General features: G+C 40.7%; 4 protein-coding genes and 2 long non-coding RNA genes across 10 annotated transcripts in view; 2 read left to right on the forward strand and 4 right to left on the reverse strand.

Annotated features, from left to right (window-relative positions):
* Positions 1 to 21,751: 21,751 nt before the first annotated feature.
* Positions 21,752 to 87,711, reverse strand: LOC128875488 (acid sphingomyelinase-like phosphodiesterase 3a). Of its 3 annotated transcripts, none has more exons than XM_054121119.1 (10): positions 87,243 to 87,711; positions 51,465 to 51,539; positions 49,604 to 49,672; positions 48,478 to 48,649; positions 45,033 to 45,235; positions 43,645 to 43,844; positions 28,811 to 28,991; positions 25,774 to 25,883; positions 25,473 to 25,648; positions 21,752 to 24,234 (listed from the first exon to the last, which is right to left on the reverse strand). In XM_054121119.1, the coding sequence occupies exons 2-10, from the start codon at positions 51,523 to 51,525 to the stop codon at positions 23,985 to 23,987; spliced, it is 1,422 nt and encodes a 473-aa protein (XP_053977094.1). In that variant the 5' UTR covers positions 51,526 to 51,539; positions 87,243 to 87,711; the 3' UTR covers positions 21,752 to 23,984. The 3 variants fall into 3 exon arrangements, with proteins under 3 accessions (XP_053977094.1, XP_053977093.1, XP_053977095.1); XM_054121118.1 differs by having other exon boundaries at positions 86,983 to 87,710; XM_054121120.1 differs by lacking the exon at positions 49,604 to 49,672 and having other exon boundaries at positions 86,983 to 87,711.
* An 18,413-nt stretch (positions 87,712 to 106,124) lies between these two features.
* LOC128875493 (uncharacterized) lies at positions 106,125 to 108,254 on the reverse strand. The gene is made up of 2 exons (XR_008456835.1): positions 107,890 to 108,254; positions 106,125 to 107,651 (listed from the first exon to the last, which is right to left on the reverse strand). It is a non-coding gene; the product is annotated as an uncharacterized LOC128875493 (long non-coding RNA).
* A 2,785-nt stretch (positions 108,255 to 111,039) lies between these two features.
* LOC128875489 (glutathione S-transferase 1-1-like) lies at positions 111,040 to 119,578 on the forward strand. 3 transcript variants are annotated; one of them, XM_054121122.1, is made up of 8 exons: positions 112,232 to 112,281; positions 112,399 to 112,597; positions 115,608 to 115,736; positions 115,859 to 116,071; positions 116,417 to 116,475; positions 116,538 to 116,679; positions 117,054 to 117,221; positions 117,667 to 119,578. In XM_054121122.1, the coding sequence occupies exons 4-8, from the start codon at positions 115,931 to 115,933 to the stop codon at positions 117,820 to 117,822; spliced, it is 666 nt and encodes a 221-aa protein (XP_053977097.1). In that variant the 5' UTR covers positions 112,232 to 112,281; positions 112,399 to 112,597; positions 115,608 to 115,736; positions 115,859 to 115,930; the 3' UTR covers positions 117,823 to 119,578. The 3 variants fall into 3 exon arrangements, with proteins under 3 accessions (XP_053977096.1, XP_053977097.1, XP_053977098.1); XM_054121121.1 differs by lacking the exons at positions 112,232 to 112,281; positions 112,399 to 112,597 and adding an exon at positions 111,040 to 112,130; XM_054121123.1 differs by lacking the exon at positions 112,399 to 112,597 and having other exon boundaries at positions 112,265 to 112,281.
* A 9,264-nt stretch (positions 119,579 to 128,842) lies between these two features.
* On the forward strand, positions 128,843 to 140,791 carry LOC128875216 (uncharacterized). Its single transcript, XM_054120604.1, has 12 exons — positions 128,843 to 128,979; positions 130,294 to 130,442; positions 130,550 to 130,608; positions 131,103 to 131,244; positions 131,663 to 131,827; positions 131,950 to 132,090; positions 139,003 to 139,158; positions 139,393 to 139,451; positions 139,559 to 139,700; positions 139,947 to 140,114; positions 140,180 to 140,401; positions 140,494 to 140,791. Exons 1-11 carry the CDS (start codon positions 128,922 to 128,924, stop codon positions 140,321 to 140,323), a joined length of 1,383 nt encoding a protein of 460 aa, XP_053976579.1. The 5' UTR covers positions 128,843 to 128,921; the 3' UTR covers positions 140,324 to 140,401; positions 140,494 to 140,791.
* On the reverse strand, positions 134,391 to 137,439 carry LOC128875492 (uncharacterized). Its single transcript, XR_008456834.1, has 2 exons — positions 136,530 to 137,439; positions 134,391 to 136,441 (listed from the first exon to the last, which is right to left on the reverse strand). It is a non-coding gene; the product is annotated as an uncharacterized LOC128875492 (long non-coding RNA).
* A 1,574-nt stretch (positions 140,792 to 142,365) lies between the features above and the next one.
* The window catches only part of LOC128875217 (odorant receptor 13a-like), a 2,243-nt gene continuing 429 nt past the window's right edge, over positions 142,366 to 144,179 (reverse strand). Inside the window, exons 2-6 of the mRNA XM_054120605.1 lie at positions 143,979 to 144,179; positions 143,751 to 143,851; positions 143,260 to 143,574; positions 142,604 to 142,879; positions 142,366 to 142,428 (exon numbers count right to left, since the gene is read on the reverse strand). The exon at positions 143,979 to 144,179 is cut by the window's right edge and continues 52 nt beyond it. Coding sequence (XP_053976580.1) covers positions 142,366 to 142,428; positions 142,604 to 142,879; positions 143,260 to 143,574; positions 143,751 to 143,851; positions 143,979 to 144,179 — 956 coding nt within the window. The remainder of the gene's footprint in view (positions 142,429 to 142,603; positions 142,880 to 143,259; positions 143,575 to 143,750; positions 143,852 to 143,978) is intronic.

The following is a 144,179-nucleotide window of genomic DNA, read 5'->3' on the forward strand; positions in this document are numbered from 1 at the left end:
TGAGAACAAAAAATCAATTCCCCGATGATTCCACACAGTGAATCCAGCTTCCTCTCCCAACGCGTCGCGGGTGGGGCCATCGAGGACCAAGGAACCCCAGCGTGTCCCAATGTACACAAAACGGGTCCCATCGTCTGTTCATCACGATTTTCATTTCGTCCGTCCTACATTTCACGATTTTCTCCAACCATGCCAATTTAGCTTTCAGCGTTTAAATGCCGCCCCCCGCCCCATACTCCACCGTTCGCCTGGCGTAATAATAACTTCACCGCCGCAGATTTTCAATTTTTCGCCAAGGAGATGAAGCCCGGAAGGGAGCGCGGCGGCGCGAAAATTGGAAGCGAGAGAAAAAGCGGGAAGATTCGCTCGAGATCCGGGGGTAAAAAAAAAAGGTGGTGGAACGCAGACGGTAAGGGGGTTGAACGGCGGAGAGGGGTGGTGAGGGAGAAAAAAAAATGTAGAGCAAACGCGGAATACTTGGTGAAACAGTGGATCGACGGTCGGAACGCGACGGCGAACGGTTGCCTATCACCAGGGGTTGCGATGCTCGCCATCAACGCGACACTGATTTATCATGCCTTGACGTACAACGTAGACGGATCGAGGACGTCGCGGGATAAAACGAATCGTCGCAATTGGCGGTGGCAGGCTGTGAGTTGTCGCTGCAGCGCGCCACTTGTTTACGCCGGCCGTTATTCCGCCCGAGGGACGAATAAAACTTGGTTAATAAATAAATGCATAAATATAGCGGGCCGGCCGACAATTTGTTTCGTTGGCCCCTATTCTCCCCGGATGTGGTCTGTGGTCTTTCTTGCGTGAGAGCGGGTCGGTTTTTAGGCTCCGGAGAAGAAAAAGTGCCGAGGAGGAGACGAATCGGCTTCGCCCGGAGCTCCACCGCAGTGTGATTCCAGTTTCTCGGCTGTTCGATGCGGTGTAGGAGTGGTCATGCCGTTGGATAAATAAATTCCAACATACTTCTGCGGTTGTTTGCATTATTCGATGTTTTGCAGGTCATCGTGACCGAAAATGGGAAGAAAAGCAGGTACAGCATGATTTATGCACGTTGGCGTTTGTGTTATTTCCAACTTGGAAGTGGGCGTCGGAATACGGTGAAATTTGTTTTACATTATCAGTTAAGCGATGGAGTAATCTACATTGCCTCCAGAGTACTCTACATTGCCGAGAAGCATCGATGTCGTTCAACCTAGAAAAGTATTCTGTACTTATGACCATAAGGATTTCACAGTCCATAGAGCAATCTTTTAATTTCCATCCCAGAAATGTATAAACATCAGAAAACCTTATACTGTTTCAAAACTCTCGAATTTATCAAACTGCCCTAATCCAATCATGGCCAGGCCACACGTTCGGTTTCGAACGGAACCAATTCCAGGGCCGAGAGGGCTGGTTTTCCTTTTGCTATTCAAATTCTCGCGTTTCGTTCGCGACGAGTTGGCAACGATAACGCCGTCGACGCTGGAGCGATATCCGTGCGATGCCGATCTTTCTCGGCTGGCTGCGCGGGCACAGACGAATCGGAGTCATACGTCGCGAAATCACACGTCGTGAAACAGCGCGGTAAAACGAATCGGCGAGATCATCGCCACGGAGGGTTCCTCGGCCACCTAGCGTCGAGGACAAACTAGGCAGAACAGACGAACGAGCCTTTTAACTTTATAACTCGCTGGGCCCTTAACGATCTACATTAACCGCGATATATTACGACAACCGGAATCCTTTTCGGTACCGGTATTTCCTCGTACCAGAGGCATTTTACGTCTTAATCTAAATGGGCTTCGAGGAATAAGAAGTCACGAGGAGAGAGTCTTTTCGATGGCGGAACGACGCTTCGGACGGCCGCTTCATTTCTGGTCAACGTGGTTCGCGAGGATTTTGATGCAATATGACGAAGGTTTACTCCGGATGTCTCTGACTAGACACAGGTATTGTTTTTATAGAGAAAGTAAATTTTATGCGAGGAATTATTCATTTATTCGATGACTCGATGAAATAAAAATACAATGAAAAACAACCCTTATAAGCGACATGTATCTTATTGTTAGTCTAGCTATAGAAAAATTATAGTGACATTAATGCATTTCGTATCAAGCTATTAGTTCATATAAACATATAGAATTTTATAAGCAATTATATTTTCGAGTGAAGATTTTTTTATTTAATTGAAAACCTTAGCATTTGCCAAATCCAGACAAAATAGAAGAGAGAAAGCTTCTAACCCATGAGTGAGATATACATGTATCTTTGGAAGTTTCTAAATGAAAATTATTTGTGATAATAAATCGAAACTGTATACTGGTATTGATGGCTACTAGCATGTACATCGGTCGAGGTCAGAGATAGGACAGTAGAAACGATGCACAGTTTAACGGTTCGTACTGCTTTAAAATGATATATGAAAATTTATTTTGGCAGTTCATATCAAATGTCTATTACCGCTTCTATTCCGGATTCTCCACATCGGGACCAGTTTCAGAAATACATTATTGTTGAACGTTAATCTTAAACTTGGTAATTTCAACGACACGCGATATTTATTTAACAGTATTAAATTACACTTTCTACAAATATGACTCCTTTTATGGACAAAAATAGCAGTCCGTTATTAAAGCTGGAGAATATGTTCTCCCGGATCTCCATACGTGAAACCCATTTTGAAACATGGACTTAGAATTTGATTGTGGTATAATAGGAGCAGAAATACAGATAAGTGAAGCAAGAAACTACTTGAGAGATCAAAATAGAACACACTGAAACGTGAATCGTATAGCGCCTTCGTTCAATATGCGACAACCAACGCGAGATTCTCATGAACAATGCATTAGACAAGTGCTATACAGTGTTCCTTTGGAAGCGAGGTTCGAGGCCCCAAAAATAGAGACTGACTCATTATTCTAACGTTTCTATTGAATTTATTTCGTTCATGGTGATCAGGTTCGTTGCAAACTTTTCTGTAATAAAATATAAATTATTTATTATTCGCAAACATTTAAAATAACTCGTTCCCAGAAGTCGAAACGTTACTAAAACAAAAGCTTTAAATAAAGTTCTTTTATGGCAACGTTATTATTATTTATACAAAGAAAACCGACGCATTCCATGCAACCCCTGCACGTGTAAAGGATCACGGTGGAACGTAAACCAAGAACGATTCATGTTTACGTTTAATTTTCATTCCACCTCGCCAAGTTTCCATATTTTCTCAGCCTACCACCGTTGAAGCTAATTTACTGTAAAAAAAATGATAAGCACATAAATGCCCTTTCCGTTTTATTCGCAATTTAAAGCCCCGTTGTTGCCTGTTAGTTTTCCCTACACTCTACGGCATAAAATTCAAATGTAACAGGATTTTAAATCGTTTCGTAATTTCCTTGCGTGTGTTCTTCCATTTTTACGTGTGAATTTGAAAAACGTAAATTACAGAAACGACGGAAAGGAATAGAGTTTACCAAACTCGTCGTCAAAACTGGCACGGGTACCTTAAATGCCAAACGAAGCACGTCCTACGTAAACTTGCTTTAAATGAAATTCAAAGTCTCGGGGTTTAGTTCCATTAAGCGTGAATGTAAATCTGATCTCTTTATGGAATTTCGTAATTATAAACGCAGACGCTCGCGCGCAGCGGGACAATAATTTCGTAAACGAAAATGAATCAGGTAACGTGATTAAAATATCATTATCCTCCAAACTTAATCCCACGGCAACGAAGGCATTTGCATTTCAAAGTGACGAACAGTTTCGACAATTACGACGGTTACGGATCCGAAAATACGATCGAAAATACACGTTTTACGTAATCAGTTTACTAAATTTAAAATAACATTTAAATTCCACTGTAGTATTTCAGTATCTCAAATATAACTCAACCCCAAAAGTGAACAGGTGGTAAGCCCCTTTTATTCCAACGGAAATATGCAATTTCCAAAGAAAAAAAAAATATCATTCCTCGCATACGTATATTTCGACTATGACATTCATCCTTATTATTCACAAAGATACCTATTTAACCCTTCGATCTTACTCTTCTCTACTCTAGAGACTCGAATAATTTCTACTCTCAGCGCTGTGGATGATATCGAGGAGATCCACGAAAAAAATTGTTTATTGCGATGATTTCCAGCCAGTTCCCGGCGCACTTCCAACGCTCGCCCATCGACAAAGAACGTCTAAAGGTGAGGCGAGGGGTTGCAGACAACAGTTCAATCAGTGCAGCCGCAACGGAGTGGAAGGTTCGCGCGTGTCTGTCGATCGTACTCCGGTTTTAGGGGTCGGACGCCTCTTTCGATGGACTGAATTCTTCCTCCCCTTTCACGTTTCGCTGCCCCCTGGAACGGGGCCGTCACGGGGGTGACCAGACCCGCCCGATCGAATTTAATTTAAAACTTGAATTCCGCCGTAAGATTACAAAGAATAGCCCCTGTAATTAATTCACGAGAATCACGTGGCCGTGGCAACTTTCGCGAAGTTTGAGCCGCGCTGAAGAGAAGGAGATTGGCTCGGTCAGCAGGGAATGTCGAAGGTGAAAGAACCCTCCGTTACTTGGCTGGGCGTAAATTCATTATAACGGAATGTCGGACGATCTCGGGAGCCCATCGTCCGGTTCGAGTGGAGGAGCATCGAGTTATCGCGTTAACGCTCATACGGTCTATCGACCGGATGTACAGCGACGGATAAAGTAGCGCGTATTGCGTACCACAGGGATACCTGTACTATGCTGACGCATGTATGTACCGAGCTATACAATGACGCTCAAAAGTGTGGAACATTGTCCAGCTTGGAGGAAAAATACTATTATATTCTATAATATAAATGTTTTATTATAAATATGTATATGGATAAACTTTATACATGTATGAACTTCTATTGAAAAATTTATTCGGAAACATCGAACCTATAATTTAATTTAGGCAAATTTCTTAAATAGATATCGAAGGTACGAATACTTATAGGACTGATTATATATTCTCAGTACATTCATTTTTGTAGTAAAATAAAATGGTTAATTATGGAAATATTTCAACATTTGTATTCCTTTGGTTCCTACAGTCCCTGAGGGCCTTATGATTCGAAGGGCGTATCAAACTTTTGCGCAACAGTGTACGTATTACGGAGCCGCGTTTGTGCATCGCGAAGCCAGTCAACCGTCCAGCCGCTTTCCTCTTCAAAGCAACGTGTTTGCGAACGGACCTAACTATTCCTGTCACATTCTATCGAGCAAGGGGTATCGTTGCACGGATTAAAATTACAGGAGAGAAGCTAATCTGTTACTAGGGCCCGATCAAAGATCTGATTCAAGCACTACGCTCTAATAGGGATCGCGTAGCCCCAAAGATGCGGAAGTACAGTCGTGGGGTGGCGCAGCGACGAAGGATCGCCAGAATTTAACGCAGGATCGCCCAAATTTAAGCCCTCGTGTCCACCGTATCGTTTTCCATCCACGCTTCGGACAATTTAGGAACAGAATGACTTTGTGTTAAAGAATACAACGTTTTGGATTTCATTACATGGGACCCTCAAAGGATTTTACTCTTCGGGTCTTAATTAACAACTTGGAGGGAATTGGACGACTCAGGGATTGGAAACTATATATATTTATATATTTATATTTTTAGTTTTCCTATGAGATTTATTTTGTTTTGTTGAGAAATGGACCAATTTTGTGGGAAGAAGATTTAGGGGTTGGAAACTGTATATTTATATTTTTACTTTTGCTCTCAGATTTATTTTGTTTTGTTGCCGAGAAATGAACCAATTTTATGTGAAGAAGATTTAGGGGTTGGAAACTATATATTTATATATTTATATATTTACTTTTGCTCTGAGATTTATTTTCTTTTGTTGCTGAAAAATTTGTTTCGGTTCGAATTTTGCTAAAAATTAATATTCATAGAATCCAATGAGAAAAAGTGTAGACTTGTTTCTACTTGTTCTTACCTACAGCTGATGTCTTCCCAAATTGATGCTCGTTTGAACGAAACATTTTCCTTCGTTAGACTCACTTTATCCCCAATTTAAATTCACCTACATAACCAGCGGTTCACCCCTGAACTTTTATTATCATAATCATCCAGGATCGAGAACCGTGCCAAGTTAATCTCGACCCAAATTGCATTGCGGGCCTCCAAGAAGACAAAGAGTTTTCTTTTAAAAATTGTGTCGTGAGGCGAAAAAGGTTAAGAACCTCAGGCATAACTATTCCTTTCTTAACCACTCCTGACCGTCAAATTGCTACTTATTCATCTTGAAGAGGGCGGCGAGCACTCTTCCGTAATAATTTTGCTCGGCCACCGCGCTGCTCGACGGAACAAACGGACCTCACATATTATAATTAATATCTAACGAAGCAACAGTTGTTCGCGAAACGTCCTGTGGATGGAAATCTCATGTCAGAGATATGCACCGTCATTAGACAGTATTATAGTCGAGCCAATGAATATAATCTCGCGTCCAGTGACCCATTTAAACCTATCCCTTGACTGTGCGTCGCGCAAGTACCATTTTTCGGAGCTAATGGATAGGATGGAATGTTCTCCAAAACAAAGCACATAATAAATTACTATTTACTTTGCATTTAACATTTAACATTCAACAAGATTTAAATACTTCAACTTTTTACTCTAAATACCGTAACATAACCAATTCTTGGTATTTTACAGTTTAGACAAGTCGCAGAATGTGCGGTCCAATACGTATTATAGTTTCTATTCCCTCGAACAGAGTGTAAAGCGAGTGTTATTTGTGGCCCTTGATTCGTTAACAACGATAAAGCTCGAGAGAAGACAGCGAAGCAAGTGACGTTTCCGAAGGTTCTCGTCTAATTGAAACGGGCTCCGCTCGCTCTAGGAGGGCTAAGAAAACGCCTTTGTCCGTTTTAAATTAGTTCCGAAGCATCCTGGTACCCCCTGTCCGGCTTTCGAAAGAGGTCGAGTCGCCGTTAAAACTGTCACTGTCTCTTTATTTTAATCGCGATAATGGGGCTTCCCCGTCGCGGCCTGGATACTTTCTGAATACCTTCAACGGAAATGTTCGCTCGGCCAGCAAAAGTTTTCCGATGGACACGGACGGAAACGCGACTTCAAGACGTACAGAGTCTGTCTGGTAAATAACAGAAATGACGCTACAAAAACGGAAACAACGACCGTATTGGTACAAGTCTTCTCTTTCGATCGAAGTATGTTCTTTATATAACATACTACTAGTTGGATTTGATCCAGTTTGGCAAACATTTTCCAAACGAAGCATCGGAGGAAGGTAATATTCAGCAGGTGGCACTTAAAATTTCGTTAACAGAGATTTAGTCGCGACACTTATCCAAGACGCGTGAATCAAAGTTTCCGAGCGAATCTAGAGACCGAGTGCGTGCAGAGATTTTAATTACGACACGATCGGATACAACGGCGGCCTGTACGCGGCGTTAATGGAAGTTAATCGGGAGCAGAACTTAATCAGTGAATAATCACGTGAGCCCGGCCCACTTGGAAATTGAATAGAAACTTTCAGCGCCCCGACGCTCGACTCTCGCGTTTAGTTGACGCCGCGGCAATATTTTACGCCCGGCAAATGAAAAGTTCCCGCATCGGCTTCTAATCTAAATATTGCGTCAGTTATTTTGCCGCCTCTCGACTCCGCTTCGCTGGCGATTAATTCGGGATACTCTCGAAAAACTTGAATACGTGTAACTATCCTGGGCTACCGAAAGTAAAATGATCCTTGGGAATTTGTAGCACGGAAACTATCCGATATAGGAAGTTGAAATTTGGACATATAAATGTGTACATACTTTAATACGTAAACCTAATAAGAAATCGTATATATATTATTTATTTAATAATTATACTATATGTATTCTATATCATATTCATTTTTAAGTGAAAGTGGTATCTGAAAATATTTTATGTTATTATTTGATAAAATATTTAAAACAACAAAATACAATGTACCGTATCAGATAAGTACGTACTTCCAAAATATTAAAGATCAACTCTTTCAAGTTTTATTTTCACTCATTTCTCGTTTAGTAAATATTAAAATAATAAATTAAAAACCTTCCACCGTATTTTCTACATATTTTCAATTTTCGGATAATGATTTAGCCCAACTTTGATCCCAAGTGTACCAGTTGCACGTGCCCGAGGGCGACCAGAAGGTTTCTTCAGAGCGATCTGGGCGGTGCGCTCTAACGAACCGTTTCAAGTGAAAATGAAATTGACTCGATGCTGAACGAAACGCGACCCAATTGCGTCGGCCGTGATAAATATTAAGCAGAGGGATTCACGGTGACCGCGCTCGCCCATCGAATGTGCAAAGGTTCGCGGAATAATTGAAGTGGTGGACGGACGCGACGACGCGCGAATTACATTTCAGTAGCCGGGCGAAATCTAGAACGGGCTCGTGTTAACGACAGCTACCTTGCTGGTATTGATTCTTTTCTCCTGTCCGCCGTACGGATATCACGGGCCGATCCTTGCAGCGCCACCGTAAATTCGCGGTGCCGATGCATGGCAGCCATTCAGATCCGAGAAAATTGTCGAGTGATCGTTTTAGTTGCAACGAAGTAAACAGAACTTGTAATCGTTATAGGATTTTACCTTCACTGATTCATCGTGCACAGCTGAGACATTAAGATAGTGCATTTTTTTTAAAATTAAGCATTTGAAATATGTAGTAATAAAAGAACCTCTTTCATCCAGTCAATGCCATAAATATTCGTACCCTCTGTATCTATCGGAGAAACTTGTTTAAATGAAATGATAGGTTTGATGTTTCCTTGATATTCATGTATATATTTATTATGAAAACATCGTTCGGTAATTATTATTTGGTGATTATTTATGGGTTTGGCTGTATATTAGATACTTGGATTATGACCATTTTAAGTTGGACATTTGAAATAAGATTATTCTAAAACATACATACGGTAAAACCTTTTTTTGTTAAACCCTTGTAAAAAGGCAATTCAAAATCGAAACACTTGGAATGGAAGCGATTAAAGTGGAGTGCCACTGATTCACTCGGGTACACGGCCGTATAGGATAATACCATTTCAGAACGGACACCGGCATTATGGATAGTCGTTCCGCGCAACAGTTTCGTGCAACAGTTCTGGTTCATATTAAATGCCCAGGATTTAATTTAACCCTTTCGCTACAACGAGTTATTGCAACCACTCGTTGTCAAACGCTCACCGTGCACGAAGCCCGGACTATAGACACTAACCGCAAAACCTACAATACAGGTTACAATTTCGATGTGAACATGTACGCATAGTTGGTAGTGGAAGTCTACGAGCAGCCGATAAATTGCAATATTGTGGACAATATGACAGTTTCCATAACACTATGGGTATTAAATTGCAGCCTTGCTTGCGCGGTTATGCTCATCCAACGTCCGCCGTGTTCCGTGATCGCTTTTCGATCGTACTCCGGCCTAGAGGAATTAAAGTGCAACGGAGAGATTACGGGACTAATTATTGGGAAATAAGTTACACGAAACCGTTCACGGGAGGGTCCAAAGCCGATCTCGATGGAACTGTGCAGGGACGAAGGGAGCAGTCGGTAGCAAAAGATGCGGCATATTACCCGGCTAAAGTAGCTCGAATTCACGTCAAGCTGCTATTCGAATTTTCAAGTCTTTGATGTTAGAAACTGTTGGACGTGGAAGAGAGTTTGGTAATTAAACTTTTAATAGAGGATGTTTCGGTTGATTATGGACGTGGCGCAAAGATGGTGCATAGTGAAATATTTGGGATGGGATCGTGTCTAGTCAAACATTTGGAGCAGGAGTATCTCAAGTTGAATGGGAATGTATTTAATCAGACACGCGGTGAGATAGTTCAGACACGAGAAATGGGGCAGACTAGTAGTATGGAACAATACATAGATAAACGTGTATAGTTATCACGGCTAAAATAAGAAAAAAGAACGATACACGTTACCCTCATTTTGTGCAGCACTATAAATCTGCTGAGTTCTCAATAAATCAGTGTCTAGACAGACGGATATTTCTTGTTTGTCCAACGATTGATAATTGGCAGGTATTTCATTAATTATAAAAATATTGTGTCGCCGTGGGTAGCTTGATTGGGAAATTCGGAATATTTGAGAGGGAAAATTCGTGTATTTACAGTTGTGTGGTTAAGTGTTAAAAATAGTATATTGGAATCTGAATAGAATGGTATCAATAATGATTAATCGAGGTTAGGTTTATGAATAATAGTAACTGTATATATAATTCAAATAAACCTATTCAGTTTCATTTCAAATGTAATAATTATAAGCCTAAAAACGACTCAAACTCAGACTTGTGATGTTAACCGTTTAGAAAGAAGTTCTTTTTCTTCTTCTTATTATTATTATTACCCAACGTATAAAAACGCGACTAAAATACATATGAAGCCATCACACAAAGTGTAACTAAACTAGTATTTATAAAACCTAACCTTGTCGGGTCTCTTAAAATCAGATTTCCCGAGACAAGAGAAAACGAGAATTTATTTACCATCGCCAAAAGTAAGTAACGCGATTATTTCAGGCTTCGTAATGCGTTACGTAGCGAACTTATTGATATTTACTACGGCCTGGCTGAGAGTAATAACATGGCGCGCAACGTGATAGAGGAAAAGCCTGTTTCCAATGTGCAACAGCGATAATGCAGTGAATAATTTCCCTCTCTCTTCACCTTGTTGTAATATATGTAGCGCGTGGAAGCGAAAGAAAAGGACGCAGACAATGAGCGTCGTGTAAAAACGTTGGAATATGAATTGGTTGTTTTGTCCCTTTATATATACGGGAAGCTGGGAGCGAATCGATGGGGCCGATTCGCATTATTAGCGATAAATAATGAACCACGTAGAGAGGAGAAAATTCAAACTCGTTCATTAAGGGCGGCCTTTATATTTTGGGTCGTGTTCCTTTTCCTTGGTACGTGAATTATTAACCGATATCGGACCTTATTTGTTAAGCAACGAATAGTTTGGCGATAAAGTATCGAGGAATTAAAATCGATTATTTCTCCAGGGCAGGAAATTTGCGAAACTCGGATTAACAGTTTTTCCCTCTTTAGCTGCATAATAAGAATTTCTAACGGAATATCCAATGAGACTGCATAATTCGATCGCGCTCGAACGTTACTGAAACGGAGAACATTCGGAATTGAAATTAAGTTACGCTGATTGAAAGGCGTCTGGAGATTCGTTTAATATTGCCAAATTAACTTTTTGCCTGCTAATGAAGATACGCCGTAAAGATTATGAAGTATTGTATTGATTTTGGTGTATATTTAATTACCTCGAAGAGAGTTAACTGACGAAGCAACGAGTGGATGTTCTCGAAGAGGGACGATCCGGAAAGCTGTGATGTAGAATGCAGAGACAACCGACTTATTAAAGATACTACATCAGAAGTGGTATTAAACGAAGTCGATGAAGATTCTTTGTAGAAGTAAGTCTTTCCATAAACTTTTCACGTTCGTAGTTTAATCACTTTATTTTATCCTGTTAATATTTATTACTGACCCAGAAACTTCGCAAAAATATTATTATTGCAGCCTTCTTACCACCAAAATACGTGGACGTTGCTAAATATAAACAAAGTTCAAAATTATAGCTTTAAAAGTGACAAGATACGATACTTTTTAATGAAATTATTAGGTAATAAAATTCTTTTTAAATAAACCTTACGATAAATGGCGTCTGGATTGCAAGATCCAAAAGGTGGGATTCGTACGAAAAAGAACTCAGGCGCTATGTCAATTGCGCGATGGTATCCGACCAGCCGATCGGTGACCGCGGAGGAGAGACGATTTCCAATAAGACTCGGCTAGTCGCCAGCGATTAACATCGAACGAGATTGCATGTGCGGCTAACAGCGTTCAAGCGCCGTAAGCATCAGCGATACTCGCGGAAGAGGGTAACTAATCGCTAAAGTGCTCCCCTTTGTGTCGCCTATTTCTTTCAGCGGGAGATAAAACCGCCTGCGACACCATCTCGTCTCCACAATGAGGAGTCACCAAGACCTTGCCCACGAATCTGCCGCGACACGCCAACAAACGCATCGACACGAAACCCTAGTCGTTCCAGAATGAAAGAAAAACGAACGGACTCGTTGAAACGAAGAAAGAGAGTGGGTGCGGGGAGAAGCCAGAGAGAAACGGGGAAAGAAAATAAGAAAAGAGTCGCGGAAAGTATCGCCACAGTCTGTTCTTGGTGTTCAGTCCTTAAATGAAATTATCGTCGACGATCTACAAAGAAAAATTTATAATAAATGAAAGGTTCAAAGAATCGAACACACGTTGCGGGGGATTTCTTCGTTCGAGAGGAATCAAGACGAATTTACTTTTAGTAGGAAAGGACGTTTCGAAGACAAAGGGTGGCGATACCTAGGCTCTAAGTGGAAGTACAAAGGGCATTTAAAGGTTTTTGGTTGTATTGTTAATTGCAAGATATTGCTTTATTCGCTTGTAATAGTTTTATTCGTTAGTTTGAAGGATTATTTTGTAGCAAGACTGTTGCTACCGCCCATCCCATTTCTTAATTGACAATACGCGATCTCGCGTACCCAATAATTCAAAGAAAAAGAATATAATAATTTTAAATGTTTTATTCGAATTTTGTGTGATTTATTTCGTAATTGCACGAGGTTCCATCGTCTAGGTAATGACGCCGTTCCCGGCTCGTCACGAGCCACGCATATCGATACAAAGACAAACGGTTCGGGCTCAACGCTTCCGAACGCCGCTGCTACACATCGTTAAAACCGCGAAAAATCTTGATTTCGAATAAGGACCTCAACACCACTTTTGCTTGGCGAGGAATGGCGAACGATTTCGTTCAAACGAAGCCAAACTCGACGCGACCTCACCCTGTAATGGAGTTAATATTTTAGCACCACCATGGCGAGAAGTGGGGGACAGCATTACGGTGACGTTTACCCTGAAACGCTTCAGACTCCTCCAGCGAGGGGGAAATGACTAAGGAACTTCCTCGAGGAACAGCCTGGAGGCCTGTGGAACGGGAGTCGCATACATTTCACGCCTGTTTTCGTGACAAACGTTACGCGGAATTCCTCGACACGCGAGAGAACGAGTCGCGGGAAGAACAAAGTACCTTTTTCCTCGTTGCTTCGTCTAACGTAGTCGGAGGTGGGATACGGACCAGGGAACGGATGTTCGCGAATCTTGCACGGCACGTACGTCAACCGTTATTTCTTTCCAGTGTCCCGAGGACGCGACGACGACGTGCGATTCGCGCCTTCGACAATTTCGACGATCCGTTCCTTTGGCGTCGCCCGCGTCAGACCACGCTCCCGGCGATTCACGTCGCCGGGTGATGAATCTGCGTCGATGAATATTGCCTGACGTCAATGGGCGTCATAACCTACCAACGTCCTTCTCCTCTGGTCGAGGTACCAACTGCGATGGGGTTGGACGAAAGTAAAGCGATAAGAAGTAAACCGAGAGACGAAAAAGTTGCAAGCCCAATTGGGAGTAAAAAATCGACAAAGTTGCATATTACGAATATCTAACGGTTAAGAAAGTTACGAAACTCAAAAGAATCAACGAAATTCTGGAATGCATAGAGAACTTCTGTGGTTCACCGTTCTCGATTTCTCCACGCGTCATTGCGAACTACGTAACTGAAAATACACGGTTGTCCAATTTCCCGTTTCGTAGAAATTTTGAAACGTGTCCCGCACACAGGAGAATTAATCAGCCTAAAAGGTCCGCGAGAAATTCGAATTCCATGGATTTTGTTCGCCTCGCGAAAATAGGGGGAAACGCCTGAAAGGCCTCCATGGGTATTTTTTTTTTGTTACACTTTCCACTGTAACTTGGCGATAGGATTGATGCGTTGGCGCGGGATTGGAATTGTTGGTCCACGCACGACTGAAAAACTGGCCGTGAAAAATTCACGAGAAATTTTCGTTTTATAGCTTCCGTGGCAGGCCAAAATGAAAAAGGCGCGCGTAGCCACTTTTGGGGATTTTCAGTTTCTCTGGCGAACGATACGGTTCGTGGAATTAGCGAAGGATCGATTTCTATTGAAAATCAGTGAATAGAAACAAGGACGCCGGAAGTTATTCGATCGTAGATGAGCAAATCGATAACTGGTGATTAAACATCAGAGATTCTATTTCGTTTGATCTTTATGAGAGAAGATAAAGGCAAACTCTATTTTACTTTTCTATGGGTAATTTAATTCCCTTTAAAATGTATTTAAATCATTTTTCAACATTATTACACGTATCAAATGTATTGTACCAGAAAAACCAGAAACTAACGAAAGTGATTATTTTTCACGAGCCGTACAACATCTAATCAGATTTTGGCAAGATTCATTTTTTATTAGAATACCTTCATACTTTATAGATCACAAAGTCAAAGTGTTATTCCTTATCGCGATTTATTCGTCTCCTTGTTTCTTCGTTCTCGTTGGATGCCCGAGGAAACACGAGCGTTCCTGTCCCTCATTGAAAGCTCGCAGCGGTGCAGAAATTGTGCGAGCGTAAGCACCGAGTTAGGCGGAAATTTGTTCGACTATGTAGCCCACATTCATCGCACGGTTCATTACAGTCTTTTCAGACTTCCGACGGGTCAGTTCCTGGAGGAAAGTTTGGCAAATTTTTGCGAGCTAAGCTTTTGTTTGCGGGTAAAGAGAAATTGAATTTTAATAATTTTGCGAAAGAATCCTTTATTATCGCGGAAAATGCTACGATTCCGAATAATTTTGATGAATGAAGAACCATTCTAACCCACCAGGTACCATAATACTATTAGCTTTAAATTTATGGCTGGCTACATTTTATTAAAAAATATTTTACTTAACGAGAACCAGAGGTGAAATGAAAGTAATTTGTTCATTTCGTTTTTTTATTATTGGTTTATCCTCGTGTAATAACGTGACAAAAGGAATTACGTTAAACAAATGTACGAATGACTCTCACTACTGAACTTCAACAAAAAACTGACGTATAGAACAAATTGAGATAATTGAAGATAAATGGTGAGGACAACATGTTCTCTATGTTTAATTTTGCATTGAATTTTATTGTAGTAATCTGATACAAATTAATTAGATTTCCTGCAATGTTGCACTAATTTCTTCAATTTCGCGTTATTTAGTTTTATGCCCCTTTCCTGTTCGATTGATGATGAGAAATTTCGTATAATATTCGGAATACCAGAAACTTGTTTGTCCACTGCAATGGAATCATTTATGTGTCGAATTACTTTCGGTATTGTCGCGAATTACACGTACTTTATTCAACGCGACGTCAAACGATTCTCCATTTACCAACAGAGGAATTTAAATCACCAATCCAATAGTTGCGAGGACCATATATTTAATGTGTTTTTAACGCGATACGATACGGGCTTTAAATTCGTGTTCGATGTTTAATATCACGTTATGCTTAAATTACGGTCATCAACATTCGAATTACAATTTTTCCACGTATTTAATGCTTTTGTCGTAATTAAATTTATTTCGTAAATATAGAACATTAAAAATTTATGTCCAAATTATTTTATACGCGGCGTGAGATTTATACTATGTTTAGATTTAATCAATGTCGAAATCAGTATGGGTAAATGTATAATGCATAAAATGATTGGAAAATCGATTGTATTTTATCGCAAGTACATTCTTTTAAAATGCATAATTAGTTATGCAATGCAGGTTAATAAATTTATGGCATTTTACAAGAGCGAGAGTCTTAAAAATTGTACGAATTCGCATCACAAGCAAACGGATTATTAATTTAATAATTGTCCTGAACATGGTCCTAATAAAATCTTTTAAAATTTCTTACCGAACTCGACGATTATTCTGTAGAGTCATGTTGCATCCGACGCTGGGTATAGTTTTCCAGAGTGTGCGCAGCGTCGAGGAACAGCACTTTTAATATCGACGAGTCGCTGACGAAGGGATGCAAAAGGTGCGCGCTCCTCCCGACAAAGGAACGACGGCCTGTAAAAAGTCCATTCTGCAAAGCGCGAAATGACATCAAGTATCCGCGTTTTACGTCGCTTTGACGGTCCTGCGATACCAAGCACGGCTCAATGACGCCCGCCGAGCGTATAGTCGGCTGTGCTTTACGTTCGTGGACGGCTCTGTAACACATTCCCTTGCATATCGCAATATGGTAGCAACTTGTCGGGTTCAGCAGTCGATTGTGCGTGCGCGCACTCGGATGGGCACACGGTGTATAATCGTGTTCCCGTCGCTGAAACCGATCCGTCCAGGTCGCTGGTGTATCTCACGCCATGTCAGATCGGTTTACGTTGAAAAACAAATAAAGGGAAAATTACACAGTGTTCATGTTTTGGAAATAATAATTAAGAGGTGCCCGTAGGTTTTCTGTTCTCGCGAAGAAATAAGATGTTTTCATGGTTCTTTCAGTAAATATTCGAAACTTTTGAGTCATTTTAATTGGGTAAGGTAGACAAATTAATGAAACTTAAATTATATCAACATGCATAATTTCCTGCGAGTAAAAGGAACACTTAAAACTTCTCCAAACGGCACCACAAAATTACCTCGAAGTTATTAAGCTTTCTCAAGAGCAAAAAAGCTTAATACTACGACCTAAAAGCAAGGTTAAAATTATGAACAAACATTCATATTTACATTTCTCAACGCCTAGATTAGTTTAGAGCTGATTTTTCCTTCTTCAAGCAAAACCTTGAAAATGAGTTTTCGAGGGCAATTGCAGTATATGCTTTCATCCTATGTACCACATAGGTTAAAAATGTTCTTCCTTGGTGAATTTTCAGATTGAAAGCAAACTCTGCACTGGCCCCGTGGAGGATTCACAGTGTAATTGCTTGAACGTTACCCCGGGGCCGCCCTCTTGTGCGTCGGATTGATCGATGACGCCAATGACTTTCCTGTCTCCCTCTCTACGCGTTTCGCGCTGTATTATGTCGCCCTAACTTATGAGCAACGTGTGGCGTTGCGCGGTTCGAGCTTCTGGTGTGTGACAGGCTTCATCGTCAGGTGCGTATCCACACCGTTGCGCGCGTGTTGCTGTTCATTATGCTTACTTAAGTATCTATCAAGTACGTCTATTTCAGAATTGCAGCCTGCAAAGGGAAAAACTGCAAATATGTTTGGGACATTGTAAAATATTAATTAAAAAATTTGTCAAGTGAACATTTGAGACTGGTACCTCGAAGAAAGAATAAAAAATTGTAACGATGTCCAGTTGACTTTTACGTTCAGACTAGAATGCACCCTTTACTCAAAAATGCCAACTAAAGTGTATGACACCTGATATGAAAATAAATTTAAACTATTATCCAGTAAATTAAGAATGATTGAACAGTATCAGGTCTTTGACCACTAGGAATTCAATCATTCACCATGATAATGTCTCAATCCACACGATCAATGTCTTTAGCTCCACTAAACATGCCTCTTCTCCTCATTCTTCTAATTTGGTAATCCAAGAGTATTTTATCGTCTCTAGAATGAAAACGGAGCTTAAAGAGTGGCGATTTAGCACAATTAAGGAGATTTAGGAAGAAACGCGAACTGTGCTGAGCAGTATAAAAAGAATGGACCTTGTGAAGATTCTTCAACAATGGCAGGTTCGCTGGGATCGTTGCATCCACTACCATGGAGCTTACTTTAAAGGGGATGATGGCTACTAGAGTCTCAAATTATCATGTAATCTTTTATGGAACCAATTTGGGGAATTTTCGATACCCTCTTGTACAATACTGTCATGATGCCTTTCGATATACTTTTAATGATCAGTGGCCACACTTTTTGGATTTCGGTACATCTATGATAGCTTCAATTATTGATGCAGTTTGTGGAACATCCTTTAACGAGGTCTTAATTGATCAGGCTAACTGGTGTCTTTATAGAGTCATTTGTAGCTACAATTTTCTGGGCCAGACAATTAATCACAGGTAATAATACCTCCTTGTTTCAGCTCACCTAATCCCCATTCATATCCTCAGCGTCTACGGTAAAAGAACCGTTATTAATTCTCAATAAATATTAAAATATTAAACGATTGTTCCTGTGGTTTTTTTTATTTCGCACAGTGCTGTATAAAAATCATCATTCTTTCATTTGCAGAGAGGATCCGACGGATCGCGTGACGAACGCAAGACACTTTATATCGAACGGAATGCCGTCCATTATCGTTAATCCTCGTTTGAATTGCAAGGAGCGCCAGCGAAAAGTCGAATGAGAACGGAACGTCGAAAGTGCCCCGCGAGTATGCGAACCGTGAATTAGGCCAGTGATGAAATTCTCTCCCCGTGAGAACGGGCCAGGAGTCCAAAGTTTCAGTCAGGTCGGCTTTACGTTGCACACGTGAGAGGTCCGCTGGCTTTTAGGTTCAGTAGTGGAATATGTCAATTGCCAATTTCATAGTGGCTGTTGAAACGTAATTCAACAGACAGTATGTAGAGCGACTGTCGGATGGGGAGAGCTAGCCTTGAGGACATGTGACGAAATTTATGCTACGAGAATGATAGCGATGTAATTTTTGGGAACTTTAACAGAAAATCCTTTGTATATATTTCTTGAAAATTCAGTGATAATTTGAGCAAGACTTTAGTGGTATTACTAAACGGGAGCTGATGTATTCTCAACTCCTAACGTGAAAAGTATGATAACGATGATGTGTCGAGGTATCAAAAGATTGACCAATCTGATTTTAGAGATGATAGCAGGCCAACCTGACATTTTAGCGACTGCGATCCTGCTGAAAATTGCCTTCAGAGCTAACGTGACGGTTCCAACGGATCTCCTACTATTGAAGGTCTCCAATTGTGCCAAATCCTCCCTCATCGAGAGTCCTCTTCATTCTAAGAAACACGATCTGCCTATCCTCCTGATTTTACCATCTGTTACTTTTCCATCTCAGCCCCCTTCCTGTCACGAAGAACGACTTCCTAAAAACCCTTTAAACTCCAATCTCCGACCCGTCGTCGGAATATTTTCTTTCGGTTCATTTTCGCTCTCAGACCCTGTCCCACGTCGTCCACGTCACAGTTGCTCACCGATGAAATTCCAGGACGAAACAGTGTAGCATGGAAACGAACTTCGATCGGCTCGATTCGTCGATTTGAGTCACGTGCTCTCATCTTCCGAGCACTTAAGCAAATCTCGATCGGATTCCTCGCGTTTCGCGGAGCCCGATAGCGCGACGTCAGATGAGCAGCTCGTGAATTTTACATATAGCGAGGGGGCGGGATATAGTCGGCTCAAAGTCGAGTCTTTGTCAATAGGAATTTTATTACCGCGTCGCGTATCGGTGTCTACGAACCGAGAGAATCCCCCTCGAAGCACGTAAAATCCGCGCTCGGCAGAAGTACCGTGGGCGCTGTTGCACGGCGTGCAATTAGCGATGGGATCGAGCACCTTTGAAGTAGTGGTCTCGAGTCCTTTGTACGAACTACGAGCGATAGTCCCTCTACTTTCGAGTAGAATCAAACACAAATGGGATTGATTCGTGCCCTTCATCAGAGCTTCGGTAGAAGGAAGTACTTTCGTATAGAAATGGGAACGACGGAGAATTAATGGCACGAGTATCAGTTTGTGAATTATGTTCGATCTCTTTGTTCATTATTGATTACATGAACCATTAACTACAGTTTTTTCGAGGGAACAGTAGCTACGCCCGCTGAGAAAGATGCCCCGCGTGGTGCGTAAGACAGATGCGCAGGGGACTAAAGGGGTTTACGGTAGGTACATGTACCATGGCTCTGGGTATTAAAGAGAAAGTTATTCCGAATGGAGCGTCCTTCGATCATTAACAAAGATATACAACAAACGTATCTCTATTAACTGCAACCGAAAGTCGAAGGATTAATATTAAATACATATGAAATATAATATTTAAAATTTTAATATTCAATAAATGTGTGCCACCAAATTCCTTTTTAATACGATCGTGATAACTTAATTTAAACAATACTATAAATAATCAAATAAAAACTAACTCCTGGGACGAAGAATATATACCTACCTAACTTGCCTCTAATTTCCACCCTTAATCGATACTAGGATAGTATAATGAAATGGAAACCGATTCCCTCCGATACTCGATTCTAATTTATACGCTGGTATCGGAAACATCGATTCGGTATTGCTTCCATCGTTACTGGCGAGTACGCGCGAGCCCGAGACATTCAGGAAATCTTCGTTTCCTCGAGTAAAGGCTAGAGTCTCTCTCTTTACGTTGGCGAAATTCTCGCATTTTCCGCTAAATGTCCGTTTCGTGTTAATGAACGACTTATCTTCATATTTGCTGTCACCGCGCCGAGGCCGGCCGGAGCTCGTTTACGGAAGTTGGCTAGCTGCTAACTATAGCAACTACGGAATTAATTGAGACCCCGCCGGTCTATCTTGTTATCCGAGTAAATGCCGGATTCTGGTAACTGCTCATCGGTGTCTGAAAACGAGCCGCGACGAGCGGCCTTGTCTAATTAGAAACGCATGAAGGTAATGGCGAAAGGAAGGGCGAGAACGTAGCCACGACCATTTTTCTCGTAATAGACGGAAGGTATTACGCGCCACGGTTAATTTGAAAAAATGAACAAGGACAGGGGGGTACAGTCGCCAGAGGCGGACATATTATTCCAATAATGGTTGACGAATGAAACCAACGCGGAGGAATTTATATATTTATATTCATAGGTTAGTCTGTAGAAGGGATGCAAACATTTTTTTCACAGCTTCTATTGGAAATTCTTTACGTTTCAATTCTTTTTCCATATAATGCTTTAGTGCCTTTTTTGAACACAAAATTAATAAGATTGTCTATTTTTCACCCGACATGGGGAAGAATAATACAATGTAAATTAATTTGTATATAAATTCTTTTAGAATTTACAAGAAAAATCATGTTTAACATCTTAGTAAACACTGTCCGTGATTTTAACGAATACAAATTATATAAAAATGTATAAATATAGGAAAAGCGATTAATACTTACGGAAAAGGTGGACAGAAGCATCGCAGGAGGATGAGATCTCATTTGATAGATTCAATTGATCTACAAATGATCGGCGAGTAAATGATACTCGTATTATTCATTGATAAATATTGATTTAATAATGTGTGAAGCTTTTTCCGGCGTAAACACAATTACGCAAACCAAAAATGATATATGCCTCTACAAATACAATTATACAATTATTTCATTACCTCGTAGATGCGTTTGTGAGGTTTAGAATTATTCTGAATTTTACTCTACCTTCGAGTTTTTCATGTAAAAATTCGTTCTGCATCGCGATTGCTTTTATGTTATTTTCGACACATTTATGAGTTAATTTAATCATCTCTCACGAGTAAAGGGTTTGAAATATTTAACTGAAAACGACAAATGCTGGATGCAACACCAGATGGAACACTTTTGGGATATGAAAAATCCATTAGTTTGCGAAATTGTAACAATAATCGAATAAAGTTCGCGAACGAATGAAAAATGGGACGATATTTCTTCAAAATAGAGGGAATCATAGATATGTATTGCAAAGGATTAGAAAGAAAATAAATGAGAAATACGGACACGGTAAAGTCGAGCGATAAAATGTTGTGCAACCAATTTTTCGTACGCCCCAGAGCAACAAATGTTCAACTTACTAAAAAATAGGGTCATCTATTCTAAATGTGAATTCGAACGGTTGATCACTCACTCTACACCCATTCGGGAGGAACCAAGGCAGGAACAACTGTTGACGTGTGACAGGATCAAATAAAGTCTCCACAAGGTACAAATCCATGATTCCTTTATTAAGAAATATTGTATTGTTCCGACAATCGCAAAATCTTGGTACGAATATCATGGCCCTTTAAGCTATTACGCATCGACGCATACGCCTCGGAGTCGACGACTTCAGCGTCCGTAAAGACGGACCGAAGTCGCGCGACGTCGCCGAACAAGTGTTAGCGACTTTTCGTGGGATCGATTCATTCATTCTCGCGTCGCTGTTATTATATTCTCTCGTGTCAGAACACCGTACACCAAACGTTTAAGAGAAGTAAGTACAACATCAATGATTTTTATTTTTTTTTTTTTTATTTTTGCAAAACGATTCCGGTCCGAGGACCCTCGGTCATCCTCTGGTCTCACGGTCGCGCCAGGGCCGTGCTTAGATATTTTGGCGCTCGGGGCAACAATGGAACACGGCCCCCTTCCTCCATTCCCATTTTAGTACATGGAATGTTTCATTTCAATCGGTTTTATAAAATTTCTATGACAGTGTACGATAGAGTAGCAAATTCTGAGAATAAAAGTGTTAAGGTATAACTATCCTAAGATCGATATTTACCGAGATACAGTGGACCGTCGTTAAGCGTCGCGGAGTCAGGAGCGCACGGCGACTCTTACTGACTGGAGGGTGAATTAAAAGAGTAGCTCGGAAACTAAATGAGTTTTGGGATAGACATACTCTGATAGTTTTATGCTCAGAATTCGCTACTGCATCTAATCCTGTCATAAAACTTTAGTAATTCTGTAAAAATAGAGAAGTTGAATAGTGCGAAATTAATAAACGAAAATTAAGTTCCACATGATATCACATAGATTACGTATGAGATTACATCGTATCTCCATGTTGTGTTATCTTCACTTACTCCACTATGATTTTTAAGCACTCAAATAATAAATAAAATCCGTTAATTTAATTTTTATTACTTTTAATATGCGACGAGGTCCAGGGACACGTGCTCTTGCTGCTCCTGCCTCGTCACGGCACCGACAGTAGCGGCGGTAACCTTCGACCCAGTCCGTTGAGCTGTCCGCCGCCACCTGAACGCCGATTGCGCTCGCGATCGTGAAATTTCGCGGCAGCGCTGTCGCGAGATCGCCGTGATCGCCAAGTCCCGCTTCCCACGTGACGCTCGAACCCCAATCGTGCGACTCGACGGGGAAAAGACATAGTTCAGGCATGTCCACGAATTGCGCCACTCGGGTAGCTCGCTCCCCTTCCACGCGCAGTTGCGGAAAAGCGTAGAACTTAAGTAAGTCCCGTTTCTGCTGGACATTTCGCACGTGAAACGAAATACTACACGCTAATTTTTACAGGAGGCTTTCGCATCGTGCAACGCAGCACCGACTGCCTTCGTGGTACAGCAATGTCTCGGGCAGGGTTGCCACATGTTGACAAGTACGAGGTGAGACTATTCTGTTCCTGAGGGACTGAGGGCCTACATGTGTGTATGCTTCAGTGTACGTATGTATATATATAAAGACCTAGCTAGGGTCGTAGAATCCTTTGCCACTCAGGTACAGAATTCTAAATAAAAGAAGATACGAAGGGTGAGCTTATTTTTGGACGCTGCTGTTAATAGCACAGGCCCGATACGAGACATGGCAAATTCAAATACATAATCACATACATCGACACATAGCGTATACTCACAGTGAAGAACTTGAAATAAGACGGTTTTATAAAAAGGTAAGCAGGACACGAATTGTCCTAATCGTAGAACCGCCCACCGATAGCAGGACACGTGGCAACCCTGGTCTCGGCTACAGACAAACTTCGTCCCCCGGATCCGCGATCGGGAGCCATCCACTGTCCACGGGCAATCCTGCTCTCCAGAACCCGTCGTGTCCCATTCGGTACCCTTTCTAGCGTCCAGCTTCCCCATCGGTTGCACCGCATAATTCTCCACCCACGCTTCGCGTATCGATAATCGCCCCGATTCCCGATCGTGTCGCCTTCGTTGCCGTACCATGTCAACGTGATAGAGTGGGGGGAGGTTGCCCAAGCTCGGGGAGCTCGGACATGCCTGACAGACATAAAGACGGACACAGAAGCAAAACGGATCGCTGTGAGCATCGATTTTCTCTCTCTCTTTCTCTCTCTCTCTCTCGTTCCCCGATCTAACCCCTCGCGGCGGATATCAACCGATCTTCCGAGGATCGCGCGCGGGTAGGAGCTGCGTTCCGCTCGCTCGCGTCGCAGCTGTCTTCCGTAGCAACCGTCGGCGTCGCAACCTACCGATTTCTGAGCAGTTCCGCGGCGATCAGGACGAGCAGGTGCAGGTAGAGGTACAGCGGCGTCGTCGAGGACGCCACGGACGCCAACGGATAAGCGTACGACGAGAAGCACTCGTTGTAGGACTCGGGATTCAACCTGGTGACCGTGCAGTAGTGATGAAGGGCGCAGGCTCCGTTCAGGGGGCCCCCGCATCCCCAGACCTGGCCGACCTCCCGCGACAGCGACACCGTGTTGGCGGCGTAGTACCTGCGAGGAACCGCGGAAAGATAATCAGTCGTGGCTACCCCTGGGCAGACGCCAGTCGCGCGGAAGCGTATCGGGACAGCCATTAGCATCGTAATGGCGCGATTGCGTTGAAAAGGGTAGACAGTTATCAGCGCCGACCGGCTTGGAATTATCATGCCCAGGTAATTACTCGAGAAATATGGAAATTATTAATCCCCGGCGCTGCCAGGGCCAGGGTGGGGAGCAGGAGGGGGGTGTGGCTGTCTCACGCAATCGCCGCATCGGATCATGTAAATGCGGTCGCACGGTGCCGGGCACTTTGCCACCCTGCAGGGGGTACAGGTGCGACGTTGCAGGCGTAACTTTGTCACGAGCAATTTGCGTCGGTCGTCCGTTAGCGAGCTACGGGGTCAGGGATCTTTCAAGGTTCTTCGCGCGTGGGTCTACCGCTTGTTGTGCCAGGTCCTCCCGTAGGTAATGCGATTATGCAGGGGCGGTGTATGGTAATCTCTGCGCGCAATTATCTCCCGATCTAACGAGGGAGGTGATTGAAACCTTCCTTTTCCTTTCCACGTACACCACGGACGGAGAATCGTACTGGGATTTAGATTTATTTTCGATAGGGGGAAGGTTTTCGGATGGAGTGGAGAATTTAGAGACACTTTTGGTGATTTGTTCGGGTTTGAAGCTTATTCAACCGTTTCAGTGGTTGACAGATGTGGAATCATAAAATTTCAATTTAAATTAAAAGTGTACATACAGTCACTTCCATAAGTATTCGTACCCTCGACGTTACTTTCTGACCCCCTAATAAATGCGTGAAGTTTAATCATGTACATATCCATAACGAAACATTTGTTTGGGAATATTATGCTCACCATTTTTAATTTAGACAAATGTGTTCAATAGAGATAGAGGGTACGCATAGGTATGGGACTGACTGTATATACAAAAGCGCCCCAGTATAAACGTTACGAAAGTACCACCCCTCGTATTTTAACCCACTAGTCTGAATCTAAAATCCGTACGAAAGAAACCAGCGAACACTCCACACGTGGTTAAGCGTAGAACGGTCGTGTTCCAATTTTTCACGTCGCAACCTGCTCCAAACCAGAAGTCAAATACAGATGATCGATGATCCCCGTCCCCGATACGATCGTGGTCACGCCCGCGCCCTCTCCGTTCCTCGTTCCACGACCCCCGTCCTACTCAACGGGACTGGTGTAAATTTGTCAATACACGTGTAATCCCTTACGTACCTGACGAAAGCGTTATCATTCGACTGCGTCAATCGTTCGGCCAAGTCGTGAAGAGTATTCGGCGTTATTTCCTGAAGCTCGTAGTAGTCGAGCATGGAGTACTCGGCTATCCAGTTTGCCTTCCCATTTTTATTCGCTTCCGGCAGATCCAGGTAGTACTGCGTATAATCGAGGACCTGAATACGACAGAACCAGGGTGATCGTATATATTCACGCGCTCTTTCAATCGGGACGTCGCATAAATAGACGGTCACAGACGGACGGACGTTATGGACGCCAGTAGAGGCAGTGTTCGACCTACCTGGCCGGTACTAGTTTCGAACTTGTACAGTCTCACACCGGGATTGTTGGGCCCTCCAGGCGTGCTGGGCGATATACTGGGCGCCATCATTATCCAAGACACCGGTTGACCTGGCGGCACGAATAACGTTTACACGATCACAATCGATTCTACGAATTCCTATTATCTGCGCGAGTCTAATCGTAAGACAGTGGTTGGCAGACTCTCGCGTAGGAAATCGTGGGTTGTTCGTGGTTTTTGACGGGATATCGTGAAGTTGAATTTGTTTGCGGAAGGACGTACGTTAAGGAACTTGACCTTTAGCACTCGAGGCCTTTCTTTCTGGTATCTACCAGCAACTCGAGATGCATTCTGTTCACAGTATATGTATCTAGCAAATATTCTAAAGATGTTATATTAAAAAAAAAGATAATTGAGTCTCTAAGGCGTTTTACCCATTTTTCATGAATGCATTCTTACAAGTGCGTACTTTCACTCAGTTCCGTTCTAATGCTATATGTATCGGTCGTAAAAATAGTAGGCGGTTTTTAATGCGCATCAAACACGTACCGTGACCAATAAGGGAGCTTGTAAAACGAAAGGAATGTATTCCGCCGCCGAACGGCACACGCGGGGAATTTATTGATTATCGTTCTTGGCTTTTGCCGTTTTCCGAAGGAGTACGTGGAAAAATATGAGTCGATCGTGCGGAACTCTATGCTCTCGCGAAACATCGTGAAATTTATCATCGACCGTTTATTGTCGCTATCCCATGTTAAACACTAACAAATTTTACGCGAAGTCGCATGGAATTGGTGATACATTTTGGTTCACATTAAAATACCTATTTATCGTAACGATTCGATCTCTTTTTCAAGTTTACGATTATTCTAATCGAAATAATGTTAATATTCGGTTGTGCGATATTACGATGGTCGTTTTCAGCCTCTGATAGATTCAATCTCTCGACGAATATATTTCTACAAATGGAAGCAACGTTTTCCATAACACGTACGAGTGTGCGAGATGATTCCTGAAAGTGGGACGAGTTATAGCTACGTTCTAAGTGAAAATAAAAAAAAAAATTGGTAGCGGTGAAATATTGCGTGGTTTAATGAAATCTATCCTCCTCTGACAACCCATATTTCACAAACGCAGCAGTGCACCGGCAAAATCCAATTGCAATTTTCCCTTAATACGATTTTTTTTTTTTTTTTTTACGTAAATCAATTCCTTTCACCATCTCGCGTAAATGTAAGTATTCGGATGAAAATATCGAATACGTGTTATCCTATAATTTCGGTTTACTTTTACACGTAGAAACGATTGCTTTGGTTTCTGTAATTTTAATCGATCTGCCAGGCAAAAGGTAAAACTTGCTCGTAGCTCGTTTAAAAATATTTATGAATATTATCCTCAAAATGAAAAACTTCTTTCTTAACCGTTTCCTGTTTAATGTAATCGACACCGAATAATAGTGAAATTTATGTTATTGCATCCTTATTAGATGCTGTGTACACGAATAGCGCTCATTATTCGAGTCAGATTACTCCACAGATGGGAGACAAATCTGTCAGGTAAATTCTAGAATTTGTATTGTGCCAAATGTTCGCTGCAAATGATACTACTGGTAGCCCCATGACTTAATAAAATTTCGCGCACAGCGTAACCAAATAATAAACCATAGCGAACGTTCGAAGTAGTTTGGATATCTTCCAATCTGGTTTCCCGTTATGGCGTTACGGAAGCATTGCTCTTGGCGACGTTCTCCTAATGCGGGACACTTCCTTGCGCTCGTTCTAACGTTATTGTAACGTATCTGCGCATTAAAATTCCTCGATGAATATCAACGAGAGATATTCGTGATACTAAACTTTTGATTTATGATAATTTGATTCGGATTAGATTTTAAAATAGCATTTTAACTGCACATTGGTTCTGGATACGCTCTATTTTCTAGGATATCATCTGACGCGGTAAATTGGGTGATAAATATTACATAATTTGCGTAACGAAAACGACGAGTAAATGGAAAATATATAGAATCTAAGTAACTATTATTGTAAATTTTTATTTGACCATGAAAATAAAGCGATCGAACGTCTGAAAATTTGCAAATTAAAATATAGCATTCAAGCATTGATATTTTCCAGAGGATCCTCACTGCAAGGTCCCGTAATTACTAATTTCAGATGACACCAATTCTCCTCACACAACAAAGTGCTCTACAAAAGTTTGCTTTACCCACGTTTAAAGATACGCGAGTAATTGCCTACCCCGTAGTTAATGCATTTTATAGATTTTGCCGTCACACATAACAGCGATAACGTTTTACAATAGAACCGAGCCACGCGGTTTTCTGCGTTCCTTTGTATCCGAAATAGGGCACGTTTGTACTCAGCCAATACTCCCCGTATCGCTAAAAAGCCTGGAATAACGACTACGTTTCAATCTGCCAATGGCAAACTTGCAACCAAACAAAGCAGTCCGCGCAAAATGGGTCGCCAAGTACCGCGAAACGATTATTCACAAGTTTCCACAAACGTTTATTGATCCAACCCAAGAACTATCCTGTTTAGGTACTTTGTTGAGGTTACTTTTTGACTTTACAGAGAAACCATCCCTTATATCCACTCATCTCGTTTCGCTTGTACTCGTACAACCCTTAAGGCGTCACAGAACGTTTCATAATGAAAAATAACCCTTTTCCGGAGAAAGAAAAATTTCAATCTCACCAATAAACAGATATAAAAGTTAAATTTTATAATGCAATACAACGAAATATCATTGACTCTGCAATAATGTCGAGTAACTTTTAAAGTTGTAATTATTTCCGTATATAAAGATCTGCGGACCTTTTTCCAAGGATGAATGAACGTACGAGCAAAATTACTAATTTGAATAGCTTACAGTAACTTAATAAAAAAAAAAAAAAATTATTCCAGAGCCCAGGAGACACTTATTCTGCGAGAGAATCCCAGAGTGTAAAAGGCTAAGAGAGCAGAAACGCATCGATTGGCCGTGTTTGGTTACAAGAAGGGAAGTGATCGTGAAGTACCTGTGTCGCCGTAAACCACACGGTAAGTATCAGAGTGCCAGTGACCGAAGAACTGCCCTCGAATGATGTCCGCGTTGGAACTGACCAGGCGAAGGTACTTGGCGTTGTGCGTCTCGCTGAGGACTAAGGCGCCGCTCTCGCGTTCGTCGACTCCTGGTGGCGTGTGACCCACGATGTAGACCTGCAACAAACGCGTGGAGAGTCTTTTAACCTGACGCTGCGAGCTCTTGAAAAGTGGAGAAAAAAACATGTGTCCCCTATGGAAGGTGTCAACACTTTACCTACAGCCCTATTTGAGCGGAAATGGCAGCTATTTAGGGGGGTAGGCTGTCAGGAGTATAGGGGATTGTTCACAAAAGCTTGCTGCGTTTGAATGAAACTCAGAAGGAGAACTTTCTGTGTCAGTAGGTGCAGCAAAGACTTGGAATTTATAGATTTGAATTCTTTCTGACTGCACTAGTTGACTGTTCGATTCTGAATTTTTGTTAACACTTTGCACTCGAGGCCTTTCTTTCTGGTATCTACCAGCAACTCGAGATGCTTTCTTAGCATTCTAATGCCACGAATGCTAAACTTAGATCAACTTCGAAGATGTAGCCCTGATATGTGATCGCAAACTAATCTTAAACATGAAAGTCAGGTCACTTTTACCTCACCAACAATCATTTCATTGACACTTCGAGTTCCAAGGAAATTAAACCCAAACGACCGTTGTCGCTGAATGATGTACTACGTCAAACCTAATGGTCACCTCTCGAGCGCAATGGGTTAATCCTAACTGGTGAGCCCACTTAACCGGTTACTATCGTTCCATACGTGGTGTATACTTCCATCAGATCAATCATAGATACGTTGATAGAACTGCAGTACGGTGAGCTGAATTATGTGGCGCTATAGATTTGTTAAGACACGTGATATGTTACGCAGAGTGATTCTAGGAACTGGGACAAGCTGTAGCTCCAGCTTAAGCGAGGACAGTTTTGCTTGGGTTAAAGCCTCTATTATCTTATGGTGCTATTTGTGCCCTAGGTGTATCGTTGAACTTTAATTTTTAATAGGACTGTGTCATTTTCTTAACGTAAGTCTATTATGTCATAGATCACTCTGTTTTCCTTCGTTTATTGTCTACCTATAGTTTGGGCTAGTTACCAGTCGACATTTCAGTGTCCCACTGTCTTCAATACTTATTATTTTTATGACTTCGGTATAATTTCTCTCGAAACTTTGCAAATCTCGGCACCTTTGGTGATAGTTGATGACTATCATAGATCCGCTGTTAGCCTATCTTCGTTTAAAGTGGGGCTATAGTCTAGACCAGTTGGTAGTCATAGCTTCACTGCAAAGTCTCAGGTAAGTATACAAATCTCAGCACTCCCATGCACTGGATTATTCGTTGCTATGACCGAATGTCGTCTTCGAGATGATACAACAGTCGATATAATTATAAATTTCATCTGTCAGCTACCCCTAGCGCCCAATAAATTATACAATGAAACGTGCATAGTCGCGAAACAAACGCCATAGTTCAGCGTTTCTGGACGGCAAACGATGCAGTTACAACGCTGATGAAACGGTGGAACACACCTCGAAGAGGAGGCCGCCTACGCCCGAAAGTCTCGAACAGTGCGCACTGCGTAAACTCGAGTTGCGAAATCCTCGGGGACCACGGTGAAAGGGCATTAGAGATTCATGAAAATCGTATCAAGCTTATTTGGCTCTGTACAGTAGGGGCAGATATTGTGCAAACAGTTAATCTGAAAATGCACGCAGAACCCTCTCTGTCGCGATGACGAAAGCGTCCAGAGGGAACATGAAATTCCCATCAGGATGCTAAGTGCTGTTATGTAAGAGTCGCCTGGTTTTCCGAATTTTGGTCGTCATCGAATGTCAACTTTGACGTTTGCCACGATGGAAAGTGCGGTGTGCATCATCCAGAATTCGATTCGGGATGTTGGTAGTATCCTTGATAGAAAGTCATATTACTGAAAAGTGCATCTAATTTAAGGATGATTAGAAGGATTTGAAGGATGATTTACATCCCCACTCGAAATTCTCTTTTATTTCTATACCTTTGTTAGAAAAACTAACTAGGTACTCTATTTAGGTATTAGAGAGACCAGGAAGTAATGTCGTTTCTTTTACATTACATTCAAACTTCTTCTTCTTCAAACAAATAAATTTATAACAACTTTTTATTTTTAATCATATACATAATCGCCCTTGTTATCAACAACCTTTCGCTAAAAATCAATTAGTACACAATCCAACTATTCGGAAAACGTTCTACATGGGTTAGTCACGTGTGTCTTGATTACGCAGACACGTCGAGCAGCGCGAATTGAGATGTAAAACCCGAGTAGCGTCTATTATAACGTTGAACTGTCTCGTTAGCATGCGTAGACGGAACAACGTAACCCTTATCCAAGCCGCGACATTGATTCAGAATGCGAGTCTCCGGTACAAGGAGGCACGTGGCAGTTAATCGGGCACGTTTGCGAAATTAGACGCAACTCTTGGTGATCTTGCTCTACACGGCTCGACTCGTGCCGGCTGGTTGCGTTTCATTCAAGGATAAGGACGCGAAGGGATGATGGATCCAATAGTGACAAAACATGCAGTCAAATCGGAGGAATAATTAATTCCACATCAAGAATGAAGTTAAATATCCATTAATAATTTATTTTTATAATCGCTAACTGCTTCGTTAACTACTTTGCGTTATTCTCCATATAAAAATGAATCGATATTAATAAATAAATTACACTGTTTTATCGAGTACTTCGGAAGCACTTACGAAACTCTCGATAGCCAGCGAAATTTTCAGTAGGCAATGAAACGGATGTAGCACGACACTCGGAAAATGTCCGAGAGGGAGCGAAGACGAGCAAGGTTAACTGCGTGAAAAGTAAAATCGACGGGAAGAGTAACGGAAGAGGGACAAAAGGAGAAGAGCGAAATAGAGACAGTTAAGTGCCGCGGGAGAAGAGACAACAAAGGATGACGTTTCCATGCAAAAATAAAGAAGAACTGGAGGCAGCGAGAACGGGCTGGAGGAGTCGGAAAGAATCAAGGAATAAAGAAGGAAAAGGTACACGGGAACTGTGCTGCAAAAGAAAAAGCGTCCCCGCTGGAGAGAAGAAAGGGAATGAAGGCGGGAGAGGGGGGGGGCGGGGGCGGACGGGGAGGGGAAGGGGGGGAGAGCGTTATCGGACGGATAAAGAAAAGCTCGTTAAGCTGATAAGAGAAAAACGGGGGAAAAAGTTCTTTTCCATTCACACGGAGATTCTTTCTGAACGAATTGCGCCGCTGGGAAAAAGTGGGTTTCTTTAAACGGCGAATATCGTCGATCGGGCACCGGGGAGCGAAAGTTTGTCCGCCAAAAGAGATAGGTGTTACGCAGTTCGGTTCCACCCGATATTGTGGACACGTTGTTCATTCCTATCGCGTGGCACTTCGTCGACCGCAGAAGTTTTACGCGTTTTCATATACCTTGGCACGCGGATATAGCGGTGCCTCGCTATATGCAAAGTTTCGTTCCGGTTGTATGCGAAAAAGCGTGTACCCACATTCGGCTCGAGCGACCTCGCACAGTGGGAACAAATAACACGAACTTCAAAGAAAGCGGATCATTGGAAGAACTGATTTTATTTTAATTAATTTATCTTGCTGATTTGGTGTTTTATTATATTCTGTACGCGTTTTATTTAATATTATTTTTTTCGCAACAGGAGTGGACTTCGTTAAATAAAATTAATTTTCGATTTTTTATATCGAAGCAAACTTTACTTTACATTAGACAATCTTTATACTAATTTGAAATACTTATATATCCCTGGAACAATACTAAATACACATAATGTTCGGCGATATCGTTCCAACGTGTCGAATTACACATTCGTTCGCACTATTCTTAAGAACGAAACCATGCCGCTTCCTTTCTCGGTTTCGCGCGTATATTGCACCTTTAAAGGACTTCCTCCCCGCTCGAATATATTGGTCCCGTTCGCCTCGAATCGTGACGCTTATATGTTAGAAGAAGCCCGAAAGAATCTGGTTTGCAGCATGAAATTGAACTATTTCGAGCGCAATACGAAGAATCAATACGCGTGCACCGAACCCTCGCGGCTTCTCTGACGTTTCGCGGAGGTAAAGACGTGCTATTCAACGTCATATCGTGCAACGAAAAAGCACAATTTTCGTACGAGGCATGCGATGTCTGTTGAACGGTATCGAGAAATTAATTTCACCGATTTCTCAACTTTTTGTTCCAAAAGAATGTTTAATTTTCACCCGCCCGCGTTACAACAGACAAAATTTCACCGACTGCCGAACGAATTTTACACAGTGAAAACGAATAGAATTCACAACTTTCTCCTCTTCTTAATCATCCTGTTAGTTAGGTTCTTGTGATATTATACCTGTGAAGTAGATATTGTGTCACTGGGAAACATTTGTTTATATTTTTAGTTCAACAAAGTACTTTTTCTAGAGGACAATCCTTCTCGGTAAACAGAGAAAATATTAATTTCAGATATAAAAATTCGTTTCCAAATTCAGTTCCAAAAAATACACACGAAACACCAAATATGTACTAAATAATACCTTGATCTTTCACTGGGACGAGGATTCGATTAAATCCTTCTGATCAGTGATACTATAAAAAATATAATTGTATGCTATCGAAAAATGTATCGAATCATTTTTCCAATTTTCGTCGATGAAATTGTCGATCAGCGCTGACGCCGAGGAAAGGGTAAATTCCTATTGCCCGCGAAACGCCGATAAATATCGGCTGAAAAGTTTTCAGGTCCGGATTTTAAACGTTGAGAAGCGTAAACAAAGTTCGTGTGCGTAATAAAGGTACGCCCGGTTTTATCGCAAGTTATTTTCGAAATATCGGCTAAAGTGTTGGTTGCCCTTATTGCAGCCCGTAAAAACTAAGTTGGAACATCCCGGCGAACTAAATTAATTCTGCGTTACTTAAACTTGTGATCCCCGTTGTAACGGTGTTCATAACAATCTCCATAAAACCGTTTTAACGAGCGCGAAGTGACGGAAATCGTGTTCTATAGATTCGACGAGTATTCTCGGCGGTGTTATTGCCTGCCGAGCAAAAATCGCTACCAGGGGCAAACAAATTTCTCGTTTAAGCGGAACATCGTCCAGAAATATTTGATCGCATATCGAATACCTTGGTTACAACGTGTCTAAACTCAATCTCTTAGGCTTACGTCAGAGCTTTCATGAACCGTAAAATTGCTTCGGCGAGCACAAACCAGCGGGGGCACTAAAACTTGGAATTTCCGAGGTACGCTATAGCGTAAGGTTCCTGGAAACAACATGCAGATACGAAAATCGACCTACATGTTGGCTGTTTCGAAACTATACGGTTACTGACTCGATAGGGGCGATGGAATTGCCAAAGAGAAATGAAAATTATTAATGAGTCAGAAACCCAATCGTTCGTCAGATAGTGAATTTATTACCGAGTTTATACAGGGCGTTTCGATTCTTTGGGACAGGGATGGTTTCAAGTTCTGTAACAATTAAACTTTTTATATTAAATTTAGCTACAAAGGAGAAGTTTTTGTTATACACAGTTTGATAGCTCATTGGCTCATGAGCTTCCGAGTCAACCTTCGAAATAAACAATATGAATTTATTATATATAACGATAAGAAAAGGGGTTGGAAATATCCCTTGCAAGTTAAAGTGAAGAGCATGAACCATACCTAATATTAAATATACGCGTAATTCGATCATATAATTGTTAATACAAGGAGAAAATTAACTGAACTTAATAGAGAGAGAAATAATTTTCTGAATGTTAGTACGAGGAACACACATATACTACAGGCCCACACAGACGTTGTGGATGCGGACTGGCGAATAACACATCTATTGTTCAAATAGTTGAACAGTGAAAACAAATAGTAGAAAATTTGTTTCAAATTTAAAATTACACCGTACTCCGGTCCTCGATTGACAAAGCAGGATGTAACTCTGTTTGAGCAGCTGTTCGAATGTCATCTCTAGCTGATTGAAAAAATAATCTGTTTCGGTCACATGTCCAACTGTGGTTTACTTTCAAGTATTTTTCGCGTATCGTGATTCTAGATTTCAAATGACAAACGGGACAACCGAGTGAATGAAAATGTTCAATAAACGTCGGACGTTCGTTTAGATACCTACCCAAATTTATTGAGAATATAAAATTAAGTTTAAATTAAATTTAGACTTCCAGCTGACATTTGACGTGATATTTTAATTAATAAAAAAAAAAGAAACTCTAGTTAAAACCTTCATTGGACTACATCCAATGGAAAATAAGAATAACTAAAAATACAAAGGTCGTAATCAGTTTCTTTGTTTCCTTTCAATAAAAATTCCGTTGGACCTTTTTACTCGAAACATTACTCTTCCAATACTAGAACAGTTAAAACTGGTTATCCAAGCACTTCCAATCCATCCTCCCAACCAAAAACTCCTATTCAACGCCAGGAAAAGGGTAAAGAAAAGATGGCCGAATTTAATTCCCCTCGACCGTCGAGCGCCACGAGTCGACAGAAACGCAAGGGGCACGCCCGGAATTATATAAATTTTTTTTTTTCCTCGAGCGCGTCGGTTGAATAGCTGGACACGAGCGTGGAACGTTGATTTCGGATCAAAAGTGCCAGATCAGACAAAAAAATCAACGCCGGTGTTCGCTGCAGACCGTGGATCAATCGGGCCACGCAACAATGGTGTCGTTGATTGGTCAGTTTCGAAGCTGACGCGACTAAAACGGCGCGTAATTTGCGATCGTATTATGGGATTCCGGGATCGATCGATCTCCGGGGTCTCCCTGTCCGCGGGATTCTTCGCCGGTGAACGAGCAACGGCTCCGTGACAAGGGGGCAGCGGAAGGATTATATCTGTCCGGAGCAAATCGGATTTCTATCTTTTGTTACGGCGTGGGCGCGCACGAACCAGCCAGAATTTCGGAAAATTCGACTGAGAATATCTGGAGGAGATGCCGCGGCGAGTGGTATTTCACAGAGGTTTGAAAAAGATTTATCGCTCTCACCGACAGGAAGGTTAGAAAACTGACGCGTGGCTGATTCACTTGTCAATTACGGTTCTTAATCCCCCCAACCATCCCCCTCGCCACTACTGTCCAGTTTCGTTCATCTTCCAACGGAGATTGACGCGTGTTTGCGTCGTTTCCGCAGACAGAGCTCAGGGGGATGAATGATGGGTGCAACATTTGTGACGCGAAATCGATAAGTTAGATACGGAGCTCCTCGATTGTAGTGGAACCATTATTTTAATTGAAACACGGAGCATTTCGGGTAAATGAATCTTTCGTATAGTTTAGCGAGTTAGAAGCAGTAACAGACGTTTTCAGAAAAAAAGAAACTTTTATTGGTAACGTGATTTAAATGTCTTCATCCTCGATAACAACCTGCCCACGCCTATTTCAATTTGCCCCAACTTGTCTTACTCTACCTCTACAACGTCCATGACCTAACACAGTACTCCGCCCGGTCGAAAGTAAATTTCGTAACACCCCTTCTCTAATAAATCATAAACCTAAAGTAACCCTTGCCAAATTCCCATCAACTCAGCCAACAATAACCTCCGCGAAGCCATGTTTCAGCCCGATAGATCGATCCACAAGGGAATATATTCCTTCCTGGGCGGGACGAGTTGTTTTTGTCACGTTACGGTGAATTTTGATGACGGATTTCACGGCTGATTCACGGGTTTTCGTGTAACCGTGTGACACGTTCGCTTTCACGGGCGGACACTCTCGCGCGTCGACGACGACGATGTCAAAGAAGACGTGCGAGAATATGGGTTTGCCACACGGAGAAGGCTGGATGGAAGGGCAGGTATGTGTTATACGCGATCAAGATCAATAGGATCGGCGTGCAACGGTTTAGCTATCCGGATCTTCGCAGCGTGTATGGAATTCAAAGTCCTTCCATAATTTATCACCGGTCGTAGCATCCAGCCAGCTGAAGGATTCGCTCGTTCTAAACGCCGCGGGCCGTAATCGATAACCGATATCTCGAAGGCGCGTTATCCGACACCGATATCGTCGAAATCGCGGCGACGGCGATGGTTACCCCGTCGTATTCGCAATGCCAAGAACCGAGGGGGAGGGGCGGGATAGTAATTGACCGTTGGAATAAATTTCGCGAACAATTCCCATTCCGTCGATGCGCGAGCTCATTGTTAGCAATAACGTTCAGTGCATATTTGTGCGGACCAGGGATTCCCAAACTAGGTCTGCGTTTGGTGTTTCGCTGGTAATGCTGAGAGCTCAGTCGGTGAAGCAGATGTTCCTACGGGTAATGCAGATCACCGCATCGATAAAGCGGACAACTCTGCTGGTAATTCAGTACGCTGTGTTTATAAATTCGCGTAGGTATACATACATTAATAGCAAGAAGACCTTTGGATCGAGTTTCTAACTAAATCAAATATAATTAAAAGCGTATACACTACACTTCTCCAACTGTCCCGTTCTCTTTCCCAATGCGTGATTTTTCTTCAAAAACCCACACAGAATTTATCTAAATATCTTTAGCATCGGAATGCTGAAACTTCGGATGGTAGTACCAGCTCTAAACTTGAGTTACAGCGACTAAAAAAAATACGGATCCCTTATTTTTGGCCGCCACGGAAACCTGCGAAGACCACGAAGCCTGGTATTTCTTTCAACGGGCGCGACCATATGAAATAGACGTTTGTTCCGGATGAATCGATCCCGCAGAGGGACCCGAGACCCCGTTTACTGGAGCGGAGAGTAAATCTTTGGGGTGGTTCGTTCGATCGACGTAACACATTGTCCGGGTATCTATCAGTTTCCGCGAAATCATTACGACGTACTACTGGAAATGCCTTTCACGGAACAATTAAACGCCCGAGGTTTAATTCGAATCTCGTCGCGACGAGCAAAGTAATTGAAACGGGTCGCGTTGAAAGATGCCGTCACGAAAGCTGCGATAAAAACCTTTCCGTGAGATTGTCGTCAATTTATGTTGACTACACTATAGACTTCAACATCGATATTTTTATCAAGTAGTATATATTTTTTTCAGAGTCAAATTTCGTTGATATACCGGGTTCACGAATGAAAAAGATTCTTCGTGTAATAATGAATCGAAAGTGCAGAATGAATTTTTACCATACTGGGCTTTGTTCACGGGGCACGAGCACTTTAGGTTGTTACATTAATAATGTATCTATACACAAAATGCAATATTTCTGATTATGAATTAGTACTTTTAAACATAACGCATAGAATGCCCAGTTTTATCAAGTGGTTGGCGTGCCCCAAACATTTTCGATCGCGACTTTCTCGCAGTCGAAGCCTCCTACAATGAAATGTTATTCTAAGTTTTAGCTTCGCTTTTTAACGTAGAATCACATGTATCTTGTCACACGTGTCTGCACACCTCGCGTAAATTCGCAAAAGATTTGCCCCATAGCCTACAGTTTCTTCTACTCGTACGTAATTCAAAAGACGTCAGACATCCGAATATAATATTGGATTTACAATTGGAGCGTATTTTATCTGCGGACAGATGTGACTGGGAAGCAATACGCTGTGAGACGAATTTCCATTCGACCGAATTTTTTGTTGGAATTGGTTCAGGGCTGCCAATAACCGCGAAACGGACTAGTCCATAATTTTACATTCTTGAGGTCGTTGCTGACAGGAAAATATGACCTATCAGCAAAGGAGGGTTATGAAAGCTGCACACCGGGGTGGCGTGGATCTCTATAAAATTTCCATTTTTCCAGTTTCTGAAAATAAAATGTTTGACACAATCCACAGCCCGCAATCTCGTACAATGTATGCTGAAAGTTCGAAATCACCAGATTCAAGTTTCCAGATGCTCCGATAGCAGAGAATTTGATACTTTTACCGTATATAAAGTCTTTAAATATTTAAATTCTTCGGGGCTCCTATATTTATAATAGACGTTTTAAAGATAACGACACGGATTATTATTCAACTCAGAGACTGATTCGTTTCCCGTAACGTAACGAAACAATTTTTGATTTTTATAACAGTTGTATTTTTCATGAATCTCGGGACAAAAAAAAACGCTAACAACGAAACTTTACTTTCTACTTTTACGTTTCGTTTCCACAGAGGTACCTCATATCCGTTCCAAACTATTTCAATTTGGCTATCAGAAGTAAAAAAAAAAGAAAGTACGAGAACCACTGTTACAGGGCGTCGACGAAGTTCTTTCGTACCGCACAGTACATAATATAAAAGGAAACTTACACGCCTGTGTTCCATACTTTCAGCAAAAGTAACTTGCAATGCTATAGCTCCCCCATTCTCCCCCACGTAGGAGCACAATCTTCCAATATCACGCAACGCCTCGAATTGTTAGCGATAAATTGATCGAAGGTATTTCTATACGAGCTACAGTTGTGCCCCCACCTTCTCCAAACCCCCTTTTAAACTCTATTCGTTTTTAAAGTTTCACGCGAGCCTAAGTACTCGAGCTTATTGGCCCGTGCCAGTTTTTGTACTGTTTTCCGTAACTTATAAGCGTAGATATTAAATATCGATCTTAGTCTTTATATACGGTGTGTTCGAGAAGAAGTACATCCTTGGAAAGTACAGTTCGATGAATACGATAACTTCCTGAAGTCTAGAGCTTAATAAAATTCTGAACACATCGGAGCAGGTATTAAATATACATTAGGAAGGTTATTGGACTGGACTGGGGTGAATACTTCCTGTTTCTCAGAGTGTCTGATTTTGAGACTTCGATCGTGTTCTGTACTGGGTTATACTTGTACTTTTGTTGCATTATGAATTCGTTAATTTATTAGCAGTATTTGAATTCAGTAGATATTTATAAACACGTTGGAAAATTATTTTAGTGTAAATTCACTGGAGAACATTTAATAACGAAATAAATGAATTTGCAACTTCATACAGATATACAGTTAGTACAACAGAGCACAATACACACACTAGTAAAGAATAGTATCAAATAAAATATTACAGGCGTGCACAGCTGCCGTAGGTCCACAGTCGCTATCTCCACCGTTTACATTGGACCTAAGGTCCCAACCCATAGGCTCCACCGATTACCACTGCATAATCTCTCACGCTACCTCGCAGGTCGATTCATCCCCTAGGAAAACAAGCCGTCTCTCATCCCAGCAGTAAATTCCCCATAATATCCCAGCTCTCATTGCGAAATCTTAACCTACCAATTTAACCTCCACCCTCGAACGGGATCGTTTCCTCTCGGAACGCTTCAAGTACACACGCGTCAGGAGAGGCGGGCGCTATTATCGAGCCGTCGAACAATATCGAATATTAATATTTCCTCGGTAACTTCGTGCCCGGCGCGGAGAAAGGGTATTCAACGGTTACTCTCAGACCGTGAAGTTCCGCGACGGGATGAAGGGGAGACGGAAGTTCTGTTATTGACTGATAGCCTGTCGTTCTGGTAACGATGTCGCCGTGTAAAATAATTTATCGCGACGCAAAACCAAAAGCGAAGGAAACGAAGCGGTGTTGGCATTGATACCGCCCTCGCATCCAAGGATTTTCATTCGTTCGCCACCCGCCCCCTATAACATTGACGTTTAGCCGATAAAGTTTCCGCGCTGGAACGCCGACGGATAGCCTCGTTGACTCAGATTTCGCAGGCTCGTTTTACGAGCGCTTCCGTATACGAGCTTGGCTTGATCCTTTTAATTATCGAACTCGCCTCTGAGCGAAGGTGGGGCGAAGGACGAGGGGATGCCAAGAACCGTTCTGCAAGTTAAATATACTCAACGGCTCAGTTACGCTCCCGCCTCTGGAACATTTGCACCCTTTATCAGCGCGCGACGTATCCACGGGCTCCTTTGTGCGATACGACGCGCCCAGAATCCTCCGACGAAGGAGAACGCGAACAGGAAGACGAAAATAATATCGTTTCGTGCCGTTTCCGCGGCAGCCTACCCCCCCTCCCCCCCTTGTTTGTCTGCTGGAATTTAACGAACGCATCTCGATCGCGATATAACGGTTAATAAACGAGAGCGAACACCATGCAGTCTGAGAGCCTCGACATTGTAGTTAACGAATAATCATTCTTATATAATCTTATATGTTCTTATGTAATCGTTGCTCAATATACAGTCAATCCCATAAATTTTCATATCCTCTATGTTTACTGAAGAAGTATGACTAAATTAAATAATACTTTTCATATTACCGAATGAATTTTTCATTATAGATATGTATACGATTACGTTTTAACATGTATATATTTATACAAATATACACTTGGAACACATCAAACCTACCATTTAATTCAATAAATTTCTTCAATAGACATAGAAGGTTCGAATATTTATGGGACTGACTGTAACCAAAAGAAATTTAACTTTCGCAACACAATTTATAAAAATAAACTCACACGGGTAATTTGAAAATTAAATATATCACACCGAATTTCTCTTTTTATCATCTGCGATGCGGCGATGGTAAAAATATGCCACCCAGTTTGGAGAAATTTCGGTGAATTTTTAATCTCGAAAAACGCGTGTGCGAGAATATTCTTGATTGCATCAGCTACCCCTCGGGAGTAAAACTTTTACCCCGCGGTCTCGATTCGTCAAAAAACAAGGATATTTTATTCCATCGACACTCTTTATTATTTCGTGTCAAATTTTTCTCATCGCAACTGCAGTGTCCAATACTACCTCCCTACTGTTTTAGGTCCTGTGGGATGTGGTGGATGGAAAGGGGTGCATCGAAGACGCGGCAATTAGAAGTTCGCGGTTGCCACTAAGTTTTGGTAGCTGGTCAGGAAACGCCCACGTCCCAGGAGGAAAATCTCACGAAGGACCATTGATTCGCTACTGTGTTTTTACGTAAAATGGAAACCGGCATTCGACGTTCCGCAGAATTAGACGCGGCAGTGGCACGAACGAGGGGAAGTTTGTTTTAAAAATGGAACGTACGGATAAAGGTAGGGCCGGAACGAATGCAAACATTTTAGTCGAACGTGAAAGCAAACCGGATTTTGCGTGAACATGTTGCAGATCTTCGTCGAAGAGTATTTACATAGATGCAGCGAAATGCACGCGTACTTCAGTTACTCTAGATCCGCGGGAACGCTGACACGTTGACATAAAGTGACTTGCAATAATCCTGGGAACTCGAAAAATGTTAGAGCGAGAGGAAGTATGTGACAAATTACAGTTGTATTCCAGTTTGACTGATTCATTTATGCTACACTGTCTACCTATTCACTTCGTAACTATTCGCTTCGTACTTATTAATTTCACTGAATTGTAAGCATTCCAGAGACGAAGGTGAGTAGAATGCAAAGACGAGATATTAGTAATAAATTTGTATTGCACTTTGTTACTCTTCATTTTTCCAGATTTATTTATTCGCGTTTGATTGCATCGCTTTCCAGTTTTCCGTCTTTGAGATGCAAACAAGTGTGTCACAGGGAGAAAGATAAAACTGTGCTGTAAACCTGCTAAAACTTGAGCCATTCTAGGCCACCGGACCCATAAACCTAGGAGATCTAGTTTCTCAGTGACTGAAGTTTAGGGCCGGTAAACAGATGCCTCGAGACGTGCGTTTTCTTCCAAGATGTGTTGGAAATATAATTATTCTACCACATATTCATCTCGTGTGTATAAAATGTATAAGTTAGAATAATCATATCTTTCATTTTTATATGTAATATAAGATTATGGAAGGAATATGTAATAGTAAATAGAGGTAATTCCATTCTTTTTAATCAAGTTGATTGAAAATATTTACCAGAAATTTATCTTTACATCAAATTTATGTTTTATATCATGACCTGAGGCACAGAAGTGTTAGGTATATGTTAGAACAAACATTATCCGAATAAGGGTCCTTCGTTTGACCCCTGAAAGGTCGTGGTCGTAGACGTCGAAGAAGCAATATCGAAGAAAATGTGTTCCGAGATATTGGCGACAATCCTACACAGGGTTCGGGAGTGCTTAGCTTTTGCAATAAATTTTAACTTCTCTCATACCTTCTTGAACCCTGCGTACAGTCATAAATACATACTGTACAAGCTTCATAACCACTGAAGGTTTTATTGAGGGAACCATACCTTCTGTTGCCAAACGACACTTATAAATAATAAGGGATAGTACATTATAGATTTTTCTCATTTTTCTTCTAGCTTGCCAAAGGACTGATGTAAAGGGTGAGACACTTATTATCCTCAACTTAAATTAAATAACATTCTACATAAAATTAAATAAAAAGAAACTTCTCTCGAGGTGGTAGATTTCAAAATTGTCCCAATTTGATACCGTAACAATAGAGCCAGAGCAGATTCTCACAGAGATCGAATACTTGCAATATTCAGTGTTAGTATTTTGAAACGTGGTAAAAGTAACAACGCAATCCCTTGGGATTGTCTCAAGTACCTTAGCAACTTATTCAATTTTATTCAGTTACAAATATTGTTTCCACTTCATACTCAGTCACGGCTATAAGAGCCCTCGTTATCCAGAACAATTCCGATGAACTCGAAACAAAAGAATTTTCTCGGAAAACCGTCAGGCTGCCGTCTAACTTACAAGTGGCCGAAAAATAAACATAACCGATCCACGAGCGCAAAAGTTTTCAATTCACCCTGCGAGGGATAATCTACCAACTGTTGAAGATAAGCGTGCAAGGTGCTGCGAGCCGAAGCTGGATACAATTCTCCAGGCATAGCAGCTCGTAAAAATAATAAAAGCGACGGAAGCAAACAATGCGCGGCAACGGGCACGCTTCGGGAGTTAATATTACTGAATTCCGGCGGAATCGTGCTTACCGTTTCCTTCTTCCTCCGCGCACTGTCGAGGGTCGACTCGAACCATTTCCATTGATCGAAAGGATCTGGCGTCCCATCGGTCGCGATGCTATCTGTGCGTTGCTCCAGATTACGGTTGTAAGGTGTGTTCAGCCACAAATTTGTGTTGAGGAAGATGATTCGATACTTTTCCGATCTCTGCTCTATCGTGTAATATCCGGCTGAAACAAGTGTTCGAAATCGTCAAGTGAGTTCCTAGCATGCTCCGCTTCGCGTCTCTTCCACCGTAATTTTCCGCCTTCAACGGCGCCGCTTGCTATTATTAGCTTCTTACGGAAACGACTGGGAGCAAAGTCTGGCGTTATCCGAACGAAATTCTTTTTAACCTCCTCGGGGATTGCTACCGAAATTTCGGATTTTAATGAGATCTCGCGCGAATGCAGAACGCATTGGGGCGCGTAATAGCGTGCAGGGAACAGTTTTCGTTGGCTGTCTTAATTGACCTCGAAGGGATGAAATCTTTAAGTGCTTGGGGTTTTCGTTTCTTAAGAAAAATTTATAGGGGGCTGTGAATAGACAATTTTTTCAGCTTTTTGTGTTCTGCTAATCTCTTGGAAAAACGTTTGTTCGAGATATGTCTCAAAATGTTTATAAAAGTTAGTAATTGTAGCGATAGTGAGGCTGACCGTAATGTTTCAATTGTATGGTAAACACTGCAGAGGATATTTATTTTAAAAGAATATTACCGTATAGAAGTTACTCGATGGCTTCAATCATTTCCAAGTTTTAATACTAAGTGAAATGTATTTAGAATCACCGTTAGATTGTGTCCTTAAAAACAGTGGAAGTATTTAGGTGTTTCTTTATAAAGAATCGTCTACGTGAAGGAAAATCTACACTTTTCAATGTTTAACACAGAAATCGCGCTGCTTCACGGAAAAGTGCAGTCAACCGCAATTCGGTACATTAAGCCACTTCCACCAAAAAAAAGTCTGGCTGGAAAATAACGCGGTCAACGAGCTATAAACAGAGGGTCAATTAATCGCAACATCCGAAATAAAAGAACTCCGGCAAGTGGAGACGAACTCGACTATGGTAATCGCGGATATAACGAGATCACTCTCGGAACAGTTAAATTTCCACGCCATCAAACTTCTTCTTGTGCGATTTTTATTTTAGCGATCAACGAAGCACAAGAATATCGAGAGCTTCCGTAGCGAAACCACCGTTTCAAATTTCGTTCTCCAAAAGCTCCCGGAATTTAATCCGATTCCTGTATTACCCCCTACCCCGAGCCGTGTTTACCATTACAAGACACGTTTCGCTCAGCTGCACCGAGAAATACCCGTGTGGTCCTGGACCACCGAAAACTCGCGGAGAACGGAATCAGAACGCCTCGATATACCCACCGGTTTGAAACGTGTCCAAAGCCTCCTGCGGCAACCATTGCGACCAGACCACAGCGAGCTGCTCGAAGCTTACTCCCTCGTCGTGTCCGAGCGCAGGGAACACAAATTGTTCCTTAAACGTGCGAGACAACAGATCGGTCAAATTCCGCAAACACTGCAGACGTAGCTCGGCGCTCATGCCAGCGGTGCGCGTCAGCGCGTCACTGCAACAAGTAGTTACAACCTCGTTAGTACTAGTTACATACGACGGGGCCTGCGGAGAATTACTCCGATTCGCTGGTAAACACGAAGAAACGATAGGGCGACCGAGTGTCTCCTGCCACCTTCCACCCATTCGCTGGAAACTTTGTTAACGACTGACAATGAGATTGGGATCTTTAGGCGATCGGAGGGGGTTCCATTCGATTGTCTTGATAGATCTCGACTGGTGTGGGTAATTGTTTCGAAATAGTTACGAGCGTGAAATGGAGTAGAGTATCATTGAGAGTAGTTTTTTGATTGATTATTTCAATTAAGTCGTCTTACAAGTTCGTACCACTGATTCTTACGCTACTCGAATTAATATGTAAAACATACCCTTAAGTGTTATAAAGAATTACGTTAAATCTTGCTGCATTATGCTGTTATATAGGTGAGCGCGTGCTCACCTGTCGCTGGTAGTTCATTGGTAATCTCTAAGGACTAATTGTGATTTACTGACGCGCCATTAGTAAAATCGTAGTTATTGAATTCTCTCGCTAAGTGGATTTCCCGTCTAAAAATTAGTGGCGGGTTCTTCAATAAAATTCGCTCGGTACTGGCCATATTTTCTGAGTTGAATAAATCTTTCTAATATGAGCAAAGCATCCAAACACTAAATCACGGGGGTTGCGAAATTAATGGATCTCCTTGAAAAAGATTTTCCAAATGGGGCTTCGAGATCATATTTTAAAATTGTAATCTTTTTATATCTTACTGAGACGACATCACCTTTCACGTTTAATTATGATCATCTGGACTTTCATTTAAAATTAGAGAGACAGATACGTTCTATGCTATCTTTATTTTATTGAAAAACAGATTCCTAAAGCCTCTTTTAGGGAATCCTGTAGTTTTAGGATTTAAGATCCATGGAAGCGTATGGATTCGAAACTTGGAACACGAAACGCAACAATGAACTGCGAAATTTAAGGGCTGATGAGTAAAATCGTATAAATCGAGAGAAGTAAGGAGCAACGGGTATCGCGTGAGCGCGCGTGTCGCTACAAGTTAATCGGCAACCTGCAAAGTTTGAAATGCGATTTACCGGAACGCCATTAGAAAGATAGCCGTGACTGAAGCCATTGAAAATTGGATTTTCCTGTCACAAGTGAGCGTCGTTTATTTTTCTGCAAGCCTTATTCGCCTCTGCAGTTACTCAGGCACGGGTTAATCTGGTTCAAATGTGTATCGATCGTTTCGAATCGTCATTCTCGCATCGATTAATCTGTCTATATGATCGTCGAAAATTGTTTTTGTGATTTTTATAAATGGAATCATAGATATACAAACAAAAAGATTATGTACACATATATAAAATTTCTTTGAATTAACGTAAACGTAACGTAACGAAAGTGATGGTGAGTGAAATTTCTAAACAACTTTCATGGAAACTATCGATAGCATAAAGCCTCAAAGACGAACGATCGGTATAATCACAGCAAAATATGATGTCCGAATCCATTGTTTGACTACGATAACGAGCGAAAGATATTCTATTAGCAAACGGCGCGGATAATAGATTTATATCAGCATTAATCAGCGTTTATTAGATTTCGCGATTTCGAACGGGATTACTGATTATTCCAACAATTTATACCAAAACGCAAGCGACGTTTGCAATTGCATCGACGATAAATTGATCAAACTCCATTAAACTAGTAGTTTGTACGATTTAATTTATACAGGATACGCAGCCTGTTCCTATGTGGCGTCGCACAAACACAAATCCTTACGGCCCATTGCATTCTTGTTCCTCGAGTTTGCGAATTACCAATTATCGGATTAGTTCTCGGTATTCCGCGTTAAGCATCGATCAGTATTGTTTTGATTTATCAACCAATTTACTGATTGCCTCCGAGTACTCTCGGAATTATTCATTCGTTGAAATTTGTTGGTCGACACGGGTCCTCTTATCGCGTTCGTTACTTAACTTCTCTAGTTGCTACTGTTACGCGATATAAATCACTTGTTAATTTGTTTCCGGAGTAATGGAAATACTATTGAATTTCCTGCCAATTCCTCGTGTTTTATCCAATTACATAATCGATTTATTCGGATTTTAGAGGCATAAAGTGTAATGGAGTTTAACATTTAGGTGATGATGGCCCTCTCTCTTGAAAATATTAAATTAACAACTGCAAAGGACGTATATGCTTGTAATCAAAATTACATAAATGTCCCACGAATGCGTAATCTACAATTAACGTCTCTCATGTTCGTTAAATTAATTATTAATAATTGTTTAAACAATGATCGTGAATATGACTTTGCTGTAATGTTAATGTTTCACGAATTCTTTTCCCAATTGACCGTCGAGCAATTATTATTTACGCTTCTCCCGCTTCTTTCCCAAGTACAAACGATCGTAACTTTGTTCGATATGGAACTCGCGATCTTGCGCGTGTGTCTTGTGGTCATCCACGGACCAAGTGTGACTGTAAATGACCACTGATCACAGCGTTTCTAAAAACAAATTATTCTAATATTTTCATTCATCTTTCGTCGCGTTGCGATCTCAATGTAGTTCCACTTTTCTAATTAAGTCAATTGCTTGACAGAGTCAGGCTTCAGAAATCGAAGGAACTTCGTTTCCTCCGATCTCCATGGTTTCGTACTTATTAAGGAGACCAGAAAGTAACGTCGCTTCTACGAATGTCAATACTTGATTATTATTTATCAGTTCGCTGCACACTAATTGAATTGTATCGATCAGATATTGAAAATATGCAGATTAAATGGCGAAATATAAAAATAGAAACATATTATAAATTTATTTGTTTCAATTTAAAGTAAAAGAAACGACACTACTTTCCGGTCCCTCTAATATTATTAAACTCGATTGAACAATTCGTGTAGGTGGACATCGAAGGAAGTCCGAGTAACAGCGAGTTAATCGCCTGTGAAATAGTAATAAGATCTTTACACGTTAATAACACCAACGATCAAACGTCCGTCGTTGGATCCGGCAGTCCCCCGATTCAATAACGCCGGCACCTCGGCACCCTGATAATCCCCATAAGACTCGGTTAGTTGAATTTCCTACGCCGCGATTACCATCCAATTAATGTCCGGCAAACATAATTCCTCGCGAGATTCTTATCCGGCGCGGCGAGGCGCGGCGGCGGTAAAGCGATTAATCGACCGTGGGGATGGCGGCGGCTCGTTCCTCACGGCCTGAGGCGCCGTCTGCGAACGCACAACCTACCCCGTCCAGAGGACAAATTCGATTCCTCCGCCGCGATGCGATGCCATTGCACTCGCCGCTGATTCGATCAAGGCCCACGGTGAATCGCAGCTATAGTCGCCGAACTCGCCTGCCAGCTTTTTGTCGAGCCGTATCCGCTCGGTGTCGCTGCTGCTCCTTGTGTTCCAGCACACTGAAAGCACGAGGCAAAAGGGAACGGTCTCAGCCGAATGAAACGCCACGTACGCGGTGCACACGGGCCGAACAAAAGGAGCCAGCCCTAAGGGCGGACGCGCCGGGCGGGAGGGTGGGCGTAGAGAACGTGGGGACAAGTGATCTTTAAGGGAAAAGCACACCGGACGGGTCACGTACCGCCTCGCTAACGTCCAAATGACACGGAGTCGGGGGTCGGGGGTGGTCCCTGGTATGAGGACGCAATTTGAGGTACTGCTATTTCATGCGAGACTCGTGCCAGCTAGACACGCCAGGTACTTTAAAACGATCGGTAAATACAGGGGGGAACGGTGGGGATGTAGGCTCGATGCTTGGGCAACACTGGGACCATAGTGTATCTAGACATGTCGTAATTTCTGTTGCGAGTAGGTCTGTTAACCGTTCGCCTGCTTGGTCAATTCTTACCAGTACCTTATGCCTTTCGTGAAACTGCTTCCTTCAAAACTGATTCTTTACGTCTTTATGGAACTATATTTGTCTAGAGTAGTTGGACTAGTGGATCTATTAAAGATATAAAATTCATAGGACCCCTAGTTTCGAAAATGAAAATTGATAAGTTAGAAGGTCGTAACAAAAATTGAATTTCGGGAAAACGGTCTCGTTAGTTTTTCATTTTTATCTCTGAAACTGAACGTCGTACGAATAAACTGTAAATATAAAAGAATTCCGTCTTATCGTACCCTACGAACTGATATTTGTTTTAAATTCGCACAAAGGATTAATCAAGTTATAATTTCACTTTAATATTTTTAAGTAACGTTTCCGAATTTTCCGACGGTAGATCAATGTACTTGCGACAGAACTTCCGACAGGCCTGGCTGACAGAGGCCCAAGCCCCGAGGAAAGAGGCGTACCCGCGTGCAAGACGGGGTGGGGGCGATTCACGTATGTATGCCCGACGGGGACTACTTACTGCTCGCTGCGTTTCCCTGGGTGGAATACTTCGGGTCATAGTGGATGTCGGTGATGTGCCAGAAATACCCTGGAAACAGAGAAACGAGGTCGTACCTTCTGCATTTCGGCTTTTATTTGCATCCGTCGTGTCGCATTTGCATTCTCTCTTTCATTCCTACGGTTAGCCTCTGTAAACTGATGTAACGTCGCGTCGGGGGGACGCTTTGTCTGTGCAATCACGGAAACGAAAACGAAACGACAACGACAACGACAGCGGCAACGGGGCGTCGTTCCCGTTGAAAAAGGAACAAGATAACACCGTACCTAGGGGGGGGGGGAGGAGGAGAGGAGAGTTGAAATTTCCAGTCGGATTCAATTGAAGTGCATTCGGTTTCTTGATGTAACGCGGATTGTTTGAAATTAACTGCACGACAGCCCCTTCCGCGGGAGGCTGAACGAGGAGGGGCTACTTTGCAAGGTAATTAGAGCGGAGATCGATCCGACAGAGAGGTTGGCTCCGTCAAAACAAAGAAGAGGGAACGGAATACGAGCGGAAAAGGGACACGCGACTACTCATTGTTTCGCTCGTCGAGATCTGTTCCTATTAATCAGCTACGGCCACTTTCGATAGAGTAATTGTGTGTATTTCGCGGATTTGAGTGGAGCGTGTTTTTCCAGCTATTTTTACACTTCTCCGGGACTGATTTTGCCCTCGGTTGATTGGTTGTTCCACCGAACTTGCGACGTTCTATTTAACCTTTATTAGATTAAGATATTTTACATTTCCAATACCGAGTACTGACGGAAATAATGAGATTCCGAAGCTGGACAAACGCAAATTTGTATCGTTAGGGCGAAGATAAAAGTTGGAAAATATGTTTTGAAATATCAATGTTGTAAATATGAACTTCAAAGATAATTATTCGCATAAGGGGACAGCACCCCAATTATTTAATTTGAAAAAATTGATCGGTGCCCTGGCCTCTATAATATATGACAAGGTCAAGACCATCAGTGAGGTGTAACGTCGATAACAGGAGGCAGGAAATTGGGGCACCGTATTGCCGTCGTTTCCAGCGTATTATCAGAACGCTTACGTAGCGCTCGCTTCGAAGCGGCTTGTTAATCCCATCCATAATTAACCATGCGCGGCAAAGTTAACGTACGACTGTCGAATAAATTCTCGCGCGACCGAGCTCAAAGAACATCGACCCACATTCCACAAAAGTTTCTCCCGTTCCTAATAATTTACAACAACCGTGCACGCGCTCGTAACACCGCTGAGAGGTTGGCGAGCTTGTCGATGCTTAAAATTAAAATGAAAAAAAGAAAACGCTGTTTCCCAATTAAACAAAAATCCAATCACGATAAAAGTAAAAATATTTGTACACTCTACGGATAATGTGTATTCATGGATTAAGAGCGGAAACTTCGCGAACGTGTAATTCCATAGTAATAAACTGTTGGAAACCCATGAATATTTTATGCTTTCAGTGCAACTATTTAATACACAGACACGCAGACTCATGCGTACAGTTACCTATTTTGAAAATTAACTTCTGTGTTCTCCGTGCAAGCCCTTGGCTTATTTATTACGGGTTAATGATATTCACGCTAAAGGTTTTCATACTTTTTTATGTGTAGTATAACAAGCTACGAATAAATTTATCTGAAATTATGCATTTTACTTATCATATTACTCTAAAGAAATAATGTTTATACAATCAATCCCATAAGTATTCTTACCCACACCAAAGTGATACACCTAAAACTTATTTATATGAAAATTGCTAGTTATCAACGAATAAAAAAAGGTTTTGAACGGTTCACACTGAAGCTAATTTTGTAATATTCCACAAGCCGTGATGTTTTATATTTACCTATTTTCCCTTGCACCGCGCACAGCCACGAGAGTAGCATCAGATAGTCGCGGATCATCATTCCGGGATTGGATCCTGTAATCACGTAATGCTCGTGTAAAAAAGTAGGCCAAACTCGGCCCGCTTCTGGTTTAGCGTGGTTCGTGCAAACGATCCGTGACACTGGTAATCCCGTCGTCGAAATCGGCGCCGATCGGATTAACATAATTTCGAGAAGTTAGAACAAGGCTGGAACTACCCGGCCTTATGAAATTTCATGAACCCCGAGGAGCGATCATTCGTGGCTCGTTTGTTCGCTGGGAATATCTTGCAATGGGGCAGAATTCACTCGTAGCATGACAAAAATCGTTTATTGATTTCGGTGGATATTGCTTTGAAAAATAAACAATTTCAATAGTTGAAATCTTTTTCAGGCTCGATGTATCAGAATTGTAATGTTGAAAGATGGTTTTCGTTCGTTAGCAATTTTTGGCAATTGTCGAAATATTAATTAATTGCTTCGTTATGGTTTTGTGTGTGAGGTTTGTTTTCGAGGAAATTGGATTTGAAAATTCTTGAGATACGCGTGCGACGGATTACGGTTTCGGTTTCTACTCGCGGTAGCGTACCTAAACATTCATTGTGGTATGGTATTGTTTCTTTCCTGTAAATTGCACCGCCCTCCAACTAGTTAGAACCAATTAAAGCAGATAATAAGTACCGTACCGTTAGCAATGATAGTAAACACCAATATAAATAGTAATAGCAAGTATTGGTCAGACACGGAAGGCAACTGATACTCGATCGCTACATACCAAACGAATCTTCAACACAAATTATGAATATCAAATAAATCAAATAACATTGTTCAATAAAGACTATTACATTTTGTCAACACAATATCACTGCTATTTAAACAAAATATTGTATAAACCATGTTATCTCATTACTCCCTTTTTTAATCCGACTAACACGATATATATGATCTTCGTACCATTTTAATTTAACAATAAATTTAATGCAGTACACAAATATGATTTCAAATTTCATTCACACATGTGAAACTAACGAATCAATGATTCGATGATTCTGGCCCACTGCACGGCGAATTTCAATTCAAAGATCGAACATGCGTACCGCGAAAGATTGTTTTATTCGTAGCACGCGTCGTAAAAACACTTTACAAGGCTCCTTTAACTGCAACGAGACCTCGTAAAAAGCGTCTGCGAACCAATAACGTCGGTCCTGGATCGTTTGACGACATGACAAAGAGCTGACGCAATGCTCGAAGCGTATAAATACATAACGCCCGCGAACGCCTTGCCAGCGACAGGGAAGACAAACGACTAAACAAACTTTTTCAGAGAAGCGAACGAATAATTCAGCACGCGTGACAGAGAGCAATCGCAAACAATTTTTACACTTTTCCTTTGGTTCGAACGCGAATTCAACTGCTTCTCAAACAGCAGAATTCTCAATACTATCGAAGACATTCGAAATTCTTCAAAGGGACTTGAAAAATGTCACAGTTTGAAGTACAAAAGATGATTACAAGCAAAAGTTGTTTAATCTATGTTATAACATTGCTGTTTCAAAAAAATTGGTTCGAAAAAGATTGCTATCATTTTGTGTTTGAATAATGTAATTAAAAAAAAATGACTGATACAAATAAGAAATTAAAACAATAATTAAATGAGATATCGCTCCTACCCTGCGTAATAAAATTCCAATTTTCGTAAAATAATTAGAAAAACTAAATTCAAATATTACGAGGTGAACAAAATAATTCATCGAAAAATTGTTATTACAATATTTTATACAAAATTGCAATTCCACTTTTAATTTATTCTTTAATCGAAAGAATTTGTAAAAATTGTTACTTCCTGATAGTACAATATTGCAATTCCAAAAAAATTAATTAAAAAAACGTATACACTGTCGCGTATTGTGAAATTCGAGTTCTGCGTTGTTCGCCACACCTTTGCCATAACTCGAGCACTGAACAACTATTAATTATTTAAGGAATAGGCGACAGTGTAAATAAATTTCTCGTTGTAGTTATCAGATCGGTGTGAATATTAAATGACTTCGATGTATATTGTAGTCGTTGGGAAAGTTATATGACCGTTTAAGTGTCTCTTCATTTTCATCGTATTATTTTTTCATGATTCGATCAACGAGACCAGCCCACGAAGCCTTTCAGGTTCGCGTGCTACCTTTTTATTTCAAATTTTCACCCTCGATGGATTCTAACGGTAAAGCCAGATAATCGGGCGCGATCATCTCCGTCTACCCTCCTTAACTCACTATAACTTCTGGCAAATAAACTCGATCTATCTTGTTTTACGTTCGCTTTTATGTGTTTTTAAGCCCGCGTACTATAAACTTCGAGGTCCTAATGGCTGCCAGTACTCTTCCAAGTATGGCTTACCTTCATAATTATGAAGGAGGCTGGAAATTAATTGCAAATATTTTTTTATTTATCTATGTGACAGTTTTTTTCACGTAGACTCGTATCTATGGATTAAATTCGAGAGGCCTAATGGGTTAGAAAATTAATGATATATGGGAAATTATGGGAAACACCTCTGAGTTTATATTTAGAGAACTTAGGGGATTTTAAATGTAACTATGTAATGCATAATGTTGAGTGACAAATTGATTTGAATTAAAGCGTAGTAAAGTGTATTTATCGTGTCGTACAATAAGATTGTAATCAGCTAAATTATTATTTCTCTACAATATTTGCTTTCATGTAAGAACGAAGAGAAATTATTATAACGAGTAATGGAAGAATTGTATTCTATATCTTTCACGCAACTATATTGATTAAAATTGTTCATGAAATTAACTTATTAGGCTCTGGTCACGAAATGTCACTCAAATTTCAGCACACACGCGCCCAAACGCTGACATAAGCACTCGCCATTCCGCGAAAATTCAAAAATTGAAATATTCATTATGTATTAACCTTTAATTTCTTCCTGTTTCTGCCCAAAGAAATTATATTACAATTATACGAATATTATTAAAATTCTGTCCAAAGATTATTACATTTAACTTTCCGAATGAGAATTATATGAATGTCATTCCGACACATTTCGCGCACGTGTAATAAATTATAATTACGTATCGAAATTTGTTGTCACGATGTCAGCTTGTTGCTGACCTAAATTTTAATAGGCATTATCGATCCACTTGAAACAAACGCTGCAATTAAGTGATTAAAAACGAACCTGGTAAATTCGGAGGCACACTTTACATGTAAAAACTAAATAAAACAGTTTCAATTAAGAAACGTACTGTGACAGCGCGAAAGAAATCGCGGTATATCGATTTATGACAACAAAAACTATGGTCTAGTTTCACCAAAGAATTCCAGTTAGAGTTGGCAAGTGTATCACTGCAAGAAAGAGGGGTTATGTGATAATACACCTTGTCACGTGATTCAACGTTTTTGTCCGACATTTTTTTCCATCTTTAACGAAGCAGGAAATACGACACGTCCCAATTGCGTGACCAACCGTACTTAGTGATCGAATCAAGCATATCCCGAGCAGATCCGTGCAGTATTTGAATATAATACTTTCTAACCGATTATAGGAATGTAAAACAAATTTATTTGATCAGATGTCATGCTTGGATATTCATGCACCACTTTATTTAAGACAGGGAATTATTTTGATGATGATTTTATTTTGTGCTTCAGATATCGTACATATATGAAATTAAGTTAGAGATACGATCCAGCGCATTCTTCGACTATCATACAATTATTAAAACAGTTGAATAAAATAAAAGTTAACGTTAAACGTCGTACAGTTTAATGGCGCGGATGCCTTCAAACATTCACTCCCGATTGATCTTGAAACCTATTTCACGCATCATATGAGCGTTTCTAGAATTCTCCAATATCTGTAATGGAGTTCGGAATACTATGAATAATGATAGGGTTATCACTAGTCCCCCTAACATTCAATCCAATTCCTATTTGAAAGACTTGGAAATTACGTGCGATTAATATAATTCCTTTCACGATTAAAATTATTTTATTCACTTTTTAATCAACGTTTCCAATTAACAATCACGACGTCACGTATTCTTCCTCGACAAGGCTCACTCTCATGCGACGTCCAACACGATCCCCTAATTCTTCTTATCCGAGTACTACGAAACTTGAGGGCAAACCAGGAGCGCGTACCACTCGTATCAAATGACTGGAAACACTTAACTATCCCAAGCAATCTTGGACAGAGTCCTAACTTTCATGACGCATAAAGTACGGCAGCGCGGGCTTTATGGCCTAATATAAATTTATATCTCTCCTCGGCTTAGGAAATACCGATTTTCACGATGCGCTTCTGATCACGGAACCCATTCGCCACGTTCGGGCATGGTCGTGGCTCAGAGAGATTGAACCTGGCGTATCAGTCCCGCGAAACAGACAAAGAACATTTGATCGCGCCTCGGGACTGTCATTACGCCGGCTTCGTGACTCCGACGGGTGTAACGGCGACATATTACCCAATGGCTCGATATGAAACACGCATCAGGCACAATTAACGCTCTTGTCACGAGCTTTTTACTCCCCCGTAACTGTTATCGAACCTAACAGGAGGAGAAGTATTATTTTCTAGAAAAATTTGCCCTTTCGTTCCCTGCCTTGCGTTCCGCGCTTCTGTCGCGAGCTTTTTACTCCCCCGTAGCTGTTATCGAACCTAACAAGAGGAAAAGTGTTATTTCTCTAGAAAAATTTGCCTTTTTCTCTCCTTCCTTACATTTCTTGATATTTTAGGGGCGAGGTTGGAGAGTAATGACTCATTCAAGTGACTGTTCGAATAAGATTATCTTCGAATAAACCACCGAACAAAATTTTACTCGAACACTGGCCAACTCTGGTGAAAGCGAGTATAATGACGCGGCTGGGGCCGATTTACGAGCCGGCTATTAAATCCACCGATTGAATATCGAGCCCCGTGATACGGTTACGTGTCGAAAAATGGATAGCGCTCGAGTTTCGCGGGCCCGTCAATTACATTACCGTTGGCTGGAGTGCTTCACGTGAAAAGAAATTATCGGGCTTCGTGCCCGCCGGAAATATGGGCATTAGCGCGAACACGTTGCCGATAAATACGCAATTTTGCGCGAATTTTCTCGCGTCTCCGGGGCTCGACCGATTCCATCGCGCAGCGTACGCACGCCTTGATGACGAACGCGGTCTGCAACGGACGTTCGCGTATCCTGGGAGTGATCGAGCAGAAATGAAACATTACTGTTCGGTCAAGTGGCCAGGCAAGAAGAAATTTCTTTATCGTGCCGGAGTAATGATTTTCAGCTTCCTCGACGAGGTGGAATTCATTTTTCCGTTACAAAATGCGACGACTGCGAAGCATTCTTTCCTGGCACCGTGCAAGAGTAATGCTGGAACGAAATTTTGAAGCTTTTGTGGTTGAGCTGTGGGGCTATTTTAGGAATTATGAATTATTATTATACCTCTGGGTATTTATTCGAATTTTGTATACACTAATCAGGAACGAGTAGTTCCATTAATAGTACTCAATTTATAATACAGCGAATTGGGGGAAGATTATACTTAAGTGCGATTAAGTAGCGAAGAAGGAACAAGTAAAGAAACTTGCACGAGAGCTTCAAGAAAGATAACCAGTCTGAGAAGAAATTAATTTTCTTGGTATCATTTACTTGCTAATATCAGCTATCATCGGTTGTATAATTTCTATTTTTGTACCTGTCACATCCTTTAATATCTATTAAAATCATTATCCAATATACATAGAAGGAAAGTTTGCGTGGTGTCAATCGCCTCGCGAAGTGTGTGAATTAATTCCAAGTACAGAGAAGTTAGCATGGTATCCATCCTGATTGTCTTTCAATTAACGTCTACTTAACTCGTTTGATTGAGTTACGGATCGTCGATCGATAAACGTCGGGTACAGATTATAATTAATCGGCAGATCAATTAAAAAGTTGGAACGAGCTTCAACCCTCCAGTGTTCACGCTATCATAGTCAGACCTCTCGATAAAGTTACTAGCAATATTGGCAAAATGTCAGAATACCTTATCAAAGGATCACAGCTGAACGTCGAGCCAAGATCTAAACCTAAACCCCTATCAATAATTCGTAAAAGATTTCGAGGAGACACAACTTCAGAATTTGCCTTTAGGGAATCGAATCGGTAGGGATTACGTACTGTAAACGCCTCAGCTTACTTATTTTTTTAGGATACTAAGCGAATGTAAGCTTTCGAAGCATCTTACGGCTGGGAGAAATTTAATTGAGGCTTAAAATTTTAATTAAGCTTTTCTGAAATTAAGCTTCTTTGGCTCGATAGTGATTGATGCACCGCAACGTCATCCCCGAGACGAATGAATGGACGACCCTAATAGAATGCGAGGTATAGCAAGCGCGAGAAGATACCAGGAATGGTTTGTGGTACGGTGGATTAATTTTTTATTAATCAAGAGACTTTGGTGTCGTTTTCCATTTGTATGACTTGGCTTGAGACTCCCTAAAAGACTGAGTTTAAAACTATCAAGATGTATCATGGAATAAAATAACTTGTCTAATGTTCTCAAATCCTGTTACTAAAATCTCCATTACAAGGGTACTCGTATTAATAAATCGCAGAACGAAACGCCAAAGGAATGCACACTCGGTAAGAGGTCCTATAGGAGCCTACTGTAATACATACTGCACACGGAAAATTGAATTCTGGAGAGTTACAAAGTTTAATGTGAAATCCTTTTTCAATATGAAAAGTGTGCGGGCGATATTGCAATTGTGTCTGCTGCGCTCACCATAAACGCTTTTAACGTCGGCGAACCGTCTGTGTAAAAAGACGAAAGTGGACAATTACACGTAAAGGGCCCGGAATGATCATAAACTGGCAGCAGTATTAATTTCTATATCGAGTTTACAATTTTCCCCAGCGAGGGGTTGATGTAATAAAATCTTTTTCGCGACGCCGGCGTTTTCCGCGCAGCAATTTTAAAACGCGTTGCAGCGGTTCAGTATAATTTCACACTTCAGCCAGACAATCTTAATTTCTACGCTTTATCTCGTTGCAACGCGCAGTGCATATATATATATATACAAGGTGCTCCGTTTAATTTTTACGCCTTGAATATCTCTACTGCTTTCGGCTGATGAAAAAAAAAGACCTTTTCGGTGGTAATTGTTTGCTTTGCCAGAGGCGGATGGTGTATTAAACGGGAATTTTTTTTAATATTCACAGAACTAATTATATTTAAGTAGATGATGTACATTATTATCTTTAGTGTTTGTTTTCCTTTGCTGTGGTCTGTATGCTAGATTGTTTTGATAATAGAATTACGTGTTGTTTGGATTAATAGAGCGACATGGTATAGTAACATTTAATCCGAATAAAACAATGTAGCTGCAAAAAGTTTGGCGTACATTTGATATAAAAGAAGATGAAATATTTTCTCAGTACTCGGTTTATTTATAGAAGTATTCATTTCTTCTCACCCACTGGTACTTAATTATTAAAAAAAACGTAAGACGTTAATTTGATGGAACATTCATTTTGACATAGCGGAAAGTAGTCAATTAGGTTAAGTGAACAGTTTAATTTCCGGCTTTATTTTACTCCTTAATAATCTGACGAGACATATATATCAAGAGTTCACTTTAACTACAATTTTACTCCTTCGACCTGCCGGAGCAGTTTGTAGATAGACCCTCTACAAATTTATGGAACAGTAGAATCGGCGAATGTGGAAATTGTCAATTTGGACAGTAAAATTAGACAGCAGAAGTGAATATTGAATTGAAATGTAAATAGTTTCGTTGTTGATATTATATAGAACTAGGAAAATTGGGCTTTGTGTATATTCATCTAAATAATTTCTATTTTATATAAAACACTTTATTTATTATTCCTGATAGATTAATTCTTTTTCTCTCGTCGCTGTGGAAATGTATCTAATGAGCTGCCTGGAGATGTTCAATTTTGGACTATTAGGATACAAGTCATTCTTTATCAGGTGTAATTCATGTAGAACTAAATGGCTTCAATAAACAACTTTCAAAAACAAAAAAAGAAATAAAAAAAAATAAAAACTGTTTCATAAAATCAATTCAAACGATGCTTAATTTTGTGATTTCGATGGAGCACACATCTAAAATAGAGACACAGTTCTCGCGATGCAGAGACGCGAAGCATCGACACACCGAATTCTGTCTGCCAGAGAACGCGTCACAGTCAACTGAATGAGAAAGCCCTCGCACGCGCCGCGACCCCTTAATCCAGTCAGCTTCTCAATTGAAAAGCAGTAAAGTTCCAGAAGGGCCAGATGGTACGGGGGGTGGGGGGGAGGGGTTGGTCGGACTACTCCATTATTAACTCCGCGCTTTGGCTGTACGGTTTGAACAAAGTACGTAATCTCCGAGTAAAACTTGAAGATCCCCTCTCGTGTGGCCTCAAACCCCCCATACGTCACGATACGCCTCGGCGAAAGCCGCCTAACTAATACGTCATGTCTGATTAATTAGCGTAAACTGCGCGATACGTGACCCGAAAACGATCGCACCCCTAATGCCGTAAGAACTCTCGAGATTATTACCGCATCAAGCTCTGATCCACGTCGAGGAGGTATAACGAGCTCATAAATGCCTTTACACTCTCTCGCGACGACGGATCGAAGAGTTGCCGGGGGATGCTAGAAGGTAATCGTCCTTCCGGTCGGTTGGGCCCAGTCAAACCCCGTCCCGATGACCTCGTAGTATGGTTGGAAAAATAATTATCGACCGTTCACCGACACAAACACGTTCGACAAGGACAGGGCTGCTTTGGAGCTGGAACGACGGAGGACGTCGCGAGAACTGAAGCGCCACGAAAACCTCGATTATGGCTCTACTCGAGAGTGTTCCACCGGTAAGCCTATTAAGAAGTTCGAACACGATCGATACACAAAAGAATACGACCCTTTTCCAACCCTCTTAGTGGAATTTTAGGTCTTTCGAAGCTCGACTGGGGTTTAAATCCACGGATACAAACAGCTCGAATCAATGGGTCTCTCGCGACAAAGGAAGAAATAGTCGCAAGGAAACTCTCGTTCTTAATAGACGAGTACCACTGTACTTTTGCTTTAGTTTTACATATCATAAATATGCAGCAACAGGATTCCGATTGAAAGACAAGGTAAGAGTCGCGTGAGTCTGATGCAAATTGAAGGTAACTCTTGATCTCGGTTACGAGTAAATAAAATCGATCTTATGTGGCAGTAAGTGCCGCTATACTCCACGGAGTTTTATATTCCATAGAGAGGGATGAAGGTGGGTTCGCTCGAATCTGAGGCATAACAGTCGTCTGAAAACGGCAACTGCTCGAGTACCTCCGACAAAGAGGAACGAAACAATCCATAGTCCAACTTTCCGGGACCTAACGATCCAGTACGGAATCGTCCACTATTCCCGAACTCGAACGACGGTGATCTGAATAACGGTTCCGTTGTTTTCTGTGGCGCGCCACGAGTGCTCGGAGATTAACCCCGTGGCAGCGTGGCTTTTTAAACGCTACACAAAGGTCAATTACCGATAAAGTTCGAAGGAGCCGTACGCTCGTGGCGCATAAAAGACGCCGGATCGTGGGTGGGGTTGCAAGCCACCGTGGAGAGCTTGGCGACGCGAGGGGAGTTGGGTACAAAGTGCCGGTCGTAAACTGGTGCGGGGGAGACAGTCGAGCGGTCCTCCCGGTTGTAAAACACGGGCGTACGTGGCGGCGAGTTAAGAAATTGTCACGTGAGTCGACGATAGTTCCCATTTGGCGACGGCCACGACGAGGGGGGGGGGAGGGGGGGGGGCGAGAAAACCGACCAGCGACGGACCACCCCTGATTTTTGCGAGATTTAAATCCTTCGGTAAGGCGGGCACGTCCTCGAGAGCTTCACGTGACAGGTCGCGTTTAAGGCACGACGCCTTGCTACTTGAGACACGCGATCTCGTCGTAAACGAGCAAGAAATTTTTGACACGTTTATCTCCCCCCGCCCCCTTAGTTGGCACCGCCACTAGACCAGCAAGCGTGGATACGTGTAGCGTCGTAACGAATGAACGGATAAGCGACGTAATTTATAACCGGATACGAATATTCCGAGGGATCGATCTGCTTTTTTTCTTTTTTTTTAAATACAGTAACGAGACTTGGGGGTGATATTGGCGTGATCGAGCGAACGGAGCTCGCATTGATCCAGCGTTGCACGACGAATGGGTGGCGTCTATGCGCTCGTACCGTCAGCTGATAAGAGCCGCCGCACGTAAAGGTTGGGTAATGTCACGTATCGTACAGGGAGTTACAGGACTCTAGGTATAAAGGCTGGGTGGTTAATGGAGCCTCGCGGGGGGAGGGTTGGTTTTGAGGAAGTTGATGGTTTGATTTTAGGAAGCAGCGGTTACCATGTGGTGGCAGTTAGGTGACAGGTGGCACGTCCAGGGGTAGAGTCAGTTAGAGTCACCCACCGGTTAATGGAATTGTTCTTAAGTGAATTATTTCTTCGGGAATTAATTGCGACGATACTGATGAAGGTCTTGACTTCTCCTTTTGCACAATGTTTACATGTATCCTGAAGACTAAGAAAATATTTTTTTGAAATTCTCTTTATCGAAACTAAAAGAAGTACGCGTCCTTAAGCGGTAAACAAAACTGCTTACTTAGTGTACTACTTTGATAATGGACATCGATTCGTGATTCGTTTGTTCTGGCGATCCTGTTCCACGTTTAACGCGTCCCTCCGTTATTTTTCTTCGTAATCCTCTTCGAACTCTCTCACGTTCCTCGGCAACGGGAGTATTTACCGCGGTTCTCTCATTCTGAGCCAAACGAAGTCCTAAATACCAAACAACTGTCCCCTTTCGCGACGAACGGCAAATACCATCGAACAAATTTACCAACGACTCCAACAGAACAGAGGACCACGGAAATTCGTGTAGCGCAAATGACGTTCTCCCATCGAAACCGCATCGCCACTCATTAGTGACAGGATTTGTTCTCGTTGGCTCTGTATAAAAGTATCGACCAAAGCCTCGAATTCGGACTTCGATACGAACCAGCGGGATTGTATCTGTTTGATCTCGAACCGCAGATGGGCAAAATTCTTACCTGAATGCGAACATCCAGTTAGCGAATCAAAGTTAAATGAGTACTGATTCAAATGGCGTTTCCTATCACGGAATTATTCACTAAGGGATAACGTTGCTTTTGGATTTCTACACCCCTAGATAGCGTTGATTAACGAACTACTCGCCATTAGATAGTGCTTAATAGCAATTAAAGCTGCATGATTCAGGTGGAAATTGTTATGTCGCGACTTAACTTCGTTCTTCCTGCCCAACCAGAAAAGTAGGACGCGGGAAAAGAGTGAAAGGGATAGGGAACCCGATAACTTCCAATTCAGTTATCGAGAGGAAAAATTAGATTAGTTAGCGAAGTATTTCTGCACCTATTTCTCCAAGAGTCTTCCTTCTGCTCACGCCGACCACGGTGTACACTGTTAATTTATTACCACGCCAGCTTGCTCCTGGAAATCCCAACCCCTAACGAAACCCTGTAATTTTTGTGTAATTTAGTTCCGCCTCGATAATTCCTGCTGGTCCGCAGCTGCGAATTATTATCGCGGTTCTTAACAAATGAATCCGTCCGTGCATCTTTCCTCTTAAATTTCAATTTCCCCTGTAACACCGCGTTCGCCTGTCTAATTTGAAAATCTCATCGCCTCCGCGACATCGTAATTGCATCTAACTCTCGGGGATACAAATTCCCAGTTAAACGTAAAACAAATTTCTCCTGTCACGTAGGCTTCTTACAATATTCATTGACATTATAGCTGGTCTTTGTACGTAAATATATGTTATTATTAATATTCTTTTGGCTTCCATATCATTTTTTTAAATATATTCTTCTATGTGAATGATTACTTAATGATTGTCGCATTTGAAGGTGACCACTCAGGCGAAAAAATACATATACGTAACGCAGTATATGGTTTACAACTTCCATGGTCGTCTTCAAATGCGACAAGCATTAAATAATCAATCACAAAGAACATACATTTTTAAAACTAATACGCAAACCAAAACAAAATTAAGAATGTGTTACCTACGAACTCTAATCACAATAATTCGTAACACCTTGTCTCTCCTATAGTTTTAGCAGACATCCCTGAAATAACTTTGAATCTCATTCGAATGGACCCAGACTCGCTTCCATGTTCTCGAGGAATAATTTCGAAGACCATATGTAATAATCCCTCCCCCCCCCTCCACCCCTCCCTCCCGCTTCAACCAGTCCGTTCAATCCCCTAACACCTCTTTTATTCACGCTGTCCCCCATCCAACGCTTTCTGGCTGGAAATTCTTACGCTGGACCGCGCGATTCTTCCAGACATTACGAGCTCCACGCTCGTTAACTTGGCCCGTCGCCAATCAATGGTGTACGTATGGACCCTGGGTGCATGTACAGCGGCAGGGCTTCGCCCAGCGAACGGAAGTCGTCAGAAACTTCCAGTTGGCACTAAGCGGCCGAATATCCTGCATGCAATTACCCCTGGTGCAAACGTTGGCGCGATCCCCGCGATCCAAGTTGTTGTTTTACGGTGCACCAGCTTCGAAGACTTTCAACGACGGGGTCCAAACTCGTGGCGGAAGCGTGAAACGTTCCGTGTATTCGAAGTGCCGTAATTCACGCTCTCGAGTGAGAAAATCGGGCCTTCCGGGTCACTTGAAACCGGGCTAACGATTTTTGTCTCGAACGACGCCCTGACTGACGAGGTCGCTCGCCCTGACGATACGTTCACCGCGGTGGGGGATGATTAACGTCGATTGTGTTTCGTGGTTAAATCGTCACTTGAAAGCGGGCGTTACTGCGGTTCCAGGATGCTATATTATTAATTTCACTGTACTCTGTATATCATGTTCTATATTTAATATTATGTAGTCCATGCCCTGTGTTCCACGTTTTATATATCATGTACATTTTATACTGTATATTCTACGTTACACAACTGGTTATTTAATTTATATTTCTTTCTTTTTATATTACTATATAAATTACTTATGCAATTTTTCCTTTGGTTTGCTTCGAACGAACTCGAGTCACTCGTTAAAACTGTATTATTTCTTTCTGGGCCATCAGAAGCCATTGCACGTTTGTAAACGATAAATTTGTTTAATTGAACCTCTCTGATATAAAGCATAAAACTTGTGAAACATTGTAATTTGTTTTTTACTGAAAATCATCGCCATGATAGACCCATTGCAGATCTGAAAATTTCAAAAGTTTTGACCTGATAATTCCATAAGTAATTTTTAATTGTATTCCAAATGAAAGTTTAAGTTTCCAGCGCCTCCAAAGTTAGTTGTAGTTGTACATAACAGTTTCAATAATTTCGAGTTTATAGTAGAGCCTTTAAACACGAGTTTAACGCCCAAAGTACCTTATGAGGCAGCTTCCTAACTTCGGGGAAGAAATCCCAGCAAGTAATACTGGCTTTTGAAGCTTTTCCCCGTAACCTATACAACATGTAATCCCATATATACGTAAAAGCTCAAGCTGACAAAAAAACCTACAAAAGAACCTCCCGTGATAAATGTAGGTTCAAAGGACCAACGTCCCAAAGTAGAGCCAGCCATTCTTGAGAAATGACTGTGGGAATAAAAATAAGAAATGGAATGTCAGGTGGCGTTGTGTCACCGATTTTTAACACGCGAGGCAAGTGTATGATTTGTGTGTACTTTCACGTGAAATTTTACCTGAATTCTTTAACAAACGGTTATCGTACTGTTGGAATAAAAGAATGAAGCCAGCACGAGTCATTTCGCTCCAAATCGATCACTTTTGTCCTCTATACCAGGGATAACGTTCGAATTGAAATATATCGCAGTCCACGGGAAAATAGCGGAGGTTTAAGTCATCAATTTACTGGTTTCGGTATTGTTTAAAAAATATAGATCTTCGTAGTTGGAAGTTATCGGCGACTTTTACGACTCTTTGTACTCTTTTAAACAATTTCGGAAAAACCAAATTTATGACTTAAATCTGCCCTATTTTCACATGGAGTGAAACATATTTCAATTTGAATAAAATCCCTGTCGACGAGTACAATAGTGATCGATTTGAGTGGAATGACCCGTAACTAAGTCGACCGGCAGACCGTGTGTTGTGTTATATTCCACGTTCTAAAATATCGACAAAACGTCGCTTGTGTAACAAATTAACGAAGCAATTCTATTTGTTGTTTTTGTTTCAATTCTATGGCACACATGCATGTCACTAATTGTCGTTATCAATCATACTAAATTCGAATTCGAGAAAATACTGCTTGTACAAAGCGGAGATGGGCGACATTCAAATTTTTATTCTAAGATTAATACTTAAACAACTGTTTATATCTTATTCGTCATTCTAGATACTTTCCAATATTAATATGAAACGATTTTTTCTCGACTCTTTTAATATGGTTTCATTTGGAATGTTCGCAAAATTATTTGATATATCTGAACACAAAATTATAATTCTAATTTCAACGATAATAGTTATCGTAGCAGCAAGTGTCAAATTGTAATTTTTTTTAAATGTGTACAGTGGTCTTAAATTTACTCTGGTGTTCTCGTAACAAAAACTAGATTGCGGTTATCCGTAAATTGGAAAATAATCACAGACGAATCCCCAGCATGAAAGAAGAGTTTGTTCCACGTATCGTCACACGACACTCATGACAGTATCAATTACGATATCACTGGATAGTATCGGGTAAATATCTGTGTCTAGCCGACAGTTGTTAGTAACACCTCTGTGATTGTTCGCGATACAATCGTCACCCATCCAGATTGAACGGTGGATATTTGATTTCACGTCGACGACAAAACGCGTCGAATATTCGTGCAACCAGCCAGGGCGTAGCGCGACGTCGCGACGCGGAATTGACGTTGAAACGCGACCGCGGAAGAAAGGGAAAACTATCAAAAATAGCAACGAAAAACATTTCCGACGACGACGCGTCCGACTTTTACAAAATTTCATTTCCACCGAACGACATTTACGTCGTTCAATCGCGAAACAGGATGCGACTTTGACATCATTCGCGTCCACATAATAGGTACCCCACATGGAAAATTGACCAAGTTTCAACCTAAGTAAAACAATACAATTATACGTAATTATTATACAATTATAGATATGTTGAAATACATACATGGAGTCAGTCCTTCAACCATCTTTAAAAATGTATGTAACTTAAGACATATTTGTATTATTCTTTTTAATACTTTCTTAAAGAGAATCTCCATCTAATTAATTCATAAATATCATCAAAAGCACAATAAATTATTACTCCATCAACTCATCTAGATACAAATTTGAAGTAACGAACAAATAAACACAAGATTTCACTGTTCGATCGAGTTAAACGAACTGAATTGACAATGCGAAACTGTATTCTTTCACACATCGCTTCCATTTGAAGAAAATCGACACGAAAGCTATTCGGGGCACGCTGTTCCGTATTTTTAGAATCGACTCTCTTGGAATCAGAGCGTCCTATGCGAAAATATTGATCTAAATTTTCGCTCTATTTGTGAACGCACAATCGCCTGCTCGTTACGAAGATTATTTATATATTTAACGGAACATCCCATTCAATAGACGCTGGAAATCGCATGTGTGTTTCATCGGTGTAAGTAGGTCTATAAACGTGTGTAAATACGTAGGAATAATTTAGGTCGATCTGTAGATAGCGTGTTCAAAATAGCGTAGGAATTTTGGAAACCAATTCTGAATTTACTATGTATATGTAATCTCTTTTGGGAATTATCGTGCAATTGGTTCTATAAGTAACTGTTAGTTCTCAAGTTGTCAATTTTATCAGCGAGCTAAGAGTTTAAAAATTTCAGAACGCTTATCTACGTTGTTTAAGCGTGCTCGCGAGAAACAAACGAAGCATTTTCGAGTAGCCATCTAGACAAAATTCATTCCAAGGGAAATCTGAGCAAATCTGAGACATTTGTGTCGAGTTCAATTCAATTGATTCAGATGCTTAGGAGGGATTATGTGGGAACTATACAGCTGAAGCGTATTCGATGCGATGGAGCACCAGCTCATTGTATACAAGCTTCAATGTGCGTGTATCCTGAGTCTTTAGTTGTATGCGTTAGAAATCTTGGAGATTTTGGGGGGAGGGGGCGGCAACATTGGAAATGTCAAGGTATACGTTTAGTAAATTGAAACGTACATAAGGAAACAATACACGAATAGAGTTTTCACTTTCCCGAGAGAGGGTATTTGAATGAACGATAATTATACGATTGTTAAAAGTTAAAAAAACAGCCCCTTCCATTGAAGAACCATAAAGATACATGATGTTCCCTCAAAGTCCTTCCATTAAAATCCCCATAACTTCCAAACTAACCGAGCTTTCCCTTTCAAACTAAAACACTCTACGACCAAGGTATAAATCTACCGAAGAAAAATAATGCCCAACAGATGACCCCGATAGCGTCAGCGCCAGAAATTCGGTACTACCCATTATTTTGACTCGTGTTGGAAATATTTATTTCATACTGGGGGACGCATTCGCGTGATGAACTTCCCAGGCGACGTTGCACGTGAACAGGCAATCATTGTTGCTGGTATTCGGGTTAAAAACGACGTTACACGACGGACAGATAGTTTACGGTAGCCGTCCAATTAAGCAGCAGCTTGCCGTTGAATTACCAACGAGCGAAGAAAGGGGGATAACGGAGAGGCCTGCGCTCGGCTCAAAAGAATCATGATTAGAACACGGATTTGGCTTCCAGGGGGAGAAAACCGTGCCGTTTCACGGGCGAAATACCGGCGAAAGGAGCTGGAAGGAGGAGCTTGCAGCCCCAAGACCAGGAATTTCCTGCGCCGCATTCTAACACGCCAGGCGATCTATCTATACCGTTTCCTTTTAATGCTGCTCAGCCGCTAACGCGCGGCTAGAAGTGTACAATCCAGAAGGGGATCCGGAACCGTTCGATTCGTAATACCTACATCCTTTTTCACTCTGTTTAGAGGTGGGGGAGATTTCTTGGATAACTCCGAAACATTTCCAGCGAAACGCCAGCTCGCAAATCAACCCCCTGCCGAGGTAATATGTGATTTCCTGTTCCAGTAAAGCAAACGCGATACTCGATCTTGTTAGTCGGACACGGGGAGAAATTATTGCTGGTTAGGTCGAGGCTCTTATTATACCTTGTCCTTTCCATTTCCCCCCCCCCCTTTTTTTTACTGTTACTGGTTAAGCCCAACTCTGTCATTATCCCTCGTGCTTTCACATTTTACTGTTACTGATCGAGTCAGACCTTGTCATTATCCTTTCCTGTTTTGTTTTCTGGTTATTGCTGGGGAGGAGTGACGATTGCTCTCCCAAAAAAAAAATTAGATTGATCCTCTATACCTAGTAATTTTCAGGTAACATACTAATATATCGAAATTTTACCAAATAATTTTAGTCTTTTCACAAAATGACGCGACGACTGACAGCACCATCAACTTGAAACATTTTAACAAAATAAATGCCTTACAAGTTGTTCGCAGAAAACAAAAATTGGCCCAATAGAGGGTTAATGTATTTTTTCTGTATGAATTTTTACAACCTTTTGCAAACCTTTAAACGTTTATTTACTCGTTTAGTATTAAAAAAGTTGTGGTCATTTATTCCCCATCGATGTGCGTTATATTAATTTGCAGTATAGCAAGTTTCTTTATTCTATTTGACGTGCTAATGAATAAGCAAATTTTAAAGGTCATTTTATAATTATAATCGCTGAGAAAATCGTTCGCAACGTGAAAGATAAAGAAAGATGTTTAATTCTTCGGGAGAACGTGGTAAGCCATTATATTTCCAACACGTGTCAAGTGATACCCAACGGACCAAGAAAAAGGATATTACATTCTCCTATCAAATTCTTAATCGCAGTTCTCATTTTTCACTCAGTCTCTCCGGAAGGACGTTGGAACCGCAACAGCGAGATGAAATTAAACTGGATTCACCAAGAGGTTTCCTTCGGTTCGACGAGAATCCAGAGGTGTTTGCTGGTAAACACGTTCCAATATGGCGGAAGATTTTCCAATCCGTATTGTGTCAGTACTTCTCAATGTGCAGATTGTAGAAAACATTTTGGAAACGTATCTCCTGAATAGGATAGACAGTGGTAAAGGTTCCTCTAACGTAGATTTATTCGTAAAGGCAGTACAGTAGTGTTTCAAATATTAATAAAATTCCTTTCTCGATTTCATCATTTGCGTATCTTAAAATTATAATTCCCGAAGAACGACAAGCAATGATAAAAGTTACGACGTTTCAAGTATTCATAACGCAGCTGCAATCATAAAGTGAAGCACTATAACGATGTCTCGCACATCGATCAAATTTGTTGCTCGAATTTACGATCAGAAGTCATTCCCACGTTTTAGTCCTGTAATTCCTGAAGAACGATAAACAACGATAGATAGAACCCATTTCAGGTATCTCTAACGCAGATTCGCTCATAAAACAAGGGAATGTTTACAACCAACATCAACTCTTCAGGCAATTAAACGAATCGAATACCTTTCGTTATACGATCCATTTGAGTTTCACCAAAAAATTCTCTACCCTGCCTCATTTATTGATAACCGTCCCTACCGTGTATCCCAAACGTATCAAGCGACACGTAACCAAGTAAGAAACCCAACATTTTATTCTGATATCAAATTCTTAATCGCAGTTCTCATTTTTCACTCCAACTCACCGGAAGGAGGTTGGATCGACCACAGCGAGATGAAATTAAGCTGGAGCCCCCAAGAGGTTTCGGTTCGATTGTACGAGGGTCCAGGTGTGTTTGTTGGTGTTGCCAGACCGGGTAGATGCGATTCGATACGGCGGGAGATTTTCCGGCCGGTAATGGTGCAACGAGTCCGATAGCCAAGGGGATATATCTCGCGGTATGTCGATATCAATCGGATTAATGACACAGCGATATCCGCAAGAAGGTGAAAGAGGACGAAAGGGAGTCGAAACGAAATTGTCGTGGTTGGATGGTTATCGCGCACGGGTCGTGAATTAGAAAAAACGCATTAACATCCCTCGGATCGCCGGGGACGGCCGTTAGCGGGACAAACGCCATTTTGTGGACCGTCGCGATGATATTGCCCGTTCGAGGATTTATTTCCGAGTCATTTCGTCCGGTTCTCTCTGTTTTATTACCGTCGCGGCGTCCTCAATCGCTCGCGCTTTATCCAACGAGCGCGATAATCCGGCCAGAAAACAAATTAATAATTGGGAACCCGTAACGGTTACGGGGGAGCCGCGTAATTAAAAGTTCTGACCAATTACCAGGGACAAACGCGAGGCAGGAAGTGGGTTGTAATAACGCCCGAAGGCAGCAAAAAACGTCGCCAGTTCGGTAATGTGACAACGGAATGGGATGATACGTACGTACACGCGCAGCGTGGGTGAATCAGAAAGTGAAAAGAAAAGTAACGCGACCCGTTGCTTGAATCCGGGCTAAAAAAACGGTGGCTGCAAATGGAGAACTGCTGAAAATTGTTGTTCGAATGAATGTCGCATTTGTTTCTTTATTTTATAAGGGTACGTAATCTGTTTTATGCTACAGCATCTAGTGTAGCGCAGTTAGGTTATGAGATTCGATTTACAAATTGGAAGACAGGATTTTGATCAAATACAGAGGTATGAACTTAAATGGGGATTAACAAGCAGTAAATGTGATAGTGAATCGTTGCGAATCATATGAAAATTGGAGTTCTAAAAGGAGCTTTTGGATCTCTTTGGAATTTTCAGGGCGAAGAAGATCGATCATTTGGTGGGTAGCTTATTACCAATAGTTTGAGAAGTCTCGGAAGGTAATTTAGAAAATTCAAGTTTGCTACGAATCATAAAGACAAAAGAACAAGTGACTATACACTGGTGTTCATGTTGGTTAGGAGTTTGTACCTGAGGCGAAGGGGCCATCGATCTCCTCAAACGATGCTTGAGCGTCAAGAGCCAATGAAGGGATTGCAACCTCCCTTCGAGGACCTTTTGATTTTCTTTATTGCGATATCGACGAACTTCAGACTCATAAGTTTTATTTGTCTTTCTTTTCAAAGAAGGAGAATGAAAGTTCCTCGCAAGGAAACTTGGAGACACAGCACCAAGTGTGTTGACAAAGGATGGGGAACCTAGAATTCTCAGAGATCCACATATACTGTTAGATGATTTGTAGATTTTACGGGTTGATACGGAGAACACAGGCCACAAGATGAATATTTAAAATCCTGTTAGAGTCCAGTCTCCGACAGGAGTCAATATTTGTCCTCTTACGTCAATCTTGGTACACCAGTTCCACCAGAGATGAGACCTGGACCTAGATGTGTCTAGACCTAGACTTCTCATAGATCCAGATATATTGTGAGATGATTTATCGATTTTAAGGATTGATACGGAGTACACAGGCCACAAGATGAATATTTCAGATCCTGTTAGTCAATTTTGCTACGTAGATCACATAGACTACATAGACCTACATTTAAATGTGTCTAGGTCTGAGTTATATCTGGATACGTACCCACACGTATCTAGGTCCAAGCCCCATCTTAGGTGGAACTGTTCACCAAAATCACCAGCAGAATTGTGTCCGTTGTCTACACATCTCTTTCCTAATGCTTTCTCCTAATGGCTTTCAATTTCAAATTACTATCCCCTATGTCACCAATCAGCATTGCACAAAACCCCTACAGACTGCAGTCTCTGAGTTCCCAGAAAACTTCCCCTCGCCCCACTTTTGCTACCATAGAATCAGTCCGAATCCTTCCAGAGCTGAGACCCCCGCAGCCCAGTAAACAATCGCCACCAAGTCAAACAAGTGATCGAGGTTTGACAAACACGGCCAGCCTGCAACATTTGGACACCGCGATGCCCAAGTACGCCACATCAAAGGTAACGCCATCAGCGTTAACAGGCTACCGTCAAAGAGCGGACCCGTCCGCGGCCAGCTGGTACGAGAAACAAACGCTCACGGTGTAATCCACCCGCACGGTAAAAGCTTGGAAAAACGCGACGGCGATGGCCTTGATCGTTCAACAGGCGTTAATTCCCAGCTCGTGCGACCGGTTATGATTCTTTCCACCGTTGAATTTATTCCTCGTACGTGGCAGCCAGGACGACAGATGTATACTAGAGATTTACGTGAGCCCGCGACGAGTCACGGGGCGCACGCACGGACCGGACCACGCACACGGCAGCTCCGCGGACACGCTCGATAATTAATGGTCAGTTTTAAGGCGTTCTAAACGCGTGAAATACGTCGTCGGGGGCTCTCGCGATGATTTACGACGTGCAAACGGCTTCTTGAGGCGACTGTGCCTCTGGACGCACGTGTCTTCGTCGGACATTTGCATACTACGGGTACGTGCTCGCGCCGACTCTTCGGAGGTCTCCCGGTGTTACAGGCGGAAATGTTGATGGAACTGTTCTATGGTAATTTCGGGTTTCGAGGAGCAAAATAGTGTTCTCGGTGGATTTTATGGGGGGTGGGACTATGCTGGAGGGCTGGAGAGATCGGTGATACGTAGAATGGTCAAGATTCTTGGAAATTAGTGGTTTAATGAGTACTCAGGAGGAGCGTACCAGGGACCAATTGCAACATCCTGCTAAAAGAATCATTTCCTAATTATTAGAAATTTTGTAGAAATTCAAGTGTTATAATAAAACAACGTCACATTATGTTTCTACATGGAAGAACTCAGCTAAGTCCATTAGTCTTCACAACCTTGAGGTTTCTGCATAAACATCAATTTTGAAAAATAAATAAAAATTTAACACTTGATATAATATAGGTAAAACTGCAATTCTTCTAAAATTTTTCTGTAGATTTACCAATTTTTCAAACATTAATTTGCTGTCTCTCCATTAAATCCTAACTCCTAACAAATCCGATTTCTACTCAGGGAAAACAGTTTACTCTCTCGCTTCGATATTCTCGGAGGGCTGAAACGCATAACACTGTTAGCCTAAAATAAGAGCGTCTAATGACAAATTTCGTTGGCAATAAGATCTCAGCCAAGGGCATTATCTAAATAAGGACGGTTCTCACCGTAGACGGGACCAACGCCGCCGAGTATTTCGCTGCAAACGGTTTAATTATCCCGCTGTCTTATGCTCCGATTTACCGCGATGAAATTGTATAGTAAGGAGAATTTAACTGTACGTAATTTCCCGCGAAACGAGCGAATAGCAATAGAACACCGTGTCCCGACCTGGTGCACGAACCGGGACGTTCAGGGAAACGCGACAAAATCGAATAATGATTATTTAATACATGGCAAAAGTTGAGAAATCAATTCTCATACTACAATTTCTGGAAATAAGTGGCGAGGTTAGATGTCTGAAAAATGGCGAGGAGTCGACGAAATGGAGTGCAAAGGAAATTTAACGGAAATTTAGTAAATCTAACGTTTAACGTAACCGGATCGTTATCGATCGCCCTAATCAAAATTTCACCCGCGCATCGAGTGTGCGTCTCCGTAAATATTTAAGATCCGTTTTCTCGGAGAATAGAAGACGAACTGGTGGAGATGTTTGCTTGTCAAACTGCATGTACCGCGCTTAATGGAAACGAAAGCTCTCGAGTGGCTCCAAATTTAATAAACTATTCATCGTCGAGAGCACTTTCAATTCAATATTCCGCGGGTATTTTATAATTTCAATATGTACAGCTGCTCAAAAACGTGAATGCGCGTTGTAATGGACAGTAAAAAAAGAAAAAAAGAAGGGGATTCGACGGATTCCTACCACGAGATAAATTTAACATAGCCGCTCATGGATTCCACGAATTTTGTTATAAAATGTCATTTGCATGCGGCACGTATCGTTCTTGCTTTGAGGGAACATTAATATTTCTCAGAGGTTTAGTGCCCTCATCGTTATATACTAGATACTACTATCAACGTGACCCGTTTTTTTTTTTTATACACGAAGAAACGATCTTACAATTGTTGGAGACCAAAATAGGGTCAAAGAAAACTAAATAATAAAAAGCAAGCTGAAATAAAACGAATTGGAATCTTGCATTAGCTTATAAGAATTGACGTTACAAGAGTTTGAGGTTATTTTCAGAACCAGCCATTAATTATGCTACGACACGCACCCTTTCTTCTATACCCTTAATAAAGACGTCTTAGTACAAATTATTCATAAACAGTAAATCATAGATATCCTGCAACGTGCATGCACGCAACACAATTTGTGGACCACCCACTTCGATTAAACGTAACAATATTATTTTTGTCTTTCAATGTGATTTCATTTTCTGACGGGAGTCTCGCGTTGCAGATAGCTGAGAAGATTTAGAACGTTCACAAAGACACAGTGATTAACGAGCACGCTATCTTAACATGGCTCCAGAGACTTCAAAGCATTGATTTCAGGTTAGAAGGTTAAGATCGAAGCGGAAGGTCAATCAAGATTGCTAGCCAACGTAATCGCCACATTTTTAATTAAAAACGCTTTGCGATATTCGACACGAGACATTGCGAGGATGTTGGACATTTCCAGGCAATCTGTTTCTTCGGGTTGAAAGAAGATTGGAACGATACGAAAAAATTAGTACAAGGACGTTTTGCAATAATTTAAAAATTAGCTAGATTGTTCGGAACTTCAGATAGTGTATTCTTCATCAAAATGGCGGAAAGTTTTATAAAATATAATCACGGTTCCAAAGGTGAATTTAATGAACAATGACTATAAAAGAAGTCGCGTGAGAATTTCTCTTATTGTTTTAACTATTGCAATATTTGTAAGCGTATATATATATATATATACTATAGTACACTATAATAATAATATTATTATTATAAATAATACTGGCTGGCTGCGTTTTTCAATCAAGTAGAAACGAGACTGAATTTTCCAAATAACACGAATGCTCCCACGCAAACGTGACGTGAAAGTAAACTGAAAAAAATCGCGAAATTACATTCACGTGAACGTAATATGAGTTTACATTCTGTTTAAAATCCCGACGAACTTATTACTCGATTTAATAGGTAGCCACACCGGGAAGGGATTTTTCTAATACCCCCCTGTAATTTATATTGGAATAAATCTCTAGTAAAAAGTGAGATGGCGAACTCGTGCACTCCAAGCCGTGATTCTCAGAATTATGTCTTGTACGTTCTCCATATAATTCGAAATTAAAAAGCAGTAAATTGCTGTACACCCCTTCTCACGGTTCTTTACTAAAGCACCGATGTTAATCTTACTAAATAGTCTTGAGATAAACTGGAAAAACTTATTAAGAGACGTGAAAGGAATTAATGCTTTGTATTAATTAAAGGGTAACGTAAATCAGTGGAATTTAAGTAATATTTTATGTAAAGTTTCTTGACCGAAATTGTGTAGTCACTTACGATACAATGAGTTGTTATATCATCCGAGTATCCTCGCGATATATATTTTCAATATTAAGTGTAACGTTTATAATAAAAGCAGTGAGTTACGAATATAAAAAAAGTCCTTTACCATTTCACAATCTGAAGCTACGTTGTGTAGATAGAAGGAATCAAAGTTTACCGAGATGACTTTGGGCGCCATCTTATATACCAATCAACTGATCGCGCATGTGCTCACGCGTGATAAGATGGCGTCTGCCTTGAGTCATATCAGTAAACTTTGATTGCTCCTATCTAGACAACGAAACTTTAGATTGAAAAATGGAGAAGGACTTTCCGATTTCTTTTGTTGTCAGAAATCGATTCTAAGAGTAAATTCTTGTCTTCCGTACACTATCGAAAAATGACCCGAAGAAATAGTCGAAGACAATTCAATTAAATATTAATATTAAAGAGAATGATACTTCGAGCGTCTAAATATTTGAATTCCTCGAGCAAGAAATTCTAAATAAATTCTGTATGCATGATACGATCTTCAACTTTTATTCACATATTTGCCTGGTGTTCTAGCCAGTATATTACTTGGAGGATTGCAGACTTCGCGTCTCACTTGTTAGCGGCTTCAGATGCGGGGGAACGTATACTTTCACGACCCTTCCAACACTGTGGGTGGACCCTTTTGATCGATAAATGTACGTAGACAATTTAAACGCGTCCCGTCTGCACGCTCCTGCACATACAGTGAGTCACAGAAGCATTTCTACACCCTCGACTGCTGACTCCGTACCGTAAATACTCTTTCAAAAAAAAAATTTACAAGATCCTACATTAGACAAAAATATACGCTATACTAATAAAGCTTTCAAGCGAATTATTGGAAAAGTTACGTCCAATAATTCCTCTTAATAACTCACTCACGGAAGTTCTATTTTAGCTTCGTTTCTCCTACATAAGTTATACCTTGATCTACAGCTATCAGACATGAAATTAATGCAGATCAATCAAAATGAAATTTCATCTGGATTAGGCAAAAGGAATAATAGTTATAACGGAATCTCTGACAGATTTCAATTTCATTTTTAATAATTCCTACCTTTCAAAGGACTTTATATTGATCCAAGGCCTAATGAATACAGTGTGAACATATTTCGCGATAAAAACTCCACAACATTTTACCCTAAATATATATCACTCACTTGAAGTTAATGGTTGAAAGGGTGTGATTATTGTACGTACATAGAATGGTAATTCAAGCACGTCAGCGAAAATCGTCAGGGCTCGTTTACCAGGAGGAAGGAGAGAGCTCAAAGAGAGCATCGAAAATCGGTGGAAAATTCGCGCAGTAAATCACTTTCGCTCGTGTTACGTACGAATTAACCTCAGCCGCAGATAAGGCCGCTAGGTAATCACGAAAATAGTTGCCACGAAGTTGGCTTCGACTTATCGCACGATTATATGGATTTTTTAAGTACTTTTGCGGTAATTAAGAGGTCACGATATACGACGGGATCGTTAGATCCCTCTCCTCCTTGAAAAATATAAACGCGACTGACGCAGTCATATTACCCTTTGAGTCATGGCGGCAAACATACTCGCCACCCTCTCGCGCTCAGTTTTTAATTATTTTAACGAATTTCTCTGCGTTGAGTAACAACTTTCCTCGTTTTTTTCTTTGTGGATCAACTAGAAAACGCGAGTAAAAGTTTTTCAGAATTTTTTTGGAATTTTCTTCTACGTTGTTCTTCTTTTACTACAGATTAATAATCACTGAAAAATATAGAGAGATTAATATATATATCTACATAGAATCAGCCATTTTGAATTTTTCAAACCTTCCCTTTGTAAAAACGGTTACCAATTAAAATGAAAACGAAAAATAAAGTTACGTAAGAGTTCTACGGAGTTTTAAAAATCTAACTTCAGATTTGTAATCGGTGACCCAGGACACTCCTGGCTATTGATTTTCAAAAATATCGATAGAATAAAATCATGGCTCGAAGGGTTAAGGACACATGGCTGAGATTACTCTGCGATCATAAATTCACGGCGCTATTTTTGAGATTGGCTTCGCTGCTACCCGAGAAATAAAGGACGACATGCCTTTTCAGAGATTTGAACGTGGGTGAGGGATCTCGATTATATTGCTCACGATGTACTTCACGTCTAATAGCAATTGATCTATCGCGATGTTGAGATGGGATTAAGGCGAGACTGGAGATTTACGCTCCGTTTTCCCGATTCCAGACACTTGTGCAACATTGGTATGGCGGAGAGCTGCTTGTGCCAGAACTTTGACAGATTACTTTCTGGAAACTCAGTAACTCATACTCATGGTTATTTCAAGGTCACAATGTTTTTAAAAAAAAAAGAACACTTGAATTGGACTTGACGTCAGCAACTACGCAAAGAAATGAAAAGTTCATAGAAAGACAACAATGACTTTGAAATTATCTCGAAGCTAACACTAAACAAACAATCTACTTGCATTTCATACTTTCTACCTTGGACCTTACACTCTGAAATTTTCTCCTCTCCTAAATCTTAACAAGAATATTTAGTTAGCCTGTTTCTTACGATTCACTCCGTTCAATAAACAAAAAACCATAATATAAAGAATTAACACGTTAACTGCCAGACTAATAATCGTGAAAATTCCTACAAGGCTAAATTATTTTCCTACACTATTAGAAATGGTGTAATCAAATATTTGTGGTAGTAGTTATTTCGGTGACCTCTATAGAATTTGCCAATCCGATCCAGATTAATTTCAGTTAACTCCTCACCTTCAGGATTAATTTACTTAATCCCTAAGTGAACATCCCTGTCATTCGTATGTGGCTGACGTGGCGCTCAACGTGTTAAATACAATTATTTCGCAAGCAATCCCACGAATTTCCTAGCAACAAGAGAAGTACGATTCCGAAAGGTGAATCGCGTTGGCACTTGCGGCAGGTCGTGGATGATACTGCAAACGTAAAAATGCATTCCCTGGTTTCAATATACACAGACACACGCGACCGGGTTGGTATAAAGTTTTATTTCGCGCGGGACTGGCATATTCCGGCTTCTAAAAATTTCATACGGGAATGGATGGCAGCTAGCTACGAAAGACCGCGAGAATCCGGATATATTCGGATAAGATTTCCGCTGCAGCCACTTGCATCTCCCCTTACAGCCAGCGTTCCGTCAATCCGTCGCGACGAAATTCAGATTTCACGAGCCAGCGAGCCCGCCGGGCAGAAACGAAACGTCTCGAGCGGATTCGTGCCACGATTCGTCCGAACGACGCGTCGCGCCTAACCGCTCTCACGCGCCTCGCAACTCTCTCGAAAGAATATTAACTCTTCGGGAATTAATTGCAGCGAAACTACGCGTTCGCGAAATTTCAGCTTGCAGTGAGTGATTTATGCACTGTCTGCGGAGTGTAACGATATTTTTATTTTTTCGGAATATAGATTCTCATTCAAGATGGCTTACTAGCCACCACCAACATTGATATGTTTTCTTAAAGCCTCGATAAATGCCTGCAAAATATTTAGTTGTATCGAAATTCAAACGAAACTTACAGGATTGATAGATGAAAAGATTAGGTCGAAGACGCATGAAATCATTTTCCAAGAGAAGTAAGTTTTCCACCCCAGTAAAATTCATAAAGTATACCCCACTTTCACTTGTGCTAGGTGTACAATGTAGCCCCTTAATTACGGCGGTTCGACGCGACCTGGTTCGCAGTCGCGTGCCAAAATTTCGAAATCTAATAACGACTGAATTACGATCGCGGTGAGCCTTCCAATATCGTTGGACCTGGTTCACCAACGCTCTAATCCGAAAAGTGGCGAGGGCTGACGCGTTCAGAAGATAGGCCTCACGAAAAATGTGCCCGTGTGACGTTTACTTTCCGATGAGTCTTTGGGCGATAGCGGTGCTCGGAATATTCAGGATAACGATATACGACTTTAAAATTAATAGTTTCCAAGGTATTCAGCTACGAATATATTATTATTTCATCTTGACTTACCTTAGGTGACCTTAGCTGAATTCAGGAAACTATTAGTTTCAAGATATCCCTTAATACGTATATTCTGAGACTTCACAACTATATTAAATTAGAGAAAACTATTTACGTTACATTGTGACCATTTCGAAACCAGCCGAGATTTTTCTGAAGTATTTATTGTCTATTATCAAAGTGAACGAGTTATTCCGATGGAGTATTTTAAGCCCTTCTCCCCGTATATTTGGCATAATAAGCAACATTGATAGATGAGTTTGCGGCGCACTACACTCAATAACAGCTTAAATAGTGCTAAATTATACAGATCACTGGTGGCTCATTATTCAAACGTATAATGCGCCATCAGAAGCCATTATTTCTACTTAACGATAAATCAAAAGTTAAGAGAGTAATGGCTACCGAAGCATTTATATTAATTGATCGATTGAACGGATTAACAGTTGTTGACTAGTTCCATGGGTTGGACTATCCGAATGAAAATATTAGAGAAGTAATGTTGACGTTTAGCAAACCTCGCTCTAAACTACATTTAGAACGAATCAATCACTGCTCGCGCAATAAATCACTTAATTGGAGATATGATTAAAACATCCGTGAGTGAAATTCTACGAACCATATACATCGGACATAATTTTAAAAAAATTCTTCTACCTCCTCCAATCAAATTATTTTAATAGAAATGTGAAAATCGCCTGCTACATGCTTCTCTCTAATCAATACACTTTATTTTCTTAATACGGCACACCATCTACAGTAGATGCTACAAAATAAAAGCTTCTAGGTCGATCGTTCCCTTCGATTTGGTTGAATGTACTCTGAATTCGTTACGCCCACTCTTGATATTGAATTGATAATTCAATAGGCATAGATTACAATCAGCTGAAGTGTTGCCTGATTAGATGTGTTGTGAACGAGTAGATTTCGGTTCTGGCGATTGGGCTTTGGTTATAGGTTTCGCTGTCGCTGGTACATTTAAAGCAGATGATATGAACAATTCGTGAAAATAGTAAAGGGATCTTATCGAAAAAGTTTACTGTACTCTATTAACATTTGATTCGTTCACTGCACAAATCGATTAACTCCACTTTTTGAAAAATCTGAAATTTAAGTGTCAAAGCACTATTATTATTTCTACATTATTTCATCGCATTTCACAACTTTTTCTTTTATGGAGTTAATCGATTTGTGCAACGAACGGCTCATTTATAAATGTCCTGCTTTCCATTTCACCCAATGGCCCTCCCAAAAAATTATGAAAATTATGTAGCGGGCCCTCTTCGAGTAACTTTTCAACATCAGAGACTATCGATCTAGATCGCGCCACGTGAATTTTAAAGCTCCATCGAGTCCCACTCTCAGATACCTTTACGCCAAGTCTATGAATGATCTTGCCACTAAGATTCGGGTGATCCGACACGTAGAATTTTCCCAACCTTACACATCCACCCGCAAGAGAACCTACCAAAGAATATTGTTTCCCCCCTTCCGTTGCCCTCCTGACCCAATTCCCAACCACATTCCCGTGCTAAAAACTGCAGACTCACCCCGCCTCCCCTAAAGCTCCCAACGAAATACCCCCTAAACCATCGCCCATCTACACCTACCATCTACAACTACCCGTCGTTACCTCCAGAATTTCACGCCCTATAGCTGCGCAAAAGCCCGTCAAAAAACCAGCGTCACGCTCGGGGCTTTAGCCGCGAGACCGGCGAAATTTATAGCGAGCAATATCATTACGTCGAATCGCAGGATTCGAGTGCCTGGCCGCGGCATTCGAGTGCCCTCTTCTCAGCCGGTTCTTTCCCCTCTCCGGACGAGGAAAAGAACGACGGCTAGGGGCCAGAGGAAAGGGAGGGCGTAATATCCGAGGGAAAATTTGTTCGGCGAAATGAAATTATCCAGCGACGATCTTGCATTATACTCGCGGTTCTACGTGCCCGGCATAACGCTTTTGGCGGCAACGTCCCACTAATACGTGGAATACGTATCGAACGACCGTAACGTAACTCCCGCGCTTCGAATCGACGGGATATCTTGCCCGAATTACCCGCCTTCCCGCTCTCCGCAGTCGGTTATACGCTCCTTTACGATCGTGCCCGATTGATTCGTTTTCAATGGCCGCGGGTTTTAATTCGAACGACGCCTACGTGTCCTGGTTCGCTTAATCGAGCTCCAACGTTGATACGACGGATGATGGATACCGCGGTGAACTTGGACGATTAGGTGAAGGGAACCGTGGGTGGTGTTGTTTATGGGATTTTGGAGATTTTTACAGTCGGTACCATTAACATTCGTACCCTCTGTATTTATTGAAGAAATTTGTCCAATTTAAATGGTAACTGATTGACTGTATATGGAATCTTAAGAGTCAAGGTGACTTTTGGACCTAGATCAGTTTCGAAGACACTTTTGAATCGTCGATTCGGCACAGTAGCTCGAAATTATTCAGGAATTTTTTAATCGTGAATGAATAACGATATTTGAACTGAATATTTTTGAAGATGCAACATTTTCAGGATAGGGGTTCTTGGGATTTGGGTTCTTCTTTAGAAGACCGCCATTTTGTCCACTTCTTTTCAAACTGTCTGATCGTGGTCTATTCCACGCAGACGCCAATGTTAAACGATAAAATTCATATTTCATCCGTTTCAGATCACCGTACGACCCTGGGGAGTCCGCGTAGTCGACCCATGACTTTCCGACAGGTTTTACTTCCATGGATATCTAATTCATATCCGAAGAATTTCTTTCTAAATATCCTCCGATGTTCCAGAGAGATCCCAAAATATTTGAGGAAAAGAATGGTTTCGATATCACCGCCATTACACTCCTAACAAATTGTTGAATGCCTTCCTCCTCTTTCAAGCTACGAGTTGCTTAAAATGCCATGAACCTATCAACTGACTATAACTACAAGATGATGATCTAGAATGACTTAGTCTTCATTGTCCAAGTCTTTACACGAGTCGAAAGAGTCCCTTAGTGAGAGTATACAAAAGACTCTCGATAAATCAATATTTTGGATCCGGTTATAGCCTTGTCGGACAAATACCAGAATACACGTAATTGCAACAACGGTGTCTACTTAACAACAACAGTTAAGTATATAACAATGAACCCTACGTGGAGTATTTGCGCGCGCAACTATGTGCACTAACTCGAGTGTTAACTTGATGTTTGAATGTTTGTCTCTGACTACTCCTATTTACCCTTGCTCAAAGTCTCCGGTGTCTTCCCTTTAACGTTCAGGGATTCATGATTGGCGTGCCTTGGATGCAAGTGTACAGTCAATCTGTGTCCTTGTAAAGAAACTGTAGATTTTCATTTTGCTGGGAAACTATAGTCTTAAGTCTCTTTAAAGTCAGTTTACGAAAGAATCGAAGGATTTTCAAGGTCCAAGCACATGCTATTGTGTTGTCCACAAATTGTAAGCTACAGTTGTCCATCGGTGTATATTCAAGTAATTAATACTACAAAATACTATTAATGACTTGTCAAATCGAGAATCAATTGAACTGGCGGAAAAGAGGATCTTTCGATTAATAATTTATTCAATCGTGAAACTGAGTCGAATTTTCATAATAATCGGGTTCATCGAACGAGAAGTCTGATTAAATGACGTTTAGAAGAAAGTAATGCTCTCTGGGAGAGTACTTTATTACAACCACCGTTGAACAAGGCACGTCAAAAAACGAATGGTAAGAGTTCAGAATAGTATTGACCGTGACTGAAACGATGTCGTTTCCACGAATGAGTCCTCCTAGCGAGCATTACTTTCTACACAGAGATTTCAGTCTTTCCGCGGAAATGCACCTATCCAGTGAACCGTTAAACGCCAGATAAATGATTAAATTAAATGAAGGGATACCTTCAGCTATCTGATAGAAAGGCTTTAATAGAGCGGAATAGTTTATGTATTCAATGGAAAGTTTTCTGAGGTAAGTATGACGTACGATGTCGAGCTAACGACTGTTATTAGCTTCTTGGCAGAGCCTTCATTTCTTCATCGCGTAATGTACGACATTTACCGACACGTATGCTTCGACAGCCACAATTTCATTCCGAATGGAAGTTTGATTACATGCACTCGATCCCTCGAGTAACCACGATAAAAAAAAATCTAGCAGCCCTAGATCGTTGAATACTAAATTGCTACTGTTTTGAAATGGATATTTCAAGGTGTATCTCAAGTGTTCAGCTTTTTGAAGAATATAATTTTTACGAGCAGTGCTTGAAATACGCTTCTTTTAAAACTTCTTTTTTAACACCAAATTAATTTTTATTTATAATCTTCGGGTGATTTTAGTCTCACTGAATTCAGTCTTCGGTTGCGCAAACAATACAAAATCCTAACGACGGAACTAATATGTCGGTCACTTTTGACCCGACCGTAGGAGAGGAGGGTTAAAAGATCGGTAATCCACGAAAGCGAACGATCTTATTTATGTGTAATATCAATATTCCTAGAAGTGCGACAATAATGAAATGTAAGGATGTAGCGCGAGTACTGTCGCCGCCAAGCCTAGAGAAGATAAAAGCAACACGATTCCTCGACAGAATAGAACGTATAAAGCGTCCGCCAACTTTTGCCAAAGCCTCCGCAGTCTCCTCGACTCAATGATCTAACGAGTCCTCTGTACCCCGGACTCGTTTCTCACACCGCCTCTTCCAACCATACACAGACGTCACTGGATACCTGGCCAACTCTCCTGAATCTGTTTGCATTGTCCAGAGGAGCCCAGTCCACGATCGGAGTCGGGAAGAGTTCCCATCCCCATCGCGGGTACACCTCCTCCGGACCGATCGTGCCAGCTTCCAATGATACACATGGGTTAGCGTGGCTTTGATCGAGCGCAAGTTGCGTGGAACGTCAAAGTGCGGCGATAATTAAGCGCGTTGCTTGGACGTCCGTGCGTCGGGACCGTAACGCGGCACACAAGAAACGGGGACTAATGAGAAAAAGTTCGACGTCGCGGCGAACGGTTTTAATTAAAGCGATGGGCGCAAACACGGCGCACCGGGAGCAATATTTTCACATGTCCTATATAGTCCAATCGACGCCAGAAGAGGTTCATTTCCCTCCCGTCGAACGGTCCCGGGTACTTTCTTCAATTAATTCCCACCCTCCCCCATCCGCGATGGAACCAGGCGATCCCTTTTTGTGATCGCCAGATGCGCTGGGGAACATTCATCCCCTTTCCCCTTCCCCCTCCTACTCCTCCTCCTCGTCCCACCCACCGACCCTCGTTCGGTATCGTAGAAATTCATCCCGCGGGATTCGTATCGTGAACCGCGCGAAATCGCGTCGGATTAATCGTTCGCTGGCTTAACCCTCGGTGTGCGCGCGGAAATTATGTTTACCAGGGAGCCGCGCGAACGTTAAATATTTCTTCAGCGCCTGGGAACCGTTCCAGGGTGATCCTTGGGATCGATTCCCGCGTCAAGACTCCCGGGGTGAGCGTTTATTGCTTCGCTCTGTCGCTGACGAACAGTTTTCCCGTGAGAGAATTGTTACCGTGCCGGTGGAAAAACATTTTGCGTTTCCCTCTGGTGACCAGTCGTCGGCGCAAAGCGGGGCTTAACCCACTTATGCCCGGAGTAACAGTTTAAGATCTTGCGAGAAGGAGCAATTGCGAACTGGAGAACGAAAGTATCATCCGCGGGACTGATTACGGTGTCCGGGGTATTCATGTTTCGTATGTGTGGGGAGGATAGTAAATTATTTTCTACGAAGTTGTCAAGCTGTACGCTATGTATGAGCGGGTTACGGGTGTGTAGTCGCGATGAAAGGGTCCCAAAAAATAAAAATAATATAAAAGAAGAAATTAAAGTATTATATTATTACTATAGTACTATTATTGAAGTAAAAATAGTGTACGGTTAGAGGAAGGTCTGGTCGGGTTAGTTGCGAGTGGTCTGTTAACCCTTAGGTGGGTTAAAATTGTCTCAGATTTTGGTTAGCTTTGATATCCTGTTTGCGTATCTTCATTCGCAAGGCTACGAACTGATAATAAATGTTAACATTTTAACTACTTAATTAGCGACAGTTTACGTTTTAAAAGAGTTTTATACATTAATGTATCTTAAGTTTTGCGTAGTTTAAATTTTATTTTCAGTTTAAATCGTGTGTCTTGAAACGCCAGACCTTCAATCCTCCAAATTGTTGACACCCTGTAGCCAAGAACCCTGACGCTTAAATACGCCACGCCTTTCCCAAAATCCTATCATTCCTATTTCTCTAGACGCTATAATTAGAAAATAATTAGAAAAGTCAGTCAGTTAACTGAAAATGAGCCTACAGGAAGCAAACTGATTAGTTTCGCCGAACTATCCTTTCTATATAACCTACTACAACACAGACAAACCGAGGACACGTCTAGACGTGGCGAATTGGATGACAGTCGACGTGTTAATCCTTTGCACTCAAAGTATGCCTCCCAGGCATAGTCGGTGTCTGGCAATCTACTCCACCTATGCTCCCTCGGACACTCAGAACTGTGCGCCAATACTAGCTACTCATTTTTGTGTACTTTCTGGGGAACAGAAATTATTATCTTCACATATTTGCATTCTAGAGTCCTTGTAATCCATACCTTATACCCATAAAGTCGCTAGCTAAGTCAGAGTTAAATGTAAGAAAGCACTCGAAGCAGACTTGAAGAGATCGTTATAAATGTTCAACGACTCCAAGCGGGCCTATAGCCAGCCACGTAGTAGATCATCGCGTAGATCTAACCCAGACCTCTGTCACGCGAAGAAAAACTCATTTAGGGGTTAGTGACCAACGGGAGTATCGCCTAACACAGCCATACCAGATCAAACTTTCAACGTTCCTTTAAAACACTGAACTTTTACACAAGGCAATTGTCAATAAGAATGCTACATAATCCACCCTGTGCATAACTATCGAGTATTCCCAATATACATCTAACAGACCACTCAAAACCGCCTCCATCGCCTCAGTGGTCCAACAACAACACGGAAGACTACTTTCCGTCCCGTCGCGAACAGTATTCCGCATCGACTACGATACGAGGCCAGAGTTTCATATACCCGTTTAAAAAAGACACCACGGGACCAGTGGAGCAATTATTACTTACGTGTACGTGGCACAAGAGAGCGTCGCAACAAACTCAATCGTAGCGGGCCATAGCGTGACACGCACTCACACGCGCACGCTTTTCAATCCCCCCGACGTGTGTCTCTCGAAAACTTATGATCCGCTGGCTACCAAGCGTATGAACTAGATCCACGCGAGGCGCAATCCCCGAAGGCTTCCCCGAGCGATGCACTTTTCGACTGATCGCGACTATCGATTCTCAGCCTCACGGGATCATTCTTCCTCGGTACTAAAAATCACCTCTTCCGTTTCCAAAACTCGCTGCGTGTGGGTTGTCCAAGCACCGGAGAACTTCCACAATCGGGGATCCACTATCGAAACTTGCGAAGCCTCGTGGTTGCCGATGCACGAGAAGATTTTCTTTTCACAATCGCTGAGGGATCGGGGATCCACCGTCGATAGTTGCAGCCTATGGGTTGTCCAAGCACCGCGACTTTTGATTTTCACGATTACTATCGAAGATCCACCGATGATAGTTGCAGTCAATGGGTTGTCCGACCATCGGAATGAAATTTTACTTTTCACAATTGCCGTGAGATCCAAGGTCTCTTGCCACTGTTCGACGACTTCGTCGGATTGCCGTTAGCGGTGCACTGCGTGGCGCGCGTTGCGTTCCGCGTACGGAGCACGAGAGGACCGGGCGAACCGCGTGCGGCCCGCAACTTCGCGCGAGACAAACTCAGAGTCTCCTCGGGCAGGTGGGACGCCGACGCCGGCGCTGCCGCCGCTGCCCGCCGGGGGTCGAGGATGGCTCCGGCTTCGCGACTGCGCCCTTTCGACTCTCTTCAACCCATTACGGTTCTCACCCGTTCGCGCGCACAGGCATAAACATACACGTACAGGACAGACGTTATCATACAGGGCCGCGCGCGATGTAAGGCCGACACGAGCGCGCGCTACCGCTCCGCCTGTAATAACGTGACCCGTCTTTGTGTGAGTGCGTTGCTTCTTCCCTGACGGTCTCGACGCCGCCCGCGATGGGATCCCCCCTTGGCCGCAACACGTAGCATCGCAGCCACTCCACCCTCTCGCGCAGAACCCCACCGCGATGCATCGTCCTATCGCTTTATGTCTCGCGTAACGTTTTATTAACCAGAAATCAAGCGCGCCAAACCTTTCCTGTCGGGCCTAGCGGCTGCTTAGATTTCGGCGGGTCCTTGGATTATTCCTCGTACATTGATTTGTTAAGGGGGGACATCGTACGAGAGTGTATTTCTTAACGTTGCAATTGAGCATCGTGGATTGAGGAGAATGGGTGGTCTCAGTAAGTGGTCAGTGAGTTACGTAGCCTTTGGTTAATTTTTACTGAATCTCTGGTACTACCATGAATGGTAGACGAGTATTTCTTGGACTGCCGCTTATCCGACGGCGAACTGGGAACCTAAATTGGAAATACAGATTAATAAAGAAGATTTCAGGTTTAGGAGGGCAGAAGGTGCAGAAAGTAATGTCGTTTCTGCGAATGTTAATACATGTTTATCATTTATCAGTTCATTGTCACTAGATAGCAAAACGTTGTTGGTAACGAGAATAACGAAAATTTATTTGTTTGAATTTAATGTAAAAGAAACGATATTACTTTCTGGTGTCCCTGATACATCTTCATCAGCGAATCTGTAGTATTTTCGTAGAAAATGAACAAACACTTATGCATCTGATAGATGCCAACCGATAAAGTGTTCCCTCAATTTGTCTTCGCTAGGCCTCCCTAACAACATCGAATAATAATACATATTTGTATACCAGACTCCAGGTGTCCACCTTTAATTTAGATCCTCTTTAGGAACTAAACGACATTTAATGTAGAACTTCCTCGAGATCTGAACGAATTGATTTAGAGTAATAATAAAATCCCCCTTTGGGAAGTGCTACTTTTTTCCTCCAAGCCTTATCCTCGCCGACGAGGGACTCACCCTTAGCCGCAACACGTAGCCTGCCAGCCCCTAGCCTTCCTCCTGGCGCAACCCCATCGCGATGCATCATCCCATCGCTTTATGTCTAGCGTAACGTTTTATTAACCAGAAATCAAGTGCGCCACCCTTTTCTCTCTCGTCCAGCGTTGGATCATCCGTCAAGCTAAGATTTCGTGGCATCCCTGACCTGCTATATTCCTGAGGGTTTGGGATTTGGTAGGGGGAAGATGTTAAACGAGCAATCGCGTGCCCCGTCACTGCGGTTAGAGAGGAGGGATAAGGCCGTGCGGTGGCTATTGACTGACGTCGTAAAGGAACCGTCATGGATTGAGGAGAGTATGAAGGGGTGTGGGAAGAGCGAAGGGGGGACGCTTCTGACGATCAAAGCCTGATGATAGGGGACTCCGGTGGGTGGCGAGGAATTCTTGACTAGTAACGACTGAATCTCTCTATCATCTACGGGTTGGATGATTCTAGGAAAGGGATGAAATGTTCGTTAACTCTTAGATCCAACAATAAATGATAAACCTAACGAACGCTATACAGAACGTGTAATAATTCCAAGATTCTTAAGTGTTTTTCATAACACAATTTCAAAAAAGATTTTCGACTTCGATCTCCACTTTAAGCCCTCTTAAGCAATTGGTTGAGGTTAATAAAATAAGAAAACACTTTTGCGAGGGTGCTTTGAGCCTCCCCTCAGACCTCATCCCCCAAGCTTTAGCAGGGTCCCTGTACCGCTCTATCCTGAGGGTAATTGATTCGGTAAGGGGAGATGTTAAACGAGCAATCGCGTGTCTTATCTTTCGAGTTGAACTAGGGGGATGAGGCCACGCGGTGGCTATTGAGGACAACATCTTGAAAGCGTCACGATTAAAGACCAGTTAACGAAATCGTTCCGAAGAGGAAGTAACCACTCTCAACCTCTCATATCACAGATCTAAAAGTAGCTAAACTCTACAGAAATTCCTCCAGAAATTCTATCACTAGAATTGAGTCTCATCCGTCTACTAACATCCATCTAAGTATCAATTTCTTCTCATGGTCCAGCGTTGCTGACAGCAGCGCCACTGCGAAGACGCCAGTTTGAACTTGTAGGGCGGTTTCCTGAATATTGCATTCGTCTTGCACCAGTCTGCTGCATAAGGAATGCAGACGCGCAAAGGATGGACGTCGCATGCGCCCTTAATTTTGAGCAAACGAGCCGCAATCTCGAAATCCGTGTCTGTAGTCTGCTGTTCCCACGAGTTCGCGATAGGTCAATCGCTGTTCGGGGGTCAGAGGAAACTTCCCAACTCCTTCGAGTCCTAATTAGAACGCGGTGCTTCCTTGTGTCCGTAAATAATCGAACCAGGGGTAGAAATAAAAATTACGGACATTGCAGCATAACTCCTTTCCGAGCGATTATTGAAATTAACTGTAATCCCTTTTTTCATTTTGTGTAATACACGCGATGCTGTCATTTGCCACATTGATACGTGGTATTAAAATATCGCACTTGATACTCGAGCATGACACATGTCACGCAAGTGTCACGTATGCCATACGAATATTACAAAAGGCTTTCCAGCGGCTTTAGTTCTTATTTTCATGTATGCTCTTCCTTTTTAATGTTAAATGTATTCCATACCATTTGTGTTGTATTAGAAAGCAAAATCCTGATGTCTGTTTTGGAAAACCAGTTACATGCACGGAATAATAATCGAGAAGCTTAGTTCAAATTCAATGAAACTTCAGTGCAACTTCCGAAATTTTATTCGGAGATAATAAATGACTGTATCGTAATTATGAATCCGCACGATGTACACGAGTACAAATTACATAATTAATCCACAGGGCTTCTTTTAAAGTGTTTCGCGGATAATGGTTGTCCGATCAGACTGAATTACGCATTTTGACCATTACGCGTGAAGTTTGGTTTACAGCTGCTCGAGCGACCGCGCGAACGCTTGGGATACTTGTTCAGCGATTTAAACACTTAAAAGGGAAATCAAACAGGTGTTTCTCGAATAGTTTGCGAAATAATACAATCGCGCAGTGCACGAGCCCCTCCATCGCAATCTGATTGACGCGCTCGATACTTTGATTAAATCGAGCCTGGCTGCTCACCAGTTGAAGTTTGATTGCTTCCGGAAGACGCTACTCGAATGACTGCTGACTGAATATGAATTAGACGCTCGGGATACGGTCTTTCTGGGGGGGGGGGGGGGGCTTCGTTATCTTTCTTTGATTACAGTCCTCGAGCGTTTCTCCTGGCGTGATTTGTGTTCCTTTATTCAAAAGATCCCTCGGTTGAGACGAATCAGATTGCTGCTCGGAGAGAGACACTCGGAATTCTCGGCTTTGGAGTGTGATAACGACATCGAGATGTTAAGAAAATTTATTTGCCGTGCTTTAGTCATTTTTGGACGCTATTAATGATTATACTGAATTTTTACTGACATTGACTTTTCAATTGTCCACCTATTCTAACAAGTTCCCAAACTTTTTAATACATTTTCACTTTTCACATCCCGGAATTCAACCTCCTCGCCGATTTCACTTTATTAATATTTTTATATTTTATGTCCATCTATCGCAACCACTGGAAAGTTTTGGAGTTTTCTACTTAATTCTTTATCCGCTTTAACCCACCCCCCTTCAACGATTAAACTTTTTTTTCAATATTCCTGTCTTTAGAGTCCACCTATTACAAACTCGTCTGGAAAGTTTTGGAGTTTCTACTTAATTTTTTATGTCGTGCTACTCATCCCCTTTAACAATATAATTTCTATTTAATATTCCTGTCTTTAGTATTTACCTGTTACAAACTCATCCGAAAAGCTTAGAAGTATTCTATTTATTCTTCGTTTTGTTAATACTTTTTTATAAATTATAAACCCGTCTTCCAAGTTTTAGAATATTCTCCTGAACTCCTTAATACACTCTGTAACACACCTCCTATGAGGATTCATTTTCTTTAGATTGTTATATTTACTGCTTGCTTTATTACAGTTATGTCTGACAAGTTTCAGAGCTTTCTACTTAATTTTCGTTTACCCTTTCTAATCTACCCCCTGCGACGATTACATTTTCCCCAGCCAACTCATTCTCAAAGTTTCGGAACATTGAGCCCCTTTTTTCTGATTCCATCCCCACTGTGGTCAAACCTAGTCGTAATAGATCTGGCGTTGGTGCCGCTGCGACGGATTCTCCTATGATTAAACGTTCACACGCCATCGTGGGCGTGTCTCTTCGTTTGTCTTAATAAAGAAGTTCCAACCCCAAAGAATTTTCATCACCCTAACGACCTACGCCGTCATTAGTACATGGACCCATGCGTGGAAATGAAGAGATGCGTGCACGCGCAGACAAGCAAGCAATCGCGCATCCCAGTTAAATAAGCGAGACGCGTCGTAGACTGCTGCTGCGAAAATAAACGCCACCGCGCGACTAACCGACAGTTATACACCTGTGACTGCCGCAGACACTCGAGAACCTCTGCACACCAGACGCTATTTCCACGATTCCGTCGACACTTCGTTGAACCGTGTTCACTCCAGGATTATGAGAGGAGAAATAAATGGAGGTGTCCTGGAGAATTTTAGGAGACACTGCTGGCGATTCGCGAAATTGGTCTCCTCGTGGGTTCAGGCTAGGATTCGTACAAATAATTTCTGTTTGGACTATGTCTAGGTTTTGTGACAACTTAGAGACATTATCAATGAAACACTATCAGGGATTCACAAAATTAATTTCTATTTGGGTTAGGTTTGCATTCTGAGGAATTTGTGGTTTACAAAAGGAGACTCCTGAATTCAGGAGATACTATTAGTGCTCGACATAACTAAATTCTGTTTGGAAAAGGTCTGAATCCCGAAAAATGTTGAAAGACACTACTTGTGATTCACAGAACTGTCCTCTGCCGTACAGAGGCAACAGATGATTCGTAAAACAATCGTGTTATAGGAATTCTATTGATGGGTGAAAAATGCAGCCTGGCGCATGGAGCTGGAACTATATCAATAACTCTGTGAATATTGGTGTGAACAATTGATTCACGTGAATACCGTATAACAGCGTTTCCCAAACTGTATTCCATTTGACACGAACAAGTGTCCCGCGTGAAAAAAATAGCAGTACTATCCACTACGTAACAAAAGTTCTGTAATATCGTGAAGAATAGGCATACGTAGAATGACGCGAAAAACAAAATCTGAATACTGAAGTCTGAGCTACCGAATTATATTACAGGATTTCCAAGATGGTTTTCCAAGCAGCACTTCCAAGCTGTTCCTGAGGAGTCATTTAAAATTCTCAAACTTTCAGGACATGCGCAGAGTTTGAAAAATTGTTTCCTCGTCTTATGCCAACGGAACATTAAACCTCGTAGTATGATCTTTAACTCTGTCAGTTTTTAAACGGGCTACTATTTTTCTTCTCAGATTTATCGCGATTTAATGTGAGCCTTGTATGTTGGCTGGTTTAATGTACGTACACAATGGAGACGAAATTTGAAATGATTGCGGAATATCTGGAATAGCTGTGAAATGTGAAAAGCTTCTGGAATATGTACATATGGAATATGTAGCTTCTGGAGCGCTTTTGGAATGTGTGTAAAACATGTGAAACAAGTGTAGAATCCATGTACAGTAAGAGGAACCCTGGAATATGTAGAAAAGTTTTGATTAAGTGTAAAATGAATAAAAAGAATTGTTCTACGACTAAACAAGTTTGGGAAACGTAGCCATATAGTTTGGAGAGTGCCACGCAATACGGTATTAAAACCCTTTTATCGGTTTTTAGTATGACTTTTTTGAATGAAAACCAGTTCTGTTCTGAAATAATACGTTCGACATACGTCCATGAATTAGTCAATGCCCCAATCAAACAAAAAGGGGCTTAACATCAAAACCTTCATGTGAAATTCGCGTAAAATTTTCTCAAAGAACCTCACAGGGATTATTCTTTTTGAATTTCCAATTGGGCACGGAATAAAAGGTTGAATAGAATTTAAATGAACGTAACATTTGAACAACATTCGAACATTTCGCGTAACGGTAAATTAAATATCACAGTATAAATACCAATTTTATTTTAATAATAGATAACAAATAAAATCAACGTAGAGCAATTTATTTGTAACGACTATTTGATTGGACAATTAAGTTTTAATATGTCCCTTGTCAATTATTTAATTTTACTTTTTATTTGAAAAGTTAAATTTTATTCGTTTCGATAGTTTGTTCATCTCTGGCTTACTCGCATCTCTTTGACAATATCTAGTTAAAAATAATTAAAATAAAATAAACACACGATGCTTCCACGACTAATGAAATTCCACGAGTAAACTATTACGTTTGCGATCTTTGTCGCCAACATTTTGGAAAACAGGACGGAACTGAACGCAATTTCGGTGGAACTGTACATCACAAATGCGACTGAAATCCATTAATTTGTTTGCTGTATTGTGGTGAAACGTAAATAAGCAGACCGAGGTTGAAACTTTATTGAGTATTACGCAGATGGCGCACGTAACTGGAATCATTTTGACAATCAGGTAAATATTGGCTGTAACAAACATTGATTCAGAGGTACTATATAATTCAATGACAGCTCCGAAATTCACTATCGCAATTCATTAGTTGGAAATAGTTTACCAACCTGGGAATCATTCATTTAAAAAAAAGAATCTAATATTTGTCCTATATTTAATCACTATAAAAACTATAAAACGTAAGATACCAAACACGAGGCACAAGGGCCAAAATGGAACAACTATAAAGAAAGTCGAGAATACAAAGCGGAAGACCAAAGACCAATGAATTGTCACAAAATACTAAAGCAAAGAGAGAACCAAAGCTCGATCCACGAAATAGACAGCAGAATTATACGTCTACCAACAGTGTCAACGTTCCCCGCGGAATTCAATTCAACGTTATCGCGAAATCACCGCCACCGTTGGCTGTCAATCGCGCTGTTTCTAATTATTTTCCACCGCGAACGGTTTCATTTCGCGCGTACCGCAGTCGCCGCCGTGGAAAAGGAATCACGTTAAACGCGCGAATTCCAGACGGAATTGCAACCGGGCTGGAACGGTCTCCTTACAGCGTCGGGGCTAAACCATCTAGAAATCAAAGTCACTTGACGCTGGATCGGAGGAATTTCATTTGCTAGATTCTACGGCTGGGGAAGCCTTTCGGCTGACTAACTCGCGCGACATTTTGGGAACCGGCGGTACAACTTTGTAATGGCTCGTCCGCTCGTTCTCTCGAGCAATCAATTCCTCGGTGTATTCGACCCTCAGCGACGGAATACCTGCCTCGCGGAGGGTGGAGGGGGAGTGGGACATATTTTAGAAGAATTCACCGAACGACGACGGGACCGTGGGCTGTTTACCTCGAAGAATTCACCGTTTTATTGCCATCTGGTTGCCAAGGATGCCTCGCGTTGTAACTGCGCTCTGCTGGAAAATATTCCATGCGTAGTCGTACAAGCTACAGCGTGCTTGAAATCTTGCTGAAGAGAGACAGAGAGGGACCTGGCGGGTAGTAAAATCCCCAAAGTCGTGCTACGGAGTCGACGATGCTTAAGGTTCTTTAGAAGTGGTCGTCGTTCCATTACCGTTCGCATGATTTACATCGGCTCCCATCCTCGATCGATGTGGACAAACGTGTGCGTGGGTATGTGCATTTTGCGAAGACGAAGGAAGAGTCGGACGAAGGTGAATTAACCAGGCACAATGGGGGCGTTTAGCTGATCTGGCTGACCAGAAGTATGTTTTTGTGTTGGTCACGGTTGTTCCCATCCAGTGGTTTATGGTACCTAGTATCACTTTTCGTACGATGCGGATGTTTATGCAAATCCATGTTTTCAGAGGTACTGGAAAAGAAATGAGAATTCATTGAACTTGTCTCTAACCGTTACAATATATGTATATATTATTATTGACAGTTTATATATTTTTGCATTTGTACATGGTATCATACATTTCTCCACATTTTAATTTGCCATCAATGAATGAACATAGTGACGAAATATTTTATAAAGGTTATCAACCATTAAAGTCGAAGAAACAGGCTGACGTTCCTCTTGCATTATTTCGTTACGATTTAATCATGCATACGATGTCATCGAGTTTTTCCCGAGATGTATTTCCGTTTTGAAATAATTTTTAGCTTCATTCAAGGAAAACATCCGGTCGTTCTACTTTTATTTTCTCTTGACTGAAGTATAAATCCAGGTGGAATAGCTGAATTAGTTATTTGTTTCGCGATAGAAAGTCAATAGCTTGCGTTGGTGGATAGAGCGTGACGTCCAAGGAATGATCGAAACTATAAGCTTCCATGATGTTTTTCTGGAATAGCACAGAACGCTCCGCGAAGTTTTGAAATGAGAAGTCAATTCTGCGCTGTCTATTTCGGTCCAGGTATTTTTCTTTCGTGTATTTTGTTTCTCGGGCTTCAATGGATATTTGCATGGTTCATTCGGGTTTATCCGGTTGAGTTCGCAAGCGACACTTTCCTTGTAACATTTTGTATGGATATATTTGTACAGTCAGCTCCATAAATATTCGTAGCCTCTACGTTTATTGAAGAAATATGTTTAAATTAAACGGTAGGTTTGGTGATATTGGTAATATCAAAACTACACGATATATTGACTCTTTACGCTTACCATGTTTTAAAAAGACGGCACATCTTCGGAGGAGATTTGCTTTCGATGGAGTAGGTAATATCAAGGAAACATACCACCAAATAATATTCTTATTAAATTTTATAGAAATTTCGAGTTTTTATAGTCACTGGTAATTTGTTATTTTATACGACGAGTGTACACGTCGAACGCACTTAATTGGTTACATAAGAGAGCGAAGCATAAACATCAGCGAAAATAAGAGTGTCAAACTACGTGTGCGAATAACAACGAAGGCGTTATTTCAGTTCATATCCATACCAACAATAGTTTAACTATAATCGTGCACAACCATTGTAGCGATAATACCATCCGTTGCCATTACCTAATAAAATCCTACAATATAGATTCATAAAATCCTCCACACCCCCTGAATATTGAATCACCCTAGCGTTACAAACACTGAAGACCCACAAAAATTCAACGAGTATTTCCCCAGCTCCAGCTAGTGGAATACTTGGCCACGTCCCGTCTGAACAATCGCGCAACAGCACCACCCACCCAAACATCCAGCAGGGCCACAAAAGCGGGCGAAACTCTTTCAACGGCCGTGGACAAACGTCCCGAATAAATATAACACGGTCGCGTAGCGGTTCCGTCGAAATTAATATCCACGAAATCTTTATTCATTCGCGGGTACGGGCGTCGCATTTGTTTCCTCCTTTGCTTCCTGGGCGCGCGCGGTTGTTATTTATGCGAATATTATTACTCGACTGGGTAGTCGTGGGTGCCGCGAACGCGCTGGCGTTTTCGACGTTGGACCCGATAGAAGATCTCAAAACTCTTGGACGTGCTGGTGGCAAGCGTCACCCTTTCGTGGGCGAGCCACACGCTCTCGCGTACATTCGCGGAAGCCCAACCCCCGTACCATCCCCCGAGCGCGCTGGAACTTGACATACCGCGCACGTATAATCTTTCCAGATTCGCTGATTCCTCCTCGCCGGTCTGTGCATTCGGCTGAACGCGCCCAAGCGGTCTTCCCCGCGCAAATACTCGAATCTACGTGCACGTATTTGCCGCGCGTTTTGTACCGTCTCTCCGCGCCACGTCACAATTCCGTGAGCCCGACTCCGCAACTGCGGAGGCAAACTGTTGGCCGGAATTAATGTCGATTCATACGTACGGGCGTGCATTCGCGCCAGAAACATCCAATTCCCAGAGCTTGGAGCTCCCTTGGCGCAAAATTAGCACTGGGGTTAAGCGGCGGCACCGATGGCTCCGCGATCGGTAATACTAATTTCGCCAGGTGTGGACAGCGAAACTAGTGGCGATTAGAGGGGTGAGAAGTCTGGGTAGAAAGTGTAAGAAGAGGATAAGGGTTATCATCATTTAGGAATCAGGAATTCCGAAGCTATAAGAAGGAAGGAAGTTATTCGAATTAACCCTTTGCACTCGTGGCATTTATTGCCACGAATGCCAAGCTTAGATTGACTTCGAAAATGAGGTCTCTAATTTGTGATTTGAGAATCAGGTCACCTTTGCCTCACCGACGATCATTTTATTGACACTCGAAGTGTCTCAATAAAATGCTCGAGTTGCTGGCAGGTACCAGAAAAAAAATGGCTGGAACGCAAAGAATTAATACGAGACGAATCGGAAAGCTCTTTGCAATCCATCACTTCGTTACCGAGATGTAACTAATTGAAGTTCACTTTTGTAGGAGTGTCTGTTTTTAGGCCTGGGTTCTATCGTCAAATGAAGTCCTAGAAATGTTGAACCTCCCAGGATAAATTCTTTATACCTATACGAATCGAAAAGTCCTGTATCATTTTTCAATCCGACGCTTCGTTGTCGAGATCTAAATAATTAAAGTTCCCCGTGACGTGACTCGCCAGAAGCATTGACCATGCGCTCGCGCGCTGATCGTCTCGCGACCAGCAGGTGACTCTGCTCTCGCGACCGCACTTTTGTCACGTGCCGCACGTGAACATGGCTCTCGCGTGCATCGAAACTTTGATCGCTCGTATCTTCGTAACTAGCGCCCAGATTTAAAAATGGAAAAGGATTTTTCGATTCGTATTGGCATAAAGAATTTATCCTGGGAGGTTCTACATTTTTGGGACTTCATATAAGGACATAACCCAGGTCTAAAACCAGACACTCCAACAAAAGTGAACTTCAATTATTTATTTCTCGATAACGAAGCGTTGGATTGCAAAATGGAAAAGGACTTTTCGATTCGTATTGGTACGAGGAATTTATCTTGATAATATCTAAGAATTAGCTGGTCAGCGTTCGTGGGCGACACACGAGCATTGTCTCTCTTTTGTTTAAAAACAATTAAGAGAGTGTCGCGTCATCGACAACCGACGACGAACAGACAGTCGCTCGGCAGATTGAGCGGGAGTCGGTCGTAATAAAAGTCACATTAACTGGAATTTGTGTTGATACCTATCCCAAAAACACGCCTCACAAATAGGTCTTGTACTAAAAGATGTTTATACTCGCAACCTTCGTACCTTCTATGTCTATTAAAGAAATCTGTCTAAATCAAATGATAGGTTCGATCTTTCCAAATAGATGTTTCATTATAAATATAGTATTTGAATAAACTTTACACGTGTATATACTTTTAATGAAAAATTTATTCGGAAGCATTAAACCTATGATATAATTCAGGCAAATTTCTTCAACAGATATTGAGTTCCCAAACCCCTTGAGTAACAGATAGTCATTTGTATAATGCAGCATCGAGCTTCCGCTCATAACCGCGTTGGATCACTTCTGTTCTGCAGTTAGTTGCTTACAGTGCTTGATTTTTGTTTCTCGTTTTCTATTTTGTAATCCAACCAAATTATTTGTAATCCAACCAGACTGACCAACCAACAACATCGAAGCATAGACTAAAGAAAGCAAACTGTTGACCGGAATTAATACCGATTCATACGTCCAACAAACGGAAACATCCAATTCCCCGAACGTTTCGCTCCCCTGACGCTTAAGAATTAGTGCGAGCATTAACCAGCAGCCCGATAGGATGGCGATCAGTAAATACTAATAGCGCCCGGCATGGACAACGCAGATAGGGATAATCGGAGGAGCAACTAAGATGATTACTCCTTAGCGTTCTATTATGCGGTGGTCGTTGATGAATTGCCATTACTAGCAAATGGGAAGCGATCGTATCGTATAGTTAACGTCATATACCTGTATTCGTGGCGCTCCAACTGGTTCCTGATGCATTATAGGGCAACATGGTGGCTCACGTTGAAACAAAATTTGGAATATTTTGCATCAATTTGCCCGGTGTTTTACAAATTGTTTAAAATTTTGTCAGATCAATAGAGTATTGAATTATATAATGAATGGTAGCAAACTTTAAGATACTCGTTCGTCTGGAATATATTACTTCCGATAAAAGTTACGACGGGTTTTCAGTTATTATTGTCGCGTTTGTATCTTACGAACGTCTGAATTTTTATGCGACCTTTTCCGGTTCGCATACAGGTTACTTTTATCTTTTTCCAGCAGAGTCTTAGCATAGTTTTGCATACGCTTTCTAGCGAAATTCGAAATATGAATTTCGCCGAGGCACACACGTTTCCGTGCGTTTAGAGGTAAAGGAATTGCGTAAAACTATTCCCGAGGAAAGTTGAATGGCTTCGTAGACCGCGGTGGCTTTTTTCGAATGAAATCGTAGAATTGTTTGGTTCCAATTTAATAACCTACGATGCGTATCGCCAAGTACGGTATCCACGTATTCTGAGCAAAACAAACGCGAAGAAAACCGATAACGAAAACCAGTAATTGGAATATTTTATACAAATGTTCGATAGAAATATCAGTACGTTAAATAAAACTTATTTGAAGCAACCGTCGTATTTCGTTACGCGTTTATTACGAAACATTTATTGTTTCCTCAATGCATCCATCCTTCTTTCGGTTACACATACTAACATACATATTTCATTTTGTCATTCGATATTCCATTCCATCCAGCGATTTTTCCATTTGATTCTCTAAATGAAAAATTTGAATTCTCATTTATAACGATTTTCATTGATTTTCATGGTATTATCACGAAATAGGATTATAGTGTTGATTTAAAGAATGTCAAGAATCCAACGAAGGGTGAGTAAACATTTTTTCATTTCTTAATAAATAATCAGTTAATATCGAAAACCATTATATAAACAAAGCCATGCCTTCAGGAATCAAAACTGAGAGATAAATATCTCCCAGAATTATGTATCGTGAATCTAAACGATGATTGCTCTCTAATGTGTCGATACTCGGGTCACTCACCCAACTCAAACTCCTGATTTCTAAGCTAATACACCGAAAACATGAGGACTAACTCGCAGTCGAGATTATTAGTCGTGCAAACGCCCGATTCTTTGTCGTTCTCCTTATCTCGAACTTCTATTAATTACATATTGCACGGGGAGCCGGTTGTAACTGGCGAACTTCGAAACTCGCAGTGCTCTTGCATGACATCCTCGGTTCAAAGACTTCCGGTAGGGCTCACGGATCAAAGTAGCGCGCAAGGATGGCGGGTAAGGGGGGGCGGCGGCGGGGTGGTGCGAGGGAACTTTCAAAAGCTTATGAAATTCCAACGGACCCTTTTGTGCGCGAATCGCAGTTCGCCGGTGGACGTTAACGAGCGAATCCGTGCGTGCTTTCTATGTACTTCTCTAATTAGAAGCACGAGATCGCGCGTTCTCGGCGTCCACGCGAGTTAAGCGAGTTGCCATCAGAAAAATCGAAATCGAACTTTTCGCTTCAATGGCGGCTGTTCGAAAGATGCTATTTTTGGCGGTCGTAGAAAGAGAAGAGACAGGGTATAATGTCGTCAGGCGTTGTTGTGTTGACATACACCGTCACAGATCGTCACATTGTTATAGTGTTAGATTCTGAGCGAAAGGAATTAATTGGCAACACTGTTTTTCAGAGAAACTCTAAAAGGTTTTTATTTGAATTTTGTCTGGTTCTTGGATTTTTTCGGGCTTTTGTATCGGTTGGCGGATGAGTGATGATAAGGACAGCGGTCAAAGGAGAGCATGTCTAAGGAAGGATACGAAGTACAATGAGGAACCGAAATTAAGATGTTTGGTTGAGGACGAGTCATAACGAACTATGATATTTGTTATGTTTGCGTTGGTCATCCAACGATAGAGTCAGTGTCCCATCTTCCTGTTTTCACATGATCGTCGTCGTATATTTTCGCCACAAGCTAAATATAAAATCGACATCTCTGGACGTCTACACGGCCGCGGAAAGAGGAATGCGAGAACTGGGACTCGAAAGTTTTTCGCTTTCGAAAAACAAGTTGACACACCGCGGCGGTAATCCGATTAACCCGGCCCGGTCGATGAACATTTCCCGTCGAACGTTCCTGCGGGCTTTAAGCTAGGCAGCTTAAAATTCTACGAGCCCCGATACCGGTCTCCCGTGGATACGGAATGACAAGCGTGTCCCGTAACAACCAATTCCCTCGGCGGCGCCTTGAGAAAGCAGACGGAAACTAACGCGTTCCACGGGAAGACGGTTCGTAACTCTCTGGAACTCGTTGGAACTGGTAATATCTTCGCTGCGTCTCGAGTGACAACGAAAGGGGGCCAGGCTGAAAACGTATACAGGCTCGGGGAGATAAAGCTGTATCTTCTTCGGGGCACTTTCATTCGTACCCGTCGCACTCGTCGTGATCGTGGACGCCAGTCACTGAAAAGCCTTTGATCTTTCGCCTTGTGAGCACTGTATCGGCCGTCGCGATCGCCTTCCCAACGGAGCGTAGGCGAACGAGGCCGTCGCCATTTTTATTTCGTCGCCTTTAATTCCATTTGCCTCGGCGTGACCAGCAAGGCTCGATCGTGGCCAAAGACGCGAGCAAGGGCTCGGAGTCACTGGACGTGGGTAGTTCGAACGCTCGAACATGTGACTTCAGTGCTAAAAGTTGCACATGGGAATTGATTGCAATAGAAAGGATGCGGTTACACGTGCCTAACCCTTTCATGACCATTGTCCTTTTACGTACACATTTTTTTTAGAAATGGTTGTTTTTTAACCCGTTGCACTCGAATGTTCTCTATGAGGAGACATAGTAATTCAAACAAATTTTGTTAGTGGCACCATTGCAAACATGAAGGATTTATAATTATTATAAATACATCAAACAACATTCTATGAATGTTTGTGAGGTCAACAGGATGAACATAATGTGAACATTTTATACTCTTTCTAGTATTGAAAAGTATGTAGAATATACACGCATTATCTTTCCTGAATTCTTCTGACTAATTATTATAAATAGTATAAATCCTTTATGTTTGCAATGGTGTCAACGCTTCAAGAAAGCTATAAGTATTTGTAATCAAGTCTAATGATACCAAAAGAGTCACTTTTCCAAAGTTAGACTATTTTGCGTAATGTGATTCCTGTTTGTACATTGTGCAACGTGATGGCGCAGAGTGCAAAGGGTTAAAGGTTATCGCAACCTACGGTCAGCCGCGTACTGATCTTCCGCGCATCTCCCTTGCGCATCGCCCGGTCATGGAGGGCTCTCCACTAACGGTTCTAGCGCATCTGTGGCTGTATGGACATGGTTTTTTGCGCGTGCTATACACGAATCTTATCCGGATCGCTGAGCTCTCGACGCAAATAGCTCGATCTCCGGATCGCAATAATCCAAGGAGGAGCAGCCTGCAGCGAAACGGCGGGAGCATGGTTGTATAATCGACATTCGGCTGGTATTGAATTTATCACTTTTGGCTTGAAAGCGCGCTCGTAAAATACATCTGCCCTTAACGCAATATCGATGAAAGCGATCGCCGATTTTCGAGAACGGCGATTCACCGCGGAATACGAACACCATGGAATGTGTTATGAAGTAGATCAATTAAGGCGGAAACGATGGAAATTTAGACGTTAATTAACTCGCGGCGTGGAATATGGATGATGTTTGAGTACGGCTACGAATTAATGGCTCGAATCGTTCGTTTCCACTTACCTGAAATGAATGAACTGATTTCTTTTTTTAGAATGTCTGGTCAATATTTAGGGAAACATCGTAAATCATTATTTCAACGTCGAAAGCGAGCACTTGCTATAATTAGCGCATTGAGTATTAGATTGCGTTTGAAATCGAGACAGGGTTTAAGTTTCTTTCAAATTTTATTCCTGAAATTATAAAAGCTGATGGCTTTCATAAAAGTTTAGTATTGCAAGAATGGGAACTGTGTTTGCATTTTTGTAATGAAGATTACAATCCCCGCAATTATTACATTACGAGCTGTTATGACGAGGTTCGTAGTCGCCAATTATTTTTGAATTATTTATTTAGTATGCACGGTTTCACCAGGAACGAAGTATGGACATATTTGTCAAAAGCAGGAACTGTGACCCACTTCAATTTGGCTACTGTGCACGCGAAAATTAATTTTAATTTACATCTGGGTGTGAAATTAATATTCTAAAAGCGAATGAGATTAACGCAGTTTATTAACGTTTATTAACGTTCTATGGAACATACACCAAGGGAAAAATTAAAAGTTTGATTATTAATTTGTTTTCAAAGGCAATTAAAACTGTGTTGAATAACTTTCCAGGAAATAAATATCCTTGTAATTAATCACCATCGTGGTTCTACCACTTTTCTCATGGTTGCTTTAATAAAAAATATAGCAAACAACGTTCTATGAATGTTTCTGAGGTCAACTCTTTCTGCTATTGAAAAGTACATAGATTATACACGCACTGTTTTTCATGGATTCGTCTTAATAACAATTTTTAGCTTGTTAATTGGAGTAATATACAAATGTTTGCTCTACGTAATAGTTACTCTAAAAATAGGTAGAATCTCCCGCAGCAAGTAGGTAGAAAATACTACTTTTCCTGATACCATTGACAGATCGTTCTCAGTTATTTTACTACTTTATTTTTTTTTTTAATAGAATCATCCACAAATGTTAGCAATTTTTAACGGTTCATTCAAAAAATATTGGAATAATATTCGTTATTGTTTTCTGTATTCCATGTAGTTAATGAAGTATGGTGATAAACATTCACCAAAAGAATCTTGGACAGAGTGATAGCAGAATCAACATATTCTGACGTTAAAACCGTTTGTTTAATATTGGAAATGGTATAAATGCACAAAGAAACATTCATCAATTCTTTTATTGATCTTGGATCTCCTGTATTTGCAAATATCCTTAGTGTCACTTTTTGATGCACGATCGGAACAAATCCTTGCGTATGAATATATCTTCTTTTGTTGCGTTCACATGAGTGCCCGACTGAAATTTCCATTTTTGCCACGGAACCGTTGAAAACCACTTCTTTTTAAGATGCAAGTAATTTGAAAGTAAATAATTCGTGAAATTTTAATTCATAAAATGTGCGTACAGTATTGGGAAAAAATTTTACTAAATAAATGTATAATCCAGTAATTGCTTAAAAAATGATTGAGTAACGAATACAAAATCAATACTTTGCGAATATCTCCTGCTCTCGCAGTGGCGACCATTCTATTAGCTATTCCTTAAAGTAATTATTTGATGAAGCGGTTTTAGAATTTTCGACATTCTGTTTGAAGGATTTAACACCGGCAGACTACGAGGGAAACAGAAATAAAAGTGGTAATTTATATTTCTACCGAATCATGGAGTGTAATGTTTTCCGTTCGGATGATACGCTGTACATGGTAGAATTTTTGTTTAAATAGCAACGAAAATATTTGAACATAATAATCACCACATATTCCCCGCTGTGCTTAAGAAAATAATACCTCGCACATTATTATCGTAAATAATGAACGAAGAACGGTTTTTGTCAAACCAAAAGCGGCACGTTAATAGTCGTGAATGATGTACGCGCCACGATCCTTTGACTCGTCGTTTTAACACCGTCAAAAAACAATCACCGTCGCCATAAAGCATTTCATAAAACCTTTCATCGAATATATCAATTTATTCATCGGTCGTCGAACAATGCTATATCTACGAATGAAATATTCAAGCCACCGTGGAGAATTTCTGGTTAATACCCACGATCAGTTAAGTCTCTATCTATGCCTCGTCAAAAATAACCTTTACAATTTCATTCAGCCAGAATAAGTCGACTACTTCACTAATCAACTATCAACGATAGGCGATAGCTTGTTTTTGTTTCATACGGAAAAGAAATAGCGACGGAAAGAAAGAGGACAATATTGAGTGCCGTGGAGCATTCGAGGACTAAGCGTATGGAGCAATTTATATACACGAGAGGGATATCTGTCACTGAAAGAAATCGAATATTGTAACTCGGTAACATACAGAAGATCCCTCAGGGAGTGACCTGAATGTGGCGAGTGTCGGGAATGAGAGTGAGCGATGAGATGCAGAGACGCGCAGCTATCGAGTTGCGTTTGATATTTTTTAAAATAAGATTGTGGCAGGAGGACTGGGACCAAATGTCGTATTGCTAGGGAATGGAAACTTGGCTGTCTCTATCAGAGCATTGAGGAAGAGACTTGTTCGTAATGTGATGGTTCGATACCTCGATATCGGAGAAAGGAAATAGGGATCACTTAGTATTATTCAATTAAAGATTGACGTTCAGGGCAAACAGTACTTCATTATAAATTTCGACGTGTCGTTACAAACTGATTGGCGCGTAATAAAACTGACAACTGATCTGGACTCTACTGAATATAGTTTAGAAAATTCAAGACCCGGAGACTTTCGTAGATTGAATACGTAGCAACCACCTGTTCGCCGTGGACAGGGATGTCGACAAGAACTCGGTAAATAATAACCTTCGCGACATGACTAAAGTTCACTCCAAAGAACATTTCGTATCTATCTCGTAAAAAGTTTTAAATACTATGGAAATCACTTTGACTAATATTTAACAAGCAAGTTCTAACTAAAAATCCCCAAAACCTAATTTAGGGACATTGAAAGTTTCCATTGAGACGAAGGTTGACTATAGCGCAGCATGAATCATACACACTTCTATAATATCGTAACCATCTTATAAAGAATTTTAAATATTATTTAAGTCTAGATTCCTAAAATATTGTCCTCACTTAATATCCAATTAGAAATGAGAAGACCTCGTAAGACAGTCTAAATGCGCAAGAATCATACTCGAATACAATACGAGTACAACTCCGTCGTTCGTTGGAGAACCGGGATTTGGCGTAATTCCGGTAGACGTCGGAACCAGTGTCGATACAAAACGCGGCTATCTCGGTTAGATCCTGCATTTCCATGACGGCGTCGATGAGCCGAGGACGATCGCGGCTATTCCATTTTCCATTCGAGCGGATCCGCTCGCCTAATCGATAGTTATAGCGCAGGAGCGCACCCAACGCGATAACTCGGTCAGCGGGGGCGCGAGACGAGCAGATGCAAAATTATTTCGCGACGTTATCGACGGTCGACCAGACACGATAGTAGTTATCGGTGCCATTTCGCGGATTTAATGGGACACGCAGGACGCGAACGCGGAACCAGAGAAATCGCAGGACTCCGCGGAGCCAGTCGACCGACTATGGATGATAGTTGCCCTATTATCTCACGAGTGCGTCATCTAATCAGCTCGCGATGAGATCTCGACTTGGGAACGCGTTTTGGACATCGTTGCTTCGTAGTTTGAGCAAGTTCGCGCGCGATCGGAGCAGGTACTGTACCAGCCGTGGGATAGGTCTGAGGTCACCTTTATCGTTCGTTTTGTACGTCGTCTTGTGACACGAAATTTGAATTTCAGTCTGCAATCGCAAGGAATGTATACTACAACGAACAGGTGGCTGATATGTTTTCGATCTAGGTATTAATCTAACGTTTATAGCTCTGAGTCTTTCGAACCAAGTAGAGTCACGATTATAGTGAAAAAGTTTGAATGAACGCGATTTTTATGCATTTCTACCAACGTCAGGGGAGCCGTTTTAGGACCTGGTTAAAAAAGATCCGCGGTCGTGAGATCTAGTCTCGAATATTTTCGGTCACTGCATTCACATTGTCCTCTTCGAAGCACTTTGAGGAGACAAATGCGATTCCTTCCTTTCTTCCTCTTTGATCGGATCGCTTTCTTCACTTTGAGGGATAAGACGCCCGAGAGGTAGTCTGCGGTGATTGTCCTACAATGGAGAAGAAAATCAGCATGAGGCATTCGTTCCATCGCAGTCGAAGACTATACCGCTGATTGATGATATGGAATGTCCGACCGAACTATATAGTAACAACGTGCAAAACTTTCAACTCGAGTCCCTTGTAAATCGAGGCTATTTTGACAAATCCCTTTAGAATTGTGAAACACTAGGTGTGTACCACGAGTTTCATATAGTCTCATGGCAAAATCAATTTCCGCACACGTACCTTTCACTATTAAGCTCAAGAAGCTTAGATAATTTCCTCCACTGTGCCATTGTAGGATGCTCCTTGTGCGACTGCGCAATTTTACGTGGGATTCCCGCTAGCTGTGATTATTGGCGCTAGTAGTGTGTCAGTTCAATGGTACCACGGTTAGTGACGCTTTGATGGTCGTATCACTTCGCGCTTATTAACAAATTACGTGTTTCGTGGAACTGTCACGGTGATTTAATTAAAATTAAAATTTAATGGACAATGAATACGATACGCCGAATTATTTCTGCGCTCTATTGACTTGCATATAAGAAATAATTTATTCCGAGATATAGGAGATCTCTATGTCACTCTTCGAGTCTTTGGATATGCATGGTGCATTTGAATTTTTAATGCGCGGACTGTGGACTGAATTAAGGTCGACAGTAGAGATGAATATTCTCCTATTGATCACAAAAGTATCGTATATAGATATATACAGTGTGTCCCCGTGCTTTTCCCAATTATTCAAATTGGTTTCAAAGAATAAACACGTTGCAAAGACTGTTGTTTTTCAGTTTTACTTGTTTCGGTGTTTTCAAGATCACCCATGTTTCTTTTTCATGGTAATACGTATGCTTTTTCTCCTGTACGTTGTAGCTCATATGAATATTCATTTTCCTCGCACCGTATTCGCTTTCTAAAGCCACGCAAATTACAAATAGAACTTCATTTATATTTCTTCATTGTGTTTCCATCTTTTGTTTTCTATGTGGATTTTTAATCACGGTATACGGCGTGTCATATTGTTACTTGGTCGATCAAAATTAATTATTTTTCATGCAATTATTCAAATGGCACAATTAGAAAAAAATAAAATAGATGTATATCGTAGATGGAGATATTAATCAATAACACTTCCTTATTTGAATAGCACACATGCACACAAAGTGTTTCGACAAAATAAGAAACCTGCTATCGGTAATGGTGCTCTGAGATATTCGCAACTTTTATTTCATACATCATCCAACGCACTCTCATACATTAGCATTCTCGTACTCGTATTCCCTGATGATTCATACATGTTGCTGCCGATTTCGTGTCAACGTTGTTCGAGGGGTTGTTATTTTCTGCTTCATCGCCTCGAGGGACTCAAAACGTGTCATCCGGTGCAAGAACTCTACTTTGAAGAACGAAAAGAAATTACAGAGGACTGAATATGGCGTACAAGATGGATGCTCTCGCGCTTCCATGCGTTTGCCAGCCAAGAGCTGCTTCACCGTGAATGGAAAGATGCCCCACGTTACTACAGACCTTTGTCACGTTCAGTTTATCTTGCAGAATTTATTTGACAGTCCCTTTATCAATGCTCGCCGTTCTTGATATTATTTCAATAGTCGTAGAGCAAGTTCGCCGATTCAAAAGTCATAAATGGTCTGATTTATAATAATATTTATAAAAATATTTATAAATTAATTGAATTACTACATTTTGTAATCATAATTACAATCACCCATCGCATAGTGTACTATAGAACTCTGAATGCGGCAATTGACTTTGTATTACTTGTTAATTATAATTGAAACCCTCGATGCCCGCCTCTCCTCAACACTTTTCAACGCAACGTTACTTCAGACTCATTAGTCACAGATCAACTTCAGAAATTTTTTGATATACCAATCCACACTCGAGGACTGTTCGACGGCCGTTTAACGATAGCCAACAAACCAGCGAATAAATTCGAGGGGTCAGCGACGTGGCGACGCGTTTCGCAATTCGCAGCCGAATTACATTCTAGTTCGTCGAGTAATCGATGTTTCTAGTTGCCCGGTGACACCGTTAAAACGATGCATTTTGCTGATGTTAAGCGCGGGAATAATTGGTAGAATAGCGACGCAGCGGACAGTGTCGGTGTAGCGCGGGGGTCGGGAGGGTGTAGGGGAGTTGTCGGGGCTATCCCTATGAATTTATGAACAACAGCCCCCGTTACGTTACAATGGCGCCCCGAACGCGGTTATCTTACGCGCGGTCGCTATGTATTTTCGCAGCCAATTAAAATTATATCGCAGTAACAAGTCACATGTAATTGTCCGGGGAAATGAGATCGCGGGTCGGGGGTTCGCAGGTGACGACGGTAATGCAAGAAATTTATTGAGATGAACGAGCACGACCGTTAATAGTAACGCCGCGAACGTTCCCCGTATCGTTGCGTCGAACGCCGGGGCCGCCTGTCGTCGCTTTGAAATTGCATTTCGAAAGACGCTAATGCTTACTTAACTCGCGTCCCAGCTAAAGGAACGATGAAGTTAGATCCGGGATTTTTCGCCCGTACCTTTTCTTCCTTTCCAGGCAATTGATACGAAACTAATTGAAAATGTATGGTTCGACGAGCCGGTTTGTTCTGGTTTGTTTGGAATCGTGGGTTTCATTTTGGTTATTGACCCATTCCCTGCCAACTACGAAATGTCACGTAGTACAAATTGATTGCAATTGCTCGAGGGATAAGTGTATAGCCTTTTGAGTCACGAATTATTGCAAAAGAAGGTCGTAAATTTTCTTTTAAAACGACGAATTTAATATCGCATTTTATTATAAAAATAATAACCTAGATTGCACATCTGTATTAAATCTTGACGCCCTATAGCCAGAGCTATAAAACGTTATGTATTATGGAGAAAGACGTAATAATAACGTCGTGATACTACTATTCCAATAAACACTATTATTATTCTGATAATATGAAATACTGAATATCCAATTATACCCGATAAAATTCTATACTGTGATATTGCAGGATGTCATTATACGTTCGTGTTCAATTGGATGTATAATTAACCGTGCATACATATTACAAACAGTCTGTTTGTAATAAATCATTATAGAACTAAAGTTCGATGAGGTGAAAATTAGTATGCTTACTATTAACGAACGCGCTCTCGAACTTTAATCATATTCGATTTCCGCGCCAGAGCAGAAATTAATTGAAATGCAAAGTAAACGATAACATTTGAAGCAACGAATACGTTGATTTACTCGAACGGATTTGTTAGTTTGCATTTTGTTCAAATTTATTATCTACTATAATTGCTTGAAAATTTTAGTCTCGACTTCATATTCTCAATGAAGGTACTGAAGAAAATAGTGTTGTTAGAAAATAGAGTCTGATAAAACAAGTCCTCAGGTTGTAATTTCTTTTATAGTACTTTTATTTAATACGCAATGGGTTTGGCATTCCTTCCTTAAGCTTTTTCCGAAGTGAACCGAACTTCGTGTCAATTAAACAAAACAACGAGTTATCATTCCCACGAATGAGGTACCACAGTCAACGTCAACAACAAAAGCAATCAAAGAATAAAATACGCGAGGCAAAATTATCCAACCACCTCTAAATGCCCAAACGCGACCCAACAATTTCTCCGTCTCTACATCGTCTGCATTGTAAACAAAATAAATCTCAAAAGTCGTCCATTAATCCGCGAATGTTTACGAGAGAGTACCCCGAATATCTATACCTCGCGCAGCCACCCAAAAACTAATTCCAGAATTTACAAGCATTTCAGTGTCGCGAATTGTCGGGAAAGCCTTGCAACGAAAAAAAAAAACAAAACAAAACAAAACAAAAAGACAAAACACCAGCGAATATTTCAACGATATTATAAGCGCGAGCCGGGGACACAAGCGCCGAAAGCTGATTTCGCAAAACACGGCCGGCCGGCGCTGCGCTAATTTATTAACTCGCGTATAAAGTGCGAGCACGGTGGGAACAACTATGGCGACCACCGTTCCGTTTGCCGCGACATCCGCGGCGAACGTTTGCCCCGGAATTTGTTGCTTCGTACCACCAGGCGTTTATCGTAAAATGTCGCTCGTTGTTTCGGGTTTCAATCGTAACCGCCCGCAGTGTCGTTCGGGGCATTCATCGGCGTACGCGTTGTTCCGAGATTAATGCGATTTTCTTTGGCCGGGCCACGTCAAACGTGGACCAACCGACCGCCGGCGGGCGCGTTTCGCACGGCACCGAGGAACTTTCCAGTTCCAATCGCTTCCAACCCCCCTCAGGGGGTTGTTTTGTTATCGATCGTACGGCTACGTATTCCCCGCGATACCTTCGGAACGCGACGGACAATGTCATCGTTACACTTTCATGCTTATGTTTGGCATTACGGGATCGCTATGGCAACTTGACGTGGCATTCGTCGCCAGTGTTTGCCTCGCTTCCGGACGCGTTTGTTTGCGGAACCGTACGACTTCCTACGCCACGGACAAGACAATCGGTGAGCGCTCCGCGATCCTGATCGGTTAATCCGATGGAGAATCGCTCGTAATTACGTAATTACGTCGCACCTGTGTGTACGTGCGCGTGCGTGTACAGTGAATTGTTATCTCGGGAGAGTTAGCTCATCGTGGATGCCTCGAGGAGGCGGGGTAATTATTTGCGATACTGGCAACTGGGGCTACCGCCTCTCGATCGCGAGAAGAGGGTACTCGAGACACCCTTTAATCTTCTAACGAGGGAATTTTATTTTTTTTCATTAAAAAAAGAAATTATTTCTCGACACCTTGCGTGGAAAATGGGCGGGAGAAGGTGTAGTAGTGGAGGTTTTTTTGGATTGTATTCGTGGAGGAAACCTTCGAAAAACGTCTTCGATCTTTTGGGGTACGTCGAGGATTGCGTGGGGTTCCCAGCATCGCTTACACAGCCATCAACCCAGTGAAACCCCCGCACACAAAGGTCCAGGCGGTAGGGATAATTACGCGTCCCTTAGAGGACGTGCTAACGTTCTAAAATAATAATCCGAGGTATCCAAAACTACAGCCAGTCCCAGAAATATTCGTATCCTCTATTGAAGAAATTTGTTTAAATTAAACAGTACGTTTGATGTTACCAACTATATGTTTGTATAAATATGTAGACGTATATGTATATAAAAATTCATTATGATAATACCTAAACTATTATTTAATTCAGTCAAACTTCTTCACTACTATGTGACAAAATTATCTCAAAATCATTTCAGGCGCCATACAACGCAATACATCGACTTATCTCACTTACATTTCCAATATACACGAAGGTCGTCGCTTAGAGTTTGAATGCTTCTATTTTACGAATTCTCCGAGTTTTCAATCTCCTGCGGCAAGGTTCAGCAAAGACTAAAGAACAGTGTTTCGCGGCGCGAATTAGGATTTCACAAGGGCCCATGATAACGCAGACTCAGATGAAGTAAGGGAAGCTGGAAAGGAAATATTTAGTTGGAAGGGTTGGTACATTACGTCTGTGTAGGTGTTGCGAAATGCACTGACCCCGATTCCGTCGCCGAGTGATACAACGCAACGTTCATATAAAACGAAGTGAAGTCGGGAACAGCATTGTGTACATTAGCGAAGTCGAGCGGGATTTCCCGCTCTCGCAGCGCGGAGGAAGTGGTTTTCAATGTATTTCTTGTGATCGATATCTTTCGCGATAACTGAGAATGTACGGTTCAGTCGCGCGCTTCGTTCGTTAACGCATCGCTTTAATTGATATTTCACCAACTCTGTGCGAAATTTCCGTTACAACCGCTAAGATACCGCGACAAACCTAACCCCGTAGATGGCGTTTGTCAAGGGATGTTGCCGAGGGAATAATACTGGGGAAGAGTTTGTGACATGCAAATGTACATTATGCTGACTTTGACTATGGTAAATATTGGACCGTGGGAACGATGATATGGAAACGAATTGGAGGATGGTGTAGATGAGTGTTGATATAGAAATGAACTGATAGGAACAACGGAGGTAGAATGTTTAATCAGTGGAGATGTGTAAATGAAGATGGAGGGATTGCAATGACGGATTGCCTGATACAGAGACGATGCAGGATGGAAGTGTTAAGGACAACAGGGGTGGAATGTTTAATTCAACGATGGTGGAGCAACAAACTTTCAAAGACAGCAAAGACAGGAATTGGCCGAGGAACTATTGAGGTCACCAGAGTTAGATTGTCTAATGAAACAGGCATACAGGAATCAACTGACTTAGATTTGGAACTTGGCTCTCCCTCTGATGATTCGATTTCTAAGGGTTTCAAAGGAGAAGTTAGGACAAGGTTAATAGTCCAAGGTTTACTAGCTAGTGTTTTGGAACACGAATCAGGATTCGGTGATGCAGATTTTGACTAATGTTCGAAGGAGTAGGGTTTGAATTGGAACGACTATAGATTGTTGCTCGGGAAATTGCCACAGACTGGAAACCATGATGTGACAACTTCTCTGATCGCTAGATGAAATTTCATGGTCGTTATCTAGTTGTACATGGCAGTAATTTCTGCAGTTTGCAAGCTCGTAACGGTCAATTTACTTGTAACTGAAGCCGGAGTTGAGCACATTATATTGCGGATAAGAAATAAAAACAATGTATGAGTTATGGACGAAAAGGTAATGTTAATAAAAATGGAAATAATTGTATGTAAAGGTAATTATTATGGTGTATGGATCCAGTGTAAAAATTGAAATTTAAATCAGTTACATACTTTAATAAACCAAGCCAAGCCACTTGAAAATAGTATGGTTAAAAAAAATGGGTTCGACACGAAGCCCAGGGAATCCGTTCCAGGGAAATGTTAATTAATTAAAAATAATGAAATTGACCCGAGAGAAAGGACGACGAATCGTATCCTGCGTTTGACAGTTTCAACCCAAACCCCGTTGAATTATCACAGGAGCGGATTGGGGTGGGGGCTGAAAGGTTTTTTCCCAGTGCTCATTACATTTAGTTCTTCGCCATGGTATATTTTATCGCAATTTTTTTGTACACAACTTCCGCGCGACGGAAATTTATATAATTTGAATTTGTTGGACTTTTCGATCTCTGCATTATCGGGGAATCGTGTTCGAAGCGTAATTAATGGAAGTTTGATAACGATGGCATTGTCAGCGTCGACGTATAAATTACGAAAATACGAACGAGCTCGAATATAAGTGGAACGACGATAAAATTAAAGAAAATACATATACGTAACTGGAGGGTCACAGACTCCCAGAGTTATTAGGTTGTATCTTTTAATAACAAAGTGTATTCATTAACTTTAGTGTCAAATGCACGGAGTGAAAGTTTTATGTAGAAAGTTGTTTCCTTTTGCAAGATTACGATCCCCATAAAAAAAGCTCATTCTCCGGGTTTTATTGATCTTCTTTTATATTTCTTTTCTCATTACTCCTTTCCCGATGATATCATAATCCAGCCACCGTTATTAAAGCTCATGGAAAATGTTATTGGCTTATTTGTGTAGTCGGCGTTGCGCGGGGATTTAATTTTGTCCTGGCTCATAAATTCTGTTTAAGTGATTTGTGCTTATATTATGCTCGAGTCGCAGGTCTCATTAAGTTACATATACATATAGTCTAAATTAAATTTATTTGGAAACATGACATGACTGACTGTATATATATCAATGCTATTGAAAAATACCACTTCAAAATTCCTAGTACAATAATAATTCTCTAGTTTCTAATATCTAAATCTTTAAATTCTTATTAACTACTTTCTCAACTATCGATACATAAATTTCCCAAATTCTGTTATATAAATCTGCGTATTCCTAGCGCCCCAAAGTCCCAAATTCGATTATTCGATGCCCAAATCAAGCGGAATGTTGAACACGATAACCATAAACACGTAGAAGCATCTGCACTGGAGACACTAAAAATTGATAACGACGAAGTCGAGCGTGCCGATATATTATTAAGATACACCCCATTTACCGAATGCAGGTAGCTCGTTTGTACTTTCGGTCCACATCCTGGAATCCTCCGTACGCCTAAGAGGGGAGTACGCCGTAAAAATTCTCGCAACCCAGTCGATGATCTTCCGATCCATAGGATCCTAGACGCGTCAGCCAGGTAAATTTGTATGCGAACGAGGTACACGCCGTTGGAAAGCCTAGAGATTCGAAAGTTTTTCTTTACTCGGGGCCGGGGGGAGGGGAGGTGGCGGCCGATGTATAAAAATCTCGTTTGCACAGGAACGTTACGCGAGCGAAGAAAAGAGGAAGTCACCGAAGAGGAAGGGTGGTGGGAAGAGATAGAAGCTCACGATGCCGATTGATATTTACTACCACCCGTGCAGTGCACCGTGTCGGTCGGTTGCGTTACTGGCAAAAGCAATCGGTGTTCACCTGAACATAAAGACGCTCAATTTCTTAATCAATGAACACATGACACCGAGTTTTTTAAAGGTACGTTGAACTTGCGAGCGAATGAATCGAGCAGAACAGTTGAAAATTTAAGAGAATCTTGTATATATATTTATAAATAAATTTAGCGAATGTCAAAAGCTTGTGTCAAGTACTTCAGCGGCAAAGAAGTCATAAAAATTGCCTCGAAATTAGTTAAACAAAAGAGTACCTCTTTAATTTCGAATGAGCCATGCTTTGTGGTCATTAATTATTCTCTTGTGTAATGAAACCAAGAGCGTAAGATTTTATTCTCTCGATTAGAAAAAGGGGGGAGAATATACCCTAGACTAGAACACTTTTACAAACTGTCCTGAAAATTTACGAGACTATAATTGCTTATTTCAGATAAATCCACAGCACACATTACCAACAATGGATGACAATGGTTTCATTCTCTGTGAGAGGTATATAACTTCGCATTACGTGAATATTTGCCAGCATCTATTTATTAATGCGTTGCTTACAGCCGGCCAATCATGGGATACTTGGTGAACAAATATGCGAAAAACGACTCATTGTATCCAAACGACCCGAAGAAAAGGGGAAAGGTAGACGAGATGTTGTACTTTGATATCGGTGTTCTTTACGACAGCATAACCAAATGCTATGTAAGTATATCGATATACTTTTGAATGTGAATTTAAACAATTTACAATTTTTTTACAAGATTTTTACAATTCACTACTCTCTTCCCTTTGGGTTTCTTACTTGAAATCGTTTATTAAAGACATTCGTAGCTTTCTATTTTCAACAAAATTCCTAACGAATTCAACGAATTCAAATATATTTGAAAATAATTCCGTGAACCCATATGGCTCATCCTCGAATCGAACCAAGATCGTTGAAGTTGTCTAGTCTGTAAATAGAGGGTCATGTGCGCCACGAAGCTTTTAATTATCATAGAAAATACGCATAGCTCTTTCGATCGTCCTAACTGATACAAATTGTCCTAACACCTGACTGCTTATCGATATTGTATCAGTTCCCGGTAGTGCTTGGAAAAAGGAACACCTTACTCGAGGAAGATGTGCAGGCTGTAGAGACGGCGTGTGAATTATTGAATACATTCCTGGAAGACAGGGAGTTCGTTGCTGGGGATACTCTGACCATCGCTGATTTCTCCATCAGCGCGACCATTTGCCTCGTTCAAGTAGGTATTCGAATAGTATCGAACGGTCGTATAATTTTCAACGACCAATACAGACCGGGACACTCGAGAACCGCGGCGATATCCTCGACAATAAGAAAGTACTTTTATACCTTTATGGCGAAAAAGGGTGGAACACTTTACAACAGTAGTAAATTCATGGGAAACCTCACTTCTGACTTCATTATTTAATAAGTAAGAGTTCCGTGATAGCATTAAGAAATTACGAGCGTTGTACGTACGACTGGGACTGCTTATCGAATATATTAAAATGTTCAAGGAGGTACACGTCGTCGTGGCCAAAATTTAAGAACTTTTTTTTTTTTTTTTGAAGATTTAAATACATGCTTTATACGTAAAATATATTTAGAAACGGGAATGAAATATTCCCAATCGTTAAAAAGCGAAAGGATGAATCGCTATCGATCGTAATATGGTTGGTTGACAGATTTTCGGATTCGATATCGGCCGATACGATAACGTGGCGGCTTGGTACAATCGGTGCACCGAGGTTCTGGATAAATTCGGATACGAGGAGGTGCACAGCCCAGGAAGGAAAATAGTGGCCGATATGTATTGGCCAAATTTACAGGAATCCAATTAACACCGATACCGCAGAGCTTGTAAAACCATGGGCTCGATGATGGCTCGCTGGTGATCGAGATTAAACATGAAACCTATCGAGTCGGTGCAAATCATCAGTTCGTTTAACGAGAATGCCTCGTTAAACGAGCTGATGATTTGCAGAACAAGAGGTACGGAATTGCGGTTTAGTATCTAACTTAGGATTTGATAGGTTTTGTGTGGAGTGTACAGTTTTGCGTAGGATCTTGCGATACATGGCGGATTTTATCGAATTGCTCACCCTTTAGAAAATTAGTTTCGTAGTGAAATAAATCAGGGATGGGAAGAATTTGATTCGAGTAATATATAATAAATACAAGCAGCTTGTATGAATTCATTCGTGACGTTTATTCGATTGAGAATTCGAAGTTGTAATTGTTTCATTCAACAATTTGAATTCTGACATTCAGAATTAAAAAAGTATTATTCAAAATTTGTATCTAGGTAAGAAATTTACCCATCCCTAAAATAAACACTAGAGTGCAACGTTGATAGGTTAATTCATTTTTGGCACTGAAAATAATTTTTATTTATTGTTTTTTATCCACTCGATCTATTTGCAAAGTGCAGTTCTTTGTTCAATTCTTCCTGAAATTAAAATAGCAATTTCTCAAAAAGAACCACATCTATAGCTGATTACTATCTCATGTGTCGAAAATCAAAGTTAAAGGATTTTAATCTACAGTTATAAACCTAGTATTGTATAGCACTAATTATGACTCACATGGTCGTGTAGTTTGTAAATCGATCGAAATATTGTAACACGGAAACGATCACTAAATATATGAATAAATATTCATAACGAAAAGATTTGGATTTGATCTGCGGACGGCGTAGCGTTAAATAACTTAAACTTCACGGGAGCTGTTTAAGATACAGCAAGCCTGGCGACTGCAACTATCTCAGCGCACTTGTACACAAACTAGTGGCACCATTTGTACTCGTCATTTATTATCACGATCATGTTGCCCAGTCCTGCTTTATTAAAACAATATACTTGAAACTCGAAATCCACTTAAGTAAAGAATTCAAATATTATTTCCGTACTCTTCATCAATTTATTACAATGGATCCATTATGACGTTGATCCTCTCATCGAAGACAATTCTGCGCAGACTCGTCCCGTGTTGGTTGCTTGAAAAGGAGGTGGCATTGATGTTACCGTGGTATTTATAAAGTGACTTCGGAACTAACTTGATCGGATAGTTTCCGATTAATCCTCCATTAGTCGCCAAAGAGAGCACGCAGCTAGGTTTACTTTACATTCTCTGGTCGGTTATCTGTCACAAATCATTCGCCTCAAGTTTCGAGTGTGACAGTGGAGAGAGTTTGGCCGGTGTTTCGTCGACGGCGCTTTCAGTTTGTAATAAAATTTATCGATCGTTGACGTTTGAATGTTGTTTTGAGTGACGTGCGCGGTTCCATCGGATCGACAGTAGAATAGGAAGTTCGGCTGGTTCTGAGGGAGGAACGAGGAGTGCCACGTGACTGAATCTACTCGAACTCAGTCACTGATTTGTCACGGTGCTCTTGTTTGCCAGTCACTCGTTTTGGTTTCTTGTGTTGCGGGAATCACGTGCTCGCTCTGTGTTTGGGAAAGTGTCGTATGTTGTTAGCGCGAATCGACACCATTGTAAATAAATTAAAACCTTGGTGCAAAATAGCAGTTCGAAATAAGAACGTGAATTTATGGACTAAATCTTACAGGAGATTAATTAAAATGAATCCATAAATAAGAAAGGTTTCTCAGTTACCCCTATCACCCTCCATTTTCGGTTCTTATACTAATTCTGGGACACCCTGTAAACGAATAAAGACTAGAATATCAGCCAGAAACGAATTTGAAATCTATAATTTTCGTTGCAAATGAATCCAATACTCTTGTAACGAAGGGTACAAGTGACTGTAGTTAGAAGTAGAAAATGAAATTCAAAACCGATTTTCGTTGCAATTAGGTCCAACATTTTTGTAACGAGACGTGCTTGTACGATTACTAAACACGAATGAGGTACGAACTAGCGTCCTGAAGTGAATATTTTTCAGACAATCTCTAGCGTAGTTCCCTCATCAGGGCGTGTATGTTTCTCCCTCAGGTGTTTAAATAATTTTGTTCGCTTAATATTAAATATCATTGTTACACGTGTAATAGGATACTTAAATATTCATTCCTGAAATTCTGCTAGGAAGCAACCATTGAATTCGTAATCTGGTAATCTAGAAACTGGCAAATTCAGATCCTGATGGAGGCCCAAACAAGGAATTAATACGAAAATTGTGAATTGTAAAATTTACGTTTAATGGCTACATATTATCTACATTTTATTACAAATAAAATAATGAATCGATACTGGAGTACTGATACTTGAATCAAAGTGTTCAATCCAAGGTCCAAGGAATTTTATTTACAACTCCCTGAATTTCTGAAGCTCCTTTTATTTCTGTACAGGTTGTAAAGAAAATATTTCTCACGATTTATAGAAACTAACCCACTTAAAAAATGTATGGTTCAATTTTTTTTTTTTTTTTTATTATTCCTATGTATACTGCACGCCGAGGGAATGAAAAGTTGTAGAAGAACCATGTGTCGCAAGGGATATATTTTCTCGCAAAGGGTTGTTAAAGTTTCGTCCAATTAAACTGCACAGAGTTGCGTGTAGGCGTGACGCGAGTCGTTCACTCTATCTCCCGTTACTACTCGTCGAACATAGTCGACGAGTGGGATACTTTGCCCGACAGTGTCGTCCTCTACGCTCTTTACTATGTCGTAACACAGCGTCAAAGTCTGGCGTCGTAATGGAAGACAGTTTGGGGAAACGTGTCGGTGTCTAGAACCACCTCTGTACAATGTCATTGGCCAAAAGTTTAACGATATTTTGCGAGCAAATAATTTGTCTTAGACACACGACTCCTCTTGAACATACCGACCTTCCGTTAATTAGATTACGTAGGAATAGTTGGAGAAATATGTTAATTATTGGGCATGGAGCTTGCTGTACCAAGACCAATAACGTTGACATTTATCATGCCAAAAAAAATTGTAATGTAAAGTGATAATAATAAAAAAGCAACCCTCATTTATCCGCATGATATTGTATGAACTTTTGTATACATTGGAGTATAATTATTTACTCCAAGTTACCGCAATATTAATACAACATAGTGCAAGCGTTCTTTTAATTCCAAAACTGAAAACTAAAAATTATTTATATTTTATATCATTTTTCTAATTAAACTAAATTTTATGAATCCGTCTAGATGAATTTCGAATGATAGATATTTTTGTTACACTCTGCACAAAAATCTTTGTACTTGAGAAATGTTTAACCTTATGGCTCACCATTTTAGAAATACTTTATATTGGATTGAAATTTAAATGACCGTAGAAAAACCAAAATCCCGATTAATTTGTATCAAGACATCACCAGCGTTCCCTGTCGCGCTGTTATTTTGATAGCCGCCGGCATCGGCGCCGAAATGAAATTCATTCACGTCGACGTGATGAAGGGTGATCAATTAAAATCGGAGTATGCGAAGGTAGGAACAATTAAAACAGCTGCAATCATGAAATAAGCAGGAATTGTTGCTCGTACGGTACGTTTGATATATAGTACAGTATACGGTATAATTGACATAATTTTGCGTACAGGTGAACCCACAGCACACAATCCCTATGATCGATGATAACGGTTTCTGCCTCTGGGAGAGGTAAGCCACGTTTCACATTCGCGTTCATTTACAACAATTTCAAATTATCAACACTGGTACTTTCTTAATCTATTTTAAGTTCTGAACCCCAGTACTTCTGATCGATTTATTTAGATATTGAAGTGAGAGATGGGGTGGTTCCGTCACTTGATCTTTTAATGATTACTGTAACTTGAAAGTGGGAATTGTTCCATCTAGATTTTATATGACGTCTGGTATTCAATGATGCAACAGTATGCTACAAAATATGACGAATACAAGGACGTTGGAGTGAGATTGTTCAAGTCACGTATCGACGAGTAGGTGGAAAAAGGATTGATCACTATTTTCTATGTTGATAATGTTAAATAACTGCGTGTATTGGAAAACTGAAATCTTGGAAAATTGAACAAAAATTTCTGTAATAACACAAGGGTAGAGTGGAATAGTTAGTACGGTACAACACTAACAATCGTTGTCTCTGTCGATGAAGTCCTCTCATAGAAAAATTCTAAACCAAGTACCTGCGATTTTAGAATGATTAAAACATGACAGTACCCCAGAGGTAAATATCCATTTGTATTAAGCACATTTCGTCATACTGTTTACTTACTCGATAATTCATTTCTTGTCAAAAACAATACAGTTGAGAGAAATGCAGAATTTTGACTCCACCCCCTTTCATGCTTTAACCCTCGTCGGTTGATAATATCTAAGCCGTTTCACCGATTCCGTTGTACAGTAATCGTTGTACAACCCGAAATTTGGTTGCATCGCTCTAACCAATCGATAGTTCTCAGCTAATCGAAAGTTCCAGCTCGGTGAAACCGCACCGGTACGAAATGTTGTGAGAGCCAAACGGATCATGTCAAGTTAGTCTTGCTATTTCCACCTAACGTAACGGTTTGAAACAGCTTGTAAACTCCCAGTAAAACCCACCACAACCCTAGGTCAGTTTCATTAAATACGTAGCATTATTGTTTGCTCGCGCGAATCAACGGCCGACACTTCCACATCGAGAGGGTATTACGATTTTGATTTATCGATAGTAAATACGAGGAATATTAACGATGCTGGGACATTTCTTACGTCGCAGTCGAATGATTCATCGTACACAGTATTCGACGACGGAATCCGTACCGTAACGGTAGGAGTAAAGTGAAAGTAAATAAACTACCTTGAACTTTCAGTGAACCTAGATCTAAGTAGCTATCTTAGAAGTGCCTAGCTCAGTCGTTTCAATGCCTGATTTATAATTATTTCAATGGACGAGACGATTTTAGCCTCGAGTAATTAGACACAATGATCACAGAGCAATCACTATGACCTTGCAGCTCCATACTGAGCCGTTGAGGAAATTCCCATGAACTTGAATACATGAATCATCCGAGATTATTCATCGACCAAGGTTTCGAATAGTCGATATATTTTTCTATTTATTTTTAGGTAATAATTATTAATTTTAGATTGAAATAAAATTATTTAAATTTTACTCTAATTTGCCAGAAAATGAAAACCACATTTTTCAAATATCTAATAACTATCATACTTTATTTTAGTCAGTATGATACTTAGAAACAGTTTGTAGTGACATATATAGATAAAATGAGTTGATGGTAACGCCCAGTAAGAAATGTATCACTTATCACAAGTTAGATAAGACTCTTCTCTTTATCGTAACTGATGCTATAAATACTGTGTGCACTCTCCGCGATGTTATACCGTATAACAAAGAAATAACTGTCATCGTTACGGGAACAAAGAAACATCAATTTTCCACCGAATAACAACAATTGAATTTAACAAGCATTGAATAGCAACGTCTAAAATATTTCCCTCTTCTTGCATGTAAAATTGAATCGTTGCTAGAATCAGTATCACGATATTTTTTTTCAGATAACGTCGAACTAAACGACTGAAATGTTATTTCTAATAGCTATTGATTATTTCTATTTGAAATTAAATTTGCCCAGATCTGACCCAGATTAACGCGCACGTTTCTCTATGAAATTGAATTTCCGTTGTAAAGTACTATTTCGGTGGCTTTTCTAAATTAAAATTCTCTACGCGGACATTTCCTACCATTCAAACTGTTCAAGTTAGGTCGCGGAAAGAATGTTCCGATTTCGATGAGGAAAATGATACATGTGAAATGATAATGTTCAGCAGAGGAGGAAGAAAAGAACCACGAATAACGTTGAAAAGTTTCCAAAAAAAAAAAAAAAAAGGATTCCGACTACAAAAGACTGTCTAAATTCTCGAGTCAGCGGAGAGGGAAAATTTTGCGCGGTTCATTCTCCGCGTTGGGAAAGTTTTCCGGAGAACGTTCTCAATTTCGCCTGTAAAAACATTATCCTCCCCTCAATGATTTCCTCGAGCGCGATCCACGGACGGCGGGCAGGATCCGTCGAATGGACTGCGAGTTAATTAAATTCAGGAACGGGGAACCTCGTCAAACAGGAATTCCGGGAACGGAAGCAACGGGTTTTTCAGACCGCAGTCGGGCAAGATTCCGAGGGGCTACAGTGGTTTCAGCAGCGTCATCATCGAATCCCGCCACGGAATTATCGCTCGTTGCGTAATTTTACTCTCGTCGTTCGCACGCCCACGCATTGAAGGCGTCCGTAATGCTGAACGTTTTATTCGAATAGATTCTCACCGAAACGTTCGCGATCCAATAAAGATTTACCCGAATAAAATTTTACTCGAGGAAGCTTCTCATAAAAGCCTCTCATAATCTCGATAAAATTTTATTGTAATTACAGCCTTGGGAAAATTTAATAAAGAGGAGTGCCTTTTATTGAGATATAATGGTAGCAAGTCGTTAGGTTGCTTAAATAACTCTTTATCGCATCGACGATAAAACGGTCCCGAGACTGTTTCTATAATTGTATCGTCGGATTCTCCAATAATAATTCATAATTAACAACATCCTCTTGTTTCTGTGACAGACAGATAGGTTATTGGATTGTATTTTAAAGATTATTTGATTGAATGTTATCAATGTGACTCACATTGTCTAAGTGGATTACTTTAGTATTATTTTAGAGAATTAAAATTTGAATTCGTAATCGATGAAGTCTCTTCATTTATTTTTCATTAGTTTAGATATCTTTAGATAGAAGAAAACTGTTTATTTGATAACGTCGTAAATCTGCGTGAGCGAATCGCAATTTAATTTCTGATATCATTGTTTTTCTGTCAAGTCAACGATTTGTATATGGATGAATACATTTACCATTTACAGTAGTCCCTTTCTTTCTTTCGGAAATCAAATATTATTAAATTGATAAAATATTTTTTCCTAAATTAGTTCTTCTTGTACCATAAAATTAGGTTCATTTAATACGCGTGTAGCAGAGGGACTCTGAAGCGTGACTTGCCAATTGTCAAACAAACTTAATATAAATCTTATGGAAGCGCAAATTTGATTAATGTCTTAATGACACGAAAAACAGAATCTCGTAAATACCTACCGCAGGAATTACAGAGAGATAAGAAAAATACACGAAGAAATAAAAACTACAAAGTCATCGAAAAAGAGGAAATTTCAAATAAAGAAAAGTACCTAACCGAGTACTCAGAAAGATATTTGTACAACGACATGAATTGAACCTATTAAATAAAAATAAAAATCCTCAATAAAGGATCAATATTTTAAATACATCCGTTTAAATCTGCAATGCTGCAAGCGTGTCGGTACCTTGAAAGCAATTTTGTTTAAGGTAGCGAACGTCTTTGCCATTCCTCTGGTATTAGCGTTATTAGGATTTCCCAGGAAGCTCGAGGCGTTCGACTCTTGTAGTTCGCGAATTTTCTGTCGAGTCATTCTCTCGAGTCGATAGCCATGACTGAACTCGGCCCCAACAGCAATACCCATAATTGATCCGTGCTCCTCGAAAGTGCGTTTCCATGGCTGTGACCGCAAATGATTAGAACTACATTCCCACCCGGCGTGCACCGATGCTAACTCGAAGGATTTGCGGTTTTCTGCGGTTTCGCGTCGGAAATATGCGCTGCTAGAATGACTCGAACGCGTGGAACGCAGAACGCCATTGAAAAGTGGGTCGACTACTTACGAGCTCATGATCGATTCGAGTCGTGGAACTGTCATGTATCGAACTGTTTTTCGCGAAAACGATAGGATCTGTTTGGCCGGTTTAACCGTTGGTAGGTTGCTTGAACTCCTTTCGCGGAAAACGAGCTATTCCCTGGCAAGCTGGCGGTAGATCTACCGCGAAGCTAATGAATTGACTGCGGCTCTTTATGCAAATGCATATTTAGTATGTAAATACGTATTTTGTGTGCAAATCCAGATTTTATATGCGCGTATGCTAATGGGCATTTGTATCCAGAATGCATGCCGATGCGAGAAGTATGTGGACTTATTTGCGGAATATATTTAAGTATGTGGAAGGGGTGTATGCAAATTTCGTCTATTGTCCATCATGGTCCATTATCCACGGCAGTTCACCATTCTTTATCCATTGTCCATCGTTCGATCTCGTCTGTCATCGTTCACTGTCACCGTTGTACTAATTCATATAGTTAACAACTATTTTTCTTGTCCAAGGTAGGTGTAAAATGATGAAACAAACCAAATTGATTCCACTAAACTAGTCTAATTCTAAACAAGCTAATTTTGAACGAAGCAGTACATATTCTTATTAACTTATGTACAAATGTATCTCTCATGCTTTGCAATTTTATTTTAGCGATTCCGTTGCAAAAGGTTACACCTGTGTAGTAATTAATTTATATCTTATCGTTAAGAGCTATTACCTCGGGTGATGTTTATCGAGATTCGTGCGCGATAAAATGTTATCAGGATCACCATTACGTGTCGAATCTAACGTGACTTTTATTTTACGTAGCAACGTCACAGAGTATTGGTTACCGAAAATTTTTAATTGGATGGCCACAGCGATAAACTAAATTAGGAGCGGTGTATGAATTAAAAATTAACACGTTTTGACGAAGCGTTCATTCGGTGTCTGCTAATTAACTCGTTAAATAGAATTGTGAGAGAATTTTATTTGTCTTGTTCTCGACCGATTAAGTGTTAGAAAAATGACTGATTGAAATTGCAGAAAATTTCAATGAAAGTACAATGTCGATTATTATTGTTCCAATTTATCGCACGGTGCTAATGACGGTCTATGTTCCTTAGACCTTGGACTTCTTGTTCAAGACTGAAGCAACGACGCGATGTCCGATAATTTTCATTTCGAGCATATGCTTCGATTAGTATGGAAAAAATGTAAATTGAATAACTAATGATATTCTTTGCTTCATTTTTACTTGAAATAACGATATTCTCCATTATACTATCGTTCAGAGTAATGCCATTTTTATCCTTACATATTATTCTTGAATTATTATTGCAATAAGTAGTAAGTAGTGGTTCTATCGCAATCAATCATTCTAACAAGCGAGATCATGAATCATAGGCAAATATACGTTTTCTGCCGAGTCATTTGGATACGTAAAGGAATGAGATACGTACAAAGTATGCATACCACATTTTAAAGCAATGTAATCAAAGCATGAGTAGGCAATTTCCAAATGTCACGATTATCTTCCTACACATAAGCATAAAACATTGTTGCTAAAACATGCCAATTGTACAGAATATTCAGTTTTTCCCATCAATAACAGCAATCATTACTCAGATGACAAATAGTGACACATAATGCATAATCATACGTTTCTTTATCCGTAACCAAATATAACGTTGTATTTGAATTTAGTAGACAAATTTGTATTAACAGAATTTCAGATAAATATACGACGATTATGTTCTTAATGTGAAAACAATATTGCTAATCGATATTTTATAGTTAACGAATAACATATACAATAACATATAGTTAACGTTATTGTGCGTACTCGCGTTCTATCTACGTTATACTAACCTACTATAATCTAACGTTACTTAATCTAGACCATGTATGATTGTAGTACATAATATTTAGTTTGGACAGAACGAGGCTTTTAAAACTTTCCATTAGCTGCAATTATCTTATCTGTTTAAAGTCCTCATGGTCAACGCCTTTACCAAAAAAATTATTCTTGTGACTAATCACGCTATTATGTAATAAGTAGTGTTTACATCTTGTGTCAAGGTGACTATTTTTGTATGGGTTTTTGCCTGCCCTGTTAAATTAGAACTAAATTAATTCATATCAGGCACTAATTTCAAGTGGTCGAATTTTTAATTCAATATTTTCAATGCATCTGAGAGTTGTGAAAATATTCATTGTCTTAAGGAGCGGCAAAACTAACTGTTAATTCAACATTCAATACAAATGGGACGGATAATGGCAACTTTCGGTAAAATGAAAATTGCATTCCCAGTTATCGGCTGTTGAGTATGCCAGGATCGACTAACCAATACATTTCAAACGGTTGGAAACAATCAGGCATTTTAAATTATACTGTACAAATTTATCGCCAAAAGAAATCACAGCCTCAAGGAAACCCACCTGAAGTGTTTGTTACTTGATTATAAATTAGCAAGGTCAAGATTATATCAGTGGATCATGATATCATAAAGTAATAACACAGCATAGTACTATTGCAGAAATGATACCGATAATATTGATGTAATTGATATAACTGATAACTAATATACACAAATAGAAAAAGAAGCTGCAATACGCACATACATATCTGTACATTAAAAAATTTTTCAAAAATCTAATGACATGAATTAGTTGAATGTAGAAATTAAATTTCCTGATAAACCACTCCTGAGGTATAAATAAAAACAAAAGTTACCAGTCTTTGGTAATTATTTTTTATTCTCCAAGAGTTACTAAATTTTTAAATAGTTACCTAAATTCAAAATTAAATAGTTACCTAAATTTTTTATTTAGAATTGATCTTTCGGTTCTCTTTCTAGTCGTCCTGTATCCCCATTAATCCGACGATTCATGGCAATCAAATCGGAGAGTTGGCGGCGATACCACCTCTGTAGCAGTAACTGGTTTGTGATCTCGTGAGCATGCGCGTCGACGTTCCGTTGGTCGCTTGAAAAGGAGCCGGCACGCCAGACATCCCAGCATTTGAAAAGTAACACGAGATTCAACGCACCCAGCCAGTTCTGTTTATTTCGTCGTTTCGCGGCCTTGAAGTGTACGTATACTTGAGATTTACACTGGGTCTTCGCCATATAATCCCATCGCAAATCATTCTGTTCGTGAGTTTCAAGTTTCGACCATGTCTGTGCCGCGTTTTCGAGTTTCTTCCCAGTTATGCTCTCGATTCGCGATCGAAATCAACGATCCATGGTTTTTGTGTCCCATTATTAACGACTGTTCGAACCGGAAAAGAACGAGAACGTGATCGACAATTCGTCAATAATAAACAGAGGCGTTGAAATCTGATTTTAAAATGTTATTCGGCCACTCTGTTATCGAGCTACTACACAGTGGCGTTAATTCGGAATCTGGTAATATTTTGGAGGGTCGATAGCGAAGAATACAGTGAACCAATGGTTTATGAACGTGGTGCAAAATTGTTGCAGGACAGAGATGGACAACATTCTCATTTATTCTATTGAGAAAATGTTTACAGAAATTTTGAATCGTTCGACATAAAACAATTTTACTGAACAATTCGGGTTATTGGTATTATCTCAATGCGTGTCTTTTATTCGTTATTCAAGATTTTATGTGTATAAAATAAGTAGTTTGGCCATCTCTGTTGTTGATATGCTAAAATATACTCTACGAGTGAAAGTGAAGAAAATATAATTCAATGTAAAAGAAAAAATAGAGTAACCTGATGAAATCTGACCGTATCAATTCACCACACCTCGAAGTAAATTGATACTTCCCTGGAATGTTGATATACGACTTCGAGTACAGCTTTAAAGGATCGTTTATGATTTGAGGTTTTGAGGTTTCGCGTCGCACTTACTTTGTTAATCCTCGGCAACATAGCAACAGAGTCGTTTATTGTCGTGCATTTTCGTGCTTAATTTGTCGCGTAGCGAAGATTCATTACTCAACATTTCCCCGTAGCAGCAATAAATTACCAAGGAACCGAGACTCGCCAAAATTCCAATTCTATTACTTTTCGTAACTCCGCTATTAGTAGAACATCCCCTTAAGTTTAAGTTGCAGTTAAGGGACGAATCAGCATCCTCGTCAAATTATATACGCCCACCCGAGACCGATAAATATCGAACCGAACACAGGCTTCGACGGCAGAATTATTCTAAGCATTATGTAAGGATAACAAACATTTTAGACGACAGTTTTATTTTCAGACAGTTTGTACATCTGTACGATTCTTCGAGTCACTCCGACGTTTCGTAAATGAACGTAGACAATTTATACAGTCGACTCGATTAATTTACAACTTTCCGAACGAAGTTAAGTAGGCGTGCGATTTTTCTATCATCCATGATAAAAACGCATGCGCGACATAATTGGCTCGATCTCGACGCCAGGTCACGCTACTCTCGCGTAAACGCGAGCATGTCCTGACTCCAACCGTGTCGCGCATACCTGCGTAAGTGTCGAGAATTGTTTGTTAACTTGTTGCTAGGAGGCTTGAATCATAACGATACAGAGCGGTCAGGGACGACGGATGAACGATAGTTCTGCTTAGTAGTCGCGCGTTGGCGTTGGAATGTTTAATTAAGAGCAGAAGAAAAGCTGAAGGCTCGACGACTGCAGAATTTTGAAATTGTTTTTTTCGATACCTGAGCTGCGAATTATTACGAAATTCTGGGGTAACATTTCCCGCGTTATTACAGAAATTAAAATGCCGATCGACTTTTATGGAATTCCGGGAAGCTCTCCGTGCCGCGCCGTTGCCCTCACGGCTGCAGCTCTGGGAGTTCCACTCAACTACAAAGAAGTGAATCTGATGGCCGGTGAACATATGAAACCCGAATTTTTGAAGGTGCGTAACGAAACAATTGTAATTGTTTCGCGAATTTTATCACGTCGGACAGATAATTCAGTCATTAACCCTTTGCCTTACGCAATTCTTTTATTTTATTTTCGCAGATAAATCCGGATCACACGGTTCCCACGATCGACGACAATGGCTTTCGCCTGTGGGAAAGGTAATACGACTTATTGCTAGCTACAGCTTTCGTTTCAATTTCTAAATATTTATTCTTTGTCAAATAAAAAATTGTTTTCTGCGACGTTCAAGGAACGATAAAATAAAATTATAAAGTCACAGAGACCTCAGCTAACCTGTTACGAATCAAACGTATCGTTTTTCTCTCAACATCATTACGATGAGATTAAAAATACTTCGTTGAAAAGGAGGTAAAACATGTTATACAAAAATCCTCTGCACTTTATTTATGGGACTTTTCGTATCTCTTTTAACGTCCTTCGAATAGAACCGGTACCTAACAGATTAATTAATTATCGAAATATACTGTGCATTCGCTTCTTCTGAAACATGTTACCTTGAAGCAGTATCTGATTCACAGATCTTTCTGTCACGCAGTCGAGAATGTATTGCGCTATAACCTCACGATAATGGGCGGCGTGACTAGTCGCAGAAGCGCGTACCTATATTGCACGTTTCGCTCTTTTTTTGTAGCCGAGCGATTATGACATACCTGGCGGAACAGTATGGCAAGGACGATTCCTTATACCCAAAGGACCCGAAGAAACGCGCTGTCGTTAATCGAGTATTGTATTACGACGCGTGCACGTTGTACAAAGCCTTGTCGGACTATTACGTAAGTCATGATACTATGTGTTAGTTCTTATGAGCTTTGCGCGATGTCGCATAGCGGTACTGAAAGTTGTCCGTTACGTAATACAAAACAAACAATTATTTGCTTTGGGACTCGGTATTGTTCGTACCTACTAGTCACCGTTACCATCGAGTTTGCAATTAGGTGAAAATCGGTTGAACGCTCAAGGCTTTACTAATTGCGTTACACGACGCATGACTCCTATTATTAGTCTGCGTATGGGATTACTCAACGCTAAATCGGTCGCTAAGCATACTCGTAATCAGCGTCACATATTTTGCTGACATATACACATGATTTAGTCGACGTGAAAGTATTTTGAAAAGTATTGACATAAAATGATGGATAAATCAAGGTTTCATCGTAGCTGATACCGATTAACCGTCATTTTCCTTTCCAGTACCCCATGATCTTCGCCAAAGCACCTAAAGATCAGGATAAATACGAAGCTATGGGCAAGGCTCTGTCTTCCCTCGAGGCAGCCCTCCAAGGACAGGACTATGTCGCAGGAAAGAACATGACACTCGCTGATTTGGCTCTTCTTGCTACCATCTCCACCCTTGAGGTAACGCTTTACACGATTTCAACATGTTTCGACTTCAAATGCAAACTCCTTGCACAAGACTACTATTTTACTACCAATGTAACCTTCATTCTCGATAGTTTGACATGTCGTTTACGTTGCAGGCTTTGAACTACGATTTCAGTCCGTACAAAAACGTCATGAGGTGGTACGCAAAGGCGAAATCCGAAGCGCCGAAATACGAGGAATGCAACGACAAGGGAGCGAAAGCGTTCAAAACTATGGTGGAATCAATGATGAAGAAATAAACAACTCCATTCACCATTACGTTTCATCGATATTCAAAGATTGCATTGTGATTACATTGAATTGATTCGCTGTTAAAACCGCACCGTGTAAATGATTATTTTGTACGAATAAATGAGGCGGCAGATCCTACTGTTCGTCGAGCAGAATACGACTCGCCAGTGAATTTCATTTAGACGAGTCACGATCGCTTAATACGTCGACATTAATTTTACTTAAGCGCCCGTTAACGTGGAATCAACTCTGTCGAAATTGAGAATAATTCGCGAATATCCCGTTTATAAGGGTTTCATCAAGATCGTGCGAATAACGTTCGTCTAAAGAGTGCAGATTGAGCGAAGCACGCTACGAAAAGGGACAAGGAATTTGGTATACAGCGCTTGAAGAAGCCAGAAGGTGCATTGAAGTGAAAGACGCGAGAATTAACCCTTTGCATTCGGATGTCCCTTATGAGGAGACATCGTAATTCTAAGAAATTTTGTTGGTGATTATGCAGAATACATTTATGCTAGGGCAAATGTTTTAAAAATGCATGTTTCCTTGAAGTTTTCTTATTAAATTGCACGAGAAAAATTGTTTCGGAAAAAAACAAGGCCCTGTTGGATGTAATAATTACCTGTTCGCCCTATAACGCCTTGACTGCCAGACTAAAACTCATGAATATTTCTACAAAGTTAAAATTTTAATAATTGTCGAGCACGTATATACGAGGTCGTTGCATTCGAAGCAAATGAAAATTGGATGATCTATCATTTGTCATAGTATTTAATTTTCCAGACCCTCCAAATTCACGAATTGCATTCAGATTTATTTTTGTCGACGTCTCAACTTCGGAATTAGTTTTTTTAGTTCTTTAATCAAATGTCCAGTCACCCAGTTCTGGGTGACGTTGCGATCAACGTGTTAAACGAACTTCAATTCCCCCCTCCACCCGTGTAAAAAGTCGTCGCTGGCGTTCAGGTGAAACATTGTACAAGTGATAACTAGAGGCTCCATTATGGCGTATTACGCGTTCCCCTCCTCTCGCCCCTCTTTCTCGGCGAGAGTCGACGAATCTTTCGGCGTAACTGATGGCTCTTCAGCCTTCTATGACAAATGATAACCCCTCGGTTGAAATCCAAGTGCAACGGCCTCACATGTACGTGCTCGACAATTATTAATGCGATACACAATCGCGCGAACGGAGAGTGGAGGCGAGAGACTTACCAAGAAGTTTAACTGCACCACCGAATACAGGGTGGGTTACAAAAACAGATCGTGTAAATACCATTATTGGGATCGAAGATGGGCGAAACTGAGTATGGGCGCACATGTACTGTTCTAGGTGACAATCGAGCAGTCATGGCTGACATAAAGAGACCTATGTCTGATGTTACCTTCGAGGTCATTTGATAGTCATAGATGTTACTTCTATACATTGGACAGTGGATTGATAACAACAAGTCGAATAATTGTACATTTTGTATGTTGTTACTAATTGTCTCGAAATTTCAGTACAAGGTGATTTCAAGGGATCACAGGATCACGTTTCGTTCGAGTCGCCTACAGTCAGCTACTACTTTATTAAACAAGAAATCAATGTTCTATATCTAAATATGGAAAGTACAGTTGTTTTGTTTGATAGTGTCTCGAATCGTCAATTCTAACAGAGATATCGACGTTTTCACGTTGTCACGACTCACCCTGTATAGAGCTGGCTGTCGTGAGCTTATCCATTCCGCGTGCATTTCTGTGTACATTTCTCGAACGTCAACTCTATAACTCACCGCGCACGCGAATATTATACGAGCCATCAGTGCCGAATTAACCCTTTGCACACCGATAACTTTTTATAACATGTGTGACAAGCAACACCAAGAGGCAATTTTGACTCGCCGCTTCTAAGAAGTAGAATCCTTTTTCCGCGCGTGAATTGATTTTCATGAATAGGATGAATTTAAATTAATTGGTACTGCTATAACCGAGGTAAGTATCACATACGTCGCCATAGCAGCGCCGGTGGAGTGCAAAGGGATAACATTTTGTACCCATATTGCATTTAGTTCCAATATTTGTAATACTGATTTTAAATTTGGAATCTCTACATACTAATAGTTCCAAGTAGTGGTGGGGATAACTTCGTTGATACCTGTGAGGGAAAATCTGTTGCAACGTGCGAGGGAATACTGTATATATACATTTGTCCACTCTTAATAGTATTAACCCTTAGAAGCCTGATTATCCAAATTAAATTTTAAAAAATATCAATGTACTTATCGCAGTGGCCAGATAAAGGTAAAAATAGTAAAAAAGATCACAATACGTATTTTATATTTTTATTTAAAAAATAAACCAGGTATCAATTTTGATACATACATACAGGCAAATATTAAAAGCAAAGCAATTGTACAATTCGATTTAAAAGACCGGAATCGAATTTGAAACTTTGGGCATTTAAGGGTTAGAATAAGTTAGTTTCTAATTCGTAACGACAACAAATACTTAAGCAGCGAAGCAGTAAACACACTCCGCCGTTTCGGTTGTTCGCGCAAGGATCGAGTTTAATCGAACGATGAGTGCTTTCTTTTTGCCACGAAACTAACACCTAAACAACATTCACACTCAAGGGATTAGACACCGTTTAGATCAAGGCAATTTTGCCGCGAGCTAACAGCGTCGATTTGCTGTTAAATCCTCTCGGGATTGCAAGGTACAGGATTTACCTTCGCGGTACATATGCGTTCGCGCAGACAATCTCCCGTCGAATTAATATTGAATGAGTATTCTAAACGGCAGACGGAACGGCGATGGAGGACACTCGTCATCGTGTGTTATGCAACGTGATCGTAGTGGAATCTCCGCTAGCGGACGATCGTAGAGGTACTGGTTTTATCTCAACGTTTGGAGCGAATCTAATTTCTACTTGACGAAGGTCATACGAAAGCTATTTAGTGTCATCGCACAATACTGATCTCTAAGAATTTTTGAAATCCGATCGGAAAATAATGTTTACGAATTAGGAGAGCAGCTTTCAATCTCGCGCAGTTAATTGTTTTATTAATGAATGGTTCCTCGTGTGAAAATAAATTGAAACGTATTTTACTGTTTCGCGATGTAACGCTTCGTCAGATGGCTATAAATGATTCAATTTATTGACGTGATTCTTGACACTCGCCATTTCATATTCTGTCCGCGCATGCTTTCGTGCCGGGGACAACTATAACTACTCGTATGTTGACGATAAAACCTTGGACAGCATAATGAAACAATGATTTAATTCAAATTGCAAAGAAGAATGTATCTTGAAAAGATTACATGTTTGGTAAGACTCTGTACAGGAATTTAAGTTGATAAAAAAATAGTGCTCTATAGTGATTCACGTGTACTTCACAAGTACTGCTTGATGTAAAAGCTAGTGTATTTATTATTTACAGATTACCGATTGAAAAATTTCCACCACTGCGTACAAAGGAAAAATCAAATAAATTTCGTTTACCATTGTGACTTGAAATGTGCGTTGCAATACAATCCCATGCAAGAACAGAATTTTACGTTTAATTGTAATTAATAGCTATCGAGAACTGAAAATAACGAATACAATAGTGTACGTACAGTGTTCCGTATGGAATTACACGGTTAACGAAACCAATTATTTCTCTCGCTGTCGATAAAAACCAAAATTATGATATTTCATATTGTCTATACAGATTAGTAAAAAAAAAATCCATTGAATCACATATCTATAGATATTTCATATAAAGTATAGGTATCTGATCATTTATTCGCAAGGAAAGTATATACTTCGATTTCTTCTATCGTAACTTTGATTTCACAGTACGTTTGAAAATTCATACCGCACTACTGATTCATACTGTAGAGGAACCGATAATTAAAGAAGTTGTCGAATATGTATAAGGTATATGTATAAGGTGTTGTAAAAATGGCACGCTAACAATTTCCGAACTCCACTAAAATAGGAACGTGCTCGTTAAAAAAAATATAGCAGCAGTTGTTTTGATCTCATTCGAATTGAAATTAGCGTTACCACATGTGATTCGGTGAACAGCACAATCGCCATCGAATACGATTTAATGAACCTTGTAATTATGGTGTCCGCCTGTTGTTCGCATTGCAGCCAATTTGCCTCAGCGGTAGTCGCCCTTTTGATTCGATTGCGCATTTGCTAATTATCTTGAACCTCGGCGTTACACGTGTTTTAATTACCGTGTAACGACCGGCACGTACAAGCCCTTAATCGATATTTCCTTTTCTATAAAGCGGCGAAAAGGCTCGTTCCAGCTGAATTTCCACCTTCGCTCTAAATTTAGCAATCCAAGCACACTGGCTGGTTCTTACGTCAAAGCTACTGGTCTGAAACCCAATTAAAATCAATTATACAGTTCCAGCGGATCGTCGCTGGTGTACAACGAAAATATCCAATAAAATGACATTCAATTACAATTGGTTTAGTCACGAATACATTTGCACTCGGAGAAAAATAACGCGAGTTTCGTGAATTGGTTTGGGAGTAAACAACTATTTTCATTGTAAAACCATTAAATTGTAGGAGTCTAACCGAAAAATAAGGCACGGTGATTCGAACCCACGATCCTCGGATCCACAGTCGACCGCTTTACCTACGCGACCAATCCCGTACCCTACGTTTCGTGTTCTTATTTGACTCCTTATTGTTGGGTATGGGAGGCGCGGATACTACACTCGGCTATTCTGAATTGACATTCATTCGCCCTCGAATGTCCGTTTTCTCGGGTTTCGCGTCTCAACAACAGTGCGCGCCGCGCCCTCTTTCGCGAGTGTACTCCCCTCTCTCTTTCTCTCTCGGGTTTTGCGTCTCAACAGCAGTGCGCGCCGCACCCTCTTTCGCGAGTGTACTCCCCTCTCTCTTTCTGGAACGGTGTTCTCTCTCAACGCCTCATTGTTGCCCGCTCCACCGTCCTTCGCGTGGCATTGTTGTTCATCGTGACTCATCGTCACTGGCCGGTCCTCTTCGGTGTAGTTGCCGCTGTAACCCCCCACCCCGGACGAGCCCCCATATGTAGAAGTCTAAACGAAAAATAAGGCACGGGGATTCGAAGCCACGATCCTCGGATCCACAGTCGACCCCGCTTTACCTACGCGACCAATCCCGTACCCTACGTTTTTCAAGTTTATTTTCGCGAGTTTATTTTCAAGAAATTTAACTTTTCCGTTGTGAGTAATAACACGAGAATGAAATTTGATCGACTCCGTTGGTTTCGTATCAGTTCAAAAGTCAAGTTCCGTTCATCATGGATGTTATATCGCAAATTGGATTTTTTCTTACGTAGAATTCGTAACATGAAAATCGAGTAAAGGAGAAATTAACCGCGGGGTGAGTAAATAGTCAACATCTACGCATATTTATGCACGTGTAAATTTGATTTAGTTAATATAAACGGAACAACATTTGCGTTGCAAACATATGCTCGTGGGAGTGGTTAGTGGCGCGATGAACATTGCACTCATGCTTCTCGTCTAAACTGCTTTCAATCTGCTAAACACATGTTGCAGCTCGTTGCGATTCCGCATCTACAGTTTCACGCTGGCGTTACAATTATGTGCAATTAAAAAGTAAACCAACACTTATTCTTGAAACAATTCCAAAAAATGAATAACCGAAAACTGTTAATTAAAATAATTTCCTTTATGTAGTCATTGTGTTCTGTTAAACAAATTTTACGAAAGAAGAAACTAATTTTGGAATTAAGAAGGATGGAAAATAGTTCGTCCACAATATATACCTTTCTAAATTATAAATCCACCGAGAAATATTTCTATACATAAAATAAAATGAAAAAATAGATATACACGTGTCAACCGGAAATAAAAATGACAATAGCCGTGTGATATTTTCCGAGTCATCATGAGGCGAAAACAGGAAGGGAAAGCTGTTGACGCAGCAACTGGGGGCGTCTAACCCTCGGTTTGAGTCTACAGGTATATCAAATAAACGAATATATGCACACGCTGTAAGGCTCCTGGTTGCCTTCAGTCCACCTCTGTAAACGGAAGAGTGCGCGCACTTTACCTGTTTTCCGTCTGCGAAGAGATTGCGTCTTGCCTGTAACGTCAAGCCTCGAATATTATTAGCGACTACTTTAATACCAGCTGCTGTAAGAACGCCATCGCGAAGGTAACAATTACACCTCGGCATGCGTGATCGCGTTAAGTAGGGTGATTAGAAGGTGCAACGAGGTTCGCCACTCGCCTCGAGGTTCTTGCAACTTCTAAATTAGGCATAAATCCTGTTCACGAGCAACGAAGAACGTCTGTTCTCGGCGTATCAATCATCGAACATATGCAAATTTTTCGTTCGCTGCGTTTTTCCACGTTTACGGAATGAACGCTTTTGATGTTTCACCCGATGTGTATACCATGGACGTTTTATTCTCGTGTATCGATTGCTTGTTAAATGGCGGATATTCGTAGGTACACGTGTATAGCAGTCCGATGATGTGTATCTAGCTTCGACGCACGGAAAAAAACTGTTCTGTCGATTAAACTCGATCGAAAACGAAATTCAGGATGTACGTCTCGATCGGGGTTGGATGAAACTCATACTTTCTCTCTGTTTCGCGTATTTGCTCTCGTACGCGGTGCCTCGATCAGCGTCGATCGATATCCGACGCGACAAAAATAATTCACGTTGTTCGAACATTCTCTGGCCAAGGGCAGAACGAACCCTATTTCCTATCGAAGGCATTTATTTATTTGCCGATACGATCCCCGTGGATTTTAAGACACGTATTAGTTATGCCATCGAGAAAATATTTAACAACACGATTTCTTCTTTCGTCGAAAATTTTTAGCAAAATTCACTAATCGCAGTCTACTGATCATAAATATTATAATTGCTAATGTCACTTCTACTTCATAAATGTTTGCAGTTTTAATTAATCGCTCGCATCATGTCAGTGGATTTGTATTACACCCCAATGAGTGCGCCTTGCAGAGCAATCCTCCTAACTGCTGAGGCAATCGGTCTTCCTTTGAATTTAAAAGAGATCGACTTGATGGCTGGAGAGCATTTGGCACCAGAATTTGTACAGGTCGGTGTAACCAGTCGCTGCTCTCCAAACATGATTTCCATTGAAATTTATTCACGTACAAATAAACATATCGTTAGGTAGACTGGAAAGTGATGTCGTTTCTTTTATACTAAATTCAAACAATTTAATAAATTTTTATTTTTAAAATTACAAAAACGGCATTACTTTCCAGTCCATCTAATATTTACTCACAATTCAAGCCTCGCAAACAGCAGGTGAAACAATTTGTTGCAGATGAATCCGCAGCATACGGTTCCATTTTTAGTAGACGATGATTACAAAATATCGGAGAGGTATGTAACTAATTACCTTCTCGCTAATTAATTACTGACAACGTACAAAAAAAAAGAAAAAAAAAAGGAACGTTACGTATCATGGTACTGTCGCGTTCTCGTTACAGCCGAGCAATTATGGCGTACTTGGCCGATCAGTATGGCAAAAACCCGAGATTATATCCACAAACGCCGAGTGAACGGGCGTTGGTCAATCAACGATTGTACTTCGATATTGGCACCATGTACAAAGCCGTGAAGGAGTATTATGCAAGTATTCGAACGCGAGAAGTTCGCTCTTTACTTTCCGAGAGATTCAACTCTGATATTAGATTTTAAACTTAGACCTTGCATCTCTATAGTTGAACTTGTACATCATTCTGTTTTCGACGAAGAGTACGCAGAGGTCTTTAATCGCTGAAATTAAAGTAGTTCGCTAATTAGTTGCTCGCTGTTACGTAACATAATTAAAAGATCCTGGCCACCTGAGAAGTTTCACGAATAAACCTGCTGCAGTATCCAGTCGTGTTCGGGAAAACGACGGATTTCGACCCGGAAAAGTACAAGATGTTACAAGCGGCGTACGAGATTCTGAACACTTTTTTGGAAGGCCAGGATTACGTCACGGGACGCAATTTGACAATCGCGGATCTTTCTTTGGTTGCCACGGTATCCACGACAGAGGTAAAACGGACGTCCGATGAAACTAGAAAAAATTTGTCGAGATTTAACGTGTCCTTTAATCGCAGATGATGGATTTCGAAATTGATAACTATCCAAACGTCGCCAAGTGGCTGGAGAAAACAAAATCCTCAGCGCCTGGATATCGCAAGGCTAACGGCGAGGGAGTGCAAATATGGAAGACATTGCTGGAGAATTTAAAACAGGAGTGACACGAATAAATGTATCGATAAGCACCCAGAGATTTGTTTGTTTAAAATAAATGAATTACGGAAAATTGTTTAACTAAGGTAAGATCTTTTGTTTGACTATTCAAACCAACTCTGAGCAGAATGTTTCTATTAAAGTGATTCTATTTCATTTGCATGATTTTAAATTACAGAACACGTTGCAAGGTTATATAGATAGTTTATCCTACAAATGAAATACAAAAGAGATCTAGTATCCAGTGGAAGAATGTGCGATAGAAGTCGTTGACCCGTGAGAAGGCTGCACTCGTGTTAAATGTACAAAAAAATGTATACACTTACACAAAATGAAATTTTAATATTGTTATCATAATGATTACTACTAAATAACTTCTATATATGTGTTCGATCGGTTCGTGTGTTTTTGAAATATTGTTTATGAAAGATATACGGTGTACTTTAAAAAGTCTAATACATATGTTTTTCTCTGTACTACACATTGTCAACGATAACTAACAGATACGTCACGAATAAATTGTTATAAAATAAATGAATACTCTCTACTGAATTTACGAATAGATACTAAGAATTCAAGTTCCATCACACTTACGCCTTTATGATGTTCCAAGCTCCATCTGTTATCCCATTGAATTACAAGTATGAATCTACTGTTACAGTATCTCCGGAGATTGATAGATTCCATTGACCAACAAGCGGTGTATAAGTTTTCTACGGTTACTGCCTTTACCGACTTCGGTGGTACGGTTGAACATGATCCTCAGAGTGAAACTACCCCTAAACGCAGGGTTGTACTTGAACCTATTGATTTCTCAGGAGATCGGTACTTCAGTTACCAAAACTCAAATTCCCATTGAACGCTCTGTTACCCTATTTCTTATCAATGGTGGAGTACTTCTTAAAGCAATAAGTTCAAATTTCTTATGTGTGAATGTATTCCAGTTCAGATTGACAAAATTGGATGACACCGAAATTGATAGGGGGCTGTAGGCTCTAGAGCTGCATGAGACATGTCATGCACTCTTCCACATAAAGGAGAGAGTTTATCAGGTACTTGAACTGAAATGGATACTAAGGAAACACAGGAATTTTTTTTCAAATCTTCTTCGACAATCACCTTAATTTCTAATTTAACTATAACATTTATCCAAATCCTTTACGTACATGAAGGAATCCTGAAGAAATCCTATACCACATGATGGCAGAGGAAATATGTTGCATTACCTAATAGAATAGGAAAAAATCTGGTGTTAAAGTTTTTCTAGTTTTACTTTTTATACTATAATTTAAAAGACATATGAATGCAACTGTACTCGCGCGTACAGAGTATTCAAAAATTATTCAGTCAATACACTAATATCGACTGCTGGTTATGCCACTGGTTATCACGGTACAGTTCAGGTACGTGATAACAAAGTACATTTACCATATGTCGATTAATTCGTTGTTTCTTACTCTACTCACTCTTGTTACACGCGATAGTGAAATTTTATTTATTCTTCCCAGGCATTTGAAAGATGATGCAATGCCTTGCAATTAAATTAATCACTTTACGTTTGCAAAGTATAGCATGATTTATTCTTAATTGGGAAATACATTGTAGAATGTTTACAAATTATTCATATGTAATGTACATTATACATGCATGTGTTTGATGACTAACAAGGGAAGTCCGGCAATTGTGATACGCCGTAAAATTTGAATTTTTGTTAAAATAAATTTCACGGAGACTTGGGTCTTGTCAAGAATCTATTAATAAAAAAGAAACTTAAATACTTCCTTGATTGTCCAGTATCTAGAAGGAATTATTCGGATAGCAATTTACAAACACATTAATAGTTAGAATAACATTCAATTAATAATACCTGGTATACTCACATATAAAAATTATCTTCTACGCCTACTAAGGAATGAATATAACTATTCTGGAACTGCAACACTGTTTCCTTCTCCACTGTTTTCGTACAGATATATTAGAAATTCAAAGCATATAATATCCAGAATAGAACGTCATGTTTTACGTATTAGCCAACATAATTTTAGCAATTTCATGGTGTTTCTGTAGAAGTTCCTCTTAATAGCGTGAAGTATGAAAGCGCTGTACTTAGAACCTGCAAAAACAAACTGTATTCGTTAAATAAAACCAATTTTTGATAGAAGAACGTGACAACTACGCTATGCTCTGATCACATCTCAATTTCTTAGATATTCGATGCTAGTTTTTAAACCATTGCTGCAATGTTATCTGCCGTTTCAAGTAAAAAAAAAACAGCTATTGCTGATTACCCTAGTGTATGTTTCCAGGGATACAGTGAAAAATCCGTAACCGGTTAGGCAGCAAGGCACTTTAGATCTAAGCATCATAAGTTTCAGATCTCTTCTCAGAGTTCGCCCATCTTCGTTCATTAGAAAACGAGGCCATGGAGCTGAATATATGGCCATGGCAACATTAGTACTGTCTTGCATTATGCAATCGCAACTGTATGTAAACATGAACAGCTGGGCTATGCTGGCGAACATGTGGAACACAAAAATAAGGCGTCTTGTGGGGTGTGCGTCTGCCTATAGGATACAACGCATTGTAAGTGAAAGTAATGTGTATAATAATAGGAGGATTCGTTAGAGAATATTTAGAATGGTATTTTGCATCTTGAAAACCAGAAATGATATTCCACATATTTACGGTGGAAAATTTATTACGCATCGACTATTAACATACAGTGTCATCGACTAAATATAATGAGCATTAACAACAACCAATCAGTCTTCAACATTGCTAAGAAACGGTGTTACATAGCGAATCACTGTTAGCATATAAAAAATATTCTACGTAGTTTGAGTATGTAACATAATGGAATGCAGCCTGAGAATCAGGAATATAACGAATCTACTTTTAGTTTCACATGGTATACATCAAGTGTCACACATATATATGTACTAACCACAAGTACCATGTACCCATCGAGGCAGATTAACAAGCTAAACAGGAACACTTGCCCCAGCGAATAGAAACTAAATACTTCTTCCAACTTGTCGCAGTACGCGATCAACGCCTGATGTTGTTGGACGCAGGTTTTAAAGGCGTCGTAATATTTATCTTTGCAATTTCCACTATGTTTCGACGCCTTAATCGCGCCCTTCATATTTTCTAGTCTGTATTGCAGTATACGGAACTGACCAGCCACGTGCAGATTCATGATGCATAGGTAATTATCAAAACTAAAGTACAGAACTCCGACTTGGTACACGGACAAAACCTGGGGCGATAGAAAGATCAGGATTCGATTATATTTACAATTATTGAGCCACGTAAATTAGGCACGATCCATGCCCTACTCGAATACATAGAACAGATCATTTTACTAGGATATCGTTAGGTAGAATTTAGCTTCTATCAAGAAACTCTTGAAAAATACGTAAAGAATTCCTGTACCTGTAACAGAAATACTATCTCGAAGTACGGTGTCACCGACAGTGGATCAGCTCTCATATTCAATGGAAATACCCTGTCTGATGTGTTTTTTCCAATATTGACTAAAATAAGAATGCAATTTATTTACTTCCTATTCGTTGGATCGGTTACCTCGATTATTGCAGGATTCTCCAGACCATTTTCTCGCAATAATCGAGGTTCTACTGTAGAGATGTATACAGGTCTCACCTACGATAGGATTCAGAACGTAACTTATCAGTGTCCCGTGACAAGAACAAGTAAAGGTACAAATGAAGAACGCACAGGTGCGTTTGCACGTGTCCAAGACCATTCCCTCGTAGATGTCGTATTCCGAGTGTAAAAATTTCCTCTCCAAGTACCGTACTAAATTCAGAAAATCTTTTCTGTGCGCAAGCAAGACAAGTAACT

This window comes from Hylaeus volcanicus, chromosome 4, assembly GCF_026283585.1.
Source record: "Hylaeus volcanicus isolate JK05 chromosome 4, UHH_iyHylVolc1.0_haploid, whole genome shotgun sequence".
Taxonomy (NCBI): Eukaryota; Metazoa; Arthropoda; class Insecta; order Hymenoptera; family Colletidae; genus Hylaeus; species Hylaeus volcanicus.

Coding starts and splice junctions, on each gene's coding strand:
- LOC128875488 (XM_054121119.1), bottom strand. CDS start 51,525: ATGATGATCCGCGACTATCTGATGCTACTCTCGTGGCTGTGCGCGGTG. Junction 48,650..49,603: donor CCAGGGAAACGCAGCGAGCA/GTAAGTAGTCCC, acceptor TCGTGCTTTCAG/TGTGCTGGAACACAAGGAGC. Junction 25,649..25,773: donor TCGAAACTAGTACCGGCCAG/GTAGGTCGAACA, acceptor TGTCGTATTCAG/GTCCTCGATTATACGCAGTA.
- LOC128875489 (XM_054121121.1), top strand. CDS start 115,931: ATGCCGATTGATATTTACTACCACCCGTGCAGTGCACCGTGTCGGTCG. Junction 116,680..117,053: donor ACAGCATAACCAAATGCTAT/GTAAGTATATCG, acceptor ATATTGTATCAG/TTCCCGGTAGTGCTTGGAAA. Junction 117,222..117,666: donor CGACCATTTGCCTCGTTCAA/GTAGGTATTCGA, acceptor GTTGGTTGACAG/ATTTTCGGATTCGATATCGG.
- LOC128875216 (XM_054120604.1), top strand. CDS start 128,922: ATGTTATTCGGCCACTCTGTTATCGAGCTACTACACAGTGGCGTTAAT. Junction 139,701..139,946: donor AAGCCGTGAAGGAGTATTAT/GCAAGTATTCGA, acceptor AACCTGCTGCAG/TATCCAGTCGTGTTCGGGAA. Junction 140,115..140,179: donor CCACGGTATCCACGACAGAG/GTAAAACGGACG, acceptor CTTTAATCGCAG/ATGATGGATTTCGAAATTGA.